We start from the raw sequence: 144179 nt of genomic DNA, 5'->3' as shown, positions 1-144179 counted from the left end.
TGCTATCACTACACTAGACCTTAAACTAAACTACAGAGCAGTAGTAACAAAAATGGCATGGTATTGGCACCAAAATAGACTGGTAGACCAATGGTACAGAAGAGAGGACACAGAGACAAACCTGCATAAATACAGTTATCTCGTATTAGACAAAGGCACCAAAACCATACATTGGAGAAAAGATAGCCTCTTCAACAAATGGTGCTGGGAAAACTGGAAATCCATATGCAACAAAATGAAATTAAGCTCCTATCTCTCACCATGCACAAAACTCAACTCAAAGTGGATCAAGAACCTAGGAATTAAACCAGAGACCCTGTGCCTAATAGTAGAAAAAGTAGGCCCAAATCTTCATCATGTGGGATTAGGCCCTGACTCCCATAATAAGACTCCGATAGTGCAAGAAATAAAATCAAGAATCAATAAATGGAATGGATTCAAACTAAGAAGTTTCTTCTCAGCAAAAGAAACAATCAGTGAGGTGAATAGAAAGCCTACAAAATGGGAGAAAATTTTTATCACATGCACATCATCTAGAGCACTGATCTCTAGGGTATATAATGAACTAAAAAATCTTAACACCAAAAAAAACAAATAGCCCAATCAATAAATGGGCAAAAGAACTGAACCGACACTTCTCAGAAGATGATATACAATCAATCAACAAATACATGAAAAAATGTTCAACATCTCTAGAAATTAGAGAATTGCAAATCAGAACTACTTTAATATTTCATCTCACTCCAGTCTGAATGGCAGCTATTAAGAATACAAACAACAATAAGTGTTGGCAAGGATCTGGGGAGAAAGGCACACTCATACATTGCTGGTGGGACTACAAATCATTGCAGACAATCTGGAAAGCATTTCTTGGAAATCTTGGAATGAAACCACCATTTGACCCAGCTATTCCACTCCTTGGTTTATACCCATAGGACTTAAAAACAGCATACTGCAGGAATCATCAATGTTTATAGCAGCACAATTCACAATAGCTAGATTTTGAAACCAACCTAAATACCCTTCAGTCGTGAATGGATAAAGAAACTGTGGAATATTACTTTGCAGTAAAAGAGAATAAAATCATGGCATTTGATGTTAAATGGATGGAGTTGGAGAATGAACTGCTAAGTGAAGTAAGCCAATCCCTAAAAACCAAATGCTGAATGTTTTCTCTGATATGTGGATCTGATACAGAATGGGTATGAGGAAGAGCATGGGAGGAATGGAAGAACTTTCAATAGGGCAAAAGGGGATGGAGGGGAAGGGAGGGAGCATGGGGTAGGAAAGATGGTGGATTGAGATAGACATTATTACCCTAAGTACATGTATGAAACATGAATGGTGTGACTCTACTTTGTGTACAACCAGAGACATGAAAAATTGTGCTCTCTGTGTACTCTCAACTGAAATACATTTTACTATCATGTGTAACAAATCACAATAAATAATTAAATTTTTTAAAATTTAGAGACTAGAATCTTTGCCCTTTGGTGTTCACAAATGAAGTGGAGAAATAAGATTATAACATGATAATATGTATAGTACAATAAATACTATAATAGAATAAAAATGTTTATGTTGATTCAGAGGGACACTGATGATCTATCTCTCTCTTTCAATTTCAACACATGTACTACTGGAGATTTTACCAAAATAATATTATTGAGAATCATTAATATGAAATTTGTCAGTGGTCACTCTCATTTTGCTCTTGTGTGCCTTCTACCCTTCCTGAATAGACTATGCTTACCATCCGGGTAACAAAAACTAATCTGCTGAGAAGATGATTACAAAAATGATGTGATTTCAGCTAAACTATAGAGCACTCTTGACCACTACCCCCCACACACTTCATACACCTAACCAGTCTCTGTTATGAAATTTTAAGTTCTGTTATAAAATTTTAAGTTTATCCCTGTGAATTAAGACTTGGACTTCAGTGAAATTGGAAGAGATAATATTATTAATCACTTCACAGTGTGCAATTGCAATCATTTTGTTGTTTTTGTTTTTTGGTGCTGGGGCTAGAACACAGTCTCAGGCATTTAAGCATAGGCTGTACTGCTGATATCCCTAGCACTCATGGTTTTGAAGAAACAGGTTTTTGATAGAAATGGAAATGAAGAAAATGAGGATATTCACACAGCAAGAAAAATGTTCAGAGAAAAAGTGAGATTATAAACAGAAAAAAAATCTATTCTCTAATTTGTTTAGAACTGATCTTATCAATAAGGATTGTAAATTGCCACCCGCAACCAGTGTGGGCAGCTGAACTAAACTCACTCAGGTGAATTTGGGGTGATGCAAAATACCACATAGACAAAGAATACCTTTTATAAGCTTCAGGATGGCTTCACCATCTCCTGGGTTTAGGTGCCCCAAAAAGGGGGACAAGAGTAGTTCACGAGAGGCTAATGAGAGAGAGGGAATGTTTTGGGAAGTGGGCTTTTATTTGGGGGATACTGTTTCTTAAAACATTCTACCCAAAAAAGGCAGAAGGGTTAAGATTACAAAGGAACAGGTAAGTATAACTCAACCCCAGTAGGTGACATCTACACCTGGAGCCACACCTTGTTATCTGAGCTGGCGTAAAGCCCAAGTTACTGTGGAGTGCAATAATTGTTCAGGATCCCAGGGCATCAGGACTTAAAGGCGTCTTCATCCATGGTGGCTCCCCACAGAAAAATGTCTAAACTTTCTACAAAAATGTTCCTTTGAGTCATATGCATTTAAAAAATTATTTGTCTGATGATTCCACCATGTGTATTGTAGCTGAGGTTTGGTTCTGATGATTTCTTTGTCTATTAAGACTGTTATATTGTCTTTTTAAAAATATCTTTATTATTTATTTATTTATATGCAGTGCTAAGAATCAAACTCAGTGCCTCACACATGCTAGGCAAGCGCTCTACCACTCAGCCACAATCCCAGCTCCCTGTCTTATTGTCTTTTTAAGTCCCAGAATTTTTTGTTGAAATTCGCAAATACAGCACAGCATGATGAATGTTGCAGTGAACTTTTCATATGTGGAAATGACCACATCTCTTCTGCTATGCCTGCACTTGGGGGTCGCATCAAATGTGGGGCTGGATTTGAAGTGGGTTGTTGTCATGGTTGCCCGGGATGTATCAAGAGCTGAAAGGGAATCTTTATATTTAAGGTATGTTCCCTCTGTTGCTTTGGTTTGCCCCTTTGCCCTGTTTTCCAGAAGCAACCAGTCTCTTGTTTCCTTCCAGTTCCATTCCACTCTTATCTTACCTGATGCTCATCAGCACAGGGGTTGGGGAGAAAGTGGAGGATGGATGTGTTTAGGTGAGATCTGTGAACCTAGTGGTGGGGGCAGGGGGGGTGCTGCCCTCCTCCAGAAGTGGAGCTTTTCTTGCTGGCTTGCTTTCCTAGCTACAGAAGTCTTCACCAGTACCTTCAAGCTATAGTTGTGTGGCCCCTCCCCACAGGAGATTAAAACTTTTTTTCTTTAGGAATAAAAAGAGATCGAGTTTGAACAGATCTTGAGCAGTATTTACTGTTTCTTTCCCAGGCGACATCAATGCGGCTTTCTCTAGATTCTTTCTCATTTTCCCTATGGTGGCTGGTGGAGTTCTGGGAGGAATCAACTACAAGAGGTATAAATCCCCTTATGTCTGCAGCTTTAGGAGCTTCCCTTTTGCATGCCTAGTCATACTTGGTCTTTAGCAGCTCATTAAAATTTTTTCAGCAGAGTTGTTATACTAACTTATATGGCATCCTGTTGTTTCATGTTGCAACAGCAAAATACCTGAGGCTTTTCACCAAGATGGCACCAAAAACTAAGAAGGAAGCTCCTCTCCTCCCAAAGCTGAAGCCAAAGCAAAAGCTTTGAAGGCCAAGAAAACACTGTAAAAGGGCATCCACAGCCATATAAAGAAGGAGATCCCTACTTCACTTACCCTTCGGTGGCTCAAGACATTGTGGTTCTGGAGGCAGCCCAAATATCGTCAAAAAAGCACACTTAAAGAGAAACAAGCCTGCCCTCTCTGCCATCATCAAGTTCCACCTGACCACTGGGTCAGTTATGAAGAAGACTGAAGACAACAACACAATGGTGTCTTCAGTCATTGTGGATGTCAAGGCCAACAAACCTCAGATCAAACAAGCTGATCAGGCCTGAGGAAGATAAGAAGCTCCTGATTACGATGCTTTGAATGTTGACAAAAAAAATTGGGATCATCCAAACAGAGTCCAGCTGTCTAATTTTAAATACACATTTTTTTTCAAGATAAAAAAGAAAGGAGATTTATTTAGTTCAAAGTTTTGAGGCTAAAAGTCCACAATCAGGTGGTTCCATCTATTTGGTCCCTGGTGAAAACTGTGGCAGTTGACAGTCGTAGGATAGATAGCATGTGGAAGAAATCACATTAACTAGTGTCCCACAAAAACTTCATTAACCCCTTCTGGGAACAGCTTTCCTAATGACCTAATTTACCTTGCACCATATTAAAGATAAACTTCAAACACATGACCTCTCAGGAGACAAGCCACAGCCAAGCCACAGTATGTCCCAAGTAAGTAAATGTCCAAATCATATTTTCCCTGTAAGTGTCTGTCTCTCTACAAATTTCCATTTAGCTGTTGCCAGATAACCTGTTTACTGCCAAGTTCAGGATGGGTATAATTTGCATTTTATTCAGCTTTCCTCCTACTGTAAGGGTAAAGGTAAGACACTCTTTTCTGCTCTCTGCATTTCTGGCTAGAACCAGAAGTCTCACTTTTTGATGTAATAGAATTAATTTTCCATTAATTTTATGAATTTTAAAGACCAATATGAATTACTTGAAAGCACTTCTCTTCATTTCTCTCACCTGACTATAGTCAATAAATTGTCTAATAACTTGAGTCCCATAGAAATTCTTAGTATATCTATCTGTTCTTGTGAATTACATCTTTCCTTAAACAAGCCATACACGGGACACATATTTTGTGTCTACTGAGTTCCTTCTATCTTCTCAATTGGCTTTTTATTTAAGATCAGAAATTTTATAAAAATTATAACCTGGTTTTAGTAACTTTAAATTTTCACTCAAAGATTTGTTCCTGATGCCTATGCATACAAGAATCTGGTAATTTCCTCCAAGCAGTATTACTCATACTTCAAATATAATTTATTTATTAACAGGAGGTCTCTGAACATGTGATACAGAAAATAGCAAATAACACTAATAAGAACAAATGTGAAAAAAATACAATCAATATTTTGAATAGTTGCCATAATATTTCCAGTGTGGCAAACATGTAGAAGTTATACACTGCACTAGGTCTGAGTTTTAAGAAAACATACAGAATTATGAAAAGAATAAGATTTTCCACTCATATTAAAGATATCTATGTATCCCCCCATATTAGCCATTCTAAGAAATATCTTTAGTAATAGAAAGAATGTATCTCTCCTAAGTTTTATTTCAGTCATTTAGTTGTCAAAAATGATGACAGTAAAGAATGTCTTTTAATTTCCTAAGCTTGACATGTCATTTTGATAAGATGAATTATTTTATTTGAAAATAGACTTTAACAGGAATTACAAATATCTGACTGCTAGAGGAATCCTGATTATCTTTTATTATATTGCTTAAGTTTCTATTAGAGCCAACTGCAGAAGTATTTCATTCTTTGTTTTTATCAACCATGAGGCTACATTTCAATAGTATTTGTTTTTAACAAACTCTAAGTTCATTATAAAAAACAGTTGAATAGCAGCTACAGCACCATTTGAACCATCTTCTTATGAATCATCCTTATAGATAACAGGACTATAATACTGAGAAAAATTAAAAGAAAAGTAAGTGCATTGTATACAAATCTAAAAACAGTTTTCTTTTTTAAAAATAGATGCCTAAATCCTACAGTAAATCTCTCTTTTTTACATATTTACATTTAAAAAAAAATTTTGTACATGACAATGTAATGTACTTTGACACATCATACATACATGGAGTATAACTTCCAATTCTTGTGGTTGTATATGATGTGGTGTTACACTGGTGTGTATTCATATATAAACATAGGAAACATGTCTGATCCATTCTACTGTCTTTCTCATTCCCATCCTCCTTCCCTTCCCCACATTTCCCCCGTCCAATCCAGTGAACCTCCACTCCTACCCACTGCCTGTGGAGAGTCAGCACACACCTATCAGAGAGTTCTCTCTGTTGTGGCCTCAGGAAACTGGATAGAGGCAATAGGATATTTGAAATAATGAACAGACACACAGCGAGAGAAAAAGCTGGGACCTGGTGGGCACCACACTCTGATGGAGTATAATGATAACAAGTCAGCTCAGCATGTTTATTACATAGGTTTTAGCATCAAAGGGATTCATTATAAGAAAGTCACTTTAAAACAGAACCGAAGTCAAAAGTATGAACATCCATTTGGTGATTGGGTTATTTGTTATCTTATTGTCTAATTTTTTGAGTTCTTTATATACTCTGGATATTAGGGCTCTATCTGAAGTGTGAGGAGTAAAAATTTGTTCCCATGATATAGGCTCCCTATTTACCTCTCTTATTGTTTCTCTTGCTGAGAAAAAACTTTTTAGTTTAAGTAAGTCCCATTTGTTGATTCTTGTTATTAACTCTTGTGCTATGGGTATCCTATTAAGAAATTTGGAGCCCGACCCCACAGTCTGTAGATCGGAGCCAACTTTTTCTTCTATCAGACACAGAGTCTCTGATTTGATATCAAGCTCCTTGGCCAAAGACCTGAACAGACACTTCTCAGAGGAGGACATACAATCAATCAACAAGTACATGAAAAAATGCTCACCATCTCTAGCAGTCAGAGAAATGCAAATCAAAACCACCCTAAGATACCATCTCACTCCAGTAAGATTGGCAGCCATTATGAAGTCAAACAACAACAAGTGCTGGCGAGGATGTGGGGAAAAGGGTACACTTGTACATTGCTGGTGGGACTGCAAATTGGTGCGGCCAATTTGGAAAGCAGTATGGACATTCCTGGGAAAGCTGGCAATGGAACCACCATTTGACCCAGCTATTGCCCTTCTCGGACTATTCCCTGAAGACCTTAAAAGAGCGTGCTATAGGGACACAGCTACAACAACGTTCATAGCAGCACAATTCACAATTGTTAGACTGTGGAACCAACCTAGATGCCCTTCAATAGATGAATGGATAAAAAAATGTGGCATTTATACACAATGGAGTATTACTCTGCACTAAAAAATGGCACATCATGGAATTTGCAGGGAAGTGGATGGCACTAGAGCAGATTATGCTAAATGAAGCTAGCCAATCCCTAAAAAATAAATGCCAAATGTCTTCTTTGATATAAGGAGAGCAACTAAGAACAGAATAGAGAGGAAGAACATGAGAAGATCACCACTAAACAGCGATGAGAGGGGGGAGGGAAAGAGAGAGAGAAGGGAAATTGCATGGTAAAGGAAGGAGACCCTCATTGTTACACAAAATTACATATAAGAGGAAGTGAGGGGAAAGGGGGAAAAACAAGAAAGAGAAATGAATCACAGTAGATGGGGTAGGGAGAGAAGACGGGAAGGGAGGGGATGAGAGAGGAAGGAAGGGGAGGGGAGGGGGGATAGTAGAGGTTAGCAAAGGCAGCAGAATACAACATACACTAGTATGGCAGTAGGTAAAAAAGTGGATGTGTAACCAATGTGAATCTGCATTATGTATATAGGGTAAAAATGGGAGTTCATAATCCGCTTGAATCAAATGTATGAAATATGATATGTCAAGAACTTAGTAATGTTTTGAACAACTAATAAAAAAGAAATGTGACCTAATAAAAAATAAAAAAATAAAAAATAAAAAAGTATGAACATCCCATTACAGTCATGAGCTTGAACCCACAATTCTCCACCCTTAGGCAACAGGTATTTGAACCTTAGGTCATTAACTGATAAACTCCATGGTAAGCACAGAATTTCCTTTTGAATAGGGCATCACTATACAACTGGGTAGTTTTCTAGGTGCCTTTGTACCAAGAAATTCCCAAGAGAGGCATCACCTCAGTTTCTCAGCAGTTCAAAGATGATTGTGCATTCACCACTCCCAACATCTCCCCTTTTTTATTTTTTTATTTACATACAAGTGATGGGCTATTATTTGAAGTTCTTAGATTTCTTTCTGGAAGATATAGCATACCGTTGTTATAACACAAAATAGAATTAGTTGCAAACACATTTCCCAAAATGTACCATATTGAATGTTTTAACATGTTCCAAAGATTACATCCATTTAAATCACTAAGTATGTTCATCAAGTCATACAGGATTCACATGGTGGCTGGAGACTTAGGGTCTTCCTGCTATTTGATTATGTGCTGAGCCTCATGTGTCAGGTTCTTCAGTTGTCCCCACATTAGCAGATTGGCATTCTGTGTCTGCGGTCTTCTTCACCTTCCTCTTCTCTCTTCTCAGCTTCTTGTTCCCAGTAGGGTCTAGTACCAACAACTCCAGCTCAAACCCCAGTTGCCTGAACTGCAGCTCCAAATCTTCCATGGTGATGATGAACAGCATGTTCAGGCACCAAGATAGGATGAGCCACACCCTCTGAAAAGACACAAGCATGGTCTCTACCACATATTATTACCTGATCTGGTCCATTTTATTGTCCTATTCATAAGTCTTTCTACTAGACTAAGCCTGACAGGCCTATTGTGGTGGGAGTTGTGTGTTGGTCAGCAGCAGTGTGATCTTTAACATCACAATTTTAAAAATTTAAAACAAAAACAGCATGATTCAAACAACTTTGTGGTGTTCTATCTTCCTACTCCCCTTTTAAAAATTATCACTAAAGGGACAAGTAAGCCTGCTTTACACTAACATGGTCTTGGGGATTAGAAAGTTTACAAAATAAAAAATGAAATTAACAAGAGTAAAAACACATTGAGTTTGTACAATAGTTATGAACCAAGGAACATAATTTTTTTGTAATCTCAAATTTTTAATTAGCTATATATTTTTTATTTTAAGATCACAGTAATTTTTATAGCAAAAGTCTATGTTTTTAAACTTAATTTTAAATGAACTTGAGTAGGTATCTTAACATGGAATAAGATGAGAGACAGAGTCTTAACGTAGGTGATATGGCCTCTTGAAAAATCTTAGGTGTTTTATTTTTGAAACTGATTTATTCTCTTTTTAAAATATTATTTTATAAAGGTTTTATATATCATTTATGAGTCTATATGAATCAGTTAACACAATTTAACACCACATCTGAAACATAAATCAACCACATTAAGAGAGCTTTTGACCTCTTTTGTGGGAAAGTTGCAAAATTTGTTTACATCCCATATTGTTAATCTCTAAATAAACCAGGCTCTCCTTATCCTTTTTTTTCAAATGAATTTAAGTTCCCATCCCAGTGGAAAGAGTAACAAAACATCTTATGACTTATAACAGGTAATTTTTATCTAATTATAAAATAGTAAATGATATAAATAAACTTTTTTTTTTATTGGTCGTTCATAACATTACATAGTTCTTAATACATCATATTACACGGTTTGATTCAAGTGGATTATGAACTCCCGCTTTTACCCCGTATACAAATTGCTGTATCACATCAGTTACCCTTCCATTGATTGACATATTGCCTTTCTAGTGTCTGATATATTCTGCTGTCTGTCCTATTCTCTACTATCCCCCCTCCCCTCCCCTCCCCTCCCCTCCCCTCCCCTTTTTCTCTCTACCCCTTCTACTGTAAATCATTTCTTCGATTTGTATTATCTTGTCTTACCCCTCCTTCCCTCTTATATGTCATTTTGTATAACCCTGAGGATCGCCTTCCATTTCCATGCAATTTCCCTTCTCACTCCCTTTCCCTCCTACCTCTCATCCCTGTTTAATGTAAATATTCTTCTCAAGCTCTTCGTCCCTACCCTGTCCTTGTTTACTCCCCTTATATCAAAGGAGTCATTTGGTATTTATTTTTTAAAGATTGACTAGCTTCACTTAGCATAATCTGCTCTAATGCCATCCATTTCCCTCCAAATTCTATGATTTTGTCATTTTTTAATGCAGAGTAATACTCCATAGTGTATAAATGCCACATTTTTTTTATCCATTCATCTATTGAAGGGCATCTAGGCTGGTTCCACAGTCTTAGAACATCAGACAATGAAGACAAAGTATTTCAACTGGAAAAGAACATAGACAGCTCAGCAAGTCTGCTAAGAAACCATGAGCAGAACATCCAAGAATTATGGGACAATATCAGATAAATAAACTTTTAACGAAATTGTTATTTTTACACAAGTTTGTAAGAGACATTTTTTTACAGAGAACTTTAGTTTGGAGGATACCAGCTGGTAAAATGTTCTTTTAGATGTTATACTTTAGAGGCTTATATACTTGGGTGATAAGAATACATTTAGTATAGGGCTGGGGATGTAGCTCAGTTGGTAGAGTGCTTGCCTCACATGCACAAGTCTCCAGTTAGTAAGTTAGTTTTATTTTTTAATTTTACCATTGATTTCTAATTTCATTCTACTATGATCTTGTAGAATGCAAGGTATTATCTCTGTTTTTTTGTATTTGCTACAAATTGCTTGGTGGACTAAGATATGGTCTATTTTAGAGAAGGGTCCATGTATTGCTGAGAAGAAAGTGTATTTTCACTTGTTGATGGTTGAAATATTCTTTATATGTCTGTTGATTCTAAATTATTAATCATATTTTTTTTAGTTTTATAGCTTATTTATTTAGGTTTTTTTTTTTTTGGAGAATTTGTCCAGTGGTGAGAGAGGTATGTTAAAGTCACCCAGTATTATTGTGGTCTATTTGATTCTTGAAATTGAGAAGTTTTTTCTGATGTATGTAGATGCTCCATTGTTTGGGGCATAAATATTTATGATTGTTATGTCTTGTTGATGTATAATTTCCTTAAGCAGTGTGAAATGTCCATCTTTGTCCCTTCTGATTAACTTTGGCTTGAAGACTACTTTATCTGATATAAGGATAGAAACCTTCACTTGTTGACAAGATCCATGTGAATGATATGTTTTTTCCCATCCTATACCTTCAGTATATGTGTTTTCCTATGAGGTGAGTCTCTTAGAGATAGCATATTATTGGGTCTTGTTTTTAAAATCAATATGCCAGTCTATGTCCTTTAATTGATGAGTTTAGGCAATTTATATTCAATGTTACTATTAAGATATGATTTTTTTAAGAAGGAGAGAGAGAGAGAGAGAGAGAGAGAGAGAGAGAGAGAGAGAGAGAGAGAATCTTTTTTTTTTTTTGTAGATGGACACAACACAATGCCTTTATTTTTATGTGGTGCTGAGAATCGAACATGGGTCCCGCTTGTGCTAGGCGAGTGCTCTACTGCTGAGCCACAATCCTAGCCCAAGATATGATTTTTACTTCCTGTCATTTTGATTTATTTCTGGCTTTTAATTTGAATCTGTTTCTCTATTGATTCATTGTTATTTTAGTGTAGTTCCTCACTTTGCTTGGTTTCACTTTGACTTTTCATTTCTTCATGAAATACCTTATTTGCGTATGTTTTATAGTGCAGGCTTTCTAGTTGTTAATTCTTTTAACTTTTTTTCTTATGTAAGGTTTTTATTTCATTGTCAATTTGAAGCTTAATTTTGCTGGGTATAGTATTCTTAGCTGGCATTTATTTTCTTTTTAAAATTTTTTTAATGAATGACAGTATGATGCATTTATGCACTTTGATATAGCATACATAGATAGGATATAATTTCTCATTTTTCTGAGTGTAAATGTTATAGAATTGCATTGGCCATACAGTCACCTATATACATAAAGTAATAATGTCTGTTTCATTCTACTATCCTTTCTATGCCCACAGCCTCTCTCCTCCCCTTCCTTCATTTCCCTCTACCTAATCAAAGGTAACTCTATTCTTCTCTACCCCCCCCCATTTATTGTGAATTAGCATCCACATATTAGACAAAACATTTGGCCTTTGGTTTGGGGGGACTGGCTTATTTTGCTTAGCATGATATTCTCCAATGCCATCCACTTACTGGCAAATGCCGTAATTTCATTCTTCTTTAAATATGAGTAATATTCCATTGAATATATATGCCACATTTTCTTTGTCCATTCATCTATTGAAGGACACCGAGGTTGGTTCCATAGTTTAGCTATTATAAATTGATCTGCTATAAATGGCTCCATTACTGTAGTATGATGATTTTAAGTCCTTTGGGTATAAACTGAGGAGTGGGATATCTATGTCAAATGGTGATTCCATTCCAGGTTTTTTGAGGAATCTCCATACTGCTTTCCATAGTGGTTGTACCAATTTTCAGTCCCATCAGTAATATATGAATATATCTTTTTTCCTACATCCTTGCCAATTTTTATTGTTTCCTGTATTCTTGATGATTGTTATTCTAACTGGATAGAAATAAAATCTTAGTCTCTAATTGCTAGAGACATTGAACACTTTTTTGTATATTTATTGATCAACTGTATTTCTTCTTCTGTGAAGTGTCTGTTCAGTTCTTTAGCCCATTTATTGATTTGGGTTATTTGGTTTTTGGGGTTTTTTTGAGTTCTTTATATATCCTACAGATTAGTGCTTTATCAGAAGTGCATTTGGTAAAGATTTTCTCCCAATCTTTAGGCTCTTTCCTTACATTATTGATTGTTTCCTTTGCTGAGAAAAAGCTTTTCAGAGTTTGATATATATTATTCCAAGACTTCCTTCCTAGATTTCAGCGTCTGGGTTGAGAGATCAGCTGAGATTTGGATTGGTCTCCCTCTAAATGTTACATGTAATTTTTCTCTAGTGGCTTTTAAAATTCTATTCTTATTCTGTATGCCAGCCATTTTCATAATAATGTGCCTTGGTATGGTCTGTTGTAATTTTGTATATTTGGGATGCTGTAAGCCTCCTGAATCTGATTTTCCATTTTGTTCTGTAAGTTTTGGAAACTTTCTGATATTATTTCATTGAAAAGACTGTGCATTTCCTTTGTTTGTATCTCTAAGCCTTTATATATCCCAATAAGTCTTAATTTGGCCTTTTTATGTTATCTCATATTTCTTGGAAGTTCTGTTCATTGTCTCTTAACATTTTTTTCCATGATCAACTTTGTTTTCAAGATTATATAGTTTGTCTTCATTGCCCGAAACTCTGTCCTCTAAGTGATCTAATTGGTTGGTGATGTTTTCAATTGAATTTTTAATTTGGTTTATTGATTCCTTCATTTCAAGAATTCCTGCTTATTCTTTTCCATCATCTCTATCTCTTTATTGAAGTGATCTTTTACTTCCTGTATTTTCTGATTTCACTTTTTATGCCATCTTTTACCTCACAGATCAGTTTACCTATGTGCATTCTAAACTTCTTCTCTGATATTTCTTCTACTGTGGTGTTGATGGATTGTGTTATCGGAGCATCTTGATTTGTCTGGTGGAATTTGTTCCCTTGCTTTTTTATATTGTTTGTGTGTCTACCCACCTAACAGTATGGATCGGAGGCAGTAGAGTTTCTACTCTGTGTACTTATAATTCCTGAATGTTTCTAATACCTCACTGTTTAGGGGGAGACAAATAATAACAACAACCAATGCAAAGAGTATATAGCATTAAACCAAATAGTTCCTACTATGAAAGTTACAATGTTAATTGTCACAATAAGCAAAAGATATGATCAGTTATTGCCTACAATAAAAATAGCAAGTTTGCAAAAGCATTTACAATTTCAAATGGTAGAAAAGGAGAAAACAGAAGTGATATAGGATGTGATGATTATGAGGGAGGAGGAGAAGAGATAGAAGTAAAAAATTTTTAAATGAGTGAAAGAATAATAGATATTGGCTGTTAGTGGAAGAAAAAAGAGAAAGAGAAGCAGGAGAAACAGTAAGAGAAAAATACAAATGTAAAGTAAAAATTACAAAAAATAAAAATAAAAGTATAAAACAAAAATAAAATATAATAATCAAATGTAGTCCTCTGATCCATGAAAAATAACTGGCTTCAAAAATGCTTGAAATGAGAAAAAACAAATATGGATATGTATAAATGTCCATATGTCTTTAAGATCATGATTAAATTGAGAAAAAAAGGGAGAAAAGTAAGAAGAAAAAAATGAAAAAAAAAAAAAACTTGATGAAAAGTTTAAAAATTCTTTTAGTTGGAGTTCAAAAAGTCCCAGCTTCTCTTCTCAGCAGTTTTAGGTGCATGATGCTTCAACCTCATATTGCTGAAGTGAGAGAGGTAATCTCACAGGTGGAATTTCTGGAGGCAGAGTTTAGGCTTACGTGGATTCCATGCTCTTTGCTGAATGCCAACTTGTCTGGAGACTTTAAATCAGTGCACCTCCAGTGCCCAGTAATTGCTGGTTCACTCTAGAAGACTGTACCCCAGGGATCTCACCTGGGTTCCACTTGTGTGGTGGAGGAGACAATTCTTAGTCCCCTATGTCACCTGTGGCCCCCATGTTTTCTGATTTTGGGTTTTGTATCCAAACTCAATCACTCCTGCCCTGCTCTTCTCAATTCCTGGTCAGATGTATCTCTACCAGCTGGTCCTGCAAACAGCCAGATTGGAGGGAAAGGGGTAGAGCTGGTTGGGTTTTCATAACCAGTTGTCCCCTATGTAAATATCTCTCTGTGTTTGATTCATTCTCTCTCTCTCTCTCTCTCTCTCTCTCTCTCTCTCTCTCTCTCTCTTTAAAGATTTCATATACTACATTGTTTATTGCCAAAGAGAATTTTTTTATGGTTACAGTGCTTTAAAAAAGGGTGAGAGAAATATGAACAAACCTCACAGGGAGTTTGATTTTCTCTTGGTCACTTAAAAACACTTTATTTTGTTCAGTGTGTGTATACTGAACCTCTGTTTCAGGCCAAAGTTGGGTTTGTCAGAAATTGGCTCCCACAGCTGCTGGCCTCTGTGCCACAGCTGCAAAATGGTTCCTTCCTTTGTCTTCTGCACACCACTGGGAGTAATAGCAGCCTCTTTCCCCACAAAGGTATAGTGCAGCACAACTTTTATAGTTGAGCAATATCCCTGATCTCTAAATGATCCATACTCAGACATGCCTCTTTCCTCCTAAAAATGCAGGTTCCTTTAATTCTCTTACCCCTTCATTTTCCTCAGGGAAAATGAGGTGTTTACAGCCTAGCCACAGCAGCAGCTGTGCTGCTGGAGATTTCTTTCTTGTTTTATTATATCTAAACTCCTGAGTCCCTGATATGCTTTGAATGTCCAGTTTTAAATACCAGTAAAGCTCCCCCTCCCTTTCTTGTTCACCCACCTTGCTGAGAAGCTCCTGTCTGCTTTCTAGATTTCATGCCATGAAGCAGCCAGGAAAGTGACCATCTCTATTCCATCATCTTGAAAAATCCCCCTAAAAATACCTTTCTACTTTCTGGTTACCATGTCTTAAGCTGCTTTCCTTTGCCATACCTTTCTGCCATGATGTTCTTCCTCACTGTGGGCCCAGAGCTATGGAGTCAACCCATATTGAACTGAACCTCTGAAACTGAGCTGGAATAAACTTTTCTGCCTCTATATTGTTCTTGTCACATGACCAAAAAAAGGTACCTAAAACAGAAATTGTTACTGAGAAGTGGGGTTGTTGCTGTGACTAACCTGACCATGTGGTTTAAAGGTCTTTGGAGCTTGTTTGTCTGAACAGAAATTTTGAAAAGTTTAGAGATGAAAGCAGGATCAACTTTAGAATGTTGTAATGCTTAATGAATAATTCTTGTGGGAGATCAGAAGACCAGAATGCTGATGGGAGTGTGGACAGTAAAGATTGGGCTCATGGAGTTTCAAAGAAGAAGGACTCTATTGGAAATTGGACTAGAGGCCATTTGTATTATATTCTGGAAAAGAGATTGCCTACATTTTTCCCATGTCCTGAACCTTTTTGTGAGGTTGAATTTAAAGATGATGTAGTAATAAATCAGGCAGAAGGAATTTCAAGACAGCATAGTATTCTGGGCTGGCATGGGTATTGCTTGTGGCTTTAAGCCAAGATTGCTGTGATAATCAGAACCAAAAATATCTGAAAATTTTGAAGTTTGGCTAGAAAACTGTGAGTAAAACTGGGGCTGAGGAAGTTGCTGTTATTAAAGATATTATAGCTACTAAATAATGCTAAGTACTTTACTCAGAAACGATAGGAAAGATGGCTTAAAGGCATCTCAGAAGTTGCAAGGCCATACCCATTACAGGCTCAAAGGCATAAAGGAAAAATTTCCTTTGATAAGAGGGGCACACTGCTTACACAAGGGGGGCCTCAGAAGCTTTTTCCCATAATGCTCAGATACCCAGGTACTTAGAGGCTGCTTCAGTTGTCATCCCAGGAGGCTTGCCTTAAGATAGCAAGAGACCTTGGCATCAACCATGTGGTGTTGGTTCTTCAGGAATGAAGAATGCTGGAGTTTGGGGGTCATGAAGATTTCACTGAGATTTCAAAGGAAGACCTGGGAGGCCAGGAAAAGTGGAGCAGAGTCGGAGTCCCTATGCTCTGTCCCTGAAAAGTTGATGCATGAAGATGTGAGAAGGAAGCCAAAGCTACAAAGGAGACCTGAAATTAACAAAAATCCAGTAACATGGGACATCTTCCATAGAAAACTGTGGTAACTGAGCAGAGACAAGCCATGAGAGAAGCCATGTGGGCTGAAACCAGCAAGGACATGAAAGTGAAGCTTCACAATCTCTTTGGAAAGAATATCACAATATCATGTGCCCCAGATGCTAGATATGGAGCTATAGGATGTTCAACTGGATTTTGTGTGACCAGCTGGATTTTGATCTTTCTTTGGTCCCAAATTTTCTATGTCCCTATTTCTCTCTTGTGAAATGAAACATTTACTCTATGCCATTATATACTGAATAATGACTTGCTTTTGATCTTTACAAGGGACAACATTCACGAGTTCACTTTACTCTCAGATGAGATTTTGGACTTGGACTTTTGCCTAATGCTGGAACTATTATGAGAATGGGATTCTTGGAAGTGGACTAAACGTATATTGCTTTATGAGGTGGGCATGAATTTGGGGGGGCAAGGTTGGAATGTTATAGTTTAAATATGAGGGTCTTGTGAAGAGCTGTGACAGAAAATGGGAGAGCAGTAACTGAGACTTGGGGTCTCTGATGACTTCACACCTGAGGCAAACCTACTGCCTGGGAATGTTTCTGTGCAAGGCACAGGATGCCTAGCTGGTAATGCCCTGCCTGAGGAGGCTCTGTGCAAGAGTCTTAGCAGCTTTGACCTTGATCTCAGGCATATAGCTCCCAGGGATAGAGGAATTATCATGCTAGGCAACAACAATGTTTCATCAGCTCTGCTACTCTTGAGCCTGACTGACTGCTTAAGAGTAAATTTAAACAATGGGCTTCCTTGAGTGCTACACAAAGCTCCTATCATTGCACGTTTCAACTATGAAAAAGCTGCACAGATGTTTGTAGTTCTGTGACTTTCCTGAATACAAAGAATAATGCTTGTATAGTCTGTAACCTGATAATGACACATATATAAATAAAGATTGTTGGCATAACCCTTTAGATTTGCTTCTACATCAGAGAGCAGCCCTCTAATTGGTCCCAGCTATTTCATCTTCATAGTTGTGAGAGTCTTTCTTTTCTAATTCCCTATCACCTCTTGCTGGTACCACAAGTTTGGCCATGTAGTATCCATCAGTGTCCCCCAAAAGCTCAGGTATGATACAGTGTACTACCTTGTGCTATACTTCAAATCCAGAGGCAAACTGCTGGATAAATTTCTTTGGAGAAATGCAGTTTTTTCAAGATAGAAGGTAATGCATTTTACTCAAAGTCTACAATCTCATCTAAAAATAAATACCTTCAAAGAAACATTCAGAATGATGATTGACCCCAAATATTGGTACTGTGGCCTGGCTAAGTTCATACATAAGATTGACCATTACTTGGTATAAAAAGGACATCCACAATGGAGCATCCTGGTATAAGCATCAGAACTGAACAGGGTGAGGAAGAATCCCTATGTCATGAGGAATGTGGTCTCAGGGCAGAGGTCTGATGTAAGATATTTGAATCTGAATAGGGTGAGAGGATGTCCTAGAGGGAGGGCATCCCAATACAGAGTTAGTTTCACATAGGTTAAATGAGACATCTGTAAGAAAAGGAGTATGGTGCCAGCAATGGAAGACTGGGTGGCACCATTAATGGGAGATTGGATGACAATACCATATGCCTTAATTACTTTGTCTTCTAGTTCCTAACTTCTGATAATAGACTTCATCACCTTTGTCCTTCTTCAAGATTGCTTTGTTTTTTATTGGCCCTTTATGTTCAATATAAAGGATAAAATAATTTTGTCAATTTCCACATTTCAAAAAATATTAGAGTTTTGACTATTCTGGGTCTCTTACTTTTTCCAAATGAATTTCATGATTGCTTTTTCTAGTTCTATGAAGAATGTCATTGGTATTTTAATAGGAATTGCATTAAATCTTTATAATGCTTTCAGTGGTATGCCTATTTTGATAATATTAATTCTGCCTATCTAAGAACATAGAAAATTTTTCCATCTTCTAAAGTCTTCTTCAATTTCTTTCATTAGTATTCTGTAGTTTTCATAGTAGAGGTCTTTCACCTCTTTTGTGAGATTGATGCCCAAGTATTTTTTTGAGACTATTGTGAATGGGGTAGTTTTACTAATTTCTCTTTCAGTTGATTCATCACTGATATAAAGGAATGCATTTGATTTACATATTTAATTTTATATCCTGCTACTTTGAATTCATTTACTAGTTTTAGAAATTTTCTGGTGCAATATTTTGGATCTTCTATATATGGAATCATAGTTTGAGTTCTTCTTTTCCTATTGTTGCTGAGGGCCATTGCCAAGTAGGAATGATGCATCGAAATTTCCTTGCCAGCGTACCTCATGCTGCTTAGAGGACATTCGGTGGGACATTGCATGTATGCTTTAGTAAGGTGACCTTGCTCAAAGACCAGGGCGGATCCGGGTTTAGAGCTGATCAGGTTTGAGGAAGTTTCCCGCTCCTTGAGTTTAAGGCGTTCCCGGTTTATGACAATAGGGGTTTTAGGGAAGTTGGAGGTTGAAGATTATTGCTGCTGTACCATTATTAGACCCATCAGTGAATATATTTGGAGCATTCACGATAGGTGTTTTTCTTGTCATTTTAGGAAAAACTACAGGATGCTTAGACCAAAAAGACAACAAAGGATTAGATGGTAAATGATTATCAAATGAAACATTCGATTTACACATGATTATTGCCCATGTATTTAACTCATTAGCTAACTCATCAATTTGGTCCATAGTATATGGAGTAATAATTTTATTGGGAGAAATTCCAAACACTCCCTTTGCTGCTCTTATTCCTTTGAGTATTAATTGTCCTACAGCCTCAGGATACCTAGTAAGAATAGTGTTAGGAGAATAAGATAAATGTATCCACAATAATGGACCTTCCGCCAAAATACTCCTGTAGGAATATTTTTTGTTGGTAGTACAATAAATAATAAAGGCAAACTTATATCAATTCTATCTAGATGCATTTCCCTATATGTTTCAATAATTTTTAATGCCTTTCTAGCTTTAGGAGTTAACATTCGGGGTGAATTTGGATCTGATGGACCTTTTAGAGTATCAAATAAAGGTCCCAACTCTCCTGTTGGTATGCCTAGATAAGGCCTTATCCAATTTATATCTCCCAATAACTTTTGAAAGTCGTTAAGTGATTTGAGTTGACCTACTCGTATTTGAATTTTAGGTGGACGGACCATGGTTGAGGATAATAGAACTCCTAAATAATTAATTGGAAAATTTAATTGTACTTTGTCTATTCCTATCTCTAGATTATAATTTTTTAACAAGTTTGTAAGTGTGGCATAACATTCCAGCAATGTGTTTTTATCTTTATATGCTAGTAATACATCATCAATATAGTGAAATATTTTTAGTTCAGGATTTTGATTTCTAAGTGGCTGGATTGCTTTATTAACATAGATTTGACACAGTTGGACTGTTAGCCATTCCTTGAGGGAGTACTTTCCATTCATATCTCTCATCAGGACCTTCATGATTTAATGCAGGGATAGTAAATGCAAAACGTGGACTATCCTCGGGATGAATTGGAATCGAAAAAAAGCAATCTTTAACGCCAAGGTCGAGGGTTCGTTCCCCGTACGGGCCACCAAATGCCAAAGTCTCGGCTTGGCACTGAATCACGAGCCACCACACACCTTGTAGATTCAAACAGCAATCCTTTATTCCCGAACTCACACCGGCCTCTACAAACACGTTCAGGGGCAATCCAAAATCTGCCCGCCCAATTCACCTACTCCACGAGGCTTTTTCCAAATCCCATTTGAATCTCACGAGAACTCAACGGGAACAAGCAGCAGGAACACCCTAATCCCAGCAGAAATAATCTTCAACCTCCAACTTCCCTAAAACCCCTATTGTCTTAAACCGGGAAGGCCTTAAACTCAAGGAGCGGGAAACTTCCTCAAACCTGATCAGCTCTAAACCTGGATCTGCCCTGGTCTTTGAGCAAGGTCACCTTACTAAAGCATACATGCAATGTCCCACCGAATGTCCTCTAAGCAGCATAGGGTACGCTGGCAAGGAAATTTCGATGCGTCATTCCTACTTGGCAATGGCCCTCAGCATATTGTAACCTTTTAATTTCTTTCTTCTGTCTAATTGCCTTGGCTAGAGTTCCGAGGATGATGTTGAATAGAAGTAAGTGGTGAAAGAGGGCATCATTGTCCTGTTCCAGTTTTTACAGGGAATGCTTCCAATTTTTCTCCATTTAGAATGATGTTGGCCTGGGGTTTAGCATAGGTAGCTTTTACAATGTTGAAGTATGTTCCTACTATCCCTAGATTTTCTAGGGAAAAACTTTATATGAAGGAGTGCTGTATTTTGTCAATGCTTTTTCTCCATCTATTGAGATAATCATTTGATTCTATTGATGTGATAAATTAGCAAGGAGAGTGAGGCAAGAGGCATCACAACACCAGACCTTAAACTACAGAGCTGTAGTAATAAAAACAGCTGAGTATTGGCACCAAAATACACACAGAAACCAATGGTAAAGAATAGAAGACACAGAAACAAACCCACATAAATGTAGTTATCTCATACTAGACAAAGGAACCAAACACATTCACTGGAGAAAAGATAGCCTATTCAACAAATGGTGCTGAGAAAATTAGAAATCCATATGTAACAAAATAAAATTAAACCCCTATCTCTCACCATGCATGAAACTCAATTCAAAGTGGATCAAAGACTAAAGCACTAGAACAGAGACCCTGTGCATAATGGAAGAAAAAGTAAGCCCAAATCTTCACCATGTTGACTTAGGATCTGACTACCTTAACAAGACTCCCAAAGCACAAGAAGTAAAATCAAGAATCAATAAATGGGATGAATTCAAACTAAAAGCTTCTTCTCAGCAAGGAAACAATCAATAACATGAAGAGAGAGCCTACAGAATGGGAGAAAAATCTTTATCACATGCACCTCAGATACAGTATAAATCTCCAGGTTATATAAAGAACTCAAAAAACAAATAGCCTAATCGATAAATGGGCAAAGGAACTGAACAGACACTTCACAGAATAAGAAATACAATCAGTCAACAAATATATGAAAAATTATTCAACATCTCTATCAAATAGAGAAATGCAAATTAAAATTACTTGAGATTTCATCTCAACTCCAGTCAGAATGGCAATTATCAAGAATACAAGCAACAAAAAATGTTGGTGAGGATATGAGGCAAGAGGTACCCTCATACATTGCTAGTGGGACTGCAAATTAGTGCAACCATTACTGAAAGTAGTATGGAGATTCCTCAGGAAACTTGAAATAGAACCACCATTTGACCCAGATATCCCACTCCTTGGTTTATATCCAAAGAACTTAAAGTTAGCATAGTATAGTGTCACAGTCCCATCAATGTTTATTGTTCAACTCACAATAGCTAAATATGGAACCAACCTAGCTGATCTTCAACAGATGAATGGATAAAAGAAACTGTGGTATATATACACAATTGAATGTTACTCAGCCTTAAAGAAGAATGAAATTATCAAATCTGCAGGTAAATGGATGAAGCTGGAGAATAGCTAAGCAAAATAAGCTAATCCCAAAACACCAAAGGTTGAATGTTTTCTCTGATATGCAGAATTTAATTGACAATGGGGATGGGGGCTAGGGAAGAATAGAGGTATTTTGGATCAGATAGAGGAAAGTGAAGGTTAGGAAGAAGGTATAGGGGTAGGAAGGTTAGTAGAATGAAATCAGACATTATTACCCTATGTGCATATATGACTACATGACCAGTGTGAGTGTACATCATGTACAATTAGAAGAATGAGGAGTTATACTCCATTTATGTATGATGTGTCAAAGAGCATTCTATTGTTACATATAGCTAATTAGAAAAAAAAATTAAAGCTCATCTATAAAGGCCACATACAAATTTCAACCATGTGACATTCTGAGAAGGGTAAAAGTAACCCATAAAAAATATTAGTACTTGCTGGGGACTTTGGGGAGGAAAGATGAACACTCATGGCACAGAGTATTTTTAGGGCAGTGAAACTTTTCTATATGATTCTGTAATGGTGGATACGTATGATTATAAGTTTGTGCCAACCCATAGAATGTATAATTCCAAGGGTGAATTCTAAACTATAGATTTTTAGTGAAAATGATATATTAATATCAGTTGTAACAAACTTTTTAAAAAGTAATAGGGTTTTGCTTGAAATTACTCTGAACACATTGATAAATATTTGAAGAACTGACATCCTTTCAGGATTTTTAAATAGTATGACTGTCTTTGTTGAAAGGATGTCAGTTATTCAAATAAGGAGCATGATATAAGTCTTAATTTCTCTGAAAAAATGTTTTATAGTTTGATGGTAGAGTTGTTAGATACCTGTTAAAAGATTTATTCATTGTATTTTGATGTGTGTGTGTGTGTTTTGTGTGTGTGTGTGTGTGTGTGTGTGTGCGCGCGCTTGCCATTAAGTACCAAGGATCTTTATTTATTCTCAGTTCTGAAATGGAGTCCTCATACCTTGCTGGTGGAACTGCAAATTAGTGCAACCTTTACTGAAAGTAGTACCTGAGTCTGTGACTCAGATAATATGCCACTATTTGAAAATAAAAGGTCCGACCAGCCCCAGTCTTCCCAAGTCTTTAGTCACAAGATCATACTTCATTCACCACACAAGATAATCATGCTGAAGAATTAAGGAGGTACACTGAAGATAAAAGCAAAAAAGGAATAATCTTACAAGCAGATCATTCTAGTTACTTAAAAGGTTAAGTTTCAGATTAATTTACAGAGTAGTGACAAAACTATTTAGTCTCAGTGAAAACAAAGACAGTCATACCATTTCAAAAAGATCAATTCAGAAATCCTAATTTAGGCAAGCATGCAAAATTCAGAATATTAAAAAAATGCAAGGCCTGGATGCACAAATACACTCAGGTGAATTGCAAACAGAAAGGGACATTTGAGGGATCAGCATGGACCAGTTCTCTCTTTCTATGAATGGGGAAAGTGAGCAGACACAAACTGACAAAGCTCATGTGGTGACATCAGGTGCACACAGATCTAACTCCTGGTGCCATCTGCAACCCCATATACTTAAAATAAGGATATAATACCCAGAAGACAGAAGCCCACTAATTTAAATAAAAGATTTTAGGACTGATACAGAGGTAGGAGGTAAAGTTAACACAGCACAGTAGCACACCTCACATTTCAGAGATGAAATGAACTCTCAAAGATTTAATGCTCCATTTTCTCAAACAATAAAGTTTCTATCCAATTTGCTGATTTATAGTAAAATGTACTAGCTTAAAAAATGTGCACTCTTCACACTTTTTTGCCTAACTTTTAAAACTGAGAATTGGCTATTTTTAGCCCAAGAAACCTATGTCATGCATACACTTTAACTGCATGTCTTAGGAATACATGCAATCTGTGATATTTTAGTAACTTATAGTGTATTTATAAAATGAAAAGCTCTATCAAAATACAATTTTCACTAGGAAAAATAAATAAAACAAATGAATGGATCTCCACAAAGCAAATAACAACTTTGATAGACTTCAGTGTAGGGCAGTCTATAACAAACACATTTGCCCTTATTCCCCCAGAGCTGCTCATCTTCCAAGTTAAGAATTTTTAACATTTTTTTATCTGAGATTTTATTATGTTGTCATTCGTTTCTCATTCCACATCATCTTCAGCCAAGCTCTGAGCACTCACAATTCTCTAATTGTTGGAAGCTTAGTCAGAAGCATCTGGAACACTTGGTGGTGGAAGACTTTTCTGTAACACTTGCAGCCACTGCTGTGGCTGTCTGCGAACAGCAGCTGCGTTTGTCAGATGGTCCACACCTTTCTCATACTCACCCTGGGCTAGCAGCTCTTTGCTGAGCTGTATTTCTTCAAGGAAGGACTTCTGAACAGCTTCAGCATCTTTAAGGTCCAGTAACTTGGAAAGCCCAGCTCTCTCCTTGGCAAGCTTCTGCTTCTTTCTTGGTTCCCGACTCCTGTTCTTGAAGTTGGGGTCGCTCCGCCTTTTGCAGTTGAAGTAGATGCAGTAGCCAGAGCGCCCCACTCACCCGGCGGCGACACCAGCCTTGCCGCCCTCCGCTCTGAACGCTGGAAGGAGGAACCCGTGTGTGTGTTTTATGCTACATAACTATGATTTACTAGTATCATTTTCTAAGTATTGATATATGACAAAAATACATTTGATTTTGTATGCCTTTGTAGCTAGTTAACTTGTTAAAATTAACTTACTAATTGTGATAGTTTATCTGTAGCAACTTTTGGATTTTTTTACATACTCAAACTGTAATGCCACTGATATTTTACTTTTTTTTTAATCCTCACTAATTTTAATCCTTTTTCCTCTTGGTTCCTGGCTAGGACATACAATATAAGGTAGATTGGAAATGGTATAGCAGATACTGTCTTCTCACTCCTGATATCAACAGCAAAGCTCCTAATAGAGCCTAAGTGTGGTGTAGGTTTTTTTGTTTTGTTTGGTTTGGTTTGGTGGTCATGATTGTGTCCTGAAACATATCACATGGAATTTGTTATATTTTTTCTCATACTAAGTTAATATTTACTTTTTAACCCCATTATGTATTCACAATTTTCAATTTTTTTCTTATGTAAGTTTTCCCTTCAAATTTTATAAACCTAAAATGGTGTAATAGTTAGTACTGCCTTGGTGCAGGTGTTTAGCCCTGCACTGGGTGTCCAGCCTCCAGCTGTCTTCCTGCTACCCCATCCTTCATGTTGTTCTTTCATACCTGTACTTATTGCCTCCGGTGTGCAAAATGCCTGCTGCTTCTAAAAGGTTAACATCCACAGTTCAGGAAGGAAGAAGGAAAAAGGGCAAAATGTCTCCTCAGAAAGCTTAGTCTTTTTAGATCAGAACAATTTGCAAACCTCTGCCAATATCTCATTGGCTTAAACTATACTCACTACAACTACAGTCACCAGCAAAGAAAACATTGTTGTATTTGGTTCTGTTATTCCCTCAATAAGAATTGGAGTTTTTTCTTTCTCTCCATCATCTCCCATCAACACTTGCATTGGTAGCTTATGCAAAAGCAGGAAATCACCACATATCCATAGTGTATAAAATTACCTAGTACTTTTTTTGTAACTGTTTTCATTGTATATTTATTGACTCTAATGAAATGACACCAACTTGAATTGTACTTGAACTTTATTGCCTATAACTTGGTTACTATCTTCCTCAGGTATACACCATTAAAACACACATCCTCTATATATCCATGTAGAGAAATGAGAAAGTAATTGTTCCATAAACACTCATTGGAGATCCTCAAAATCTAATGATTTGGAAACCTAGTTTCATTTTATTATTATTGTTTTAACTATGTGTACTTTTTATGAAATATTATTTCAAAACCTCAAAGAACATATAGGAAACTAAAATTGAAAGATAAATGCCTTATTCTTTGACCCTCCTCATAATGAGTCCAATGCCCCAGAGACATCTCTTTTAAGTAGTCTTGTTTTTAATTCCTCTGCTAGTAAGCTTCATAATGTTAATATGTGTACCCATTAAATTTTAATTTGTCAAGAAACATTTAAATCTATGTTATAACTATAAGGAATGGTTATTCCTTCTTCTTCCTTTTGTATTTCTTTCCCCAACTTTTGATTTTCAAAGTTAATTTTTTAAGATCCTGTAAATATTGGTTACATTTAGAATTATATATCATACATTAGTCAGGCACGGTCGAACATACCTATAATCTCAGAGACATGGGAGGCTGAGCAGGAGGATTGCCAGTTCAAGGTTAGCCTCAGCAATTTAGTGAGACACTTCCCCAAAAATAAAATTTAAAAAAATGAAAAGGGCTAGGGATGTAGCCCAGTGATAAAGCACCCCTAAATTCAGTCCTTAGTACCAATAGATAATAGAAAGATGATAGATAGATAAAGTACTACTTCTAATACTATTTAACTTTAGATTTCTCTACAATATTAGATAAGAAAATTATAGCCCTAGACTTCTCATGGCCTGTTCTCTTGTAGCTTTCCTACAAATATGTCTGCTGTGACATAATCTCTGCTCTTATGGGATAATGCCAGTTTTCAGAACAAGAACTTCTGAGGCCTCAGAGATGCCACAACAAAGGTCGTGAGAGATCCCCACGCACTCCAACACCCACTCTCTCTGGTCTGCTTGCTCCCATCAAGGGAGAAATGTCAAACAAGTGTCAGGGGAGGACCCTGTGCTATCTCCCTCATGAAATACTATCCCCCCCATGAGGGGTTAGGAGTGAACCCAAAGCACTAGGTCTAGATCCATGTCTCTCTGAGCTATAATGCTCCAGTGAAGAAATTCAAATGGGTAAACTGTGAGCAGAGTAAGACTCAGCTTTCTTTGATCATGTCAAACCTCTCAATAGGGATCAAGGTGTTCCCAATAAATTTATTTTTCTTTAGTTTGCCTCCATGATGAAGGGTCATGAGGGGACCTAGGTGCCACTCCTCCTAATTTTGACCCTCACATTGTCATCAACACTATCTGCCTTGAATCCATCAGAACTAATCTCATTTTTATTCTTTGTTCCCGTTCATGTAACTCAATTAAGAAACCCCAGAATTCTAAGTACTCACTCACTTTTTACACTGTGTTCTCAGGATCTCACAGTCCTGTTTATACTCAAACTCCTGAATGAACATTCTCTTCACCAGAGCACATCTAAGAAAAATTTGCTCCCCTCAAAACCTTCTCATGCAAGCGCTATTTACTTTTTCTCACAACTATCTAGATACAGGGTAAAAGTCCTTGCTCTTCATTTCAGCTTCCGACTATTTTTCCCACATACAAAAAAAAAAAAAAGCCATTTATGTCATAAGCCTGTAATAGTACCCTTCACTTCTGTAGTCATACAAACTCCAAAATTATACACCTCTTATCCATAGATTTTAGATCCTCTCTCATATTTCAACACTATTTCTGTCTTGAATCTCAGATACTTTTAATGCATCAGGTGTGTGAAGTCTGAAAAAAATCACAAGCTTAAAATTTAACTTTTAACCTGTTCTACCCAGTCTTTGTCATCTCAGTTTCTTTCTTTTTAAAGGACACACTCATTTAAGAAGTCATATTGGTCTACAAAATTCTGTAGAAAACCCTTCAATTAAGAGGCTTGTTTTCTGCTGTAGTTTCGATCTGGAGTGTCCCCCAAAGACCCATGTGTTAAAAACTTGGACCTGAGTTTGATAATATGAAGTGGCAGAACCTTCAAGAGGTGGGGCCTAGTGGGAGGAAGTTAGGTCATTGGAGTTGTGCCCTTGGAGGAGCTATTAGGACCCTAAACCTTTCCTGTCTCTTTGTTTCCTAGATAATACAAGGTAAGTAGCTTCTTTTCAACATGGTTCCTGAGGTGTTCCCTTGCCACAGGCCCATTACAATAGCATCAGTTGACCATGGGCTGAAACTCCTGATTCTGTGAATCAAATTTTCCAACCTTTTAAGTTGGTTTATCCTAGATATTTGTTATAGTAACAGGCACCTATATATTTCTTATAATAACACACTGTCCAGTTACCAACTCAGAATCTCCTACCTAAGTTCCAGTTTCCTTCTAAGTGCATTTAACATTCCTATACCTTCTTCCACTCTATTCCTTATGGACACTCTCATTTCCTTTATATTCAACACAAATGATCACAGTGTATTGACACTCACTTCTCCCACCCTTCTTTCCTACAATCTCTCTACCATTAGGGATTTTGACTTTCATTTAAAATTGAGGCAGAATGAGGAATAGACAAATATGTTCATTTACTGTTTTGAACCAGAGCCCTATATTATTAAAAAGTTTTCATGTACCTCTAAAATCTTTTTACTTATTTATTTATTTTTTAGTTGTACACAATACCTTTATTTTGTTTATTTTTTTTTATGTGGTGCTGAGAATCGAACCCAGGGCCTTGCACGTGCTAGGCGAGCGCTCTTCCACTGAGCCACAACCCCAGCCCTCTAAAATCTTTTCATTATTTTTATTCATAAATTAAAAATAATATGAAGAGGTTTAGTTTTTCATGGATATGTTGAATTTTATTGACTTCAGTTTCATAAAAGAAGCTACTTTTCAAAAGTATCATTTTCCCAGATAAGTTTTGGAAATTAATGTTTGTGTTCTAACTTAAGATCCAATCAATAACAAACATTGATCTACAAAAGCCTCCTGAACCTGGGAAAATAGTCCTTTGACAATATCTGGTACTACAAGTGGTCTGTAAGAGCTATTTTTCTCATAATATCCTTCTATCCTGTCATTCAGATACTTATTTTTAAAAAGACTTGAGTTGTTGGATTTAAATTGCTGAAAAAAATTCCAACCATCTTCACTACATAATTTTTAATAACCTGATTATGTTTGTCAGTATTTTGAACAAAATGAGCAAATATATGACGTGAGTAATAAAGGAGAGAATTGATAACAAAAGATGACACAGTAATGAGCAATCTACTTTGAAAATCCATATCTGGAATGAATAGAAATATCAAAGAACAATTACTAAATATACTAAAAAGTTGTAGGCTTACTTCACATGAAAGTAATCAATGTGAATAAAATATTTCAAGTTCACGTGAAAGGATGAAAATCTCAGTCTCTGAATAACCCCAATATACAAATTTGATAGCATTAAATAGATTTTTAGAATAGAAAAATTTTAGAACTATTTGGAAAAGGAGATGTAGAAAACAGACCCTTTCTTTGAATGAGTTAAAAGAGAAATTGTTGCTTTAACATAAAAAGTAAAGGTGGCTTTAAAATCCTGTTTAGTGGTTGTCATAAATGTCTCCCCTAAAACATCTCAAGTGCTGTTCTGATACTTCAGACATATAGTGAACACTTTCACCATGAGCAAGTTCTTAAAGATAAGAAAAGTTACCTGCAGTACCTCTAATGATTCTTAAACAATTAAGTTTTATACTGTGTTTTCCACCTCTGGGAAGGCTGATAGAATTGGACACTATAGTTTAGTTTTCATTTCTTCATCATTCAAAACCTTGGAATTTTGTTGAACATCTTTGCACTCTTTTTCTTTCTCTGTAATCTTCGTCACTGCAAGCTCAGTTACTGAAGGGTCATTTTCACCAGGTAGATGACGCTTTCTCAAAAGAATCAGGATCAAAAAGGCAGGAATAAAACTTAATCCTCTTAGTGCTGCTGGCAATCCAAGGTAGATGTGTCTGTTTAAAAAAATATTAATTAATATTAAATCTTACACAGACAATGTGATTAGTTCAAACTAATTTTGTTTATAATTATAGATATTTTATTACCCTAAAAATAGAAATTGTTTTGCATGTCAATCTTATATAAGCAATTTTGCCAACATTAATTCCAGTGTTTATGTTTTTTAATTTTCTATGCAGAAACTCCAAATTTATTTTCTTCATATCTACCATTTTTTATTTTCATTATTATTTTTCACATTTAATAAAACCTCCAACTTAAATGTAATACTCAGAGTAATAGCAGTTTTATTCTGGTATTTAATAAGAATACTTTCATAGAATCATCATTAATCATGATATACACTCTTGGGGTATTTTTTTAGATGATCTTTATCAGGTCATAAGTAGTGTCATGAAGGAATGAGGTCTGAGAGTGCTGAGACCAATGGTGGCAAACTGCTCAATTTCTGTGGCTCCATCTCCAGTGTAGAACTTGCTGGTTTGACTATTCCCCCCCACACTCTGAAGCATCCTGGATGTGCACCAGCCTTGGACATTTTCCATGCTGCTAGGAGCAAAGATTGTAATCCATGGGGCTAAATATATAGCCATCTGGCATGGCCCACATAATGCCAAAAAGCTCAGCTAATAAGAAAGATTTTCTGTGGCTCAGGAATCAACCACATCACCAGGCATGCAGGATAAGGGCCTCTGGAGAAAGTATGCACATGTCTAGGAATAAGTTCTCAAATCCAAACACACATCTCTGCTAGGAAGAATTTTTGACTCATATTTTCCCCTCTGTCTATTCTATATTATATTATTTTGCTGTTTTTTCATGACCTTTTAATCTTATTTTTATTATATTAAATAGGATTTCTCTTTCTCTTATACTCTCTCATTTTCCTTCTTTTTGAATTTTGCTTTTTATTTTAACTTTTCAGTTTATTCTGTAGTATATTTGTCCCGTTCTTTTCTATTACTACTGGTGTTGCAGTTGTTTTCAATTTATTGTTACTGTATTTTGATATTTGGTTTGTTTTTATATTGTGGGTATTATTATTGTTTTTTTTTTCTTCTTTGTGAGTGGAGCTCTGACTCAAACATGGCACCCCAAGCATGTGGGTAGGGGCTTTGTCTCTGAGATACTCTCAGAGCATAGTTGAGAGAAACTCCAACCATGACCTAGTCTCATTCAAACCTTAATGAATGCTTTAAATTAGGATAAATAAATAAATGGCCTGAAGAGACAGAAGCCCCCATCCCCCAACAATGACTCAGCCTTCTGTATTCGTAAAAGAAGGGTTCTGAGGTCCCACTTTTGACAACTCAATCCCATAGCAACAGGCAGAGAATAATGACACAATTACTGTGGATACCACATTGTTGACAAGACAGGAAGAATTACCACAGAAGGTGCACCTAGTATACTATGCTATCTACAATACACCAGCCTAAATTATGGGGGGACCCCTATTCTTTCAAGACCTACAGAGGAAGCAGGTCCTTCAAGTTCGAATAGTATGCACTGTATCCAATCTCACCAATCACAATCAGCTAAGCCATGGGAAAACTATACTACTAAATACATTTGTAATAAAATTCAATAGTACACAACAAACTGATAGCCTAGGGCACATAATTAACAGAAGGCTATTCTCTAAGAAGACCTTCCCATAAAAATAGAAGATACATAAATCCCAATAGATAGGCAAATATTAACTTAGATATAAATGAAACACAAGAAAATGAGACATCATGACTTCTCCAAAATCTGATAACTCTCGAATAACTGATTCTAAAGATACTGAAGTATAGGAAATGGCAGAGAATTTTTAAAATGATGTTAAAATGATCATTAAATTTAAAGAAGATATCAATAAACAGTTTAATGAGTTAAGGAAGAAAATGAAGAATATGAAGAGCAATTTTAAAAAGAGAGAGATTCTGAAACAAAATAAAACCCATAAATCTTAAAAAATGTAAAGCATCACAAGCCAAATAAAAAATTTAGCTGAAAACCTCAATAACAGACTAGATCAAGTGATATAAAAAAATTAAGACTTGAAGATAAACCTGATGAATTATACATTCAGACAGTAATCAGGAAAAAAATAAGAATGAACAGGACATACAAAACCTATGGGTCATGAATAAAAGACCAAATGTAGATGGTGTGATGATGCATGCCTGTAATCCCAGTGGCTTGGGAGGCTGAGGCAGAAGGATCTCAAGTTCAAAGCCAGACTCAGCAACAGCAAGGCACTGAGCAACTCAGTGAGACTCTGTCTCTAAATAAAATATGAAATAGGGCTGGGGATGTGGCTCAGTGGTTGAATGTCCCTGAATGCATTCCCCAGTACCCGCCCCCGCCCCCACAAAAAAAGAGACCAAAATGTACCAATCCCATGAACAGATAAAGGAGCAGAGGTAAAAGCTAAAGACAAAAACAATTTATTCAGTGAAATAATAGAAAATTTCTGAAATCTTGGGATTGATATGGATGCCTGGGAACAGAAGACATCTAGAAACCTAAATAGACATGATGAGAAAAGAACCTCTTCACAATAAAACATAATTAAACTGCCCAAAATACAAAACAAAAAAGAATATTGAAAGCTGCAAGAGAGAAGTTCCAGGTCATATATGAAGGCAAACCCATCAGAATAATAGATTTCTCAACAGAAACTTTAAAGGCCAAGAAGACATGGGATGATATACAGCAAGTCTAAAAGAAAATAACTTTTAACCTAGACTACTGCATCAAGCAAAATTATTCTTCAGAATAATTTTAATAATAATAATAAATAATAATTTAAATAATATAATAATTATTATTTAAATAATGATTTAAATAATTTAAATAGTAAAAACTATATAAAGATCTTCCAAAATCAGCATTAACTAAATAACTTCATGACCACTAAACTAGTATTACAGAATGTACTTAAAGGAATTCTGTACTCAGAAGATAAAGCATGATAAACAATCACAAAAGCACAGAAAAGAATAAATCTCACTAGAATAATTATTTTCTACTCTAGAAGAGTAGAAAAACAAATGAGAATTAGGAAATAAACATTATTAACTCAATAAACCATTAAAACTCTTAAGATGGATATAGAAGAAAGAAATGAACATATGGTATTCAAAACAACCAGAAGAAAAACAACAAAATGACAGGAATTAGTACATACCTTTTTAAAATAATCTTGAATGTAAATGGTCTTAATTCTCCAATTAAAAGATGCAGGCTGGCTGATTAGATTAAGAACAAAGATCCAACAATTTTGTTTTTCTACAAGAAACTCACCTCACTATGGCAAAGATTTTCCAAAGTATATCATGTTACACCATAAGGCAAGTCTTAACAAACACAAAAACAAACAAAAAACAAAAATAATTTCCTTCAACTTTCCAGATAATACTGGGATAAGCCTCATATTAATATAAAGAGACATAAATTACAGTAGATGGGGTAGAGAAAGAAGATGGGAGGGGAGGAGAGGGGATGGGGGATAGGAAGGGGATAGGAAAGGCAGCAAAATACAACAGACACTAGTATGGCAGTATGTATAAACATGGATGTGTAACCAATGTGATTCTGCAATCTGTACACATGGTAAAAATGGGAGTTCATAACCCATTTGAATCAAATGTATGAAATATTGTTAGGGTCTGTAAACAAGTCAAGATGGCACCTGGCATTTTGCCAGAGGGAGTGGTTTGTGAAGTAACGCCAGCGAGCCATTAAGTGTGGAGATTCCTTATTGGTTGACTGATGTATCTAGTTTATGTTAATTAAGATAAGCTGTGTGTAATTATGTATATATACCCCTACTGTCCTACAATAAACAGCTCCCACTCCAGCTGTATCAACCTTCACAAGTTCCTCATCACCCCCCCCCCCCCCCGGTTAGTTTGCTGCAGGCCAGACTGAGGAAAAATATGATATGTCAAGAGCATTGTAATGTCTTGAACAACCAATTAAAAAAAAAAAAAAAGAAACTGTACTAGGACATGGAGATTGAAGAATAGGCTTTTAAACAAAAAACAAACCAAACAAAAAAAATGAGCCACTGAAGAAATCTGAGGAAATTCTGAAATTCCTAGACTTGGACTAAAATGGAAACACAAATATCAGAATACGTGGAATACAATTAAAATAGTACCAAGAGAAAAAATTTTAGCTATGGGTGCCTACTTAAAAAACAAACAACTGTGATATCTTTTTCAAATAAATAAGCTAATAATGCAACCTTAAAGTCCTAGAAAACAAGAATAAAGCAAAACCAAACATAATAGAAGGAAAGAAATAGTAAAAATCAGAGATAAACTAAATAAAATAGAACAATACAAAGGATCAATGAAACAAAATGATGGTTTTTAAAATAAATAAATAAGTAAACAAGTTCTACAAACTCTTAGCCAAAGTAATCAAAAGAGAGAGAAGACCAAAATAAAAAAAAAAATTAGAGACAAACAGGAATATTATAACAGATACCACTAAAGTACAGATTATTATGAGAAACTATTTTGAAAGAACATATTCCAATAAAATAGAAAATAGAAATTGACTAATTTCTATGTACATATGACCTACCAAATTGAATCAAAAGGATATTAAAAACCTAAAAATATCAACAACAAGCTATGAGACTGAATTAGTAATAATGTTTCCAAAAAAACCAAAAAATCAGAAGACTGGTTGAATTCTTGCTGAATTTTGCCAGATTTTTAAAGAACCAACATTAATGCTCCTCAAACTGTTCTTTAAAATGGATATAAAAGGAACCCTTCCAACTCATTCTATAAAGCCAGTATTACTCTGCTATCAAATCCCAATAAGAACACACAGAAAAAGAAAACTCAGGACAAATATCCTTGATAAACATAGATTTAAATATCCTCAGTAACATACTTAGAAATCAAGTTCAACAATCTATTTAAAAGATCATACACTATGATAAAATTGGTTTCATTCCAGAGATGCAAGGATGATTTAATACACATAAGTCATTATATGCAATATATCATTTAAATACAATCAAAGATAAAAACCACACTATCATCTCAACAGATGCAGAAAAAGTCTTTGAGAAAATTCAAAATCCATTCATGATAAGTCCTGAACAAACTAGGTAAAAAAGGATCACAACTAAACCTAATGGCTCCATATTACAAAGCCATAGCCAACATCACTCTGCATGGGGAAAAATAAAGCATTTCTCCCCAAATAAGAAACGAGACAATGTATCCACTCTCACCACCTCTATTCAACATAGTATTTGAATTTTTTTTCAGAGCAATGAGGCAAGAAAAAGAAATAACAGAGATATAAATAGAAAAGGAAAAGATCAAATAACCCCTGTTTATAGATGACATGATTCTATACTTAGAAGGTACTTAAAGATCCCACCAAAAACTTAAAACTGATAAACAAATTCAGCAAAGTAGCAGGCTACAAAATTAACATACAAAAATTAGTAGTTTTTCTATACAGCAATAAATAAAATAACTCACTGAGAAAGAAATCAGTAAAACAACCCCATGAACAATAGCCTAAAAAATACCTAGGAATAAATTTAATCAAGGAAGCAAAAGAACTCTACAATGAAAATTATCAAACACTGAAGAATGAAATGGAAGAAGACACAAGAAGACGAAAAGATCTCCATGTTCATAGATTGGGAGAATTAACATTTCCAAAATTGCCATACTGGTAAAAGAAATCTACAGATTAAATGCAATCTCCATCAAAATATCAAATTGGAAGTGCAGCTGGTCATTCTTTGAAGAACTAGAAAAAATAATCCTAAAATTCAAATGAAAGCAAAAAAGATTTCAAATAGCCAAAACAATCCTGAGCAAAAACAGCAATGTTGGTGACATCACAATAATCAATTTCAAAATATACTACAGAGAGACAGTAATAAAAACACCAGTGCACCAAGGGGATGTACTAGAGGACCTATAAATAAACCCATGCATCTATAACTGTGTGGTTCTCAAAACTGGCATCAAAACACATTGAAGGGTAGACAGCCTCTTTAGCAATAATACTGAGAAAACTAGACATCCACATGTAGAAGATTCCAACTATATCCCTCCATACAAAAATCAATTCAAAATGGGTCAGAAACCTTAATATAAGTCCTGAACATTTGAAACTACTAGAGAAAAACATAGAGGAAACATTTAAAGATGTAGACACAGGTAACAATTTCCTGAATAGGGCTCTAATAGCTCAGGAATAAAAGCAAGTATTGACAAATGGGATTACATCAAATTAAAAAGCTTCTGCAGCATCAGAGTAGGTCTCCCAACTACTCGCCCACATAGGAGTACCGGGTACTTGAGTGGGATCACCATCGGCATCAGCACTCACACATAATTTCCGGCTACCCACTCGAGCAAAAATCAGATGCCCATGCAGGACACCCGGCAGCTTCCCATGCGCAGAAACTCTGGCTGCCACTCCCCTGTGGACTCCCATCTACCGGGTCGCCTTCATCTTGGGACTCTGCAGCAGCGGAGATACTAAGCTCCGTGGCCTGCCTGCACTCAAGGGAGAATTTCACACAGGCTCTGAAGTCAACCGACAGCCACAAGTTGCACACCACAGAGCACAGAGCTCATCTCTCAACTCATCATCCAACGCCATCGCCCAGCTCCCCTCACCAACTCGACAGCCCATTGCTAAAAGCAATCACCTCTATCTTTGGTCACTTTCATCACCATCTTTACGGGGGGGGGGGGGGGGGCAACTCCCAGTATGGAAGTGCAGCTGGCCAGGTACCCAGTTTCTAACTCCCCCCTCTCCCCAATAGCCACTAACCAGGCACAATGAGTGCTCAAAACAAAACAGCTCTCAGCAGGGCAGGTGTGCAGTGCACCCAAAAAGCCATGCTCAAGAGCCCTGGAGAGAAAGGTCCTCATTTGGAAGTAGAAAGGGAAAGGATGATTGTGGTACAGTTTAGAGGTTAACACAGAGACCAGGAACTGGGAGGTCTTCAGGAGAGATAAGAAGATAAGACCAGGTGCTCACATCACATGAGTAGGCCCAAAAAGAGATCCTTGAGATGCAGTCTCCCATCAGAGACCTGCAGGAACTACACCCCACTTCCAGATCCCCTCCAACCAAGACCAGCCTTCCCACCCTGGTTACCTTCACCATCCTGAGGGCGGAGATAACAGGTAACCGACCTACCCAGCCTATTGGATGAGAAGGGAAGCAGGAAATATACTGACCTCCAACCAAAAAAATCCCTATTTCTTCCTTCTAGATTCTTGTTTTTCCTTCTCCCTCTCTATTCTCCGGTCCTCACATACCCAACATATGTGAAACCAAGTACTTTGCATGAAATAGGATTTTGAGGACTGGGACGTCTGAATAGTATATTACAGTTGTGTTGTATATTCTTTTTGTTTTCTCTTTTTTTCTTTCCACCAATTTTTACTATTTGAACTTTTTAAAAATTTTTCTTAATATATATATGTGTGTTTGTTTAATGTAACTCTACTGTCTTCCCACTTACTTGTCTACCCAAAATTACTTCCTCTCTCTTCTCCTGCTTTTAATCTTGCTTTTTAGATTTCTCTTTCACACTTCCTAAGATATAATAACTATATCTTCACCTCCTACCTCCTCAGTATATCATTCTACTCCTCTCTCCAGTTCTTTGTCCACCATCAGAAACTGTAAAACCTTTTACAAACCTACTGAACATATTGTTGATAATAATTGATTCACCATTTCTGTACATTATGACCAAACTGTAAACATCTTAATAGTGAATATTTGTTTTTAGGGTGCACATTGTTTATATTGGGATCTGTTAACATTGTTCTTCACCTCAAAGGAGAAATATTGGAACCCTACAGGGTAACTATAAGCCTATAGGGTAAATACAGTAATGCCTCAGATCCACAGTGCTAGAAGGGAAGACACACAAGCAATATGAAAAGACAAGGAAAGGAGGTGCCCCAAATAAATGAAGAAACCACATTCTTAGAATCCATAGCCAGCACAGCTGAAGAAATAACAGAGAAGGAGTTCAGGATACACATAATTAAAATGTTCTGAAAATTAAAGGATGATATAAGAGAACAAGTTCAGGCAGCAAAAGATCACTTTGATAAAGAGGTACGTAAACAAATACAGGAAGCAAAAGATTACTTCAATAGGGAGATAGAGGTTCTAAAAAGAAGAAATAATAAACTAAATTAAAAGTTCAATTGAAAGCATCACCAACTGATTAGACTACTTGGAAGACAGAACCTCAGACAATGAAGAAAAAATATATAATTTTGAAAAGAATGTAGACCAGTGAAAATGGTAAGAAACAATAAGCAGAACATTCAAGAAATATGGGATAGCATTAAAAGACTAAATTTAAGAATTATTGGGATAGAGGAAGGCATAGAGTTCCAAACAAAAGGAATGAGCAATCTATTTAATGAAATGATATCAGAAAATTTTCCAAATATGAAGAATGAATTGGAAAACAAAATTCAAGAGGCTTACAAGATGCCAAGTGTACAAAGTCACAACAGATCCACACTAAGTCATATTATAATAAAAATGCCTAACATACAGAATAAGGAGAGAATATTAAAAGCCATGAGAGAAAAGAATCAGATTACATATAGAGGGAAAACAATTATATTATGTGCAGGTTTTTCAACCCAGACCCTGAAAGCTAGAAGATCCTGGAACAACATAAATCAACCTCTGAAAGAAAATTAATGCCAACTAAGAACCTTATATCCAGCAAAATTAAGCATTAGATTTGATGATGAAATAAAGATCTTCCAGATAAACAAAAGTTAAAAGTATATACAACTTGAAACCCTACACTACAGAACATACTCAGCAAAATATTCCATGAAGAGGAATTGAAAAACAACAATGAAAATTAGCAAAGGGAGGTATTACACTAAAGGAAAAACCAGTCAAAGTAGAATCCAAGTTAAATACCAAAAATAAACAAAAATGGCTGGGAATACAAATCATTCCTCAAATAATAACCCTCAATGTAATGGCCTAAACTTACCAATCAAAAGACATAAACTGGCAAATTGGATTTAAAAAAACAAAGACCTAACAAAAATGCTGCTTCCAAGAGACTCATAGGAAAAGACATCCACAGACTGAAGGTGAAAGGTTGGGAAAAATCATATCACTCACATGGGCTACAAAAGGAAACAGGGGTTTCCATCCTCATATCAAGTAGAATTCAAGCCAAAGTTAATCAAAAGGGATAAAGAAGGTTATTTCATATTGCTTAAGGGAGCCATTCATCACCAAGACATAACAAAAATAAATTTATATGCCCCAAACAATGGAGCATCTACATTCATCAAACAAACGCTTCTCAAGTTCAAGAGTCAAATAGACCACAACACAATAATTATGGGTGACTTTAACATTTTAGCATACCTGTTTCGCCACTGGATATATCTTCCAAGAAGAAATTACAGAGAAAGAGTTCAGGATGCACATAATTAGCTGAACAAAGAAACTACAGAACTCAATAATACAATCAATAACTTAAACTTAACAGACATATATAAATATTTCATCCATCAACAAGTGAATACACTTTCTTCTCAGCAGCACATGGCTCCTTCTCTAAAATAGATTAAATATTATGCCACAAAGCAACTCTTAGCAAATACAAAGAAGTAGAGATACTATCTTGCACTCTATCAGATCATAATGAAATGAAATTAGAAATCAATGATAAAATAAAAAATAGAACCTACTCCAACACCTGGAGACTAAATTATATGCTACTGAATGAACAACAGGTTGCAAAAGATATCAAGGAGAAGATTAAAAAATTCTTAGAAGTTAATGAGAACACAGATACAATGTATCAAAATCTCTGGGACACTATGAAGGTAGTTTTAAGAGAAAAGTTCATTGCATGGAGTTCATTCCTTAAAAGAAGAAAAAGTCAACAAATAAATGACCTAACATTCCCTAAAGCAATATGAAATAACCTTCTTTATTTTTTTAAATCCAATTTTTCTCTAGAAAAAGAAGAACAAATCAACACCAAAAACAGTAGAAGACAGGAAATAATTAAAATCAAAGCTAAAAATCAATGAAATTGGAAGAAAAGAAATAATTGAAAAATTGACAAAAAGTTGATTCTTTGAAAAAATAAAATTGACAAACCCTTAGCCATGCTAACAAAGAGAAGGAGAGACACAACTCAAATTACTAACATCCATGATGAAAAAGGAAATATCACAACAGACACTACAGAAATACAGAAGATAATTAGAAATTATTTTTAAAACTTGTACTCCAGTAAAATAGTAAATATTGAAGGCATTGGCAAATTTCTAGAGTCATATGATTTGCCTAATTGAATCAGGATGATATACACAATTTAAACAGATCAATTTCAAGTGACAAAATAGTAGACACCATCAAAAGTGTACTAATCAAGAAAAGCCCAGGACAGGAAGGATACCCAGCCTAGTTCTACAAGACCTTTAAAGAACTAATACCAATACTCTTCAATTTATTTCAGAAAATAGAAAAAGGGGGAGCACTTCCAAACTCATTCTTTGAGGCCAATATCACCCTGATTCTAAAACCAGGCAAAGACACATCAAAGAAAGAAAACTTCAGACCAATATCGCTAATGAACATAGATGCAAAAATTCTCAATAAAATTCTGGAAAATCAAATACAAAAACATACCAAAAAGAGAGTGCACCACAATCAAGTGGTGTTCATCCCAGGGATGCAAGATTGCCTCAACATATGGGAATCAATAAATGTAATTCATCATCTAAACAGACTTAAAGATAAGAACCAAATGAGCATCTCAATAGATGCAGAAAAAACATTTGACAACATAGAGCACCCCTTCATGTTCAAAACACTAGGGATAACTGGAGCATATCTCAACATTGTAAAAGCTACCTATGCTAAGCCCCAGGCCAACAGCATACTAAATGAAGACAAATTGAAAGCATTCCCTCTAAAAACTGGAACAAGACAGGAATGCCCTCTGTCACCGATTCTATTTAACATAGTTCTTGAAACACTGGCCAGAGCAATTAGACAGGTGAAAGAAATTAAAGGGATATGGATCAGAAAAGAAGAACTCAAATTAGCATATTTGCTGACAGTATGATTCTATACCTAAAAGACCCCCAAAAAAATTCCACAAGAAAACTTCTAGAACTAGTAAATGAATTCAGCAAAGTATTGGGATACAAAATCAACACTCATAAATCAAAGACATTTCTGTATACCAGTGACAAATCCTCTAAAAGTTAAATGAGAAAAACTACTCCATTTACAATAGCCTCAAAAAAAAAAATACTTGGGAATCAAGCTAACAACATAGGTGGAAGACCTTTACAATGAAAACTATAGAATGCTAAAGAAAGAAATTAAAGAAGACCTTAGAAGATGGAAAAATCTCCCTTGTTCTTGGATAGGCAGAATTAATTTTGTCAAAATGACCATATTACCAAAAGCATTATACATGTTTAATGCAATTCCAATCAAAACCCCAATGACATTTCCCATAGAAATAGAAAAATCAGTCATGAAATTCATCTGGAAAAATAAAAGACCCAGAATACCCAAAGCAATCCTTAGCAGGAAGAGTGAAGCAGGTAGCATCACTATTCCAGACCTTAAACTATATAACAGAGCACTAGTAACAAAAACAATATGGTGTTGGCACCAAAACAGACTGGTAGACCAATGGTACAGAATAGAGGATACAGAGACAAACCTACATAATTATGGTTATCTTATATTAGACAATGGTACCAAAAACATACATTGGAGAAAAGATAGCCTCTTCAACAAATGGTACTGGGAAAACTGAAAAGCCATATTCAACAAAATGAAATTGTATGAGTGTGCCTTTCTCCCCACATCCTTGCCAACACTTATTGTTGTTTGTATTCTTAATAGCTGCCATTCTGACTGGAGTGAGATGAAATATTAGAGTAGTTTTGATTTGCAATTCTCTAATTGCTAGAGATGCTGTACATTTTTTCATATATTTGTTGATTGATTGTATATTACCTTCTGAGAAGTGACTATTCAGTTCCTTGGTCAATTATTGATTGGGTTATTTGTGTTTTTAGTGTTTAGATTTTTGAATTCTTTATATACCCTAGAGATTAGTGCTATATCTGATGTGCAAGTGGTAAAAATGTGCTCCTAAGCTTTGGGCTCTCTATTCACCTCACTGATTGTTTCTTTTGCTGAGAAGAAGCTTTTTAGTTTGAATCCATTTCATTTATTAATTCTTGATTTTAATTCTTGTACTAAAGGAGTCTTATTAAGGAAGTAAAGACCTAATCTGACATGATGGAGATTTGGGCCTATTTTTTCTTCTATTATATACAAGGTCTCTGGTTTAATTCCTAGGTCCTCGATCCACTCTGAGTTGAGTTTTGCACTCATACATTGCTGGTAGAACTGCAAAATGGTGCAGCCAATCTGGAAAGCAGTATGGAGATTCCTTGGAAAACTGGGAATAGAACCACCTTTTGACCTAGTTATCCCACTCCTCAGTCTATATCCAAAGGACTTAAAAACAGCATACTATAGAGACACAGCCACATCAGTGTTTATAACAGCACAATTCACAATGACTAAACTGTGGAACCAAACTAGATGCCTTCAGTTGGTGAATGGATTAAAAATGTGATACAAACATACATACATACATACATATACATACACACACAATAATATTACTCAGCAATAAAAGAGAATAAAATCATGGCATTTGCAGGTAAATGGGTGAATTTGGAGAATATAATACTAAGTGAAGTTAGCCAATCCCAAAAAACCAAATGCCAAATGTTTTCTCTGATATAAGGAAGATGATTCATAGTGAGATAGAGAGCAGGAACATGGGAAGAAGAGATGAACTCTAGATTGGGGAAAGGGGTGGGAGGGGAAGGGAGAGGTTGGCATGGAGTAGAAAAGACGATGGAATGAGATGGATATCATTATCATAAGTACATATATGAGGACACAAATGGTGTGAATATACTTTGTATACAACTAGATATTTTAAAAATTGTACTCCATATATGCAATATGAAGTATAATGCATTCTGTCAAATTAGAATTTAAAAAATTTTTAAATGTGGATATTTAAATATTATTGGAGTTTTGCTACAAATTATCACTTTTGTACTCTTAAATAAAACATTTTATGTATTATAATGTATTTAATTCTTCGCAGCCAAGAAATTACTTAAATAAAAAGTATTTTAAGATGCAGCAGATACAAAGCATATTTGTTCTTCAAATGTAGATCAAAAACTATTTTAACGTAGTTCTTTATAAGTTTTGTCTTTAAAAGAAGGTATTTTCCAGAATGAATAGGAAAATCCAAATAAATACCACATATTAGGTGATTCACATTTCTTCCTAATACATTTTCTCTATATCACCATAGTAACAGTCAAGTGGGTCAGCTGTTTGGAGAACACCATTGACAGCAAGTCCTTTTATATGCAGTCCAATTAATCATTGTGAAGAAACTTGTGTGTATTGACTTATTTGCCATGTGAAGCCCAGGGCTATGAATTTGCAGAATGAGCGTTCATTTATAGATAAATATTTTGGGGATGACGTGAGTCACTCTGCTACCTCAGTTCACTCTAAACTCAGTAAATTAACTTGTAACTAAATTAGTGTGTGTACCCAGGAACAGCTTGGAAAATTGGACTGTGCTCTATTCTGATAGGACAGATAAAGAAATTTTCAGAAAAATTTCTTTTAAAAAAATTCTCTTCCATCATCCCAGTTAAATTATGTCAAATAGGGGTAGATGTTTTAGTTGTTTATTAAGTAAACAGATTAATGTAATTAACAACCTGAGTTTCTTCTATCACAAATATAGACACAAATCTCTTGGCTCTCAAAGCTCTCAATCCTTATCCTTGTGAAGAGGCAAATGAAACTAGGTGAATGTACCTTCTCAGACAAATGCAGCCAAATTTATTATCTGTTCAATATGTAAACACAGTAATGATTTTATTATCTACATTTCAATTAAAAGAATTTATATCTTCTTTCTCATAGCCACATAATAAAATATTTATTTTAAGTTAAAAAGCTTCTGCATAGCAAAGGAATAAACAGAGTGAAGAGACAACATATAGAATAAAAGAAAATCTTTGCTAGCTATTCATCTGAGAAGAATTAATATTCAGAATATATAATGAACTTTAAAAACTAACATCAAAGTGACAAAGTAACAGTAAAAAGAAAAAAAGGCAAATGTTCATGATCTCATCCTCTTGGGATACTGAGGCAGGAAAATCTCAAACTCAAAGCCTACCTGGGCACCTAAATTAGGCACTAACTCAAAATACAAAAGGGCAGGGGTATAGTTCATCAGTAGAGGGCTTTGCCTCCCATGTGTATAGCCTTTGGTTCATTCCTCATTACCAGAAAAAACAATGAACACATAATCCAAACAGTTACTTCTCAAATGAAAGACAAATGGCCAAATAAATATGTTGAAAAAAACGTTCAATATTCTCAGCCATTGTGGAAATGCACATCAAACCTACATTGAGATTCTACTTCACCCCAATCAGAATGGCTATCAGGAAAAAAAAAACTTCTAATATTCATATGGAGAAAAAAGAACCCTTATACACTATTGATGGGAATGTGGGAATGTAAACTAGTATAACCACTATGGCAGCAGTACAAGTTTCCTAAAAAAACTAAAAATAGAACTACTATATGATCCAGTTATGCCACTTCTGGGAATACATAAGAAAGACTTACATACCTGTCTTCACCTATTTAAATAGTCAAGTTATAGAATTGGGCTAGGTGTCTATAAACAGATGAATGGATAAAAATATGAGATATACACAATATAATATTACTCAGCCATGAAAATGAAATCATGTCATTTGTAGGAAAATAGATGGAACTGTAGGTCATCATGTTCAGTAAAATCTGCTAGAAACAAAATCAAGTACAGCCTATTTTGTTTCATACTTGGAAACTTTAAAAAAAAAAGTGGGGGGACTATTAGAGAAGGTTGAGGGAAAGAGAGGTTAATAGGGAAAGAAGATAAAATTAAAGCACAACATATGCACATATTGAAATGTCACAGTGAAGTCCATTGATTTGCATAATTAATGAATTAACATTTATGATAAAAATATGTACACTTAAAAAGTAAATTATCTTTACCTGAAGTTTGTTGAATCATATATTCTGCATGCCCCTGGCTTACCACATTTCAAAGTTCCCCAATGTAAACAGGTAGAGTCCACTAAAGCTCCAAAATATATTGGTGCTGGAATGCCAGCTATAATTATCAGAAAAAGAAAACTTCATCAACAAGTTAAGAATTAAGAGACATTATTTTTTGGCAAATATTTCAATTTCCCCTATATGATTAACAAATACTGTGTAAAAATATAAATCAAATGCTCTAAATTTTACTTTATAAATGTTCTATTACTGTATAAGTAACATACATATAATATAGTTTCTAGATTATAAAAAATAAGTCATGATAAATAAAATACAACAAAATTATTGATAAAATAAAACAGTGAATAAAAGTAGATTATATTTTCTGAAATGTTTTGGAAAAAATTATGTGTACATTTCATTTTAACAAAATATTTCCTATTTATTCTCAAGTATTATTGAAGAGAGGTGTAATTAAGTTTTGATAGGAGAAATGAAAGGGAGAAATTCTCTATCTTCCTACATAATTCATTCTCAATACTAATTAAGAATTCCTTATAAACAGAAGGGATATTCCTAAACTGTTATTCTGAGAGAATTATTTCATTTATAGTTTATTAGTATGTATCATACTAGGAAAAATAACACCCTACCAAATATTCTTGTGCAAAATGCATGTAATCCCACACCAAGAGACTTCTCTTCAGATTTGATACACCTAATAAAAAAAAGAAATTTATAATAAGCAAAAGTAAAGATTTTAAACCTATCAGAGTTTCTGAAAAAGATTATGCATGCTATTAACAAACACCGAATATTTGAAAAATGTACTTCCATGATCAGGCCTTGGTTACTTAGGGTCTGATTATTCTGCTTGTACCCAAATAGGAGCCCAATTTCTGATCCCTAGAATTTTACCCATCAGTTTTTGCTCAGTCAGGTGTGTGCAGGGACACTAGAAATGAATCCAGAGGTGCTCTATCAGTGAGCTACATTTCTGGTCCTTTTTTATTGAGACAGGTTCTCTCCATGTTGCCCAGGCTATATTTGAACTTAAAATCCTCCTGCTTCAAAAGCTTGTGAGTAGCTTGGATTGCAAGTCTGTGCCATCATACCTAACTTTCTTATTCTCTCAGAAGAATATATTTCATTTCAATCCATTTTTATCCCAGTATATTTATATTGACAGTAGTAGTTCTTGATCTGAAAGGTTAAACCTTTAGCCGAAAGCAAAAACAGCACAACCTAGCTTTTTCAAATTATCTGCATTAATAAGATGGAGGAAATTTCAGATAAAGGAAATGTAACTTACGTGAGTAAGTGTAAGAAAAAAGAAAAGCAATAATAAAAACTTTCCAAATAAAGTGATTTTAAAAATTCCAAAGCAAAACTATTTTAAGTGATTTGACATAATTTCAAGAGTTGAACAGAGATTTCTCCATTTTCTGAAAAAATTTTCCTTGCTTTTCATTGTTGTCTGGAATTCCCATATGTGGAAATTTACACTCCAGACAACATTGGAGTGTAAATGAAAACTATACTGCAAAAGTATTTTTGATGTCTCAAACACTTCTGCATCAGCATGGCTATATGCTCAAAAAGTTCACTTTAAGAACTTCCCTGTTCTACCTTTCCTTTTCTGATTAACTCAAAGTTGAAAAATATTAATGCCACTTTCTTCAGAGTATATTTTTAACAAAAACTACATTTCATTGGTATTTTCTTGATACAGATATTATATTAATAGAATAATTCTACAATCTTAAAAAGTGAAATGTCATTGATCAAAAGACCATCTATCTGATAGAGAAGTTATTTAAATAACATCAATAATTTTATTTAGAAATTTTATTCAGAGAGAATAAAATCTAGCAGACTTAGAATGATCCTCTTGGTCACCTAATTTATTTTTAATAAATACAAAAATTAAATAAAACATTTAAATTTTATTGAGGAAGTTTTCTTTCTTTTCTGTTTTTAACATATGCCCTGTGGTCTCACAAAAACATAGAATTCTGAGAATACATAAATTATAAGCAGTTTAAACTGTTCTCCAAATTTTATTATTTCTTGACTTTGATAAGAATATCAATTTCTAGAGTCTACCAATAACAAAAAAAATTAGAATATAAGTTATGGAAAAAATGCTGATAGAAATTTAAATTTTTATTTTAAAATGACAAACTAAAGTAGATGATACATCCCTTCACCATCATTTTAGAGAATTCCATAATAATAGGTAACAGATATAAATATGTCTATTAAATCCAGGTGTTAAATTCCATAATATGATCTTGGCAAAAGATGGCAGAAGAATAGAAACAAATAAATCATGAATGCATAATAAAGTACTTGTTTTACTAGAGAGTAGATATTAATAACTAAAAGTTTTAAAATTGATACACAAAGAATAAATGTTGTTAAGAATCTCAATATTCCAGTCAACTGTTTGAAAAGTATAACTTTCAGGGCTCTGTAGTAGAGCATGTGATTAGCATGTATGAAACTCTGGGTTCAATTCCCTGCACGCGCACACACACACACACACACACACACACACACATACACACAATATAACTTTCAAAACATCAGAAAGAAATCCAATCTGTACAAAGGGAAGAAAAAAAAGTGCAAACAGAGTTCTACCACAATAATTATAATAAATATAAATGTGTTAAATTCACCAATATTAGGTTAGAAAATCAAATATAGCAATTTGTTTAAGAAGTGAAATGTGGGGCTGGGGATGTGGCTCAAGCGCGCTCGCCTGGCATGAGAGCAGCCCACGTTCCATCCTCAGCACCACATACAAACAAAGATGTTGTGTCAGCCGAAAACTAAAAAAAATAAATAAATATTAAAATTTTCTCTCTCTCTCTCTCTCTCTCTCTCTCTCTCTCTCTCTCTCTCTCTCTCTCTTTCCTCTCTCTCTCTCTCTCTCTCTCTCTCTAAAAAAAAAGTGAAATGTAAGATTGAAAATAAAGAGAAGGAAAAATACCTAATGGGCATGTCATGAACCATAGTAAAGCCAGAACTATAATTTCAAGAAGAAACAAAGTAGAATTCCCTAAAAGAAAAGACTAAATGATAAAGAATAACTTTATTACTGGTAATAATAAAAGTATAATGATCAAAGTAAACAAATGATTCAAGCATTAAATTCAAATCATTGACTAAAGAACAACCAAAGAAGCTCAAAGGGGTTGGAGAATAATAAAGAGCAGAAATCCATGAAACATCAACTAAATCATAAACTGATTATTTAAAAAAGAAAGTTAGATGAGCCTTTGGCAATATTGTTCAAGAAACTAGACTAGATGCAAATAAGTAAAATACAGAAATAAAAGGAAATGTCTTTTAGACATCAGAGAGTATGAAAATAATAAAAGAATATTATAAACACATACTAATAAACATACAACATGTGTAAGCAGAAATAAAATATGTGACAGAAAATAAAAAGTAAATAAAGAGAAGAAAATTCACCAGAAAAATTAGTCCAAAGTACAAATATTTTAACAGATGAGTTTATAAAATTTTCAACAGACAATATCCTTTATCACAAGACTTCTCAGAGATTTTTTAAAGTAGTGCATTATATTTTTACATAATAGTATAATTTTTTACATATTTGTACATGCAGACAAACTGGGGGATGAAAGCAATAATCAAATATTTAACAAAAGTAACTCTAGAATTGAAAAACTAGAAAATTTACCGGTTCTTTTTGTGGACCAATGATCTGAGAAAGGAAAAGAATGAAAAATAATAAATCTATTTTGCTTATAAACATAGATGTGACAATTGTTTGAAAGGGTGCACTGATCCCTTCAAGTAGATCAGTGTATAGAATGGATGGAATAAGTCCCTGTTCCTTCTTCCTGTTCCAAAAATCCATTTAACATGTTTTCCTCAAATAGAGAATGTATCAGAAATTAAACTAATAAGAATAGATTGTACATTTGACTTTAGTAAAAATGCCAAGAAGCAATAGCTATAACAATTTTAAGAAAAATTCAAACAAAAAATATTCAAAAAAATTAAATCATATTTTTAACTATATTGTGATTAAATGGTACTTTTATCAGATAAGCAAATAAAGCTCAACATTTTTCACTTAATCTCACTAAGCAAAAGTTCTGAATTGAAAAATCACATATTTCATTTTCAAAGATTAAGAAAAATTTATTTGATAAAGTTTACCACCTATTTTATTATCAAAACTAGATAAAGACTACATATTAAAAGTGTACAGCAAGCATTATACTCAATGAAGAAATCTGATAAGATTTGGAAAATAAGAGTACTGACTAAAGAATACTTATTTAACTATAGTTCAGTATAGTTTGGGGGTTGCTTGTTGATACCATAAGAAAATTTTAAGTCTGAGATGAGCAAAATCTGAAAGTGAAAAGATAAAACTTTGTACTTAAACAGGAAAATTTACATAGAAATCCTAGCAAAACTCTCAGATTTGGGACCCATTCAGTGTCAATTAGCTCCTGTGTATCATAGGTGGAGGCCGAGGACAAAACTACAATGGAAGCTAGACCAGTAATGGTCCAAAATTAAAGACTCAGGAGGAGTGACTGAGGGGACTGATCCAATTCTGCTCGTTGCTCCAGAGAGATATTTAGAATCACCGTGAGACCATTTATCTCAGCAGAGCTGATAGAGCTGGGGTCCAAGTTTAGGTAGAAAATGAAAGGAAGTTTACTGGCATGGCTGCTCCACCTGTGGGACACTGAGGCAGTTGTGATAAAGTTGAATGTTACAGAATCATCTAAGATAGCTTCAGTAACTGCTCACCCTACTTTATAACAGTGCCTTCACTCCAGTGCAGCGAGGGGAAAGTAGCTTTGGCTGCTTCTCACCGCTTACAATATGTGACCGAATTCAGGAGATATTCCCGTGCCCAGAGGCAACCTCTATAGAAGAATTACAGGCCTATTTTCAGGAACTGGGGATGAAATATGCTATTTGCATGTATGACTTCTACTGCCAAAACGAGGGATATAGTGCTGTTTACAACTCAGTCCATCCATCCAATTAGGGTGCCCTGGTGTTAATATTATCCACATTGGCAGGGCAGCACCTCCAGTGAGAAGTGCAAATTATAGCAGATATGGAAATAACACAGCAGAAAACAGGAGTCTAAAACCCAGCGTAAACTGGAAAGGCATTTTCAAGTCTCCCATAAACAGATATAGGTGGACTTATTTGTAGCAGGAGTAGATGAGAGTAAAATAGATAAATAACCTAATGCTACTCTGGTACAATCATGAAAGCAATCACCTAAGGACAAAAGACTTAAGCCCTTACTCCCCAAGAAGGGAAAAGAAAGAGATACAGTGAGAAATGTAGAATGGACCCCTACTCAAAAAAGGAGGTAAAGACAAACTTCTCTTAGTAGGAGACAAAAGAAAAGCAAAGCCCATGGTTTCCCCTGAGTCTTTCAGCCCTTGGTTGTGGAATGACTAGAGGGGAGGTTGAGAAACAAGTGTCTGAGCCATGTCTCCAGACAGGAGGCTGTGTATAGTACTGGCAACAGACTGGTTTTCAAAAAATATTCAGAGAATAAAAGCATTGGTGGACAAGGGAGGTAGAAGCACATTGATTTTGCATAAGGTAATCCTGAAAAATTACTAAGCTCTGGAAGAGTTTAGTACTCAGTTGGGAATATACCATTGTATACTAGACCTTGTTAATATCTTCTCTAGCATAGATATAACCCTTGAGAGTCAAGACCCATTTGCCTTTAGGTAGGAAGGCAAACAATGGACTTTTACCATATTACCTCAAGGATCTCTCCATAGCCCCACCATTGTCACAGGTAATTGAGATTGACTAAGGAACTAATTTCACAGGCCATGATATATAATAGTGGGCTCAAATCCAGGACACATGATGGATTTTCCACCTGCTGTGTAATACAACAGGAGCTGGGTTAATTGAAATAATGAATGGTCTGCTGAAATAAGGGTTAAAGACTGTTATGGCTTAGATATGAGGTGTCCCCCAAAATTCATGTGAGAGGTAATGCAAAAAGTTAGAGGTGAAATAAATGGGTTAACCTAATTAGTGCATTAATGCACTTGAGTGGATTAATTGGGTGGTAACTGTAGGCAGATAGGGTATGGCTAGAGGAGATAGGTCACTGAGGGCATACCTTTGGAGTTTATATTTTTTCCCAGGAGTGGAGATGTCTGCTTGCTGATTACCATGTCTGAGTTGCTTTTCTCCTCCACACACTTTTGCCATGATGTTCCGTCTCACTTTGGCCTAGAGCGACGGAGTCCGCCAACTATGAACTGAGACCTCTGAAATAAACTTTTCTTCCACTAATTGTTCTGGTCAGATCTTTTGACCATAAATCTGACTAAAACAAAGATCAAAAATAACTCTACATGGGGTGGACTATTCATGTGCCTGAGTCACTGAGGACATTAAATGAAAACCCAGACATCAGGGGCCTGCAGTCATTTCTTATGTTCACTCACCTTGTGGCTGCCAGCATTAATATTGCAAATAAAGGACACATCTACTGAACATATTCTTAAACTTTTCTGGGGCATGAGCAACAACTTACAATTGCCAATTCCTCAACACATCACATATGAGACAGGAAGCATTAGTTGGTCATGGACTATACAAGTAGGGACCCAGTGGTTCACTCTACTGACACCTTGTGGAGAGAGAGAATATCTAAATTTAAAGTAAAGCCTACTGTGATGGGAACCTGGCCCTCACAAGTACAGGGGGTATTACCCTCAGGAGTCATCACTTGAGGAACACTTTGTATCAGTTATGGCAGTTATGTATTTCAGAGGTATATTTCTTTCTATGCCCCCAAAGTGCAAATAGATTGGTCTGGTGTACTTGCCCAGGCAAGCCTATTGTACTGGTTACTTAACTAACACATTATGGTACAGTGGCCTGTATTCTGCCTCATGGAGCTATGTTGCCATTTTTGGTGCCTATTAAATACCAGTCATATTTTCCATAGGTTAACAATAAGTTTTCCTGGACTGGACAACATATATTGCATATTACTCCAAACAGACTATTAGAATGCTTAGAACTCCCTGTGACAGCAGCACAAGGACTTCCCTTGGTAGTATAACCTACAAATGAGATATAATGGACTTGGTTGAAATAACTGCACTGAAAATACTCACAAAATGGCCATCACATAATTATTCTCAACCAAGGGTTTTGCTTTAATTAGAGAGACACTGAATACTTCTCAAGTACCTGGGCACACTTACATATAGAATGGGCTTTCATGGGATATAGCAATTCAAGTTATAGTTAAAAAGACAGTATTCCATTTTGTCACCCAATAGGTTCCTGATAACCAGACACCGAGCTTTATGCCTGACTCTGGGTAAAAACAGTGAATTCAGCAGATATCCTCGACCTGTTACTCACAGGCTTTCCCCTTGCCATGGGGTGCACTATGGATACGTGGGCCTATGGATGACCTTGCCTATCTTACAATTGGACAGGATGGTGTACTAGCCCAGCCTTAGTTCTGCCTCTTTTAATATGTATAATAGTGACGGGGATAACATCAAGGTACTTCACACAAGGCAGTGCTACGCTGTGCCTCCTGGTGGTTCTATCCATTAGCTATTCTTTCTCCACAAGCTGCAATGATGGTGGAAACACTCAGGTCTCAGCTTTACCCTCCCACACTGCCCAAACTGTCAGTCAGACTAAACATGCCATATCCTTGACAACTGAGGGCAACACTCAGATTTTTTAAAAAAGGTAGTTTTATAAAATAGGATGGTACTAGTTAGGCTAATGGCTGCCCAAGCTGGAGTATGTGCAGTCTTGGAGACAGAATGCTGAGGATATATACCTGGTAATGAACACAATATTGCCCATACTTTACCCCTAGTGTCTAAAAAAAATGATGCCTTGATGTCTTTCAGTTGAACCATTCTCTGTTTAACTTCCTTTCCTTTGACATGGCGCTATACCTTTTTGTGTTCTCTTAATAACCTTAGCATAATTGCTGATAGGCTCTTGCTCCTTGTACTGCTGCTGTAGGATATAGAAACAACATGCTTCCAGATCCCTGTCCTGAGGGCTTTGCAGAAGATGGGAGGCAGTAGAAGATTGTAAGGGACACTAAGGGGCTTCCAAAGCACTGAAGGGATGGAATGTTGGGGTAAACACTAATTGGTGCCTGGAAGACTTGTTCCTGGTTGTGAGATAGAAAAACTCTAAGGAATATAATTAAGGAAGAGGAGAAGGGAAACCAACCACTTTCCTTATTTCCAATCTTTAGGTAGGAATCAAAGCAGAGTGATCTTGGTTGTAAAGTAAAAGATTATGCTAATAAAAAATCTGAAGAACTCTGTCTACCCAGCAGGCATGACCTGCATTGTTTACAAGTCTGCGGTGCCAAAGGAGTAAGTAATAAATTGTCTGAATCTTCGCTTCTCAGTCCTCCAAGTTCTTTCTGTGAGATTGGTAAACAGTATGTGGGGGTTTTTGTAGCCCTGGGGTTGAAAAGTTTCCTTCATAATAAACCAGTAAATATAATAAAAATGTTTCCCTGAGTTCTATAAGCCATTATAGTAAGTCTTCTAACCTGAAGAAAGTTTATGGGAATCTCCAGCCTATCACTAGTCAGTCAAAAGGCTGAGAGCCCCAGATTTTTCCATGCTCATAAAAAATAACAGAAGTCTGAGGAACTGAGCCCTTTAACTCTTGGGATCTGATGCTAACTCTAGGTTGATATTGTCAGAACTGAAATGAACTGTAGGACACCTTGGTGGTGCCAGAAAATTGATGAGAGTCTGGTGTCAGAAGGCTTCTCTGTGAATAGAGAAACTTTTTCTCAGAATATGTATGTATATTTCATATATATATATATATATATATATATATATATATATATATATATATTTTCTACATGTGTGTATGTATCTAGGAAGCAACCCAATGACATACCACCTTTATTAAGAATCTTTTAAAATTCTACTCAAGTACATAAAAGATATTGATATTGCAGGTTCACCAATATTTCATTCCAGTTTTCTCCACCTGATCTGCAGAACCCTCATAAACCTAATCAAAACTTATACGTAAGTATAAAGATCTAAATGGCTAAATCAATTTGGGCAGAGATTAGGCACAATAAAGGTGACAATATGGGTAGGCAAGGAAGTTACCATATGATATTTTAACATTTGCAATGCTAAAGCAATTAAATCAATATGACACTAATTTAATAATAGGCAAATCTGTAAAACAGAAAATATATGAAAAATATACCCATGTTGTGAAAACTGAACTTATGATAAAGGTGGCACCACTACCAAAGAACCTGTAATTTAGGTTGTGATATTGGTAAAATTACTTCATTATATGAAGATAAATTGAATTGGGCATCTTTCTCTCTTGCACTATATATATATAAATATAGTTAAGATGATTTTAAGACTATAAGCAAAAAATAAAACTGTAAAACTTTTATCCTAAACCTGTTAGAATAAAACCTATAAGGCAATATTTTTATAAATTTAGAATTTGAAAATGCTTTTTAAATGTGACCACTCATTACCATACACCCAAACCATAAGACAAAAAAGTTGTTATGTTTTAGTGCAATTTTTAGGATTTCACTTCATAAATATAGAAAAGTTAAACAACATAGATTAGAAGATAATTATGTCATCAATTATAGGCATATCATTATATAAATTATATCATTGTTTCAATTATATCATACTGCTTATTACATTATATCAATATAATATTATAAATTATAATTTACATAGTCATCATCCAAATCAGCAAGGCAAAGAGGAAAATGGGGTACAAAAAAAGAATCAGCATCTTGAAGTAGAAATCTAAATAACTAAAAATTAGTTCAGATATGCTTAACTTCACTCACCAGGAAACCACACTAAACATCAATGAACCACCATTTTACACCAACTGGAACAGTCAACATTTGAAAGTTAGATAATTCCAAGTGTTTGGGAAGCTATAAAGTGGGGGGCAGGACACTGAAGCAGTGATGGTATGAGAACAACTCTTAAACACTAGCTGTACTTGGTGTCTTTATATATGCATGTATTTTAAGAACCACACCAAGGCATAGAGCACCACCATCTGAGTGAAATGCATAATGAAAAAGGAAAATGCATATTGTAAAAAACATATCTGTCATATGCCTATGGTGAGTGAAAGTAGGAGATGAAATTTAATACAAATGAGTAAATAAATAAAGTAAAGCAAGAGAGAAAGCTTGCTCCAGCTCATAATGATAAAACGTAATGAACTACGATTAACTTAATTCTGCTTCTGAATTTCAATGAGACAAGAAGAAAGGGGAGCAGGTGGGCAACTGTGTTCAGGATTGTTTATTAGGCATGAAGAATGCTATAACTGAAAGAGCACATGTTTAATATACCTAAGTTTGGAGCAAGGCTCTGCAATTTCCTAGTTTTAGGAAACCATTACTTGTATCTCACAGTAGCCTTGCAAAAGAATTTTGGGCATTTACCATTTATGCCCATTTTTATTAAAGAAAAATTGAGCTTAGAAAGATCAAGGGACCCTGGTAAAAAAGGGGGCTTCTAGTAGTTTTAAATTCTGCTGTCCTGTAAGCTAAACCAGATGAGGTGGCTGCTATGCAACTATTCTTTACCTATCTAAACAACCATTTCATAAGGCTAACCCTAAAATGAGCATGTATCTCATCTTGCACTATACAATGAAAGATCCACTTATTCTGAGAAATAATAAAGGAAAATAGCAAAGGATAGGGAAGGAAAGAACAAAAGATGAACATCCATATTATTAACTTTAAAATTTTGTAAGATTCAACAATGTTTAATGCAAGATCCTTAATAAATGTATATTAGAGCACAGAGTTCTTAGATATCATAAGCCTCAAATTACTTAGAAAAAAGTTACTATAATAAATTACCAGAAAGAAATCCAAATAAAGAAAATAATTATTGTACCTCAGGAGAACCATATATCCAGGTATGGCAGCTAAAGAATAAATAAAACTGCTAATTGTCGACAAGATTAGAAAGTACTGGAGCATCATGGAGCAGTCATGGCCTTTGTCACAAAGCCCAAGAACTGCAGATGAATTTCCTGATGTTCGAATGCAGCTACAATTTTTAAACACCTGTCAAAAATAATATATACTATTTAAGAATATGTTTAATAATTTTGAACACAAATCTCAATTTTTTTTATGTAGTCAGTTGGATCAAGATGGAGACTGCTGGGGCTGGGGGTGTAGCTCAATGGTAGAGCACTTGACTAACATGTATGAGACTGTACTACTCACACACACCAAGGGAAAAAAGTATGGACAATGCTTATCCCTATGTTCCCATCTCCTTTATGGTCTCTCTAAGGATTATAGCATAAAACAAAGCATAGAAGTATAGTTTCAAAATATGACATTTTAAAAATTTGTTCTAATTTGTAATACATGATAACAGAATGCATTTCAACTAATTGTACACAAATGAAACACAACTTCTCATTTCTCTGGGAATACAAGATGCAGTCACACCGTTTGTGCAATCATACATGTACATAGGGTAATTATGTTTGTCTTGCTCCACCGTCTTTCCCACCCTCTTCCCCTCCCCTCCTTCCACTCCCCTCTGCCCAATCTGCCAATTTCAAAAAACCAAATGCTAAATGTTTTCTCTGATATGTGAATGCTGATCCATAATGGGGAAGGGGGAGGGAAGAATAAAATAAATGGTATTTTATGTAAATACATGAAGTAAATCTGCAATAGCTCAGCTATTCTAAATTCACACTTTTAAAAAAACAAACACTTACCTGCCACAATACAAAGTATGAACAACAAAATTTGTTTGATTGTTCAAATGTCTACACATAAACAAAGCTGTGTCCTCCCAAAATATGGTTTATTTTAAAAACAGACTAAAGTCATCACTTTTGAATTATTATGTTTCCCGATCTCATTAATAATAAAATTTGTATTTTACTTTGGTCACCAGCCAACCTTATAAGGTTGAACATTCTTGAGGCAAGAAGACATGCCTAACTCTATCTATCTTGTTTTAAAAAAAAAAAACTGTTTTCATGTGAAAAACACAAAAAGCACTTACATAAATATACACAGAAAACAGAAGAAAAAACACAGCAGTTTGAAAACAAAATTGAGAACAAAATTGCCAACTTCTTTCTCAATGATAAATTGTTTTCTGTCCAGTATATTTTTAACCCAAATTATTTTAATAATAATCTAAACTGGCTTAAAATTACAGATAAGTACTCAGACACTGTGAAGGCATTACATAGATCTGAGATGTGAAAAGGTAACAAAGTGTGCATATAGAAGGTAATTTAAGTTATACAAATAAAAAAAAATCTGGCTTTAAGAAAAGACTAAATTTGTTTTTAGCAGATATAGGTCCAGTTCAAAGTTAGAAAATGCTAATACAATACACAGAAGTTCTGTCAAAAAGCCAGTAGGATGTATTACCATGTTCAATCCAGTTCCAAAGGATGTCTCACAACCAGCAAGACACGCTGACATATATGATAAATCATTGTCAATACATAGAAGTTCTGTCAAAAAGGCCAGTAAGATATGTTACCATGTTCAATCCAGTTCCAGAGGATGTCTCACAACCAGCTAGACAAGCTGACATATATGATAAATCATTGTCGCCACATACAGGATCCCATGTTTTAGTTGGACAGTTGCAAACTCTATTGCAGTCATCAAGGACTTTATTTCCCACATATAAATCTTGTTGGATTCTGAAATGATTTAAAATAATACCATGGATACTGAAACACTATTCAAGATTTGTTTTTTCTTCTTTCTATCTTAATCCCCAATTATGTTTCCTTCCCTCCATCAAAATAGAAAAAGAAATCTTCTATCAATGTGTGAATTGCCTACTATAGTTCTGGTGTAAAAGATAACCACGTGCAGTGTTACAAAGCCACTTTTTCAATGATTTATTTTAGAAAAATACAATCCATAAACAAGCACTAAGTGCCTACCATGTGGGATGCATTTAATTTTTTTTTTTTAGTTATAGATGGACACAATGACTTTATTTATTTTTATGTGGTGCTGATGATCAAACCCAGTACCTCATCTGTGCTAAGAAAGTGCCCTAGCACTGAGCCACAACCCCAGGCCCATGGGACACAATTTTCTGGATATTATTAGAACTAAAACATGAAGATGACCTAATCTCTAAGGTTGATCCATGTGGGAGAAAATAATGAGAGAGCTAACTTGAAGATCAAAACCTGCTTTTTCCATTTATAATGCATTTACTTCAGAAACAAAGTCACGTGAGTAAAAAAAAAATCATTCTTCTAGTTTAGTACCCAGTACTTATAATTGTGATCATGCACTAACTAATATAAGAGTCTAGAGAACGAATTCAAATCCTGTGACTAAACCAAAGTGTGGCCTTCCACACGTACTCTCTGGAAATCAGCATAATTGGAGATGCAGACAATCTTTAAGATTCTTTGCAATTTTAAAACCCACATTTCTATACTGATATGGTTGAAGAGGTTTTTTGAACTTCTCTAATCTTCCATTTCTTCATCTATAAAATGGAAATAATAATGCTTATGTTAAGCGGAGCTTGCAAGATTCAAATCAGATAATATATGCATAATATTTACAGGGTTATAAAATATATAGATAACAAATCCTAATATAATCTATAGGTAGCTTCCTTTATGTACATTTTAATGTCCACTAGTATATCACAAAGACTACCAACTATACACATACACACACAATCATAAACTCATTCACCCTGTGATGTTCACTACTTTTTTAATAAACCTAGAGTTTGAATGGATTGGTAAAGGAAAGATGCAGGATTGATAGGTAAAGGAAAGATGCAGGATGACCATGTATCACTGCCATTAACTCCTAAAAAAAATTATTTGGCTTTGTACAACCACTAGAGAAAATATGCGACTAACAGTCTGTTGAAAGAATATCACATTTACTAGAAAAAAAAACATACCCTGCATAAGAGGTAGTTATGCCAGCAACTGGAGAATTATCACAAGTCGCAAGAAAACATAAAAAATAGAGAAGGTACTCAATTACAGATAACCAACATCCTATGTGGGCAGCTTGTTTAACGGTAATCTTGAACTTCTTCATAATTAAACCACCAGCAATATATCCAATGCATATTGGAGGTAAGTTATAAATACCTATAAATGCAAGTAAAATGTTATTTACAAATTAACAACAACAAAGAACAAATATGTTATCATTTTTGCCTAATATGTTTTACATAAGAAAGTATTTAGGTTGAAGTAGTGGTGATTTTAACCCTACTCAGTTACACTTCATGTACAGGGAGATTTCAAAGTGACTCATAATGTCAAGTATATTTTTTAAAATTATTATTATCATTCATTTAATTATTCACAATAGGTTTTCAATTTCTTATAGTCAGGTATCGTGATCAATGCCTCTTTTATTAGGATATACATAGGAGTAGCAAGTCCAAGTTGACCAGTAATTTATTATATCACTCTCTAGTGTGTGGGATGGGAATATATACATATATAAGTATCATATATACATATATATATATATATATATATATATATATATATATATAGTAGTTCAGTTATTTACTCCCACTTTGATTATTAAGAATTTGACTCTTCCTGAGTTCAATCCCTGGAACAACAACAAAACAAAACAAAAAAAAAAAAAGAATTTGACTCAGTTCAAGGTACTTTGGAAAGTCATTCTGCTGAAGCTGTGGCTGTTGTGTGTGGCTATATTTCATATTTTGCTGTGGTAACCAGCATTCTTCTTTCCCAGCTCTTTGTCCCCTTCTCCAATACAACAAAAGGAAAAAGCAAAAGGGAAAGACAGCCCTAGGCTGCTTTGTATAATATCTGCATCACTGAATCATATTCTTGGATGAACTTGTTAAAACTCAAGGCATTTAGGCACATATAGCCTGGGATAGTAATTTTTTAGAAGAATAAAAAGATCTCAGGAAAAAAAACCCAGGCAAGGTAGAATCATTGGGGTTAGGGTAGTTACAGGAAAGGCAGAAAGTATATAGACACAGAAATATCTAAAACCATCAGGCGACCAAGGAACTACATTAGGAGAATATGGAATCCAAGAATTTAAGCCAAAAGAGTAAAACATAAGAGTAAAACACAGAATCCTAATGAGTTAACTCTAATCCTTTATAAATTAATGAACTGCCTATCTGAAAATTCACTAATGTTTGCATTTCCCAAGATTTCCATAAACATTATGAATTTCTATTCTGACTGGAGAGAGAGCAGAAGAGAGAAAAAAGACAATTTCTGACCTCTTCCCCTTCATACACTTCCTTAATTTTCCTAGAGAGTGGAAAGAGAAAATTTAGCAGAGACAGGAATATCCTAAAAGACTTCAATTTAGGAGTTTCCTAATCCCTTTGTCACATTGTTCACCATTTCATGGGGGGGAAAGCACGCCAATAACTCAGAGAGAAACAAACATACCAATGAGAAAGATTGCATCAGAAGTTGATTTTCCATATTGTTGTTCCAGATATTTAGGCATAAAGGAGAACATGCTAGCAAATGCATTGAACTGTAACACACTTATAAGTATGAAAAGCATGTAAATTGGATTGCAGGAGAGACTTTTCATGAATGGTAAAAAATCTGAAATGAAAGAATGATAGTGTCAGATCAACTTGGCTTTGCATTTTGTGGCAGGTGTTTTCCTGAAATATCAACCTCCCTCCCCGATTATACTTTGTAATGCACATATATCTGTTCATTTTTTTTACTACTTGTAAGCTGAAGATATATAAGCTGAGTGGCTTCTGGAAATCAGTGATACACCTGACTGGGTAGAATTAGAACACAATAGTTTTACCTTCCCTAAGTCATTATTTAAGCAAATTTTTTTAAAAGAGAGAGAGAGAGAATTTTTTAATATTTATTTTTTAGTTCTTGGCAGACACAATATCTTTGTTTATATGTGGTGCTGAGGATAGAACCCCAAGCCGCACGCACACCAGGCGAGCGCGATACTGCTTGAGCCACATCCCTAGCCCAATTTAAGCAAAATCTTAAAGAGACAAATATAGGGGCTGGGTTTGTGACTCAGTGGTGGAGCACTTGCCTCAAATGTGTGAGGAACTGGGTTCAATTCTCAGCACCACATATAAATAAATGAATAAAATAAAGGTCCATAAATACTAAAACAAAAAATTTTAAAAAGAGACAAATACAGCATCTGGGTCCACACCATTTCTTTTTTATCCTTTTCTTTTTTCTTCTATTAATATCCTCTCTTCTCTAGAGATTTCCTAGAATGGAAGATGCTTTTACTCCACAATCTGGAAGGAAATCACTTTGATAAAGAAGTATGTATTAAAATATAGAAACCATCACTCCCTGAATATTTAAAATGAAGACATGGGAATTAATGGGATAAAAGTTTGTTTAAGTACCAGAAATTTTTCTGCTTCTTCAGAACAACAATTTCAATGGTTGTTTCAACAGTTCACAATGGAATGTATATTAGAACTACCTGGAGATATTTGTTAAACCATATGCAGGCTCTGTTCACATAGATTTTGATTCATTTGGTACATAATAAGGATAATATAAATGATTTAACCAAAATTTTTTTTCTGCTTTAATTTGTGGCCTGTCTATGGTAAATGGGTTGAGTCACATTGCAGCTATTTTGGCTCAAATTCTAATTTCTTTTCACTTTTTCTATCTTCACGTTCTCTGTCTCAATTTCCTTGTTTTGTACTGTCCCAGTTTACTTCATATTAACTGCCAATAAACCATTTGGTAGAAGAGGAAGCACAGCTTAATGCAAAGAAATAAATCCAACTTGTAGAATTCCTGCTTAAGAATAAGGTCCATGAAGGTCCATGCAGAGGAGGGAGATGTGGTCAAAACTCTTTGGGGCTTTTTCTTTTTTTTTTTCTTTTTTGGGGATTGAACTCAGGGTACATGACCACTGAGCCAAATTCTCAGCCCTATTTTTGTATTTTATTTGGAGACAGGGTTTCACTGAGTTACTTAGCACCTTACTGTTGCTGAAGCTGGCTTTGAACTCGTGATTCTCCTGTCTCACCCTCTGAGCCTCTGGTATTACAGGTGTGTGTCACTCGGCTCTTTGGGCTTTTTAAGTCACCCATTTTTAGTGACATCCCTGTCCTAATAGAAGAGTCTTGATAGTTCAAACCTATTTAACATATTTTATCCTACTCTAAGCTCTTCCCTAGTTTTGAAAGTTGATCTTGCAAACCACAAAAAATATTCTGTGTTAATATTCTCTATCAGTCTGTATTAGCCCTTTTAGAAGAATTGTTATTATAATCATGATTCTTAAAATTTTCAAGATTATAAACCAATTCTAATCTTCCAATAAGTATTAAATAGCGTTTAATTGTGCTGCAAGTGAATTTGTGATTGTTAATAAAAATTAATGTGTAAATTGGTATAAGAGCTTGTGAATTATGGTAAAATAACAACATCAACAATGAAAATATTAGTACTAATAGGAATAAAATAGGAACATGTACCAGAATTCCTTTCACCTGTACACAATAACTCTATAATAAAAGTAATGCTATTATTGCCATTTTACAGATAATGAAACAGCCCCCCCCCATCACCACCCATCTTCCAAATAAATACTCTTTAAGAATTCTAATGCCCAGGCTACATTCCCTAAGAATTAACTCAAACTTCCTGAGAATACTGCACTACTTTCAAGCATCAGTAAATTCTAAAACTCGTAAGTGATTCCAATGTATGCCATGTTTGGGATACAAATACTATATACTAAAATTATCTACACTGAGTTTCCCACCGAAACATCTTCTTGAACTTTGATTAAAGATCTATATAAAAAATACTACATGAATTATGCTCTTGCATTCACTGAAATTCAGTATGTTGCTCAATGTTACTTGTATCATACATCATATGATGATATTTTTTCTACACTTTTATACTTTGTTATTGAGGGAACAATTTCTCTTTAAAAATTATCATTCACCCCTTTATCAAATATAAAGAATCATATTATCTATAATGTTTCCTTTTTCTGCCTTAAACTCCAGGAAGCTCACAGCTAAGCTAAAATTTTGGTTATAGAACTATACTACCTATTATGATTAGTGTATATTTTTTCCTACTATTGTTCTTAGTTTTAATTTCTACTTGTTCATTTTTTAATTAGACTTATGTTCTCTATAGAACAGATTGTTTTAAAGCAGATAGGACCAAATATATTTGCTTATTTGGAATTCCAAGAATGATTTCAATTTTTATATAAAGACTGAGATAAAACAGCTTTCAAATTACATGATTGGTTTTCAAAGATTAGCACAGGAAGAATCAGAGTAGTTAGATATTATTGACTTGTGACCAGTAATAACAAAATATCTTAATAGCATACATCTGCAACATAATATATTATAGTGCTAAGCTAAAATACAGATACACCTATATAAAATGAAAGGTAAATTATGGTGTTTAAAATGTTTATATTTGCCTTTAGTGATTCCATTCTTTTCCTTCTTGACCTCTCCTCTCTGTATTTCTTCTTTGTCATTTTTAATGATGTCAGCATTACCCTCTAGTCCCTCCTTTGGAAGCGTTTTGGGCAAAAAGAAAAAAGGAATGGCAGTGAGGACATTCACTCCTGCACAGATCAAAAAGCCAAACCACCATGCACCAACCCAACGAGTATCAGTGGGAGTTATGGTCAGAGCATCTGTAAAGAAAAGTATATATTTATATTAGCTTATGTCATACCTCTTGTATAAAATACATAAAATTATTAAAATTATAATTCTCAGGTTCATTGAAATAGAAAATTTTCATACAATTCAGACATTTATAAACTTATCTAAGGTTGATCAATGGGTATTAAGTTAAAGTTAGGAGCAAGAAGTCTTGGTGAGCTATTGCACAGTAAGGTGACTATAAATAACAATTGTACTATACATTTTGAAAAGTTACAAGAAAGGATTTTGAAAGTTTTCCTTTTAAAGAAAAGAGAAATAGATATTATACAATATATACATATATCAAAACATCACATGGAATCCCATTAGTATGTATAATTTTTGTTTTACGTATCAGGTAAAATTAATTTAAAAAGATTTGTCTGACAATGTGTACTGCTATTATATAAATAATAAAGCAATAAATTGGCCTTGATTATCTATCATATCACATAAAGAATTTATAACTAGGTACTTAATAAATAACTGAAAGGTCTATTTCAGTATCCACAAGTAATCCCTTGAGTACAAAAAAGTAAAACTTATGTTCTTAAATCTTTTGAAACCAAAATATGGCTGCAATACGACAGAAAGAGTAATGGACTTTGAATCAGAAGATCAGCATTTTATCTTCCTCTACTATTTACTCCACTTTGGTTGGCTGATATAAACTTGAAATAATCTATCTTTGAGAGGGTCAAATAGGACAACAATTACATGCAATTACATTCATAAGATACTTTGCATGCTCTGACACTGTTTAAATAGATTTTATTGAATTACCTGTGTTTACAGATCCAGTGTCTACATAAATGTTTGCACAGAATGACGCTAACAAAAGTCCAATCAAAGGACCAATGATAGCTCCTGTTTCTATAAACCCTAAAAAAAACCAAAAATACAAAGTTATAGTATAGTTATATACTCACATAGAGTCTGGTTCTATGAAAAGACTGAAGTTTTCATTTTTTAAAAACAAATTTTAAATTTTTATTTATTTTATTTATTTTTTAATTTTTGAGAGGGGTTGTGCTAGTTGTTGAATGTAGGGATTTACTCATGCTAGGCAAGTGCTTTTTTGCTTAGGTACATCCTAGTTATTTTAGATATTTTCGACTGAGATATTCAGCTTATAAGAAAAATAAACCTGGGGTGTTTATAAAATAACACTGATTTTGTAAATGTTGAAAAACAAGCTGCTATTTTTTGAATCTGCGATGTCCTCTAAAGCTTCATAGGTTAGAGGCTTAGTCCCAAGTTTGGCACGATTAGGAGTTGGTACAACTTTTAAGATGTGAGGATTATTGGAAAGTCTTCAGGTCATTTGAGCCATGCCCTAAAAGGGGTGATGAGACTCCAGTCTCTTCCTCTTTCTCTCTCACTTCCTGGCCATGAAGTAAGCAGTTTCATACACATGCTTCTGCATCATGTGTTGCCTCACTACAGGCCCCAAAACAACAAGGCCAATCAATCATGAACTGAAACCTGAAACTGAGAGCCAAAATAATCATTTTTTTCTTTATAAATTGATAGTATGGTTTAGATATGAGGTGCTCCCCAAAAGTTCATGTGTGAGATAATACAAGAATTTTCAGAGGCAAATGACTTGATTATAAGAGGTGTGACCTAATCAGTAGATTAACCTACTGATGGATTAACTGGGTGGTAATGTAGGAAGGTAGGGTATGGTTGGAGAAGTAGATTACTGAGGGTGAGCAGAGCTCTCTGTGCTTCCTCATTTCCATGTTCTGAGCTGCCTTCCTCTTCCATACCTTTCAGCCATAATGTTCTGCCTGACATTGGGCCCAGAGCAATGGTGATGGCCATCTGTGGAGTGAAACTGTGAATTAAAATAAACTTCTGCTCCTCAAATTTTTTTTGTCACAGTGACAAAAGAAAAAAAAAAAAAAACCTGACTAAAAACACTGATTATTTCAGGTACTTGTTAAAGTAACAGAAAGTTGACTAACATAGAAGCCTTATAATTTAAAGCCATTTTCTCAATACTTCCAAATTCTCTTTTATGCTGAGTAAAAGCTTTGCTCTAACAGCACAGGCACACAGGCATTCTATTGAAAAATCCATGATAAAGAACAAAATATTTTTGATGCTTACATAGCCATATTTTTAAAGAAATTCTAAAACAATATGTAAAATGAATTTTTATACATATTCCTCAGAAAAACATCACTCCAAATTTTCAATTTAAAATTCCTTGAAAATAATATGCCCTCATTATTATGGTACATCTCATTGATTTTATCACAGTCTCCTTTCTTATCCTTCACATTCTTATTTTCCACTTTCATCAGTCTCTTATATCCTCACTTGGCTTCTTAATAATTGAAAATTCATCAGCAGCCACCTTCTGATTTATCTACAATTCAGAATGTATGTTGATCCCTTTCTGATCACTGAAAATCCAGGCAGGAGCTTCTTCTGCCTACTTCAAATTTTGTCTCTGCATTTTGTCTGCCTTCTCCACAGTCTCAGCGCTGAAGCTCATCTACCCCATGTAGTCCTGACTTGTCTGGTACCAACCCCTTTTATATTATCTGTGGTCTTTATCTGCCTACCACTCCCTGTTCTATGCTACTTCATATCCCCCCACCCAATGATTGCTACACTATCTCAAAAGCACTCTGCTTTATTTCCTTTCCCTGTATTCCATCTCCATTTCCTCACCTCCTTCTCACTTGCTCAAATCTCTTCACATTATACTCAAAAGTATAGGTAATAACTCTTTGTCACTAATCCAGTGCCTATCTTGGTCTTCATCCTGCTAACTCTGTCATTTGACATTGCTGACTAACTCTTGTCATTTTTCTCCTAGACCCTTCACAAAACTGTACATTCATTGCTTTATTTTTCCCCCTATAACTACTTTGTCTTTGATTTTTCTTCCTCTTATTCTACCTACTAAGTAATTTCCAGTATTTTACCCGAGAACCTCTCATTATACAAATGAACTTCCAATGACAACCTCATTTTTCCCTTCTAATTTCACTTATTATCTCTATGAAGATGATTCTCATGCTGTATACCTAACTTTCATATTCTCTCCTAAACTCCAGAGCCATCCATGGAACTATTTTATTGATGTCTAGGTATTAGATTTATAATTATTTCATTGTGCATACACACATGCAGATATATAACATTGATATAATTATGTAGTTATTTATTTATTAAACTCGTTGTGGATATGTATCTTATTCATCTTAATATGTAGATAAATGATCATAGTTTTACATATTATGTACCTATTATGGTTTAGATGTGAGGTGTTCCCTAAAAGCTCATATGTGAGAGAGTACAAAATGTTCAGAGGCCAAATGATTAGATTATGTAATCTTTGACCTAATCAATGGGTTATTCCACTGAAGTGGATTAACTGGGTGGTAACTATATGCAGAAATATATGACTGGAGGAAGTAAGTCACCAGGGGTATGACTTTGAGGTTTATATTTTGTCCCCAGTAAACATCGCTTGCCCGCTCTCTTTTTTCTTTTTTTTTTCTTTTTTTCCTCCTCTTCCTCTTCCTCCCTATTCCTCCTCCCCCTCTTCCTCCTTCTTCTTATTCTTGGTTGCCATGTCCTGAGCTGCTTCCCCCTATAATATCCTTCTGCCATGATGTTCTGCTTCACCTTAGGCCCAGAGCTATACAGCCAGCCAACAGTGGACTGAACCTCTGAAACCACGAGCCAAAATAAACTTTTCTTCCTTTAAATTGTTCTTGTTAGGTATTTTGATCATAGCAATGAAAAGCAAACTAAAACAGAAATTCATACCAAGGAGGAAGGTCACTGATGTTACTAACCTAAGCTGGTGGTTCAAAAGCCTTATGGAGTTTGTGAGAAGAATTTTGAGAAATTTGGAGATGCAAAGTATAAAAGATTTAGAATGTTGTAGGCAGAGCTTAACTGGTGATTCTAATTGGAGCACGAAAGACCAAAATGCTAATAGGACTGCGGATAGTAAAGACTGGGATCTTAAGGTTTTCAGAGGAGAAAGAAGACTAAACTGGAAATTGGACTAGAGGCTACTTATGTGGCAAAATTGTCATCTACATTTTGTCTATGTCCTGGGACATCCTGTAAGGATCGATTTAAAGATGATAAACTAATTAATTTGTTGGAGGAAATTTCAAGACAGCAAAAAATTCAGGGGGCAGTATGGCTATTGCTGGCAGCTTTTAGCTAAATTTACTGTGTTAATCAGGAGCAGAAAGCAGAGTAGAAAGATTTGAAAAACTTGCAGTTTGGCCACAAAAGTGTGAATAAAACTGAAGCCAAGGAAGTTGTGATTGTTAAGACATTACATCCACTAAAGAGATGCCAAGTACCTTACCCATAAACAATAGCTTGAATGCATCTCAGAAATGGATAAGACAATGCCTTTCACAGGCTCAAAGATCTCCTTTGAAAAGAGATCCTGGGGGCATCTTGCTTGCACAGTGGGGCCTAGTAAGTTGTTTCACTGTGCTCAGTCATCCAAACACTCAGAGGCTGCTGAAGCCATCATCCCAAGAGGTTTGGCTACTGCTCAAGATGGTGGCAGACCTTGGCATCAACCACATGGTCCTAGTTCTGCAGGAATGAGATGCTATAGTTATGATGACAGGGAGGTTTCCACTGAGATTTCATATGAAGGCTAGGAAGAATGTAGCAGATTCAGAGTCCCTGTGGGCTGTCCCTGAAAGGGTGATGCAGGAAGATGTAAGAAGGAAGCCAAAGCTACAAAGAAGACTCCTCTGAGATCAAGAGATGCCAGTAACATGGAATATCTGTCAAGGAAGCTGCAAGAACCTACAGAGATAACCTAAGAGAGAGGCCATGTGGACTGCAACCAGTAAGGCCACAAGGGAAGAATTATACATGCCCTTTGAAAGTAACATCACGATCTCATGTTCCCAAGATGCTAGATGTGGAACTACAGGACTCGTTTGCTCAGCTGGATTTTGATTTGTTTTGGTCCCATCTCTTCTTTCTATGCCTCCATGTCTCTATTGTGAAATGAAAATGTTTACTCTGTGCCATTGAATATTGGTACAATTTACTTTTGATCTTGGCTCAAAATCAAGAGCTTGCTAAAGTCTCAAATGAGATTCTTGAACTTGGACTTTCGGTAATGCTGTACCTGTTAAGACTATGGAAATGAACTTATGTATTTTTTATATACATAGTTATGTAAATGAACTAAATGTATTTTTTACTGTGAGATGGACATGAGATCTTAGGGGGAGCAGAGGAGGAATGTTATGGTTTAGATGTGAAGTGTGCCCCCAAAGCTCACATGTGAGATAGTGCAAGAATGGTCAGAAAATCCACTCATATGGATTAACTTGGTAGTAAATGTATGTAGATGGGGTGTAGCTGGAGGGAGTAGGTTACTGGAAGTTTAACTTTTGGGTTTATATTTTGTCCCTGGTGAGCATAGCACGTGCTTGTGCTCCACCTTCCCATCTCTCTATCTTTCTCTCCCTCTCTCCCTCTCTTTCTCTTTCCTCATTGCCAGGTCCTGAGCTCCTCTCCTCTGCCATGCCCCTCTGTCATGATTTTCAGCCTCACCTTGGGCCCAGAGCTATGTATGGAGTTGGATGAACATAGACTGAACCTGTAGAACTGTGAGTCAAAATGAACTTTCCTCCTCTAAGTTGTTCCTGTCAGGTCTTTTGGTCACAGTGATGCAAAAGCAACTAAACCAGTACCAAAATATTTTATGAATATTAAAATACATAATATAACAAGCTGTTTGCTAATTTATTTTAGAAATGTGTGTGCAATCTTTCAATAGAAGTATGTGAAGGAATTTAAAAGGACTGAAAAGAAAAATAATGCAAGAGATTATTGTAAAGTTAGTGAACCTCCAAAAAGTTCCAAAAGTTATTTGGGGTAATGATTCAATAGTTTTAAAAATTTTAATCCATCTTGATTATGTATAGGTCTGTTCTTATTTTCTCTCACTCGCTTAAAGTTATTAAGTTCATAAAAAGATAAATCTACATTAATAAGAAAATAACCCTATAGACAAAGTTTTGATTTTTTCAACTAGATAGAATAGCTAAGGAATATAAGCAAGTTATTTATAACAAATTAATATTAGAAGATTAGGAGATAATATAAGAAAGTGGCTCTTGGGTTGACTATTATACCAGATAATACATGGATATAAAAAGGTAATTATGAAGATTGCTTTTGTGAAAAAAAATATGAATAATCACCTAGGACATGGAGACTGTGATGAAGAGACATTATCAAGGAAACTAAATATACATAGAGCATCAGGGTTGTGATTGATAAGTAAGAGTTCAGAGTTAGCAAACAAGAAGCCAGCAGGAGTCATGAAGGTGGTAAAGAAGACTTGATTAAAACAATGTTTCAGAAAGATTACACTGCAAAAACATTTATAAGAAATCAATAAAAGAGCATATAGAAATAAGTGACCAACAAAGAAGTTATAATAAATTATGAAGCAATGAGAACTGAACAAAAACAGAAATAGAAAAAGTAGTGAGAAAGATCTTGAATCTTCTTAGATCTTAGAATCTTCTTAGAAAGAATGCAGTGTCAGGGAAATAGAGCATTCAGAGGACTTGAGGGACACTAGATTAGTAGTCTTTTTAATAGTAGAAAGCATATTTTTGCAGCTAGGCAAACTTGTATACATGTGTAATCCCAATGACTCAGGAGGGTGAGGCAGGAGGATTGCAAGTTCAAGGCTATCCTGGGCAATTTAGAAAAACCCTTTCTCAAATTAAAAAATTAAAAAGGACAGGGGATGTAACTCAGTGCTATGGTGTCCCTGGGTTCAATCCCTAGTACCTTAAAAAAAAGAAAAGGCAGATTTTACAAAGTGGCTTATAATTGATGGCCACATTCAAAAACCTTATGACTAACTATGCCAAGGGACTCTGCTCATCATTCTGGAAATCACTAAGATTCTCTATAGACAATTAATTTTTAACCTAAGGGAACTTACTGTCTTGAATAGGAGTTAAGGCAGATTTTTAAACTTACCAATATACAAAGGAGAGTTTTCAGATTTGGCAAAATCTTCTATATAGGAAATACCCAAAGGCATGATGGGGGTTTCACCCATTCCACGTATAATATTTCCTACCAGTACATATACCCACATTAATGACTTAACTTCCTTCACACACTCTGCATTAAAATGAACAAATAAAAAATTGCATTAGTGCTTGCATAGTGTTAGTTAGTGACAATTAATTCAAAGTTTTCTTTAAGCATTTCATAGTTCTTATATGCCCATGACATCTTATCAATAATTTATCTACTTGGCCAGCAATGAATCATTGGGTCACCCTTATTGCATTTTGTGTGTGTGTGTGTGTGTGTGTGTGTGTGTGTGTGTGTGAGACTGCTTAGGTATGGACAAGTATAAGTGGTGTGCTGGAACCTGTTCTTTTGGGCTGGGAGAAAAGACTACATATACCTTTTCCCAATTCAATATTTAGTGTCAATTCTTTTTGGCAGTTTGATGGGAGTATTTACATCATATAGAATTTGGCAAACACCAAATATCAGGCTTACCCCAATCCCCCCAAATTTAGCTTACCAGTAACTACTGGTCCCAGTTAACAGCTATGAGTGTTATCCCATTCCTATACAACTTTGGGTAGAGAAAAAATACACATACACAAATATATCTCCCCATAATTCATATCACATTTATTTAAAACCAAGTTCTATTCAAGATTGAATTTTCTACAGCTGATAACTTTATAAAAACTAAAAATATTTAACTGAGAAATAATCACTTTATTTTCTATGGAGACTACTGTATACTGAAACTACCAAAATCTTTTAACAATACCACCTCAATCCTTGGAGAAATACCTTCTTATTAGAATAATAAAGACCAGGTCCAAGGGAATTCAAAAGAAAAAACAAAAAAGAGAGCTCTCTGAAGACTTAGATCTACCTTTTTGCCATTTTTGTTCTAAGACAAAAAAGCTGCCAAGCCTTAAGGAAACACTGTAGGGTCATGTTTTCAGGAGAGTGAAAGACAAGGTACTTTCACCTCCTGTAAACTGGCCAGGCGTTGTTCACAAACATCAGGGTCCTGAGCAAAGTTGTATCCTGCAGTTTTTTGAGAAGTCTACCTCAAAGTCATTCCCAGTCCCAAAACATCATAGTCTCCATTTCTGGAGATTTGTTTGTTTGTTTGTTTTCCCCAATGATAAGCACAATGATTTGCATCTAGAGATCACAGACAAATCCTAGGCTTACTCTAGGGCAAAACTGAAGATGTTAAGTGATGAAAGAATGAATGCACTTTCCTGGAGATGCACCAAAGAGGGGAGGATTTGCTGCCCCCACTGTAATGCAGACTAGTGCCTGCACAAGCTTTCTGCAAAGCCAGAGTGAGTTCAGGCTACTGGTAATGTTTTCCCTTTTTTTTTCTCAGTAGCTTCTTTGGCTTATCTCTTCTGAGACAGATAGTCTTTAACTCTAATTCCATAATGGCAGAGAGTTCCCAGCTATCAGGACTACTGCAACTTCCACTGTCACAAATCCAGGATTTAAATGTCCCCATAAGAGGAGGAGAAGTTCTGGCTTGAGGTAAGTCAGCAGTCATATCCAGACTAAGTGTCACTAGAAGATTATTTAGATCCCTTAGCATATGAAGGAGCAGAGGCTAGTGTGCTGTTGCAGTTTTGTGCTAAAGTGTAAAGTCAAGTCTCTGTTAAAGAAGGTCAAGGAGATGGAAAAACAAATCCCCATTAATAGAAAGGGAATAAAGTAATTCCAAATTTTAATATACTTGCTGCTTTCCTAGCTATAGAATATCAGTGATATAATACAAAGCTTTAGAACTTTTTTCTCTATTTGCTATTTGCATAATTGTAGAAACCAAATAATGAATATAAATTCATCCTTCAAAGTAATTTTTCTTTGTGGGATTAACTCTATAGTGGTCCTGGGATGGTTATCATTGACTCATTTTTTTTGTTTTTCATTTTTTGCTGTACATATTGGAGATTGAACCCAGTGTCTTACTCATGCTAGGCAAGCTCTCTACCACTGATCTACATTTCCACACCTCTTTGACTCATTTTTAAATAACCATTTTAAGAAACAGACAGGGAAATCTTACTAGATACAATGAATAAGGGATAATATTCTATATTATTAGACATTCCTATTCTCCCTCTTGTGATCCTCTCAGAATCCCAGAAGAGAGAAAATATCTTCTGTTCATTCACCAAAATCATTTAACTAAACCCAATATTTTGTCCAAAAGACCAGTTATGAATTCACTGGACAGAATGCCATACAATGAAGTAAACAACCTGATGGATCTTGTGTTGGTCTTGAAGTCTGGTTGCCATTTTCCATACACAAGAAACTGTTTGAGGACAAGTTGCTTGAAACTGAAACTGTAGATTCATATTCATATCTGTATGAATATGGGGAAAACATATTTATGTTAAAGAATTAATGAGGACAATGTGGGCATTTTGCAGATTACTAACTCCTGCTTCACTTCAGCCACAACATTCAAATCCTATAAAGATGTCTTTTCATCTTTGTTACTCTAATGATCATAAATTAATATCATCAAAAGAATCAAATCGGCTGCTCATTGAAAATGTAGACTCCCTTTACAGTTAGCTTTCAATTCTCTACATGTCAATGTTATACCTTTTAGATTATCTGACATCAACCATCTGTGGTTTTTAGGTGACCATTTCCTGGAAATGATTAATATGGAACAAGGAACAAAAAAACTAAACTGAAATAGAAAACTCAACATATAATTAAGAAAATAAAGGCTTTGGTGGGGAGGGGGACAATCTCTACCTTTGGATTCTCTGAAGTTTGCTCATAAGAAGCATAACCATGAATTCTGAGAATCCAAAAATAATTACTCAATGTGTTCATTAACTCCTAAAAAAGGAAAAAAAAAATTGTCCATCATAATGAGGGGCCTTGGGAGAATCTCAACTATCAGCACAGCTTAATGTAATGTTTTTTCCTCTTCTCACAAGAACAAAAGGGTTAATAGATTGTGACCATTTAATTTAGGCAAATTACCACAGGATCCAAATATCCTTTATCAGAAAGTAAATTACATACTACAAGATTGTAGGAAATTATGTCCAACTGAGTCTCTCTTTGTTAGAAATTATTCTGTTTTTTTTTAATGTGTATATTAGATAAGAGAAAGCCAAAAGAAAACTTCCCCTTCTTAGTTGTATATGAGCTAGAGTGTTATGCTTGGATACCCTCAGTAGTCTTTAATTTCTGTGCTACCGGATATAATACAAAGGGTTGAAATACCTTCTCCTTAGAACAATTGCCCAGTCATGCCCATAGAACATGGCTGTGAACTGTGAACAAAGGTTTCTATTTCCTTACTGATGAGCTCATGAGACATAAGAACTTCAAAGAAATAAGACCTTTGGCAGATGGTGGAACAAATGTAAATAACAGCCGAATATTACTTGATATTACCTTAGATAAGATAGAAAATAAAAGATCAGTAAAAACTCTTTGCCTGAAAACAACTGATCCCTTCAAAAATACCCGAGAAGATAAAATAAAATAATTTGTTGATTTTATTTATATACTTAAAATTTAGTCTCTTATTCAAAGTCCATTTATTCATAAACACCAACCAAATAGCAATAAAAGGATTTTAAAACGAAAAATGAAAAGGCACAATTCAACAAGGTTAAAAAGACTGGGAGATCTGACAATAAGGCGGAGTTTGAAGAAATGTGGAAAGTGGGAAAGCAGGTATAGGTATGTCAACCGTGACTGAGTGGGAGAATGAAAAATATAGTCATAAGTGTCTACAGGGGAGCGCTTAAACACATGCTGTACATCTCTAGAAAGTTTCAGGCAAGATACCTAAAACTGTAAGTGTGCATGACCCAAATTTCAAATGATTTACACACTTTGTTTTAAAGTGTACATAACATGTCCATTGAGTCTAAAGTCTAAACAGGCATACTGAGGACAGGAAGGCCATGCTAAAAACTGAGTATTCAATAAAATAGAAAAACTGCATACTAAAAAATGAGGTTACCATTCCTACCATCTGGTAGCCAAGCTTCTACCTCCCAAACAACAGAAAGTAGAATCCTTGCCTAGGATAATTAATTAACAGGTGACGCCCAGTTCTGAGCCATCTGAAAACAATCAGTCCTTACCCTATGAAAAAGTCCTCCATTAATCAGGACAAACATGGAATTTCTAATTAGCTTATTGTTGCAGTTATTCCTCTCTTAAATATGAATAACCAAGAACAAGATATATGAGGGACACTACAGTGGTAAAGACAGAGACAAACAAAAACACTTGGAGGAGCCAGAGACAATAAAGACAGATGAAGAAAATGTAGATGGGAAAAGATATTGCCTTCTTGAAAGAATAAGATGTTCCTCAAAATGCGATATTCAAAAAACAAAGGGGTCCTTGAAAATAAAATTAAAAAATATGATAGTATAAATTAGAAACCCATCCAAAGGTTTGGAAAACTCATCTCCCAGAAAGTAGAAGGAGATACACCATAAAATTAGAGAAAGAAGATGAGAAAAACATAAGTTTTACCAGGATATCCAATATTCAAATAGTAGAAGTTGTAGAAAGAGAAAAAAGAGGGGTAAAGAGAGGGAGATATTATCTAAGGAATTTCTAAGTAATTTCCCCAAATGTCCACTGAAAGCACCTAGCACAGAGGAGGAAAAGAACTTATGCCAAAATTATTATGAATTTCTGACTCTAGAGCTTAAAAGAAAAATCTCAATATTTCCCAGAGAAAAGAAACTAGTCACATAGATTAGAATTGCATAGTATTCTTAATAATAATAACACTGAAAAGAAAAAATTAAAACAGCACTTTTGAATGGTTTCCAAACTATAAATCAAATGTGGAAGTAAAATAAGAATATATTCAGATGAACAAGGTTTTAAATATTATTTTTAAATACTTTCTCAGAAAGTTACTAAATTAGTTTCTGGGAAAGTATTTCCCAGACAAAAATGAAACCCTTCTGACTGCACTGAGAGGGCAACTGCTCTACCAAAATGGTAAGGAATTAATGAGAGATACAAAGAAAGCTAATCAAAAGAAAAAGTCAATTATTATATCAGAAAAAAAGTTATATAACAGAAAAAAACAACATGATTCAGTGGTGAAAAGTATTTTCAAATAATACAAATGTAAATACTGCATATGATTTTAGAGTAGGAATTTTATAGTACAATGAGGTATTAAAAACTAACAAAATACAGAGGCAAACCCCCAAAAGAGCTAAGGCACTAACAAGGTTCCAAGTGGTTGCCCTTGGAAAGCAAAAATTAGAGGCAGGGGACAACTCTTTCAACATAATTTTATTTTTACAATCTTGTACATAATTATTTTGGTAAAAATTAAAATAAAAATTAACATTCAGACTGTTCTCTTTGTGACCTACAGTTAAACAGGACCTTATTGCAATCAGAAGTGTCTAAATAGTCCCGAGGAAGGAGTAATTCCCAAATTCCGGCAGGTCCTAAGTATTTTTTCATCAGATTCAATCTCATGAAAGAGGTGTCCCAAATCCCTATTTCATGGATTGACAAGGTGTAATTGTGTGAGTGGAAGTGAGGCAGCCAAGGGCACAGGACAGAATTCATTTCTTCCAGCTCCTACTTCACTATTGTGTTTTTTAGGAAACATCACTCCCAGAAGGGGAATTACAAGCCTCGGTTCTTACAGATAAAAAACAAACCTAAAATATCATCAAAGACTGGACTACTTACCGGTTCATGAGGAAATGAGGTAGCGATATTAAGAAACACCCTAATCCCATAACCACACATCCAACACCAATCATTATAGGTCTATGTAGTTTAGTTCCAAAATAACTCACAAATATAATCAACAAAAGATTTCCTAGGGAAAAAAATTGAGAATGCTTATTTCAGTAGGTATTAACAAAATCTAAATAGCTTCGGTCAGTCATTTATACAATAGTATTTACTATCTAATAACCATCACAAGTACTGGGATTGATACTCAGGATGCATAAAACTTTTAGAATTTTTTTTTTTTTTTTTTTAGTTCTCGGCAGACACAACATCTTTGTTGGTATGTGGTGCTGTGGATCGAACCCGGGCCGCACGCATGCCAGGCGAGCGCGCTACCGCTTGAGCCACATCCCCAGCCCCACATAAAACTTTTAAGTAAGTAAGACAAAACTTCTGTACTAAAGGAGGATTCTGTTTCACAATTAAGACAGATACATAAACAGATCTCTGTGGAACATCACCATTTAAAGAGGGCAAAGGAAAGGAAGCTAATGAAAGATACTGAACAATAATTCTGGGGAATTTTAAACCTCTGTGATTATCCAACCTTGGGAAATAGGACACAAAAGTAGATAACAGCTTGTGTGTGACCTCTGGCCTCTCCTTCTATGCCTATTCCATAAAAAAACAGGAATGGAATTAAAAGCTGAAAGAACCAAAATGTAAGTAGGTTCTTGACAAACCGTACATTGTTAATTCAATAAACAATATTTACCCTGATTCCACTATGTGTAAAGAAAACCTCTATGATAAGCTTAAGGATTATAAAAATTTCAAAAAAATCTTTTCCTCAAGGACTTAATTTTCTAAGTAGTGTTGAATACTTTGAAGACTTTTCTTTCAATCTCTGTTTCTCTCTAGTCTGCCTTACATATAGAACAGAAGTAGTGTTTACATTATTTTACATGGAAAGTGTCCCACATCTATAATCACATTGGCCTCTCCACATCTGTAAAATTCCCAGTACTAATGCTATCCTTGTTGAAGGTAATGTCTATGGAAGCTCACTGAAATCTGTAAGTTTTTGTAAATGAAGAAAGGAAGAGCTTTCCTTGCATACATAAGTTTGAGTTCATCTTTCACGTGGCCTTGCTCTGTCAGTAAAATCATTGCCATAAGGACATAGGACAAAAGAAGTGTGGACAAGGCTATGGAGAAGGTGCTTATAAAAATAACCATTGGGGAATTCAAGTGAAGTCATATAACTTACTTCTGTTTTTCTCCCTCAGCAATTTATTTTGGGTCTTCAACATTCTCAAGTCACCTATTACATCCACTCGTGGTAGAAGTAGTTAATATTTTATACTTTGTTAAGAAATTTAGGGCAATGAAATATTATGGTATCTGGTTTTCCCACCCTGGGGCCTTACTGCCTTCCTTCAGTTTCAGAGGTATTGGTGCCCATCTGACCATCCAAGTCCAAGCACAACATCCATTTTCTCCAGCAATTCATACTAACAATTAAAATCTCCCTCACATATTTTAAACCTCTCACTCTCACTAAACTTTAATCTACAGATGTCTTAACTAGTTTCTCTCTAAACTTCCAAGAACATTCATCTATTCTTGCAGGTTCCATATCCCCCCACCTCCCATTCTTTCCTGAAGTCACTGCTGTCTCCACTACTTTTAAGCTTCTATTCTTCTTCTTTTTTTTTTTTTTACGGTGTTAAGAGATTAAACTCAGGGTCTCACATGTACTAGGCAAGCACTTTTTACCATTGAGCCACATCCCCAGCCCTACTTTTTGCTTCTAAATCTACTGTTCAATTAAAAGTGCTTGGCACATGTCATTGATTACTTCAACACTATGAAACGGTGGAAACAGTTCTCCATCCTTATCTAATTGAATATTTCTAATGTTTTCAACACTGTTGACACATCCTTTCACATGAAATTGAAATACATTGTTTATTCTGGAAATTTCTACTCCCCTGGAATCTATAGTACCATTCGGTCTTGTCTATTTCTCCTACCGTTCTTTCTCTTAACACTTTCATGGGTTCTTTTTCTCCCATCTCTGGCTTAAACATTGGTACAATTCCAGGATCCACTCTTTATCCATTGTACTTACTCATTTGTATGTTTCACTTTGCAGTGCTGGAAATGGAGCCAGGGATTCCCGCATGCCAGGCAAGCATTCTATCACTGAACCACATTTCTAACTCCTGTCCATTGTACTTATCCTACATCCTCTCCCTGAATAGACTCATCTACTCTCTACTCTTAACAAACACCTACTTACTCACTACTCAATAGCTCCAGCCCAGGTGGTTTCTCAGTGCTTTAGACCTGTAACTGCAATGTCAAGATCACTACCCAAAGGTCTCACAGATACCATCATGAAAAAATCGCCTAAATAAAGCTCATCATCATCTCCACAGCCACTACCATTATCTTGCTCCTCTTCCTATATTCCTAGCCTTGACACTACTATCCTTGCCACTGTCCAAGTTGGGAAGCCCTTGTCCTTACCTGCCTCTTATATGTCATCAGGTTCTCTGGAATTTAACTCCCAGATTATTTTAAGTCACTCTCTTCTCTTCATTCCTATAAGTATGATCCTGGCTCAGACCCAGATACTTCTCCCTTGGCTTCAGCATCAGCCTCCTGGACCCTCTCTATCCTCTATCTGGTTTTCTACCTTCAAATATATCTCAACTCAGCCATAAGCATTTCCCTTCTAAAATGTGAATCTGACATGGCTTTAAACAGGGATTCTTAGTAATGGGTAGAAATCACAGATGACATGAACTTGAGTGAGAAAAAAAAGTTGCATCTTTATTTTCACTAATCTCTATTAGCTTTTCCATTGATGGTAAAAAGTAGGCAATAAAATAAAATAGCATTAACAGTTTTTATGATTTTGTCACCAACAGAAATATAGATATTTGCATGTAATTACAGTTGTTGTAGATGCTCAAATATTATTAACACCAATAATTAGTTGAAAATTAGTGCTAGATCTTGTTTAATGTGTTAAAATCCAGGACCATTATTTAAAAAGCTGTTTTTATATTTTGATATAATGCTATTTCAATATATTTGGCTTCCTTTCTACTGCTATAGTTTTTTGTTTTATGAAATTACATTATTCTGAGATCATACGGCAACAGATTACCAAAGAGGTGCTTAGCACAGAAGACCAAGAATACCCTTTCCGATCTCTATTGACTCTCCCTCACCCCGAGACTAAAAAATATACTCCATAACAATTCCATAAGTCTCTGCCCATTTCTCACCCTTATACACCCTACCCACGTCTCCACATCCTAACAATTTCCACCTCAAGCTTGACTACCCAACAATACTGGGCTGAAGATTTCTCCCCACACAAGCTACTGTGCTGTTTCACCCTTGTGCTGCTGCTTCTATTGGAACTCCCTTCACATTTACCTAATACCATTTTTTCACCTGGAAAACTTTTACTCATCTTTCAAAAGCCTGTCTTTCCCAAATAAGGTTGTGTCCCCTTTCCTGTTTCTATAGGATCGTGCATGCATTTATGAACAATATTTATTGCATTCAAAATTATTACTTTGCACCTATGCCCTCCACTAACCTGTGAGCTGAGTCTATGCAAGGAGTGTATGCCAGAAATCTATGCAGGAGTTAGTTCTAACTATTGGAGTTAGGAGAGTCAGAGTAATATCTGAGATAGTTCTGACTTTATTGCCAGGACACAGGAGAATCAGAGTAAGATCTGAAGCACCTGACCACAGAAGATCAGTCATCCCAGGTTTCAGTTTTGCTTCTCCTCAACCCTGGTTTTTCTTCACATTTTGGTTAAATCTATAAAAGGCAATTTTTATCTTGAAAGAAGTAGAAGCTATTATAAATCTGCAAAGGAGTAGCATCACTATTTCTATGTAGCATTGTTTACAGAAATCTTTTCCTCCCTCATCTTTGTTCTCACAAATTCCCAGTTACCCCAAAAATTAGAACCTAAAAGTAAACTTCATTCTTCCCCATGGGATGTTTCTAAAATAAATTCAGAGAGAGACAGGAAACTAGTTTCTTCTTCTTTTTTAACTTAGAAAGGAGATTTGTCAACCTCCCTGGCATAAAAGGAAAAGAAAAATATTTGTGTTTTCCTTTGAAAAACAAATTCCTTTGGTCTCCCACAATACATGCTAAATTCAAAGATGACAACCTTGTTTCCCTCAGGGCTCTCAAATGATAGATTTAAAGATAAATACTCTGTTACTCATGTCATGCCAGATAGCCAAGAAACTATTAGGATAAAAAAGATAGTGGTGCGATATGTAGCAATATTTAGGTATTAATTTGAGGTAATATTTAAATGGATTGTTTGTAAGCATATCATAAGTTTAGCCAGGCTATTCAATCAGTTTTAAAAAACATGTAACTCAGTTAGATTAAATGGCTTAAAACAGTAAATAAAGAGAATAAAATTCAGAACAGCTCATAGATAAAACAAAATATAAACACAAGTAATGCAAAAATAATTCATTACCAATTTCAAAGCTCCCATTAATAAATCCAACTAGAGATGTCGGGATATTGAATTGTCTCTCTACTTGTGTGAGCATGGAATTCATGTAAGATCCAGATAGTGTTTTGGATACATATGCACAAGTTAATGCCAACAAAAACATCTAGAAAGAAACAAATAAGAAAACTTTATTATTAAATTATATTTTCATCATCTATTGGGAAAAAGTCCTCTGCCATTAGACTATCTCCAACTTAAGTAACCCGTGAGCTTGCAAGAAACTTTAAAACCTGATCTGTTCTTCTGGTCTGTCATGGCATGTTTTCTCTAAAAATTCAAAGTGGGACTAAATGACTAATGGCACTGAATTTTGTAGGTAGTTACAGTCTCATTATTTTATAGGCATACCTTATACATACAGAGAAACAACTAGTTATTCTAACACACAGCTGTTGATTCAAACGTCTTAAGCACTACAATGCTATCTGTTGTACAAATGAATACATATACTTTATGAAAATAAGGAATACAGAATCAAACAAAGACACTGTTGATGTAGCAAATCTGTTCAAGTTCTCTCTGCAGGAGGACGAGTTCCCAGATGACCTTGACTAATCCAGCTCTTCCTCCTCTCTTGCTTGAAATTTCTGGGCAGAATTATTACAATCTCAGTAACATAGGAAATGTCCAGGACAATCTGAAGTATGCCTTCATTTTCCCCAGCACAGGATGTTCTATAATATTTGAGCTCAGCAAACAAAATGTTGCCCATGATATATAAACCCAAGGTCAAGCACTTTTGGGGTCCCTCAGCTGTGGAAAAAAGGTAGGTCTATGCAGAGATGAGACTCCATCTTCTCTGGGTGGTTTTCTGGGTGTTGAGGGACCAACTCACTACAGATCCCAGGCTTCTGTTTATCTTTACTACCTGCCTGTGAGAAATAAATTAATTTTTCCTGATGTGTTGTATGAGTGTTCTTTTCAGCAACTCATAACTCCAACAGCTGGGTTTATGCAAAACCTCCAGTCAGATTTAGGAACTTTTATAGTCTCTTATTCAAAGTAACATGCAGATTATATGATGTCAGATTTCTACTTACGGGTAGTAAATTTACTTAAAGTAATATTTTCATTACAAACCATATGTAAATATGTCTTTAAATTGAACAGGTTCTTTTTATGATAAATAAATATGCATACTACAAATTTCTACATCTGAATCAATCATATCTGCTACATAATTAGTTCCAAAAAGCAGTGATGTTGATGCCTTCTTGCTTTTCAGTATTGGGGATCAAACCCAAGGCCTCACACACACTAAGGAAATGCTCTACCATTGAGCTATATCCCCAGCCCTTTTCTACCTTATTTTCAGACAGTGTCTCACCAAGTTGCCCAGCTGGCCTCAAACCTGCCATCTTCCTGCCTCACCCTCACTAATTGCTGGAATTATAGGCATGTGTCCCCGTGCCTAGAGAGGTAGGGAGGAGGGTTGATGCCTTTCATATAACATCAAGGAAAACTTCAAAATTAGAACTATTGTGATCAACAGAACTAGTACAATTTTATTTAAAATGTAAAAAAAACTAAATTTCTGATAGGTTTATTAAATCAAAAAAAGATATCTTTTAGCAAGGATTTGAAAACAGAAGCATATTGGGTACTAGTATAGTTAGGAAGATTAATTCCTGCATCAGAATCAACAGAATATGGAATATTTATGTCAGTCTGAATGGTGGTTTCCAGTCACATGCCATAAGACTTTTTCCTTGCCCATATTTAAAGTTACTTCCTGATGATATTTCCATCTCAGACATCATTTTAACCTACTTTAGCCATCATTTTCAAATACCTAAAATCCTTACTCCACACACCCAATCTTGAGCCAACCCATAGTTTGTGGGCTGTCTCATGCATTCCCTTCAAAGTTACTTACAACTTTATTCTTTGTTTCAGTCTCCAACCCAGTCACGTACTCCTCCATGAGCAGAAAATGATTATCAGCAACTTCATTGGAAAAGTTAGCTCTATCCCTATCCCTTCTAATTTTCATCTAGTTCTAGAATAAGTATTCTTTATCCTATAAAATAACATCCCTTCATCCATGCTCCTAAGTGTATTTTTCCCATTTCTGAAATGAGTCATCAATTATCGCTCCCTCTCCTCTCACTTCTTACTGCCTCTCTCCCCCCTGTAACTTAATAATGCATTCAAGATACTTCTGTGTCTTTTGAAAACAATATATTCCCTCATGCCTGATGGTAGATGTTTAGAAGAATAATATATATTCATTGCATACATTATTTATCCTTCATTCAGCTTTCAGTCTGCTATATAATCTGGCGTATTCTGAAAGTATTACATAAAAAAATCAGAAAAAACTTCCTAAGTTCCAAATCCAATAGACAATTGGATAGCCAATCATTGACTTATTTGATGTCTCCAAATTATTTGTTACCATTAATGTCTCTTTTATTCCCCAAATTCCCTCCTCCCACACATACCTAAATCTATGCTTACCTGATAGACTCTATCTACTTGGTTTTCTCTTTGGCTAACACATTCAAACTTTAGTTTGTATTTTCTACTCTTTCTGTCATGCATGTTCTCCCAAGAAATATTATTCCCAGTGCTCCAATTGTATGCCTACCTCTAATATAGCCCCTATCACAGTCCATTTTATCTATGTGTTTGGATTCTTCCCTCATTGTACTGTGAATAATTCAGAAATAAGACCAAATTTTACTTGCTTTTGTGTAATTTATGCCTAGTAAGTGGCTAGTGTAAGCATCTAAGACATGTTTATTGAATTAATGACAGAATATCAAAAACAACCTGAATAAACAGTCAGTATGAACTAAAAATAAAATGAAATCTAATGGAGTCAAACATTGTCTTAATCCATTTCAGGTGTAATAACAAAATACCATAAACTGGGTGGCTTATGAACTATAAAACTTTATTTCTCACAGAAATACAAAGGCTAGGAATTCCAAGATCAAGGCACTTGAAAGTCTGATGTCTGGTAAAGACCCACTTACTGATTGTAGGACAGCTGTCTTTTCATTATGTCTTTACGTGGTAGAAGGAACAAGAGGTCCCTTGAAGTTCTCTTTTAAAAGTGCCTGATTTCACTCATTAGGGTTCCACCCCTGTGACTTAATTATCTCCTGAAGGCCTTACTTCTTAGCATTATCATCTTGAGGGTGGGATCTGAGCATGTGACTTTAGGGATCACAGACATTCAGATCACAGCATACACCTAAGCCAAAGGTTATCTGAACCCATTAGTCTAGTGAAATCTGAATATAAATTTTTATGAATAAGACCTGGGAAATTTTAATATCAAGCATAGCATAAACCACAACTATTATATAGCTGCAAAATACTGTAGCTATGTCTCCAGCTATTTAAGTTTTAATATTAAATATCATTCATGGAACTTCTCTCTTCTCACTATAAGCTTTTGCAGATCATATTACTGAGACTATACAACTTTCACATGACTTTATAATTCAGGTCTCATATTTAAAATCAAGGTTTTACCAAATCAAGTACAAATCTGACTTGGGAAAATATTTTTTTCTACTTACCATTTTAAGAAAGAAAACTAGAAGGATCATAATCCCAGTGTTCTTTCCTTAAAACTATTAAATGAATTCACTAAATTGAATCTATTCACAGAGTGAAATAAGCCAGTGGTAGTGGCATTCTAAGTCTAATGTTAACCTGTATACACAGCTAGTTCATATATATATATATATATATATATATATATATATATATATATATTCCTACTAACTTTTAACAATTATGTTCTAAAGTTTGAAGCAAATTTGTTAAAGACAGTCCTCTGATGCTTCCTAAAGAATTTTGCTTAATGAGAATATTTCAAAATTCAAAAAAGTAGAGAAGTCCAATGGATTATTAAGAAGTTGCCTCTTATTTTTACTTGCTAAACTTGTGGTTGCAATATTTTGCCATAACATTCACATCAGTATATAATCTTGCTAAACTCCAAAGTAATAAAAAATAAAATTTAAGACCTATTATTTATAAATATGCCTGACAACTTTTCTGCACAAATACTAGTAATAATAAATATTTGAAATATTCATAATTTTTCCTAGCATCAAAAAACTCCTACAAAATAGGATGATTGTTATTATACTTTTCAGATGAGAAAAATTAAGCACAAAAAGGTTAAATAAGTCACACAATGTTATACAGAAAATAGTATCTGGACACAGATAGGAACCTAGAGAATTCAGACTTAGATTCTTATTTTTAACTAGTCAATTACAGAAGATCATGAGAATTGAAGAATAATTTAAGAGGATTTTTTATAGTTAACATGGCATTTCAGGCAAAAGTAGTTTTCTAGATCTATATTATAACTTTCCACTGTTGTGTACATACACAGATTTGACCCACACATGTGTAATGGGAAAATGAGCTTTTGATAGGAAAATGAGTACCAGTTTCTTAGGAAACCACTCTCAACAGGCACTAGCTGTGGAATTAAGACAAATGCTCAAATCCCCAGGTTGAAAATAAATATAATGAATATAAGATACTTTTGGAGCTTAAAAGAAAGAATTTGCTCTAAAATAGTCAAAACCATCAGAACAGCTAACAAAACCAGTATTTTTCTTGTAGACAATGATTGTTATAATGCCAAAGCTTGAAGAAAACATTTGTTTTACTGGGTCATTGTGAAGTAATATTAGCATACTAACAAAGCATTTCTGTCCAATGAACTATTTTCTAATACTAACCCCACATACTTCTCTGGAAGAGAAACCCCTGAAGGGTGAGCATTATATTAGTGTCCCTCAAAATCATTCCTCAAAATTAATTAATTATTAAGTCCCTCAAAATCATTCCTGATTAAATTGCCAATATCAGTAATTTTATTTAGACACTCTTGGTTACAAAACCAACTTCTTTAAAACAAGAAATTATCAATAGATAAGGCAATATGACATTAATGTTAGATCATTTCATGTAGATATAAGCAGTTTTACAGGGACTAAGTTTAAGAAAAACACTTTACATATATATATGTATGTGTATATATATATATACATATATATACATATATGTATATGTACATATACATATATATATATGCCAAAAAACTCCATACCTTCACCTTGGAAAGACATTTTATTCTGTGGGTTTCGATCCTTTTCTCAGTTTCTCCCATGTTGCTCTTCTGATTATTCCAAGATATTTATGTTTTAAATCTTGATATGTCTTAGTTCTATCTTTATAAGAAAACAGAAACCTATTAAATTACTGACAAAATCATATCATCATTCTTTTGAAAAAGCATTGAATTTGAACAACATATATGGAATCTACTGTATTAAACAAATATCTAGGAAGTTTTTGATTCAGATCTAGTAAATAATGGGATTAGAGAAGATACAGTTTTAAATTTCTATTGAAAAAATTACTTTAACTATAATCACTCTTTATTTGCATAATTCATTATCATCCCCTTGCAAATAATGACTATATGGTTAAATTATAGCTTTTCTCTTCTTTAGCCAAAACAAACAGACCAAAGTGATCTCCCTGGACTCACTTGAAAAGTGCTGCTTTTAATAATACAAACACTTTGGTTTGTTTAGTGCCAAAAATCTGCTTCAGCAAGCACACAAAGGCTCACAAATCTTTACTTGGCCAGGCTTCCTCCTCAAGTTCTTTGCATTCCAAGACTTCCCTGGCGTCTCAGGAAGAGAAATGCTTTTTGGGGCACTGTTGATTCACAGAAACCTGGGGAGACAAGGAATTTTAATCACGGAAATAGCCTCAGTAAAAATAACAAATAATTCTACAATCTGAGAAAGAAACCTACAATTCCAATTGAAGATGTCAAGTGTAATAGAGATGAAAAATAAATGGAAGGGTGTGTGTGTGTGTGAGATATACATTTGAATAACATTATACATATGATATATATGTAATAGATATCTACATGTATATATAATATATAGGCACAGATTTTTTTTTCAGGACTAGGGATTGAATCCAGGGGTACTCTACCACATAGCTACATCCTCAGCCCTTTTTATTTCTTATTTTGAGACAAGATCTCCCTAACCTGCCTGGGTTGGCCTTGACTTTATGATTTTGCTGCCTGAGCCTCCAGAGTAGTTGGGTTTACAGGCATGCACCATCACAACCAGCCAGGCATATATTTTTATATGTAATAGAGGAAGAGGACTTAAATTCTATTAGTTTGTAATAACTTCTTCTCAAAGATTTTATTTATTTAGTGTCTAGAAAGAAGGACAATATTTTGCACCAAAAGGAAAATATTTTACTTTGATAATATTTATTCTAGCAATTGATATCAAGTTATAAGTACAATATCTTAACAGTATCCCCAGCATTAATATATTAAATATCCTTTGAATGATATTCATTTAATCAGTGATTCTGAATGGTACTAACTTTAACAAGTGCTGTCCCTCTCTAAATTTGCTGAATCCCAAATATACACATTAAAACAATCACCACTAAGCAATTATGTACAAGCTTAGCTCTCTCTTCTTTTGCCCTCCAGATTAAAGCACTGGAACTCAGCAGTGAACAAGACAGGAAAGATGTCCTATGGAGAACATAAACTAGTTGGAGAAGTCTAAGTCTTTGGGGAAGGCACTTGGACCCAGATCCCTAGGAACTTATACTTTTATTAAGAAAATAAAATTTAAATAAAACAGTGAAATAAAATCAGTGTATGATGTATTATAGCTTGTTTGGTTTGGAAATGGTAAAATAAAACAACATAGGTTATAGGTGAAAATTATAGAAATTCTCTAGGTCATAAAAATGAAACCATGCTGAAATTTCAAAATCACAAAAAAACTTCAAATCACCTTAATGTAATGCAACACTGGTATTGAAAAAACTGATAGAAAGGGATAATTTTCAACAGAGTAGAAACTGATGTGATTTAATCATATACCAAATATGGTTTAATCAGAAGCCTGTCAACTTTCCCCATCTCTTCTTGTGCATTTAGAATCCAATCTCTCTTCCCTGATTTTTTGCCTTCTATCCCTTCTTGACAATATTTGAACCCAATTTAGTCACTCTATCAAACAATGAGATAGAGAATTTATTCCTTTTCCATGTCAAAGTTGTCTTCTCTTTTTTAAATGGCTAAAGCCATGACTATTCTAAATGTCTATTTTTCATATTGCAGCTAGGGGGCACAGAAGCTGGATTTGGTGCCCAGAAAATCCTCACATAGGGAATTTTGTAATTCCTTCCATGAATTATGTTACTACCTTACCATCTAGAACCAGTTTTGTCACCATACCTTGAAGACTTGTTTTAAAATGCTTTTATGGTATTGAGAAAAGTTTTATGAATAATTGGACTGGGATAAGAGGTAATAAAGTTAAACACATGGAAATAATTCAGTGTAAATAAATTAAACCTAAACTTTCTCTAATTTTACAGCTTGTATCATAAAAACATTTTATCCTTTTGAATACATTTTAAATGTTTTCCTGGAGGAAAATAAATGAACAAAATTTATTTCATTTATTCAACCCAGAATTCATGAAATCCAATACTTAATGTCACAGGCACCGTTGAGCACTTTGACCCTAAATCAGGAAGGCATGTAGAGCAAGTTCCAGCCATGTGAACAGGCCCCTTTTGTTAGCATAGTGTTGTTTACATGGTGACTTCTGTTCCCAGGATCACAGAGTGTCACTGACAAATCCCCATCAATCATCATTGTTAACAAAAACAACTTGCTGAAGTTTAATTAAGTGGATAATCATTTTATTTCTCTAACTCTTCAGCATACAAATGGAAACAGGTAATAGAATCAAGTAATGGAACAGGTAATACCCCCTCAAGCAAATGTGCTTGAATTTCTTCTGGTAGCCAGTTACAACTTTCAGTTGTTTTGTTTTGTTTGTTGTATTGTAGTTACACAAACATACATGCATACACACAGAGACACACACAAAACAGAAAATGTGCTCTCTTACAAAATTTTAAGGACACAGTACAGAATTGTTGACTATGTATATACGTATTGTTATACAGCCACTCTCTGGAACTTTTTCTATCTTGCATGACTGACACTCTACTCCCACTGAACAGCAACACTCTGGGGTTTTTGACACCCTTTGATTCTCAGCCCCTAATGAAATGTCTCAATAATAAGAGAATACATTTTAAAAAAATGAATACAGCTCATTTATGCTCTATATTGACATAGTTTATGATATTAGAAACCAACTGGGGAAATGCATGCATTTAATTTCATCTTATTCTTTACTACTGAATTAAAGAAATAAAGACTTTATCATGGCAAAGTACATACATGAAGAAGGCTTAGGAGATGATCCTTTCTCTGGGAAAAAAAGAGAATCACACCAGCAAAAACCTTATGAAAATCTCATATTTCCAGGATCTTCAAATAGCTTCTAGCTCTCTGAGAACAGCCTCTTGGGTGGTATCCAGTTGAAACAATTTCAGCCAATACCAAACCAAGCAAGCGCATGCCAAGGAAGTACGTGTAGAATCAACAATGACTTTTTGTATGAGGCCTAGCAAATTATTTTACTTCTATTTGTTCATTTTCATCAGAAATTAAAGACAAAAAATTATGGATTCTGCCTATCAGCCTCAGAAATGTAGGTAATATTTTATTTTCTATATTCAGAGGAGGAACCAATAATGCACAGCTCTAGGAAAAACTAAGTAAGAAACTGAACTTAGCATTAGAATATTATCCATACAGATGATCTCACCATGCAAAACAAAGTCTGGAACACAAACAGAATTCTTCATCAGCAATCAATTAAGCAGTAAAAACAACTATTCATAGAACATGAAACGGAGAAATCAAGCTAAAACCCGAATTCTGTCTTTAACAGAAATGGTTGTGAATAACATTAATGTCATATCCCATACCTAGCAATTCTAGAGAATGATTAGATAATTATGAGAATAACCAGTTTCCCACCCTGTGATAACAAAACACCCTCTTCGGCCTAAGTGTACTCAGACTCCCTTAAATCCTCTACATGCTGTTCAACCTTGCATTTTCTAGTTACAGCAAGAATCTTAAAGCCAGTTTAGAGAATCCTTCACACTTGATACCTGATAATCTGAAAATCTGATCAAATTCTTCATCCCAGGTGACATCTGATCACTCCGACCTTACTTCAGCAAGAATTCTGTGGTTTGATTTAACCAGAATCTGCACCCCCCATGCCTTTCTATTTCCTTTTTGTAATTTTCCATCCACTGACCCTCACTCTTCTCCTTGCCTATAAAGTCTCACTGCTCTGTGCTGTATTCAGAATTGGAAAAAGTTCTATATGAAAGTTGCTCTTCTGTTATTACAATAGTTCACAAACAAAATCTGTTTTTATCACTTTAACTACTGTCATCTCTGGTTTTTCTCTGAGAGAGATAGGAACTGTTTAATTTCTTCAGATTATGATCTCAAATCTTCTCTTTTTGTTATCTGCACAAAATTTTAGATACAAAAATATATATTTCCATTTAATTTTCTGCAAGTAAATACTGCACTTTTTCTTATAAAGATTTCTATGTTTCTAAAGATCCAAAAATAAATAAAATGCTTAGACTTTTTCCTAATCCATTTATTTATGTATTTTTTTCATTAACATTAGTGAATATAATGAGGTAGCTAGCTAGAGTCGGAATGTCAGACATTGGAATTCAGTTGACCTGAGTTTAATCCCTGATTAGCAGTGAGTTGTTTATAAACTCCTTCAGCCTATTTCTTTTATTTGTGATTTTAGAATGTTTATGTCTACCTTATAATACTGTCATGAAGATCGAGTTATAAAATTCACATCAGCTCCCTACTGTGGTGCTAAAATAAAACAGTCACTCCATCAATGACAGTGATTATTATTCATTCACTCCACAAATATTTATTAAGCCCTACTACATTCCAAACACAGCAGTAGGTGCTAGGGATACAAAGATGAATTCCATGTGCTTGCTCTTAAGAATTCTCATAAGCTATTGGGAGAGATAATTAAATGATGATATTGGCTAGTTACTGCCATAATACAGACAATTTGAGCTAAGTAGTAGAAAGAGGAGACTAATGAAAACTATTCATTTGGGCTGTCACTTGTAGGCAGCAGAATCATTTAAAGACGGGCTTTGAAATTAGGCATAAGTGTGAAAGCCTCTTTTTAAATTAGTTTTTAATTTTGTACAAGTAACTTAAACCTATAAAAATGAAGACAGCATCTTTCTTTTCAATGTCCAGACAGGAATATAGAGCTCACAATGGGTAATAAAGGAATTTAATATCAGAAACTAGTTACAAAGGTGTCAAAACTATCAAAAAGCCAAACTGGGAATAGTAGACAACTCAGAGATTTATAACACTGGAAAGTCACTCCTCAATCAAAGGTTGTATCAGAAAAAGAAAGGGCTCAGCTACAGAAACTTGAGTCCTTGAGAACTCAAGACTATCACAGGCCATAAGTGCCTTTCTCCTGTCTACAATCCCAGTGTCACACAAATGTTTCCCAATAACACAACCTAACAGGAAGTCAGATGTCAAGGGAGCCTGGGAAACTTAGTTTTTAGAAGTCAGTCTCTTGGGATACAGAGAAGACCAGAAAATGGGGGAGAATGCATGTGAGACCAGAATAATAATTACCAACACAACCTAAATCCTTGCAGTAGAATTCAATAAGATATATTAAATGTGTAATATAAAATTAGCACACAATCAGCATTCAATAAACAGTAGCTATTCATATCATTAGATAAAATAAGTTGTCAATACTCTTTTTATTCTCAATAATAAAATATTCAGAAAACTTAACTATTATTTATTTAGCTAGCTTGCCACTTCACATATGTGTGATCTCTACGTAATACAAATAAAATGAGATTTTTGTCATCAAATCAACTGATTTTCAGCTGTCCTGAACAGATGAACTAATCACTTCTGCATCATATAAACACAGCCATAGTCACCAAATCTTTATCCAGCAAGGTATTTATGGTTTTCTTATTTAAGTTACGTATGTAAGGAAAGTGTTCAAAGAGAACCAAGTTGATGGTACATACATGTTCTTGGTTACCTCTAAGTGCTTTATAGGAATGCTTTAACAGACTTAAAAATGGTACATAAAAATACCATAAAAATGTTTTATGGTACATAAAAATGATACAAAAAAGGTACATAAAAATGTTTCTATGGTGGAAGGAGAAAAAGAGTAAAGTATAATGATCATACTATTCTTGTTGTTGTTGATATTCCTAATCTCCCCTCTACAGGTATGTGTGTGTATTGAGGACCTAAGCCAAACATAGGAGTACCAGATCCAGAATCTTAAAAATGGTTCTCTCTGAATGGGATTATGATTGATCTTGTTTTATTTTTCCTTTAATAATTCCTGTGTTGTTTTCTATAAGGATCATTTCTTCCAGTTAAAAAATACAAAGGGAAAAAGAACTAGCATCATTGGAACTGAATCCTTAAACATATAACAAGAATACAGCACACTTCTGATCTATGCTAATGCTATTCTTAACTACTTTTGAGGGTTTTTTTTTTCGTGTTTCTCTAATTATTTCACTTTCACGAGGAACTTATCAGTTCTCCTCTTCCTTCTCTAATGACTTAATTCAGTAAATCCCTTGCTTAAGGCAGCTGTAACCTTCCTGATGGAAGCCACTGGATGTTAAGAGCTGGGAGGCACCTGCTCTTTGGATCTTCCCAACTGGCTGCATATGTTTAAATGTCAGAATAATATCAATTCATATTTCTACTTTGGGACTGGTAAATAAGTTAATTGTTTAAGTTTTTCAAAGGGAACCATTTGGAGTTATAAATAAATATCAAATGAGATGTTCAGGGATTAGATTTAATCAGAGTGTATGTATAACTCACCTCTCTGTCTACCACTCAGCCGAATACCATTTGTCAGCATAGTGGTTTGGGTCATTAGACAACTATAAATTTTTATTTGTGGTCATATGCTGTTTTATTTTTACTTCTAGTAGATCATTAGGTAAAGGCAGGAAGCATAGAGAACACCAATGTTAAAGTATAACCTAATGAGGAGAATAGGAATCATAGTGTTATGAGCTTCCTTTGAGATTACTTTCATGTGATCAGTAAATTTCATACTTTTATTTGTAATTTGTAATTATGGTTCCAAAAACAACTTTTGAAAATAAAGAATAGCTGGAAGATTTTCCCAAATGGACTTTTTTACATTCAAAGAAATGTCTACAAATAATGATATAAAACCAATTTCTTATTTTCTCAATTTTAAAGAAAACTTAAATATTACAAAAGTTTATTTTTAAAATTATAAAAGGGGCTGGGATTGTGGCTCAGCTGTAGAGCACTCAGGACCTAGCATGGGCGGGACCCAGGTTCGATTCTCAACACCACATAAAAATAAAGACATTGTGTTGTGTCCACCTACAAAAAAAATTCTCTCTCTCTCTCTCTCTCTCTCTCAAAAATAAAATAAAATAAAATTATAAAAGTATTTAAGTGTAAAAATTCCAAAATCATCAAATCAGTTTTCTTAGATTTTTAACAATTTAACATAATAAACTCTAATCTACACTTTAATATATGACTTTCCAAGGTCTAATTCAACATAAAGTCATTTTTAAATTTATTTCCTCTCAGGTCATACTTTTTCTCATAATATTAATTTAAAATGAGTGTATAGCACATATTAAATAATATGACTCAAAAAAAACCAAAAAATTGTCTTCATAATGCCTAATATCATACTAAAATAAACTTCATAATTTCTTACATATTGATCTAAAATAAAACATTTTAGTTAGAATATCTATTTTTAAACAAACTTTTTAAAATTTTATCAATATATATAATTAACAACAATCTTTGGAAACAGTAATATACAGAATGAAGAAGAAAAAGGAAATAATAATGATTCCTAGGTTTCTATCTTGTTGGTAAAAGTAATTGAGATAGAGAATACAGAAGGAAGAACAGCACTATGGGAAAAAAACAGCAAATTCAATCTCTGAGGTGATGAGTGTGAAGTATCTATAGGTCACATTCAGGTGGATGTGTTCAGTGGGCAGAGATTAGAGTAATGCATTCGCAGGTCATCAGCATGACAAAGGACTCTGGCATCCAGTTGCAGAAACATAGAGACACTGAATCTGGATGGGAAGAGACTTCATTGACCTGTATCTTCAGGGCTCTATAGACATAACCTTTTCATCCCATCAAGCCCCTATTTTCTTGGGCTACTGAGAGATTTCTTTCAGAGTACCTTAGAACATTTGCAAAACTAAATAATCCCAGTTTATGGTTATTTCTTCTTGCACTGAGAACTGATTATATATGGCACTTACTATCTCTTCACATAATAGCAGACAAGGCAAGAACGTGTACATAGCAGGTGATTAATAAATGTGCACCTCTATTACTTAAAGTCATCTAAATCTCTGTAAAAAAAATTAACTTATGCTTCTTGCAAGAATTTCTGGTTTTGCTTTTCAAGTTTAGCTTTTAAAAAAATTTCAAAGACTGATTTTAAAATATAAGTCAGCAGTACTTAATAAGTAGGTATCTCCCATTCATCATCAAGACTGAATTATTTATTTCATTATCACTACATTTTAGTTACTGAAGGATTTGAAAACATCCATTTCTCATCTTAAATCATGGAGTTTATCCAGCTGAGGTTTCAGAGAGGGTTAGGATTATAGTATCTGGAGTGACTAATCCCTGATTCCAGTTAGTGATGGAGATTGAATTTCACATTTTGCTTATTTGAAAAATATGTGCAAAAAGAGTCACTAAAAATGAGAACAAACTAGGCTTTGTTCCTGTTGAATGGTTTAGATTTTTTTTTTTTTTTGGTATAGAAGAATCATCAAGCATGAAGAATTTGATACTGGAATAAAATCCAATTGTTCTTGGAATGGAAGTAGAATATCATTTTTAAGATCATGGAAGTTCTAGAACTTCTCTGGAATAGTCACCTTTGTAAAGCATGGATTATAACATGAGATTGTAACAATTATTATATAGGACCCAGGAAAGAAAAGGAGCGATACTATTCTCTGAATTTGTTGATATAATCAACAAATATAGAATAATGGTAGATGTGCTTTCTGTCTTAGGTTTCCACAATTAGATTAGTAAGGTAATGGATTGCCATTGTGATAAAAACTTGAACCTTCACACTTAGCACACCTTCTGCATATATTCAATTAATGAATCTCTGTTATTATTCCAGAATAATGGATACCTCTCCTTTTGAGGATATTTATACAGTGAGCACTCCAGTGTAATTTTGAAACAAACACTGGGCTCAAATATAATTGCCATGTTACATTCTACTTTGATATAGATACCAAGAGTATATATCTATAACTCCATTAGGAAAATTCATTTTGTTTTTCATACTTCTGTCCTTTCTTCATGTTAGGGTTTCTTGACACATAGGTAGGTGTATATGAAACATTGAAAAACACTATCATCACAGGTTAAACTCCAGGACAGTAATGTCCCAATTGCTAAAGCACCATTATCAAATAGAAAGGGCTACCAGGGCACCACTGTGGTTTACAAAGAGGACAAATGTTTCCATTTGAGTTTATACTGGATTCCAATTCCTACCCAATGATCAGCTATTTCATGACTGCCACAATTTGGGGATGTTTTGATACATTATTAAACTCAAAAGCATCAGGAAAATTTCCATTCAGGTCACACTTGTTATTATTTCCCTTTCTGTTAGTATATAAACATTTTTTGTTTTTGTTTTTTGTTGTTTGTTTAAGAGCTTTGAATACATCTGGATTTACTGAAGACATGATGGATATCCAGGTACTATTGATTATATTGTGATTCCAGGATCTTTTCCATCACTGATTATAAAATATTCAAGCAGACTTAGCAATGATCTTATCTCATATTTTTCATTTGGACTCTGGGAATTCAATTCTGTGTTCCTTTGGAAATTACTCCAAAACGTGAACTCACAGTTTTCTACCTTGAATGACCACAATGGCACAAAGTTCATGGGTAAAAAAATCAATCAATTTGGTGAATACATCCAATCCTTTTGGGTTGACAAGTCATTGAAGAGTTCATAGGTCTAAAGGGTTTGCTAAATATTGACGTGGTAATGTTCTCATTTAGCAAATAGGAAAACATTCATTTTGTAGTACACATGCATGAAGAATATTTAGTAAAACAATTACATGCACACAAAGTTTTGACTAAAAACCAAAATTACTGAATCTCATGATTTTTACTGAAGTTCATGATTTTTAGCCAGAATATATCTTCATATTCTGCCTGCTTGCTTATCTGTCTTTAGGCCTTTTCATATTATATAACACTCCTAGCCAGAAATGAACTTTGTTAAAATAAGAGCTTTTAGAAAGAGTTCTATTTATTTGATCTGCTGCTTTAGACACATATTATTTTGGTAACTTTTATTTTGATTGAGCTTTAAAATACTTATACATTTATTTCAGTATGGATTCACGGTTTTTTTTTTAATTCAATGGGATATAAACTACTTCTGGGTTATTCATGTTAAAATTTTCCAGTAGCAGCTCCTTCAATTTGATTCTTATATCCCAATATGTTCCCATCCTAGTAGAGTCCTCTTCAGACTGATTCTTATACCTTTTTGATATGATCCAATTATTGCTTAAGCACTTCTTTGCTTTCTGTGACTAGAAGATGTTCTGGGCTCATTTTTTTTTTTTTTACTTTCCCAGGAAGAGTTCTCAAATTAACACTTTCTACAGGGAATCCTGGTTCCTTTTATTATGATATAATATTTTAAGACTAAGAGATATATGAATATATATGTGTATACCCAGGAAATATATATGTGTATCAATAAATATAGATAAATATAGGTAAATATTCAGATATTTACATGAGTTTATACTGGATTCCAATTCCTACCCAATGATCAAGAATTACAACACTTGTTTACAATTGCAGATAAAATTAACATTCAGAGAAGCACAAAAGTTGTAAATATACAGTTCAATAAGTACTGACAATTGAATATGCCTATATAGCTAATATCCTACCAAGATGCAGAATATTTCAATCATGCCAGAAAGGTTCTTTGTGGATACCACAGTTTTGAATGCTGAAGTCATTTGGGATTTTCTCAGAGTAGATTTTTTAGAAATATCTAGGAGTACTTTAACTAAGAACTTTAAAAAATTAATTAAGAATGATTGACCACACTGTGGAATAGACACAAATTGTTTTTTAATGAGTTACGATGTTGATTTTCCAAAGAAAAATAAAATAATAAGGAAGAATGAAACCTTAGGCTTTGTTACCTCAGTCTGTAAATTAAGGTCACGTATGGATTATGTTTCTTATAAATTATTTTAATCATCTTTTTGGTGACCCATATTTATCAGCAAATGATCTTTCCTTCCCTCTTAAAAAAATCTTGTTTCTCTTTATTATCAACTCCAGGTAGTTTTTTGATATTGAGTTCTTATATCAAAGAGATTTTGTTTTTCTCTGGTATATTTGACTTTTAAACCTAGAATTTTTATTTTTCCATGTACCTATCAATAAATTCATGCCCTTCTTGAATTCATTAAAATAAAAGTAATCTTGTAAAAGATCTTCTGCTACTTTTTAAATTATTAGTCAGGGATGGCAATAACCTGTATTTGAAATTGTCTTGGGATTTGACCATGTGTACCTGTTCTGAGCACTCTGTCCTCTGGCCAGCTCCTGTGTTCTCTAAATTATAGCAATGAAAACTCCTTTTGTACTTTTTTGTTGCTACTGTTTTGTTTCTTTGCTTTGGGTTTCTTTGTTTTGTTTTATTGCAGTAGGTTATCTAACAGACCCAATTAGAATGAAAAAAATTTAAAATCGTCATCATGAAGATTAAAATAAGAAGTTGAATGGAAGAGAGTAAAGGAACTGGTGAATAGCATTGACTGCTAGACTGGACAAGATTGGAGAACATAAATTTGTAAAGATGTTTATCAATTTCATTATGTGATTTAAGATAGAAATATTCAATAGACAGTAATAAAAGAAGGAAATAAGTAGACGTTTGTGTTTACATAGAATTTGGAGTTAGCTATGTATATTCAGCAATGGGGTAATGAAGTAAAGGTACCTATATATGAGGCCAGTAGGTATAAAACTGAAATTATGGACTATGAAGTCAAGTTTGAATACAGAAAAGAAGGAAGAATTAAGGAAGTGATATTAAAATCACAGGGAGGGTAAAGTAATGAGTAATATAATACAGGTGAAAAGTTGGTTCATTAAAAAGATTAAAGAATTAGATAATTATATCACTACTGTCAAAGAGAAAATACTCAACAGTTTCCTGGTGGAAGACACCAGATGGGAAGTAGCTTCTTGAGGTTCCAAGGCCACTGAACAGCCACTTTACAGTCTATTTATTTAGAGTGCCAGTGAAAGTCAATGAAATACAAGAGTGCAAGAGTGCTCAGAAAGGCAATACCAGGGTTTGAATAATTAACCCATAAGGGTGTGAAACTTATTCAGACTAAGCAAAAAAGTTTTTCTAGGGCATCATTCCTAAAAATTTCTAACACATCATATAGTTAGACAAGACTGTGGAATCTTCTGTCATTAAAAAGAAATTCCCCCGACCAACACTGTAAAAATAAGTATATATGTTTCCCTGATATATTACATAAGCCAGAACCCCACCATCTGTGTCATAAGAGACTCAGTCCAGAGGATAGTCCTTTTCTGAAAGAAATATGGAATTTACAGGTGACCATTGTTGAGAATCTCAATGATCCAAGCTCTTGGTCGGCCATGGATACCATTAAGAGATGCTACTTCAGAACAGGGCTCTCTGAGAGCAAAGGGGGCAATAAGAATGCAAAACAGTAGAGGCCAGTTTGATAACACTTGAATATAAGTAAAATGGGTACAGTTATTATAATAAACATCAAGGTTAGTGTCTTAGTCCATTTTTGTTGTTGTTGTTGTTGTTGTTCCTAATAATAAAATATCACAGACTGGGTAAGTTACAAAGAAAATAGGCTCATGGTTTTGGTCCAAGGGCAAGGGCTCAAACCTAGTAATCTTCTTCTTCCTGCCAGAGTCCTAAGTCAGCACAGGGCACCACATGGCAAGAGATAGGGATGGCAAAAGAAACCTAGCCAAACTGGTTTTTAATAGTAGAACCACTCTTGACATAACCCATTTACCCATTAATCAAATGAATGAATTAATCCATTCATGAGGGCAGAGTCCTCAGAATCACCTCTAAAGGGTCACCTGGCCTCATCTCTTACATCTCATAATGATGATTAAATTTCCACATGGGTTTTGGAAGGGACAAAACATATTCAAACCATAGCAGATAGGGTAGCAACCAGTAGGATCTGAACTGCAGAAAGTCATGAATATAGTTAACAGTTCATGACACCTTTAGGTGCAAGATAGACTGGTACCTAACAAAGTTATTACTCAATCCACACAATCAATAAACATCAAGGACACATTGCCAGTAGGCTGAGAACCTTACCCCTAATAAAATGTTGCAATACCTTGTTTAATTTCCCAGTATGAAACATTTTTCATATTGGAAATTACTGACTGAAGGAAGGACCATGTCCCCAAAAGGAAGGACCATGTCCCCTAAAGGAAGGGAAGATGACGTCTTAACAAACATATGTGATTTCCTCCACTCCTTGCACAAAGCTAGCTGTATGGCCATATTCTAGGGTATATGTAGTAGGGAAAATCTTATACCCAAATATCTCAAAGACTGGTACACAGGCTCTGAGTGGAACTGATACCTGGAAACCATATTAGTAATTAGAGCACCCTGTTAGTCTGCAGCCACATGTGGGCATACAGTAAACGTTCTCTTCTAGGTGTGGCTCACAGTGGGTCCACTAGGTTCATACATACACACAATCATTCTTTGCTTCCCAATAATTAGAGTGGCCATTCTTGGTAGATGGTAGAACTCCACATTTGTTCCTTAGCTTGCACGGTAAGAACTATCATAGTGATAGATACAGAGCATCAGAAATTAATGCTACTGTTATAAACCAAAAGATGCAGTATTACTTTACTACCCTCTATTTAATGCACCACTCTGATCCCTGAAATAAACAGACAAACCCTGAAAGATGATAGTATATTACTACAAACTCAATCTATCCCCCTTTGCAGTTGTTGTGCTAGATGTGATATCTTTTCTAGGAGAGAGTAACATGCCTTCACATACATGTTATACCACCTTGACCTGTAAATTTTATTAATTTCTACCCTTATCAGTGAAAAAAAGAATCAGAAGTTATTCATATTTATGTGAGAGGAAAAAGAGAATACATTCACAGAGATATCTATGAAAGGAAAAGACAGTATATGAAGGTTATGGCTTAGTATAAGAATCACAATAGAGATCTTTAGGCATGTAAGGGCAATACAGTATGCAGCTACTAGGCCATGGAATAGATGGAGCACAGATCAGGGTACATAAAGTGACCATGTGGCCAAAGATGCCCACAATGTTCTAGGTTCTTTCAGACTCTCCACGTCATAGAGTGTGTAGGCCTTACATATCATAAGGAGAAGTAATATATTCAGGACTAGGCACAAATGGGTTGAGGGCACACATAAGCAGCATCGGTAGGCCAGACTCCAAGTCACCCAACAAGGTTGTTATCTGCATCTCTCCCTCAGATCACATATCTATAGCATCAGCAAAGTTCATTAACATCCGCTAATAGAGGAAGCAGAAAAAGACTGAGCTTGGTTCATAGATGGGCAAGTTTAATACAAAGGTACAAGACAAAAATAAACTGCTGTTGCTCTACAGCCCCACTCTGTGGTGGCCTGAAAGAATGATGGCAGGCAACCTTCCCAGTTACCAGAGCTTCAAAAGGTACACATGGTGGTCTTACTTTACATAAAAAGGGAAATAGTCCAAATATATGCAAGTTCATGGGAAGTGACACTGTTTAGAGACTTTTAAGAGGAGGTCTGAAACAAGTGGATGGTTTTATAGGAATTCATACATTAACATGAAGATCTTTGAATGGCATGGTAATGTCTACAAGGGAGCATCTACCATGTAAGAAGCACTAACAAAAATAAACAAAATGATCCAACCAGTTGGTATTACTCAATGGGATTGCCCTAGAGCTGAAATATTGAGCACATAAAACAGACTAATTATGAGGAGTCATGGAGGTGACCAGGAGAAATAGAAAAGATTCCTACAAACCAAAGCTAATCCAGCTAGTGTCATGATATTTACCCAATTATTCAGGAAGAGAGACCAACTCTGAGCCCCAGCACAGTACAATGGAGAAAACTATTCAGTAATTTGATGGTAAATAGCATCCTTTCCACCTTGAAAAGGGTATTGATTCATTTTGTACTGTGACTGATATGTACTATATGTGAAAATGCCTTGCCTCCTCACAGGGCTTGGGCCATTATCTAATCATGTATAAAGTGCTCTGTAACTCCTGGACTGCAGATACCAAAGTTATAAGCCCCAGCACCACCTGTGGGATCTAGGAATGATCACCCTGATATCATACACTTCTATGAGTGTGAATACCAGTGCCACAAGCCCAAAAGTTAACCACACATGCTCCAAGAGTCCTAAAAAACATCTCCTCCATAGCCTACAGAATTTGGATCACAGATGCTGGTGCCCTGGTACCACTTTGTCCCCCAAGACCTGGAGGAGGTATCATCCGGTCTTACAGCTCCACAAAAGCATCTAACAGTGCAACAAGACCCAGCACCATATATAATCACCTCATAAAACTCAGGGAGGGTTAAAACCTTAAGGCCATGATTACCAGTGCCATACACCCTAGCACTACCTGGGCTCATCCTATGGAACTTGGGGAAAAGGCCTCTTCCAATTTTGTGGCTCACCTCATGGCTTAGGGACTATGGCTGCTGGTGCCACAACCCTTGGCATCACCTATGCTTTCTCTTAGGGAACTGGGTAGAATATTTTCCACATCCACCCTACAAAGACTGTGGCAGCTGCCACCAAAAGTTCCAGTGCCATCAGGGCTCAATTCTGTGGAGCCTAAAACCTAAGTTTTGAAGGGAAAAGATTTTTTTTTCATTTAGATATCAGTTGGATAGATGCTTTGGGTTTAGTTATAGGGTAACTCAAACATATTTTCTTTTTCAAATGTATTTTCTTGTTGGGTGTAGTGGCACATGCCTCTAATCCCAGCTGCTTGAAAGGCTGAGGCAGGAGGATAGCAAGTTGGAGGCCAGCCTCAGCAACTTAGCAAGATCTTGTCTCACAATGAAAAAAGATAAAAAGGGGCTGGGATGTAGCTCAGTGGTAAAGCACACCTGGTCTCAGTCATCAATACCAAAAAATAAAAGAAAAAATGTATAGTCTCTGTGTAATTTCTTTATCTTTAATGAAGATTGTTGTATGATTATGCAGTGGATGTATTACTGCATAATCATACAACTATCTTCATAAACTACTGCAATCTAGACTATAGAGGCACTCAGATACTGCTGACATCAATTAAAGATGAAGAAACCAAGAATATTATACCCAAATTATCCTTGAAAACTGAAAGAAAAATAGTCTTTCCCAGATAAACAGAAACATAGAATTCATCACCATGGGAATAGCCTAAAAGAAATACTTAAGGGAAGCCTATATTAGAAACAAAAAAAGGTAACTACCATCATGAAAACACAAATATACAAAACTCAATAGAAAAACAAATAAGTGAAAGAAAAAGAGAAGAAAACCAAAACTTAGTATGGCAGGAAACTACCAAGTCCCAAAACTAAATAATAAGAGAGGTAGAAAGGAACAAATAATATACAACACAAGCAGAATACAATTAACAAAATAATAGAAGGAAATTCATACCTATCCACAATAACTACAAATATAAATGGATTAATTCACTAATCAAAAGACACAGACTGGCTGAGTGGATAAAAAAACAAGACCCAACTGTATGCTGCCTATAAAAAGCTCACTTTTCTGGTAAACATACACATAGACTAAAAGTAAAGGGTTGGAAAAAGACATTCCACAAATGGAAATCAAAAGCAAAAAGGAGGAGCTATACTCCTATCAGATAAAGCAGACTTAAAATTTAAAAAAATGGAAAAGGGACTAAAAATATTCTTTAAATATTGGTAAAATGATAGATTCAGCAAAGCACAATATATGCAGATATAGCAATTATAAATATATATGTATCCAACACAGGACAACCCAAATATATAAAGCAAATAGTATTAGTTTTAAAGGATAGATAGACTCTAATACAATAATAGTGGGTGAGTCTAATTCCCACTTTTCTCAATGGATGAATCATTCAGACAGAAAATCAACAAAGAAATAGCTAATTTGAACCATAGTGTGGAGCAAATGGACCTAACCAACATTAACAGAGTACTTCATCTAATAGCAGAATACATTTCCTCTCATCAGCACATGGAAAATTCTCCAAGAGAGATCATATGTTAAGCCACAAATCAAGTATCAGCAACTCTTCTAAAATTGAAATCATATCATATATCTTCCCAGGCCACAACAGAATAAAACTGAAAATCAAATGTAAGACTATAAAAAAATACATGGAATGAGTAAAGTGCTCCTAAATGAGCAATGAGAAATAAAAGGAAAATACAAAAAATTTTACAAATAAATTAAAATAACAACAAAACATACCAAAATCTGTGGGATATTTTGAAAGTAGTACTGAGAAGGAAGTTTATAGCAATAAATACACACATTTAAAAAAAATAGAGAGATCTCAAATAAACAACTTAACAATGCAACTCAGAGACTTAGAAAAGAACAAACCAAACTCAAAATTAGTAGAAGAAAAGAAATAATAAAGGTCAGAGCAGAAATAAAATTGAAACTAAAAAAATACAGAAGATCAACAAAAATGAAACAGAGTTTTTTAAAAAGACTAACCAAAACTGACAAACCTTTAACAATACTAACCAAGAAAAAAAGAGAATCAGAGATGAAAAAGGAAACATAAAAATGATATAACAAAAATACAAAGGATTGCAAGAAACTATTGTATTATAAACATATGCTTAAAAAAACTAGAAGAAATTGATAAGTTCCTGAAAACATACAAAATTGGACTAAGAATAGGAAATATAAATTGAGAATCTTCCATCTAAAAATGTTCAAGACTTAATGGACTTACTGTTAAATTCTATAAAATATTTTTAAAAGAGCTAATTCCAATTCTTCTTAAACTATTCTAAAAACTGAAATGAAAGAAACTGCCAACTTTTCATGAGGCCTACATTACCCTTATACCAAAACCAGACAAATATAACAAAAAAAGTACAGATTCATATCCTTCATGAACATACATGTAAAAATAAAATACTTGCAAATCAAATTCAACAGCACATCAAAAGATCATGCACCATGATCAAGTGGGATTCATCCCAGGGATGCAAGGATAGTTCAACGTATGCAAAACAATAAATATAATACAACATATCAACATAATGAAGGACAAAAACCATGTGATCATTTCAATAGAGAAAAAGCATTTGATAAGATTAATCATGACTTCATGATAAAAACTCACAACAAATTACAGAAGGATCCATACCTGAAAATACTAAACACTTTATATGACAAACTGATAGCCAGTATCATACTGCATAGGAAAAAGCATAAAATGTTTCCTTAAGACTGAAACAAGACCAGCATGTACATTTTGCCACACTTATCTACTATAACTGGAAGTCTTAGCAAAAGCAATTAGGAAGAAAAAGAAAGAAATAAAGGGCATCCAAATTAGAAAGGAAGATATTAAGTTATCCATGATTGCAGATGACATCATTTTATACATAGAAAAAAATAAATATACCATCAAAAAGCTGTTAGAATTTATAAATAAATTCAGTAAAGCAGAAGCCTATAAAACCAACACACAAAAAAACAGTAGCATTTTTATATATCAATAATGGACTTGCTGAAAAAGAAATGAAGAAAGCAATCACACTCACAAAGCTTCAAAAAATAAAATATTTAGGACTAAATTTAACCAAGGAAATGAAAGGGGTCTACAATAAAAATCATACAATACTGATGAAAGAAATTTTAGAGGACATGAAAAATTGGAAAGATATCCCACTTGTGGGTCAGAAGAAAAATTGTTGTTAAAATGATTATACCACCCAAAGTGTATAGATGCAGTGCAATTCCCATCAAAATACCAGTGACTTTCTTCACAGAAACATTTTAAAAATCGTAAAATTCACATAGAATCATAACCAAAGTGATCTTGAGGCAGGAGTGGGGGATCAATATTAGAGGCATCACAATACTTGACTTCAAAACACTACAAAGCTAAAGTAGCTAAAACAGAGAATATGCTCCTAGAATAGAGAGCCCAGGAACTAATCAATGTGCATACAGCCAATTGATTTTTGACAAAAGCATCAAGATCATATAGTGGAGAAAAATCAGTATCTTGCATAAATGGTGCTGGTAAAATTGGATGTGCATATGTAGATAAATAAAACTAGATTTTCTTCCTCTCACTGGACACAAAAATTAACTCAAAATAGATGAAATACCAAGTGTTAAATCTGAAACTATGAAATTTCTACAAGAAAAAATAGGGAAAACTGTTAGGGTCTGTAAACAAGTCAAGATGGCACCTGCCATTTTGCCAGAGGGAGTGGTTTGTGAAGTAACGCCAGCGAGCCATTAAGTGTGGAGATTCCTTATTGGTTGACTGCTGTATCTAGTTTATGTTAATTAAGATAAGCTGTGTGGAATGTATATATACCCCTCCTGTCCTACAATAAATGGCTCCCACTCCTGCTGTATCAATGTACACAAGTTGCTCGTCACCCCCCGGTTATTTTGCTGCAGCGGGACTGCAGCAGGAAACACTTCAAGACATTAGTGTAGTCAGTGATTTTTTTTAAGATGGGACCCCCAAAGACACAAGCAACAAAATAAAAACAGGCAATGGGAATTATATCTAACTAAGAAGCTTATGCACAGCAAACAACCAATAGAATTAAGACACAACCTACAGAATAGGAGAGAATATTTGCAAAATCTTAATCCAACAAGGAATTAATATCCAGAATATATAAGGAATTCAAAAATATGAACAAAAAATCCAATTAAAAAAAACGAGCTAAAGAACTGAAAAACACTTCTCAACAGAAGACATGCAAATGGCCAATAAGCAGATGAAAAATGTTCCGTATCACTAATCATCAGGGAAATAAAAATCAAAATCACCATATGATATCATCTCACCCCAATTAGAATGGTTATCTTCAAAAAGACAAACAACAAAAACAAACAAACAAATGCTGGTGAGAATGCTGTGAAAAGGGAATTCTTAACACTGTTAGTGGGAATGTAAATTAGTATAGTCATCATGGAAAGTAGTATGGAGATTCCTCAGAAAAATAAAAATAGACCCACCATTTGATACAGCAATTTTGCTATGGGGTATATATCCAAAGGAAATTAAATCAGTATACCAAAAAGACACTTGCATACCCATGTATATTGCAACATTGTTCATAATAGCTAAAATATGGAATCAACCTAGATGCCTTTCAGCAGATATATTAAGAAAATGTGGCATATAAACATAATAGAACATTATTGGTCATAAAATAATGAAATCCTATCATTTGCAGTGACATGGATGAAATTGGAAGTTAAGACAAATAAGCTAGACACAGGAAGAAAATTGTACATGTTCTCATTCATTTGTGGAAACTAATGTCAATCTTAGAGGAGAGTAGAATGGAATAGTGGTCACTTGAGAATGGGAAGAATGGGGTTGGAGGGTAGAAAGAAGTTGAATAAGAGGCTTTAAAACACAGTTAGAATGGAGGAATTACTTCTGGTTCTTCTTTAGCACAGGAAGATAACTACAGGTTAAAATAATCTAGCTGCATTTCAAAATGACTAGAAAAATACAAAATTCCCAACACATAAAAATGATTAATCTTTGAAGAAACAGAAATGCTTATTACCCTGATTTGATCATTATATATTGTATACATGTATTGAAATATACAATGAACCCATAATTGTGCACAAATACTATGCTTCAATTAAAAAAATAAACAAACATCAAAAAACAAATGCCTCCTTGCTATTGCCACAAGTTCATTAGGTCATTTTCTCAGTTTGTTTCCTAAGTTATCTCAGACAAACTGTTTAACCAAATGTTTAACCACCATAAATGTGGGCCACTGTTTTTCCAGTTCACATTATAGTTTTGTGCTACCTGGTTCCAAAACTATTGACATGTATTTCATATTCTTATTGTAGGAAAGATATATTTACAGTAACAATTTCTGTATTTATCAGGTTCTGGTACAATAATGCTATATTGCAAACAGCCCCAGTAATCTCAATGGCCTTAAAACAAGTATTTTTACAGCTCTGTTGTCTGACAGTGGGTCAAAAAGAGACTGTACTTACCTGGCCAGGTTGAAAACCAGATTTCTAGCAAGGTCTAATTCTGCTCCATATGTTTTACTTTGGGGACACAAGCTATTCTGTTCCTATTGTTTTACAGATATAATAGTGAAACAAGTAGAAACATGAAATTCCCTTTGTGCTTTGTGTCATAACTTACATGATATTTGACAGCTTTGTACTGGCCAATGCTTGCCAAAGAACCAAGTCAATTATCAGTGGGCAAAAAAAGAGTATATTTTCCCACAGTCAGAAACTCTGCAAAATCACATGGCCCTAATCACCAACCCCATATTCATTCCTGTACTCACTGATTACCTTTCAACCTCACCTATGTAAGTCTTCCCCCATGTACTGCCATCTTACTACAATGCCTTTCTGCTTTCTCTGCTATAATTCCACTTAATACTGATGATCAAATGCTAAAAGTGTGCTCTTTGAAGTCCCCCCATCCTAGCTTCATTTGCCCTTACTTAAATTTATATAATTTATTGTTTGTCATTTTATCATATCTGTTAAAAATATGTAGACATGCATAATAAGGTTATTTTCATGTAGAGGGAAGATATGATATTTTACTCACTATTCTCTTCTACAAAAGACCTTCGAAAATTGTGTGCCACTTATTCACTGAGTAGATTAAACTGTAGTGAAATTATTAATACCTTAGCCAAAGGATGGCCAATTTAACCTAATAGCCAGAATCCCTGGATTGGTCACCTTCCATTAAGAGGAGTAGAAAAACATTTGTTTATTCCAGCATGAAATACAAGTAGTTCTTTTTTTTTTCTTTTTTTTTAGATATTCTTTTATTTATTTATTTATTCACCCATTCATTCATTCAAATCAGTTACACATGACAGCAGAATGATCTTCAATTCATTATATACAAATTAGCATAATTTTTCACTTCTCTGGTTGTACACAAAGTAGGGTCACGCCATTCATGCAATCATTTACCTAGGGTAATGATGTTGTCTCATTCCACTGTCTTTCCTATTCCCTTACCTCCTCCCTCACCCCTTTGGCCAATCCAAAATTCCTCCACTCATTCCATACCCCCACCATTATGGATTAGACAAGTAGTTCTTTTCTATGTGTATCACAAAAAAAGCTCGAAAGCACCTAGAAAAGTGTTTCTCTGTTGGTAAATAATTACTACATGCTCATTGAATACATGAATGATCAGTATCCTTTCTGAATTAAATTATCACTTTAAAATTATACACTGATAAGCCAATCCTAAATTTAAAATATACTACAGATCATTGTAAATCACACCTTTTTCAGAATATAGAAATCAAATTAGCTGTTGCTGAATTTCTTGATTATGATTTAAATATATACAAAAATATATGTTGTGAAAGTTATGTAAAAACAATATGATTGAACAAAATGCAAAAAGGCAATATTAGCTAACTGCTTTCTATTTTGGATATAATAACATTCAACCAACATAAATATGTCAGATGGTAACAAACATATGTTTGCCTAAAAAAATTGTCTAACCCATTTCTTCAGGTCAGTAGAAAATCATATTTTCTTGGTACTGCTGAAAACATGACAAATTATGATACAAACTAATTTCCACGTGTCCCTTTCATCTGCACCTGAATCTTCAGTGATCTGATTCTTCCTTTGACAAAGATGGAAATCAGAAAATATGATGAAAATGTAGAGATTGAACTGCATTTCATATGTTTGGTCCTAGAGAGATGCTGCCTTGTTTTGTCTCTGTGATACTCTGTGACACTCATACATAGAAGAAAGTGGTCCTGTTGCCTCCCATGAGGGCCCCTGTTTCAGAGTAGGTAGAACCACAAAGAATTTTTTCATGCAACCCAGTTGTGGACAATACTATCATGCATGAAGAATAAATCAGAGTTGATGAAAAACCAGCTAGCAGCCCAAAATTAGGTAAGTAAACCAGTTAACATGAATGAACAATATCCTTTCTGAATTAACAGTGCTTGACTACAGAGAAAGCTGAGTAAAAATTTCAATTTAAAAAATTTACCTCTGAAATATTCAAGAATATAACTGAAATATTCCAGTTATCTATGCCTTAAGTTAGGAAACAGTTGCCAATTTTGCCTTTAACTCTGAAGTGCATACAATTGACATCAGTATCAAAAGTAGTCTAAGTATTATACAAGTTCATCAAGAAATTTTTAAAGGAGCCCCTTTTTGTGATACTATCATATGTTAAAACATGAAACACTTCTGAGTTCACCTAATCATTTGTGTTGCTTGCAAATTAGCTATCTTAGAGAAAAGGTTTTGATTAACACAACTTAAAAAAAGAAATGTGAGGCAGGTTGGCTGCAGCTTGAAAAGTTGATTTGCCTTGAGTTTTTCACAAAAGGTCACCAACTACGATTCATTAACCACTGGCTTAACATTTTACTTTATTTCTCACCAGGCCATAATTCTGAGTTTGTGGAAGGGTGTCTACCTTCATATTCATCATACAATGGCAAACAGGTTCTGGGTTAGAAGACTAGCAAACAGATATAATTTACTCATATACTTTTTTTTAAATACCATTGGCCCTGATAATATGGAGAATTAATCAAACATCTGTTGGTGGTCTGTTAATGCTTTGGTTACAACTGGGCCAGAGTTAAGTAATTGTCTACCTAATGGAATTTTAACTAAACTACTCCAAAATACCACCCTCAGAGTTAATGTTTCCTGCACTCCTTTGTTTAAAGGCACTGAAGATTTCCTGTTAAAAATGCACTTTCATATGATGTAAAAGAGGCTCAGTAAACATGTGCAGATTGGCTAACATCATACAGGCGACAGATTACCTTATGCTTAGCAAGACCCTTGGTAAAATTACCATGCTATATCTCTGATCAGGCTAAAACACCAAAATACAAACACCATGAGAAACCCACATGCACACATGCATGCACAGTCCACATGATATATGCCTCTCATCTTCAAAGAGTCAAATTGTCCTCGTCATTTTTTTTCTCTCCTTAATCTTTATGATGTATGACAGGCTAAATCTAAGACTGATTACTATGAAAACACCTTTTTCAACCACATTTTCTCTTTTCCTCTACTTTCCCTGTCTTCTCAGACATATCCTTTGAGTGTCTCATTTTGTTTCTTTCCAATGTGATACCAGCTAACTTAAGACACCATTCTGACTAAAAGATAACTAATCCTCTTCCTCCTTCTCAGAAAAAAAAATGCATATGTTTATAAAACATGAGAGAGCCCTAAATTTGGTTATCTTATGCGGGGGGGGGGAAATGTTAATAATAGACATTTCCATTGCAAAGCACATATAGCAAAAAAGAACAAAATTTTGTAATATCTTTAACAAAATTTTGTAATATCCACTAGGTAGAACTTACTCTATCTACTCTCATGACTGGTTCCTACATAGAAAGTATGAGGAATTCTAGTAATGGCTGAAGAAAGGGAAAGGAACCATATGGATAAAATTTGTTCCTGGTTAATAATGTCCTTTAAATGTGACAATATTACTGCTGGGTAGTTAATATTGGCACTTTCATAAATGAAGTCATGTATTTTCAAAAATTAGATAAGTCTCATTTACTAAATGATCATTTTCATACAGCATTGCTGTTAAAAATAGTATGTGCTGCCTTTTAGGAAGTTTTATAATGAGAGAATCATAAAACTTTAGCATCATAAGAAGTCTGAGAGAAGGTGTAATCCCTCATTCACCAGACAGACTATAAATCCATGGTGTATCCAATACTTGGTTTCATGTTTTCACAGAGGTCTATGATTCAGAGCTCTGCCTGACACACATTCCACAGCTTTTCATGCTCTGTTTTTACTCTTTTTGTTGCCCAAAATATAATCTATTTAATAAGTTAATACCAATATATTAATACCTTTTAATTTTGAATCTTTCCCAGACATATACATATTTTAATGGGAACCTTTTACTAGTTTTTTAATGAAAAGAACTGGCTCACCCATTAGGAATTTTAGCACACCGAAAGTTGAAGATGCAAATATATTTGATTTGGAAGAGCTTTAAAGACCTTTCATAAAATATTGTGTAATTTCTCATCTGAATAAACATAGCAGAAAATTATAAGCATAAGAGAAAACAGAAAGTGAGCAAATTAATTAAAGGCTGACCCATGCAAAACTAACAATGCATTTAATTCATTAAGTTAAAATTCATATAAGATTTTTTTTAAAAAGTAGAAGCTTGAGATTTTAGAGCTTTAGAATAAGTTTTTTTTTAACACTGAATTCACATGTTAGTAGATCCTATCTCCTATTATTTAAATAACTATCTGTAATACTGCTTGTAGTATTTCTTGGTAAAGTCAATGTTGAAAATAACCACTTTTCAAAATCCCTAGCTCATATGTACAGAACAATTTTCCTATTCCATATCCATATAACCATAGGGAAAGTATTTATTAACATGAACTCCCTAGGACAAAGTAGGAACTCCATAGGAGAAAGTAGCTAAATGGAATTTTTCATTAAAACAAACAAACAAAACTTGAAAGCAATGACCATGCATTCAAAGAAGGTTAATTTTCAATCTTCATGTGTTGAAAACTTTGCTTTGATTTTGATGTGTTTTATATTTGGTTTTGCTAAGTAAAATTGCTGAATTTTCTAACATTGATTTTTCACTATACAAGTTTAATTCATTCTTCACCGGAATCTCAGATAATGAAGACCAAATATAAATGAAAGTAGCACATTCACATGGAATTAACTTCCTCCTTGCAATAAGAATTTTTTTTAATATTTATTTTTTAGTTCTCGGCAGACACAACATCTTTGTTGGTATGTGGTGCTGAGGATCGAACCCGGGCCGCATGCATGCCAGGCGAGCACGCTACCGCTTGAGCCACATCCCCAGCCCCCTCCTTGCAATAAGAAAGTGATAAATCTGTAAATCAGCATTCATGATGTGACCAAAATAGCCTAGAAACTAAGGTTGGTCCAGACCAGTCTAAAATGCTAGATCCAAAGAAAGAGTGTTCATCAGTATTCAGGGCCTCAATATCTTCATTTGCTTTGGGCACAGATAGTAATAATGCTGCCCGTGTATCTTAGGTAAAGAGGTAATCATGAAAAATCCAGGATCATTATCAATTTGTGGGAGTGCATTCACAGGACCATGTTAAATTATAATTGACTTTTAGTTAGTGTTTATCATATCACTATAGAAGACAAATATACAAGGCTGAATGAAAATTGTGAAATTAAAATGCATTTTTCCATCTCAAATCTTGAAAAACCATCACAAATTATACTTTCTTAAATAAATAAATCAATGAAAGAATTATAACTGAAATCAATGAAATCAATTTTCCAAATGACAAACTTGCTAAATTTATCAAATTTGCAAATTTACTAAAACATTTCATATTTTTATTGTATTATATTTATTTCATATTTACATATTACATGATTATATTGATTTAATATTTACATGTTATATTATCTTAAAATACATATTCTCATTAAATACGTTTTAAATAATGTTCAGTTTGTCAAACCTGGATCCTGGGCTTATTGGTCTTTCTATGATTATTTTCTAGCATATATAAAAGCATGTATTTTAACATATTCTAGAGCATAAATATATTAGTAAAGAAGTTCTAATAGGATAGTATTATAGACACAAAAAAAGAGGAACAAATAAATCAAATATATTTTTATTTGTAAAAAGTATATTCATGAGGAATACAATTAGGAAGAATGAATTCAAAGAGAAAATATTCATATAGAATATATTCTTCAATAGGCTCTTGATTATTTTCAAAGAGAAAATATTTTTATTCATTTAATATAGTTGAATCAAATATGTTTATAGGAAACCATACACAGAATCATTTAATATGTTCATGCAGATAGATGAGTCATTTAAGCAACATTTCTGGTAAACTGGTAAATTTAGTGAATAGGCTATTCCATGATCGGCTTTTAATGCTTTGATATTTGAAGAATTTATCTGTTTTTACAAAATTGTAGTGAAAGAATTGTGGGTCAAACATATGAATTATTGCTGAGCATAGATTACAGATAAAGGGTGGACAACTGTGTTCAGAAGAATTTACACTGAGAGTAGACATAGGTCAGATCAAACCATAATTGCCATCTGTGTAACTTTGTATTGAGAAGATAAGATCTGAGAAATAAAACATGAAGAACAATGTTATCTCTTGTTCTTGCTTCATTAAAAGCCACTGGCATAGTCACCCTCACTGCAATAACTACTTAGTTACAGAAACCAAAGCAATTTCCCTTTAATTGGAGTTTCACCTATTGTGTGACCCAACCTCTGAGAACATCAGATACTTAATATCCTGAATTTGCAAACCTATAACTTAGGCTGACTGCTTTACACCATTATGAAACACTCACATTTTCCATGCACTTTATTTGGAAACAAGATGAACTATCAAGTTTTCATAAGCCATAGTGCCATTAATAGTAGGTTCATTTGTGTATTTTGATAATTGCCAAAGTAAATCTACCCACATAAGGAACAACATTTCCTTCCCTCCTTGAGGGAAGCTCTTAGTAATATGACTGATTCCAAGTTCCAACATAATTGTAAACTAGAGGGGAAAAGCCATTATTTATAGCCTATTTGTCAAGACCATTATTTTTTTAAAATGAAGCATGTTGTAAGATAAAGTGAAGATGTCATTCATTTGGTAACCCAAATGAGAAGGAAATTACCAAAAGTGGAACAACTTAAAAGAAAACTTGCTTAAAACTTCATTGTCAGTGGTTTGTACTAGCATAAGTCAATCCACTTACTCAAGTGCAACTTATTTGGTTTCCTATATGGTGGGAAACAATGTATTAGGCTTTGAAGTGAAGTGGTAAGCTCACATTATTTCATTATTTTTCTTAATATTTTTGTAATAATTGCTTGATTTTGCTACTGCATGTTTTCTTGCTGGTCAGGTAAGTTATGGTTTCCTGTGTGTGTTTTTCCTTATCAACAGTATAGCAATATTTAAGTTCTCTGGGGCCCAGGACTATTTCTTGACCTAATTTTTACAACCATGATTCCTAATATAATGATGATTGCGAAATGTGGACTGCATTCTTAATGCTAGGTAGTATGATAACATGGATTTTAAAGATCTCAACTAAATCAACTTGTTAGACCTGAAGTTCTATCTAAGTAGAAACTATCTGCCTTACTCACTTCTGAATCACCTTACCCTTTCCACTATTATTTAATTCAGTGCCTGGAACAAAAGAGATGCCCGTTAGAATTTGCTAAATCAAGAATGAATTTTAAAATCAGTATTATAAACAAATAAATATTTGGAAATGTAGATATATTAATTTGCTCACAAACACAGAGCCTGTTTTCCAACTCAATTTGTCATTCTCCAAAGCCCTACCTCTTAACCACACATTGGAATAATGAGGTGCCTAAACATTTATAAGATACTGTAAGGAGGCATTAGGTAAATAAGAGGTTAGTTAGCTGCTAATAGTATTACTGTCAAGTAGCTTAAAAGCCAATAGATAAGAATCATAGGCTGCTTGATATGGCAAAATATGTTCCATTACACGAGACGTACAAGTGTGGGGTTCACAAAGTTCAGCATGCTCTGGGAATAGAAGGCAAGCTGTCAGCTTATTAAAACAGTTTCTTAACACATGGTCTATAGTCCACCTGCAATGCATTTCTGGCCATAATCACAGACCTGCTAAAAAAAAAATGCTACCCAGCTCAAGAGCATTCAAATGATCTCCAAGAGCATCATACACTTGTTGTCTTGCTTCTTTTTTTAATGCCTTAGAAAACTTCTGAACCTTACTAGCAATTTTTTTAACTTGGGAATAAGTCACTGATGAAGGGAATAAATAAAGTGTTCAGGCCAGTCAAATAAATCCCACACAAACTCGCTATTATCTGAGCCTTTGGATCCCAGTATGCAACAGATCTGAAGTTGCCATTAGGAAGTTTACTCCTGGGTTTTAAAGTAGGCTAGCCAATTTGTGATCTAAAGAAAATCTTGAGAAACAAATCTGAAGGAACCATTGAGAGGGATTCAAAATGCCTCCAGATACCATGTTCATGTTGAAAGTATCAGGCCTCTATAATCAGAACTATCTCAGAAAATGTGCTGTTTATTTCATAATTTTTTAAAAAAATTACTGTTATTTTTATTTTTTTTCAATTTTTTAATTTATTTTTAAAAAATAAATGACAGAAGAATGCATTACAATTCTTATTACACATATACAGCACAATTTTTCATATCTCTGGTTGTATATAAAATAAACCCCTATCTCTCACCATGCACAAAACTCAACTCAAAGTGGATCAAGGACCTAGGAATTAAACCAGAGACTCTGCATCTAATAGAAGAAAAAGTATGCCCTAATTTTCATCATGTGGGATTACACCCCATCTTCCTTAGTAAGATTCCTATAGCACAAGAATTAAAACCAAGACTCAATAAATGGGATGGAATCAAACTAAAAAGTTTCTTCTCAGCAAAAGAAACAATCTGTGAGGTGAATAGAGAGACTACATCCTGGAAACAAATTTTTACCCCTCACACATCAGATATAGCACTAATCTTTAGGGATATAAAGAAGTCAAAAAGCTAACCACCAAAAAAACCAAATAACCCAATCAATAAATGGGCCAAGAACCTGAACAGACACTTCTCAGAAGAGGATATATAATCAGTCAACAAATATATGAAAAAATATTCATCATCTCTAGCAATTAGAGAAATGCAAATCAAAACAACTCTAAGATTTCATCTAACTCCAGTCAGAATGGCAGCTATTATGAAGACTAACAACAATAAGTGTTGGCGAGGATGTGGGGAAAAAAGTACACTCATGCTTACTGGTGGGACTGCAAATTGGTGCAGCCAATATGGAAAGCAGTATGGAGATTCCTTGGAAAACTGGGAATGGAACCACCATTTGACCCAGCTATCCCTCTCCTGGGTCTATACCCAAAGGACTTAAAATCAGCATACCATAGGGACACAGCCACATCAATGTTTATAGCAGCACAATTCACAATAGCTAAACTGTGGAACCAACTTAGATGCCCTTCAGTAGATGAATGGATAAAAAAATGTGGCATATATACACAATGGAACTTTACTCAGCAATGAAAGAGAATAAAATCATGACATTTATTTCATAATTGACAGATGAGAATTAAATCTCACCAAGTACTTCAGTCAAGACCTACATTCCCTAAATCAATCCAATTTCTGGAAATACAAAGAGAGGAAAGACTAGGAAGGATATATGGTAGCAATTAGACAAAATTCTAAGATATCTGAGCCATTAAAAGCCCTATGGGACTTTAGTTTGCTAAGTTCAATTCCAGTGTCAGTAAAATACCAATGACATTTTATTTTTGCACTAATTGGATTACAATATTTCCCTTCTTATACCTGATTTCTTAAGGTAGTTTGAGGAAATTTCTAAATTTAACACTTGAGGGAGTTACTATAGCTATGTAGATATATATGTGTGGGAAAATATCCATTATCAATCAAGATTGCCTACATATAAATATACATTTTTCCTTGTTATATATTGTTTGTAGATAAAACTTTGTTGTTGTGAGTCTCTGAAACTCAAAATATCTGTTCAGAACACTTATGTGTTAGCTCTACCACCCATAGCCCAAAGCATAATACAACAAAGATTTTTAACCAACTTATGCTGAACTATATTAAAATAAAAATGTTCCCCCTTTTTGGTTCGGTTCATGAGTTGGTTCCTTGTTCCAGAAGGAGTTGTCTCCTGAAGAAGGAGACATGCAAAAACATCTCCTCTCTGTGAGCCTGGCAGTGTCATTGAACAATTTATACTTAAAGTGAAACCACTAATCTTCAAAGGAATTTTTGGTGTACACTTCTTAACAATAGTTAAAAACGATTTCAACTTTAATTATACACTACTTGTCTGAAAAATGCTAAAACATAATCACAGGGTATTCTTTTTAAATTTTTATAGTATTGGTTTAAACAATCAAATCATAATAAGAGTTCTTTTGACTGTTCACCTTAGCACTTTAAACTTCTATCCATCCAACCACAACATTCATAACCAGCATTAATAAAGAAATGAGTATTTGAAGCCAGGTAATTTTATCTTATCTATTAGGTTGGAAGTTACTTAGCATGAGATCAAACAGCAATATAACTAAAATGTAAGCAACAGAAATAGTATTTTTTAAATGTTCCAAAATATTTCAGAAACAAAAGAATAGTATAGGAGTCAGAATAATTTTATATGCTTTAAGACCATGCATTTTGAGAGACGCTCCTCTATACTTCCCTCCAAGCATCCAAGTAACTACCTCTTCTTGCCCCCAACAATTTAATATTTGAACAAATTAATCTAAATAGACCCTGCATCTGTGGAAAACAACTACCACAAAGGGAAGATGGGAAACACCAAATTAAAAGGTGAAAAAAAATCAATTAAATACTCAATCCTCTTCCCCAAATTGTCAACCAAGAATATTCATTTCTTGAGGAAAATATAAGAGTGTTTTAAAACTGAATATATACAGATAAGTGTATATATGTGTGCATAAAATATGTGTGTGTGTGTGTATGATTTCAAAGACCTAAAACCTGAATCAAAATGAACAGTAATACTATACTGAAGGTGAAATGTAGTTTGAGGATTCTACCACATGGAGTTCATGACCTCTTTCTGTGTTTTCTGGATGGTTCTCAGGGAAGAAAGAAAAAGCAAAGCTCATTGGATTTGATAGAACGTGTCTTGCAATTGCTCTGATGAGCCTGATTATATTCTTTTTATTTTTCCCTTTTCATTTAGCTCATATGTGAAAATCTCCTATGGACAACTTGGATCTTTCCCAGAGGCCTGATCCAATCCCAGCTTCCAATGCCATCAATTCTAGAGAGAGGGAGAAGGGCCAAGAGGCTGCAGATCCACGTGGACATCCCTCCAGGTGATGAGGGACATTGCTGCAAAGGAAGAGGGAAAAAAAGGCCAAGTTCATGGCCAGTCTCCTATGGTTATTTTCTGCCATTTGTCAGTGAAAACTGACATTCAAATTTCCCAAATTTACCTCTCTTTGAATTCCAATCTTAGTTTTAATCATTAACTGCTTAACTTCTTTAAAACTCTTCCAGCTGGTGGTTGCTCTGTGATGTGACACATGTTGGTTAATTTTTTCTCTTTACCAGTCTTATATGAATTTGAAGAAGTTACTCAGCCTCTCTCAACCATATGAATGCTCATCAGTAAAAGCAACATTTTTTACTGTTGTTTGAGGATTAAAATATTATACAAAAGTGTTTTAACAAAATGCTTGATGCAAGACAGATTCTGAATAAACATACATTCCACTATACTTCTCTCCTCCCTAGGAGATAACCTCTCTGCCACACTTGTGATTCCAGAGCCTCCCGGTTCTCTGGGAACACTATGCCAACAGTTATCCTTTCTGGCTTCTGTCTCCAACTCTCCCTTCTGCTAGCTCCTGAAAAATCAACAAATATTTATTGAGCATGTAGTAAGTGCCAGATACGTCTTATGTATTATTCTAACTACTCCTAACCACTCCTTAAGGTATTGGTCTTTCTCCTTCCTGTCATATGATGAAAACTCTTCATTGAGATTACAGTAGGAGAATTCGTATAAAGATTATTGTCACTGGAGATTTTCACATATGAACTAAATGAAAAGGGAAAATAAAAATATAAAAACCTATATAGAGTATTGAAAAATTTAGATTGTATGTGTATGTAAGCATTTTCCAGAAAAATGTTTTTTTCTAATTATAGTTTGAAAATGGGTAATGGCTCTTAATATTTTAAGATTCAATGGTCTATATGAGTAACAAGGACAAATTTTTCACACTCCTACACTTGGCTAGAAAGATAATGTTAACTTGAAACAAGACGAATTAGTCTACAGTATCTCTAAAAGTCCAGGAATTTCTAGACTCCAAAATAATTCAGAAACAAGGAAATAGTATAGGATTCAGAATAATTTTATATGCTTTAAGACTATGTATTTTGAGAGAGGCTCCTCTGTAATTCCCTCCAGTCATCCAAGTAACTACCTCTCCTTGCCCCAACAATTTAATATTTGAATAAATTGATCTAAATAGACCCTGGATCTGTGGAAACCAATTACCACAAATGGAAGATGGGAAAGATCAAATTAAAGAGTGAAAAAAAAATCAACTAAATTTTCAGTCCTCTTCCCTAAGTTGTCAACCAAGAATATTCATTTCTTGAGAAAAATATAAGAATGCTTTAAAACTGAAAGTCCCTGGAGAAAAGAACCACAAATAGTGAAATGTGCAATCTGCCAGATAAATGGTCAAATTCCCACCCAATAATCTTACAGTGGATCCATCAGTTGGCAAGCCATGTCCACACATATAGCACCTGATCAGCTTTGTAGCAACTAACTGACAAAAATTAACTGGCTTTCTACTGCTTCCAGACATGTTTAAATAAGAGAAAAGAAAGTATATGCCAACACAAAGATTTATACAGGAATGTATAACATAGCAACTTAATTTGTAATAACCTCAAATTAGAAAACCCAAAAATCCTTCAATAGGTCAACAGCTAAATATTTTATGGCATATTCACAATGGAATATTACTTAGAAATAAACAAACAAAAAACAAAATTCCAAAAGCCTATTGATGTAGAATGCAGATAAATATAAAAAAATTACTATGCTGAATTTTAAAAACCAGACAAAAATAAGGTTACATTATTTCATTTGCACAAAATTCTAGAAGATGTAAACAAATCTATAAGAACAAGAAAGTACATGGGTGGTTGCCAAAGGAGGGAGTTGGTAAGTGGAGAGGATAGGGAAGTAAAGCAATGATACATTATTACAACAGGTCACAAGAAAAAAATTAGGAGTATAGACATGACCATTATATTGATTATGGTGATTGTTTCATGGGTGCAGATATATGTTAAAACTGATTAAATTGTATATCTTAAATATGTACAGTATAATATTTTGATAATCCCTACATGAAGTTGTAATACAACACTAGTAGAATAATAAATAAATGGGAAACTAAGGATAAACAGTCATTTAAAGAAAACTTCAATTAAAAAAAATATCAAGCACAAAAAAAAAAAAATGGGCTGGGGATGTAGCTCAGTGGTGGAGCACTTGCCTAGCATGTACTGAGGCCCCGGGTTTGATTACCACCACCACACACACACAAAAAAAGAACAAAACAAAAAAAAATTTTTTTTAAGGAAAGGGGAGGAGAACCTAAAGAAAATAAAGCCCGCAAAGGGAAGATAGTTTTTATAAGAAACAGTAAAATGAAGATTATAAATAATATATTTAGAAATAAGGATGGGTATTGTATCAATTAAACAAAAAACAGAATGATATAAAAAGACATTCAGAAAGAAAGAGCTCTTGACATTTTAAAATAGGATCATCAAAATTAATTTTAAAAGTTAGATTGTTTAGCAAATTTCCAAGAAGATAAAAAATTACAGATGAAAAATAGAAAAGTATAATTAATACAAGATTAATTTAATACATCTAATTCTAAAAAGCCATTTTGGAAGGAAAGCAGAGAAAATTATTAAGAAATATTCAAATGTTTCCCAGAAGTAAAGGACACAGAGTTTATATGCTAAAAGAAACACTGAGTTTTCAGCTTGGTCAATGAAAGAGACCCACAAGAAAGTATATTAGCATGAAATTTCATGTGCCAAGAATAAATAGAGGATCTTAAGGGCTTCCAAGGAGACATTTTTAAGTCACACTCAAAGAATCAAAATTTTCTTTTCTCTCTAGCTACATAATCAGTTAGACTACAGTGAATGGTTTCCTAATTCTGAGTTTAAATCTTATGTTCAGAATCATGTGTCTAGATCCATTTTCAAGCAAGAGTAAAGAGAGAGTAAGGATATATTCAGAAACAGAAAGTCTCAATCTTTCACATACCCAGTCTTAGGAAGCTACTGCAGGACAAGTGCCATCAAAATAAGGGACCAAACCAAGAAAGCTAGAGAAGGATAGGATATTCAAAGCAGAAGAATGATGGGAGGATTTCTCAGTGTGACAAAAAGGGGATGAAAAACTGTGTTGCAATCTAGAGAACAACCAGTTCAGAGATTAAAGGAGGACAGAGGCTGTGGGAGAAAGACTGCAAAGGAGTAGACAAGGAGAAAGTTGGGAATAAAGAGAATACTACATAAAGTTGGGAATAAAGAGAATACTACATAAAGAGAATACTACTTACCACTCTCTGAGATAATCTGAAGATCTAAAACTAAACAATAAAAGGAGGCAAATATTAATTAGAAGAAAAACAAAAGGTTGAATAAGAAAGCAAACATAATCAATAGTATCCCATTTGGTCCCATAGTGAACAGTACTAATGCCAACATAAAAGCATGCACACCCACCAGAAAACAATGTGGCTGCCAGAGTACTGAGGTCTGTCAGAAAGATACAAAGGGAAACTAGATGGGACTCCAACATAGGATAATCTGAATATCAAAAAGATAAAGGAGCTCAAAAATCATGTTACTAAAATACATAGATAGGTTCATGAGACTAGACAAAAATCCCCGTATTATTTTTGGAGGATGTGAAGGAACCAATTAGTGATTACATTCTGAAAGCTGATAAATAAAGGGAAAGATAAAAATAATGACCTTGTCTTTAAAACTACCTAAAGGTCATAGAATAGTTAATGTAGAATGTTCTCTTTTATAGAATAATTTCAGCTAATAAATGTCAAACAACTGATATAATTAGACTATCATTATCTTGCAACCCCCAACAACAATGATTCCAGGTTATCACCACCAATGGCTGTAAAAACCAATAGGTGAAAAGCTGATGGAGAACTCAGAAGGAACAACTTGGCTGCCATTTGAACTGCTGGATCATTCTTAATCATCATAAAAGAGATTCAAACAGCTATTATGTGCCCCTTGATATGACACAACAGGAAATAAACAGCATCACATGAGACGTATCCCTACCAAAATAATGAAATCTGAATCGGACTAAGCCTCTAGAACAAGCCTCTACCAGTAGAGAAGAAATAAAAGTGAGAAAGAAACACGTTAAATGATATCACATGTATGCCACCAGCAAAATCATGATATGTGAATTCTACATAATAAATGACCTAGTTATTTACATAACAAAGGTAAATAATAAAAAAGAACAGAGAGTTATATTAAAGGGGTCAGAAGAGACAGAGCAACCAAAGGTAGTCTCATTAGGATCCTGAGTCCAACAAACCAATTAAAAATGTTTAGACATAGAAAATGTAAGTGCAGAATGGATTACTTAATGATATTAAGGAACTACAATAAATTTTATTTTTAGATGTGGTAATGGTTCTATAGCTATGTTATATAAGGTATTCTTATCTTTTATAACATAAACAAGTAACATTACATGTTTGCTAGAGTTTGTTTTAAATAAAGTCAGTGTGAAAATTATATGATCTCTAGGATTTGTTCTATGTAATCCAGTCTAGGGTGGGAAGAAAGTGGATAGAATAAAGAGGAAGCAAGATAGACCATGTGTTAAAATTGTTGAAATTTTATACACATTCAAAAGTTGGCATTACAAAAAGTTTAAAATATAAATCAAAAAAATTATACACCTAATATGGATATAATCCAAGATGTTTAAAGTATTTTAGAAGGGGGTAAGAAAAGTGAAAATGGTGTCAAGTGCTGAATCTTTATCCTCTAAGACAAGTTATCAGCTTATGACATTCTAAATTGCAAAATCAAGAACATCCAGAGAAGAAAATATTTTTGAAATATGGAAAAACAGACAAGACAAAGTTGAGTACATGTGGAAAAGTAGATAGTAGACAGAAGTGAGGAAAAAGATTGCAATTTATTATTAGTCTTGTAATACTGTGCAATCTTTTTAAAACTGTGAGAATATACAAATATGATGAGAAAGTAAAAGTATTTTTAAAAAGATATACAAAAATGTTTTGCTATTTAAAATTTGATATGATAAAGACCACTATTCTATATTGTGGATTATATCCTGACACTCAGTTTAATCTGCTCTTCTCTCATGTTTCCCCTTTATTCCACTGTCAAATCATGTTATGATTCTGAATATATTTTGAATGCATTTACTACTTCTCTAACTTTACTGGCATCACTGGACTCTGAGACTTCCTTTATCATTTCTTATTTGGAACCTTGATGTAGTCTCCTAATAGATTTCCTGGTTTTACTCTTTCCATCCTCTGGTCCATTCCACACAGTAGTTAGAGTGATGTTTTAAAGATGCAAAGCAGAACATTTCACAATCCTGCTTGGACCCTTCAGTAGCTTCAGATTGCCACCTAGAGATCCCAAAGTCCTTAAGTCAGCCTTCTTCAGTGACCTGCCCCTTCAGGCTCCTATTTACATCTTCAGCATCTTTAAACATTTATGCCTTTATTCAGATGAATTTACACATGTTCTTTGATGGTTCTGAACAATTTCCATTACTCTTTCTTTGATTGCTCTTTTGCTTTGAGAATTCAACTTAAATTCCACCATTTTCTTTCTCACACCACTATATTATTTCTTTTCATAGCACTTACATTTTAGTTGCGTATCACTTGCTTACTCTATTTCTTCCACAGACTCTAAGCTACAAGAGCAGAAATTTGCTTGATTAACTGTCATATCTTTGTTACTTATAATAATCCCTGCCACAGAGTTGGTCCTCAACAAACATTTATTGAATCAATGTAATATATTACAGGACAATTTTTCTCAATCTTAGTGTATATACTAAGGAAAGATGCACATTCTGATTCAGTGGGTCTGAGATTGGGCCTGAGTTTTGCATTTTTAAGAAGCTCCCATGGGAGGACAAAGCTGCCAAAACCTTTTCACACTCTAACTAGGAGACATAAGATGAGCAATGATGGTATTTGTTCTGTAGGAAGGAGCTCCTGATCCAGTAATGGAGAAGCCAGGTTAAGAGGATTTAAATGACCACATAAGCTAACTTCGTTCCATTAATATAGGAAGTATGTAAAAACTAGAAGCAACTTGGTATTAGGATAGGCATTAATCTTCCTAAAAATTATACAAGATCAGCATAAGGCCACATCTGGCTATAACCAAATCACTCAAGGTGTTGTAATAAGATACCTAATGTAGAGAAAGCAATTGGCAATTCAGTATATGGGAATAGAGATCCTTTTTAACAAAGAAATAAACATCCTGGTATAGTTGATGAGAATTTGAACTTCACTCTGTAACCTTAAGCAAACCAATTATATTCTCTAATTTTCAGTTTTACTAGCCATGAATTGGAGCAAATTTTGCCTATCTTAGAAGTGTGAAGATGAAGGAAGTATCACATATCAATTAAATAACTATGCCTGACACATAGTAAAAATATTAGGTCCTTTGTAAAAATTTTCCTTATAATATTAACTTCCTAGGGAGTGAGGGAGAATTCATTTTTTAACATAATATTTGGCACTCTTAACATCTCAGAGTGAAAAAGGGCTATGAAAGTAAAATAAATAAATAGATAGATTAGAGGCAGTGATCTAGGACTAAATGAATGCTCAACCATGAGAAAGAAAATCTGAGAATTGGTTCAGGATTTAGAATTAATTGGTTGTCAGACATTGGACAATATTTAATATGTCTAGGCCTCTATATCATTTCTAAACTACTATATACAACTGTTATATACATTATCTTATAAGAAATGATTGACATTCCAAAACCTTTATTTCATTTTCTTCCCTTTTGGAATATCAGTAAACTTCACAGAAATATTAAAATTGAAGAATCATCGAATATTAAAACAAGTATTAGAAACAAGTTAGTCTCTTTCTCTTGAAATTTCTTCTAACACCCTCAAATGGTGTTACTAAGCTTTAAAGAAGTACTTGAAATCAATAAGCTTACTATTTTTTTTAACTTGGAGAACTTCCATCATTTTTAGATAACACAAACATACACCGTTTCACTGACAGTTTGAGTTTCCTTTAATTGCTGTACATGGTAGACAGTAGAATGAATTGGACATAACTTTTCTATGTTCATATATGAATACACGACCAGTAAACTCCACATCATGTACAACTACAAAAATGGGAAGTTATACTCCATGTACATTAGATATGTCAAAATATATTCCACTGTCATGTAAAACTAAAAAGAATCAAAAAAATTTTAAAAAGAAACACAAAAAAGGGAAGCACATTTGGTGAAAATAAAAATAACAAATTATTTCAAAAGGCAAACTAGAGAGTATTCTGCTGAATCAAGTCATTCATAATTTTCTTAAGAAGTTAAACGGGAAAAGAATATCTTCCTTCAAAATAACTGTGATATTTCTGTATACTAACTAATGGGAAAAGTCCCTGAAAACTGTGAGACAGAGAGAGAGAGAGAGAGAGAGAGAGAGAGAGAGAGAGAGAATGTGTGTGTATTTGTATATGTATATATTTGTGTGTGTATATATATATATGTTTTTATGTATATATATATGTGTATATATATGTGCATCTCTATTTAAATATTGACATATGAATTTGTAGATATAAAATCATTGTTTTATGCCTTAAATCTCCCCCACCTCACTGTAAATGACTTTTGGTTTTATATACTTTTTTAAAAAAATAAACCTCACCCTTCTATTCAATATGTTTCTGAATGTCAGGGGATTAAGCCACAGAGGTCATCTGGATTTAGTTATATCTCCTCATTGTCTCTGACTCTCCTCTGCATAAAAGCACATTTACTGTTATTCTTAATTACTTCTTTTTTTAAGTTTTTACTATGACATACATGTAATTCTTGAAAATCTGCTTACATTTTACAAAGATGACAAATTGAAACTTCTGCTGTATATTACACATCATTAACTGCACAGAGACACTCTGTATCTGCTGTGTTAATATTTACTGATGTATTAATGTAATAATACCCATCTGCTTCTGCTGTCTATGAGGCACTTTCTATGTAGGGATGGAAACTGATGACAAAGTCTCTCTGAGCTGCTTGATGTCAGAGCTGAGAAAGGTGTGAAGGGTATATAAGAGCTGGATTATTGGTAAGCAAGTAGGGGGCAAATACTTTAGTGAATGCAAGTTTGGACTTGTTTTCATGCAGCTTTCTTGCTATCAAAGGCATTTTCTGATATTGCCGACACTGAAGCATTAAAAGGTAAGGAATTTCTTATTTCTGGGAAAGTATTATTTAGTAAAGAAGATTTGAAGTTAAATATATGGTTTATTTCAAAGGAAAGCTAAAATTTGATTATTAAAATATAAATTAATAGATTGTTTAGAGAAGAAAATTGGGAAAATGAACTTTTAAAAATATTGGAAAACTGGAGAGTATTAAAGGATTTTTACCAATAAGAATTATTAAGGTCTTTCTAAATTATGTTTTAAAATATTTAATTTTAAAATTACATCAATCTCAACTGTAAGAAATTTCCTGATTTCACTGCTAGATTATTCTTTTCAGAAAATTCAAGAAGCCATGTGTGTCCTAAAGCTACCAGTATTGCTCCTTGTGTTCTTTGTGGCATTAAACCATCTGAAAGCTACCCCCATTGAAAGGTTAGTAACTAACTTTAAAATCTGGTTACTTTTGTAAAGTGTGGGAAAATTAGTATTTAAAACTGCTTTATAACTAACAGCCCTTGTGCCATCAGATTTCTGGTGAAATTATGCTACAAACAGTACTTAAAGCCTTTCAGTTGTTCCTTGAATTCTGTGTTCTTTAAAGAATATTGTCAATGACTGATAAATCTCTCTGCTGGAACTTCTAACAGACAGGAATGGATAGTTCCAGTTTTATCAAGAAATATGCTCTTGGAACTTGGAGGGGCAAAGCCAGAACATGAAGCAGGAAAGACTAAAAGGTAGTCATTTCTACTCCATTAACCTGATATTGAAACAAACTAGAGATTAAGTAAAGCATGTATTTTATATCAAGTAGAATTTTGTGTATATTTACATAGACTTTTTTTTCCTTAAAGGGCTTTGGAAATATCCAAACTTTTACATTTCCTTCTGGAAATTAAAGTGTATATAAATAATCAGGGGGCAAATTCAAGTTTTTCAGAAGTTAAGAGGAACTAGTTAAAAAGCCATTTGGTATTTGGAGATTCATTCTATATTGATGGCTATTCTGTTAATAAAATGATGATAAAATGTTAATCTTCTTGATATTACTTCTGAGCTGCTATAAAGATAGATTAATAATTCTTGAAATATTTTCATTATATAGCCTGTGCATCAAGATTTCCTTGGAAGGCTTATTATTCAAAGGTGTTATATCATCTAAAGGGTAGTTTTAAGGAAGTGTAAAAACTACATCAGGTGAAATGATTAGCAGTAATTACAAGTTATGAATGGAAAACCCTTAAAACTTAGGTTTTCTTCCTTATATAAAAGATTTTGGAGTCCAGATTCATGCATCTGACATAAATAATGTCATGAGGATTTGTTTGTGCCTACATCAGTTTTGCCCATATAGTCTTGTAAGAATGAACATACACACTCTTCAAGACCAAGGAGAATTCAAACTGTCTTTAAAAAGAGTGTGTTTTAGTCATATTTGAACTTTTCTCATTAGAAACATTATCATCTTGTCTTTATTTTCTTTGAGATGTTTTCTGTTGGGTGGTGGTTCACTGCAATGTGTAAAGGTTTCTACTGTACCTACTTATAATAAATAGTAAGAATCATCAAAGGATTTTCTTTGTCATTTCAGGGCTTATTTAGTTTACAGGATGTTCTCAGAACTGACTGTAATTTTCAAGGTTTTTCATGGATAAAAATTCAAGGTTTTTCATGGATAAAAATAACTTTAAAACTGACATGAAGTTTCTGATAAGAGAACAATTGAATGATGACAGGAAAATTAACAGTATTACTTAGTATGTGTGTTAATATCTTGATCTTTTCTTTCATTAGATACAGACATTTCCTAAGTACCTTTACAAATATGCCTTTATGAATATGTACTTATTATGAGGTGAACTTCATTCAGAATTAGAATAATTCATAGCATTACTTATTATCAAATTAAATCATGCTGGTCTCATAGTCTTTTACTTTGAATTAGGTATACTTATAAGGCATTCTTCAAATTGCTTTTTAATGTGTTTCCTGAAATCAGTATATTCGGTCATTTTTTAAAGGACGAATGATTGGATTAGTCATCCTGAGTATTATATAACATCCTATAAATCTCATAAAAAGCTAAGAAAACCTTTGTAGAAATATCTCAAATTTTAAACTCCTTTTAAAAATGAAGCTAATATATATTTATTATTCACTGTAATTTGCTTCATCAAATTCAATCATCTCATTTGAGACTTTTGCAACATTTGTACAGGTATGAGATAGAATTAAGAAGCAATAAACTGACTTTACAAACCAGAAAATGGTTACTTTTATTTTTTGTACCAGGGATTGAACCCAGGGGTACTCAACCACTGAGCCATATCCTCAACCTTTTTGTTTTTTTTTTTTATTTTGAGACAGAATCTCACTAAATTGTTTATGGGCTCACTAAATTGCTAAGACTGGCTTTGAACTTGAGATCCTCCTGTCTCAGCCTCCTGAGTTGCTTGGATTACAGGTGTGTGCCACAACGCCTGGCATTTCTTTACTTCTTACTCATGACTAAGGCAAAGGATCACACACTTTCCCTTTACATGTTATTGTAAGTATCTATCTGGCAAATAATCAGAGGGTAGTCAAAAATATAATTTCCCAGTGCTAAGCTATAGTCACTAGACTCTCCCATTAGAATCTCACAGACTCCCACAAATAAATGTTAATTAAAAAAAAAAAACCTGAAACTGAAATGTCTTTAAACATACACAATTTAAGAGCTGTAGTTTAGCTTATTGCCATTGCTGTTTAGATTCTCTTGTGGTCAAGAATTTCTTGGTGTGTATGTGCCTATAAGTGGTCTGTAGTTTTAGTGTTTCAATAATTAGGTAGACAGACAAGTCATGTCTGCCCAAGTAGTCAATGAGAAAAAAATGCCTGAATGTGGAGGTGCAATGCCTTTTACTAACCATTTCAGCCATAATTTTCCAACCAAATGACTGTTTTGGGTAGAGTTTTGTTCATGCCCAACAGCATATTTGGAAAAAAAATTCACAGTTATGAAACAAACAAACATGAAAGTTCTTACTATTTGTTTTATGGAGAACAGTGGTCCTTTTACGTAATTCAAATAAGATTACATTTTTCCTAGAATAATTTTAAATTCTACTACTGACCTTCCAACTGATTATCAAAGCCCAGCTGAGCATTTAGTGAACAGTATTTCATATTCCAAGCACTGGCTAAACACATCTTGGGATAGATAGCCCCTTTGAATTTCCTAATGTGACTGATAATTTCCCCTACTGCTTTACATCTATTAGTTGGAAGTGTTAAGGCCAAATTCCAATTCCTGTTGTTTTTCAAGAAAAGAAAATCATTTAGAACTTAATGTCCAATGTACGAAAATAGCATTATAACTTTTTATAGCATTAAGCTATCTTTTTGAAATGTACATTGTTCAAAGTTATACCTTAAAAAAATATTAGAATAGTGTGAATAAGATATAGACCAAAAAAATAGATCCCAGCCTGGATTTCCTTTGCCTGAATAATTGCTTTGTCTGCACACACTTAGAGTCAATAAATATTTAGTTCACCTGATTCTGTCTGAAGAATTTTCTACATTTGGAAAATAATAAGGTGGTAAAAAAAAATTAAATTCTTTTTTCACATAAAACTTTAAAAAATTTACACTTAGGCTATCTCCAGAGAGAGATAATGAAATATTCCCCCTCACAAAGTAAACACACTGAGATAAATCCACTGTATTTAACCCAAAATATGTATATTTATTCACATCTGAACATTGAGCTTTTAGCCTCATAACTATTACATATATAAATTTTTAGCAACACTTTGGTTTCTATGGAGTTAAAAACTAAAATATTTCTATAATTTTCCTAAAGATTCCCAAATGAGTAAAGCAATCTTATTGTTCTGTATCCATTTAAAATTCCAATTTGAAAGACTGGGATAAAGCTCAACATGTGCAAGGCCCTGGGTTCAATCTTCAGTACTACAATAAGTCAGTAAGTAAAATACCACTTTGAAAGCACACTGGTATATGGTCTGTATCTGGAACGTACCACCAAAGGTTCAAGTATAAAGACTTGGTCCTCAAGCCACAGTGCTATCATAAAGTGGCAGGCTCTTTTAAGAGGTTGGGCCAGATAGGATTTTGTTTTTAACATTTACCCTAGCCCTTTCACTAAAATCATTGAAAGCATAAAATCTAAGTGACCAGAAGATAGAAATGTTCAAGTATTTGTGCTGGGGCTGGGGATGTGGCTCAAGTGATAGCGCGCTTGCCTGGCATGCATGCGGCCCGGGTTCGATCCTCAGCACCACATACAAACAAAGATGTTGTGTCCGCCGAGAACTAAAAAATAAATAATAAAAATTCTCTCTCTCTCTCTCTCTCTCTCTCTCTCTCTCTCTCTCTCTCTCTCCCCCCCTCTCTCACTCTCGCTTTAAAAAAAAAAAAAAAAAGTATTTGTGCTAAGAATAGAACTCCCACAATGCAAAAAGTGCCTGAACAGGTGACCAATTGATTTCCTTTTATAACACCTAACTTTATAATATCTGAAATTCTCCATTTTATTTTACTGTGGTAAGGACACTTAAATTTTTTAGTGGATAATGCATTATCTTTGACTGTAGACACAGTGCTCTACAGCTTATTCATTTTTAAAAAATATTTTTTTAGGTGTGGATAGACTTTTATTTTATTTATTTATATGCCATGCTGAGAATCAAACCCAGTGCCTCACACATGTCAGGCAAGTGTTCTACCACTGAGCCACAGTCTCAGCCCCAGCTTAGTCCTCTTAATAGAGACCTCATGTCCATTGATTAGCAACTCTATTTCCCCATCCCGCAGTCTCTGGTAAACACAATTCCATTGTTTAAGTCTCAAACTTGAGTATTTTATTCTTTTTACTTGTTCTTTTTATTTATACATGACAGTAGTATATATTTTGACATGTTATACATACATGGAATGCAACTTCCCATTTTGTCAAATTTGAGTATTTTAGATAGCTCATATATGTGTAAAATCATGCAGTATTTGTTTTTCTGGGACTGGTTTATTTCGCTTTAGCATAATATCATTAAAACTTATCCATCTTGTTGTATATTGCAGAATTTCATTCTGATACTTTTTCTTGACATTCCTGATTCATTATTTCAAGGAACTTAACAAAAATTAGCTAATATTGCTTACTTCTTGTTGGAAAGATCTGAGAAATTAAAATTACACATATACAAAAATTATATAAATATAAAATGATATATATGTGTAAATATACACATATTTATTTTCATATATTTCAATTTTTATATATTCTGGATTAGATATAAATTTTACATTCTGAATACTTTTTATATGTCAGAAAATAAGTTTATCAACAAGGTTTAGAAGAATATAATAGAAAGACTATTATTATTATCATTATTATCATCACTATATCATCATCATCATCATCATTCATCAGAAATGTATTCTGAATTTCCAAAGGAAGAATTATCCTGGGAAATGAAACATTGTCTACAGTGAAAGAGGCTGTATCATTTCCTAGTCAAAAATTGATTCTGTTTCATCTTCAAGGTATCAAAAGGATCTGTCATCCAGATGTTTGCAAACCAACACACTGAGCTACTTCTGTGAAAATATTTCCTTTTCTTTTCGTCTGTATGAGTATTTGGGGTCACATGGCTGTATCCAATCCCAATTCTAAGCCTCTAACCTTTCATATTTGTTCAGCATTACCAATCACCAGATGGACAAACGGAAATGCAACACTGCCACATGTGCAACACAACGCCTGGCAAATTTTTTAGTTCGTTCCAGCCACAACCTTGGTGCCGTTCTCTCAACTACGAATGTGGGATCCAATACATATGGCAAGAGGAATGCAGCTGAGGTTTTAAACAGAGAACCATTGAATTACTTACGCCTTTAGAGGTCAGTGTACCTCAATGGTTCTCAATGTTTTATGTATAAACATTCTAGTGATTTCCCATAATAATTAAGAGTGCCTTTTTCATTTCTAGAGTGAACGTATGATTGTGCCCCTTGTTTGTTAGCAATACAAGAAAACTGTTAAGAATTATCTTAAATTTACTACCAATTAAGTTTTCAGAATAAAAAGATGATGTCTTTAAAACTGATACGTTCTTGCTATACAGCTTTAGTTTTTAAAAGTCGTTTTAAAACGAAATTTTAAAGATCTGAGTTTAAGAACAAAGGAGAAAATGGTAGTTTGAAACTTGGTAAATGGTAAACAGCTAGTAGTCAAGTTTTGATTATGAGCATTAGAATACCAGCCCTTTATAGATATCCTTGTTAAGCAATCCCTTTTTGCACTAGATTTCTGAAATAAGATGCAGTTTTAAAAATAAGTGCAAAAGTACTGCTCCTGATTCAGTCAAAATATTTTTGAAAATTCTACAATCTGTTGTCCTTGGTAATACTAAAGGTTATTTTAAAGTATAAAAGCAATATGTGTCCATGAAGGCTTTATTGTGTGTTATCAGGAGTAAGCTTTTATTAAATGTATATGCCCTTTGTTCTGTTTAAGTGGCTTTCAGCAAACTTCAGTCATATTTTTTATACCTTTATTTTATTTGTTTATTGTATGTGGTGCCAGGGTTTGAACCCAGTGCCTCACACGTACTAGGCAAGTGCTCTACCACTGAGCCACAGCTCCAGCCCCATTCAGTTATATTTTATGCAGGGTATTTCAAAAGCAAATTGTGTTCTATTAGTCATGTCTTCAATTAAAAGACCAGAGACTTCTGGAAACTATGTGTTGTATAGCAACTTTTTTTTTTTTTTTTTTTTGGCTAATTGGATGCTTCTAGCAGGGTTTTAAGCATGTGATGTACTTTTTTTGGTGGGAAATGAAGTATTGGACATGAATGAAATGCTTTGCTCTAAGTCAGATTCATACAGGCTGTCTGCTTTTCCCAGACTGTGAGTCAGGTACCTTTGGAAGAAATATTAATTCATATAAACTACTACCATACTGAATTATGCCATTTCTAAATGCACTTAGCTTATAGTTTTTAAAAAATAGAAAAAAGTAGAATCTTAGAATCTGACTTGTTAACTTGATTTCTATGTTAAAATTTTCCCTTATGAAGAAGTGTGCCTTAGATTACAAAATTATAGGCTTTTGTTGTTTTTTTCTAGTGAGTGTGTAGAAATAGGAAAAGATATTTATAATGAATTTTATGTCATGAATTGCATATTAAAACAAATAAATGGGCATATAAATTCCTAGTGTGATGTTCAACTGTTGCCTCTTCTTTCAAAGTGGACTCATGCTCAACATTTGAAATTAAATAAGATTGAACCAAGTTATAATTTCTTAATGTTAATAAAGATTTTCCTATAATAGTATAAATAAAATCATATTACTTATCACATCTCTACAAGGAATATTATCTATAGTAAATACTTAGGCTCACAAATAATATATATTTATATGTTGTCATTTAGTTTTATATTTCAACACCCTAGTCATCTTTCAAGTTCAAGGACACTGCATATGGTAGTGCATAATTTCTAGTAATTAAAAACAAAGAATTCATACATAGCAACCTAACAACCTCATGTGCTAGAGATTAGAACATAGGAGTGACTGTATAACTTTTGATTCCAACTTAAAGACTTTTGAGAAGATGACATTACATTGATATGGTAGATATTAATAGTAAATTGTTTCTAACATTTATTCATTCAGTTTCTTATCAAAGTAAACATTTAAAAGTGTTTGGCATTATTTCTCTAGTTAGATTGGTATTTGCAAATCAGCCAACAATCTAACAACACTGAAAATACTTTACTGCCATGGAGCTCAATGAATATTTCCCTGATTTTCCACAATTACTCTGTAAAAATGATGAGTATAACTTGATTGTCTTTGGAGGTACCAATGGTAAGATTTTGGTGACTAAATTTATTCCAAACTTTCTCATCATGAAATCACAGACTCCTGATTAACAGTGAGCTACACTTTCAAGTACTTTTACACAATTATATTTTTAAACACTTAGAAATACAAATAGTTTCTCTATGTTCCATGTTGCAATAGAATCAGAATAAAGAATTTAATAATACCACATATAAAACTTTTAAAATGTCACATGAGTATTATAAGAGTTCATTATGTTGTGAGCCTCTTGCTTCTCTACATCCCATATATCATCATCAGAAAAATTATACTCAGAGTATAATTATACTCAGAGTAGAAAAGCCTAGTGAGTCCACAGTTCCTTTGGTTAATGTGTCTCAGTGAAGAATGGGGAGTTTCACATAAAGTTAAGACAAAGCATTTTCCTCCTGCCCTTTAATTTTCCCTTTCATACATACACACACTACTCAGAGCTAAGGAAAGATTGATCCTACAGTCAATGCATCTATAAGGGGCATTATTATTGCTCACCAATATCCTATAAGAGATCATACTTCTCAGCCCCTTTGCACTCACATGGGGCTAAAGGCCAATGGATATAAACAGGAGTGATGTGTGTCACTTCTGGTCTGATTCAATTGGTAAAATGCCTATATATTTTTCAGTCTTACTCTTTCCTCTGCTGCAGTAGTTCTGATGAGAAAGCTGGGTCCCCGTGAGTAACTTTGTGGAGAGTATTCCCATTCATCTGTTTAAACGTACAGTATGACTGAAAAATAAATCTTCATGGTTTCAATCTATAGCCCTACTCATAATATAAAAACCAAAATCAAACTTTTCACTTTGCCTTCCATACTTGCTTCTCCTGCCAACTATTCATTACATTTAAAAATAGTACAACCAGCCAGGCATGGTGGCTCACACCTGTAATCCTAGCAACTTGGGAGAATAAAACAGGAGGATCACAAATTCGAGGCCAGCCTCAGCAACATGGTGAGATCCTGTTTCAAGATAAACAATAATCAAAAGGCTGGGAATGTAGTTCAGTGGTAAAGTGCCCCTAGGATCAAAACCCAGTTCAAACAAACATACAAACAAAAATAGCACAACCATTCTTCCTCTATACTTCAACCTTGAAATCTAGGAAATATCTCCAGTTTGCTCTAATTCCTTGTTCCATACATTCAAATCAAAACAACTTTAGCCCTCTTTACTGAAAGCCAGGACCAATGAAATACCCTGTCAATCATTCTCTTACCTCCAGTTTTTTTCTACAATATTTTACACAAATAGTGGGAAAAGTTTCCAAATACACATTTCTCACTGTGTCAGTTTTCAACACAAAGTTTCCAGAGGCTTATTCTTACCTATTGCAATTTGTGAGATTGTTTAGCTTGACATTGAAGTCCCTCCAAAAATTAACTCAAGTCCTCTTTTCCAGCTTTATCTCACATCATTTTACTTCATATATTTATGAGAGTATTACATTGTTACTATTTAAAATGCTATATATAATGTCATCCTATTGCCGTATTCTTGGTGTATTTGATGCACCATCCTTCAACGTTGCTAGGTACCTAAAGCAGAGACTAGAACTTAATTATTTCTCCATTCTACAATTTTCCTGTAGTAAAATAAAGAAATTTAATCCTATGTACACATTCTGGAGGTTACTTGAGAAGTTTGCATCTTCAGTCCTGGATATTGTACTGGCATAGAGCTTAGTTATCTTCTGAAAATGACTAGACATTTATCACCAGCATGTTTTACTTGACAGTGGATTGAGCAATTGTTCCATCTAAATACATTACATTATGGAAAAAGCTAGCACCTAACATTTTATAGCAGATATTTTTTTCCATATAACCAAACATAATAGCTGAACTACAGAATCTATATATCTATATATTCTATATATACATAAAATGTATCATTATCTCAGAGCATATTAATTATATTTTTTTACATTGGCTTGAATTACTAAACCCTTTATGGAATAAATCTCATCTCCCAATGAAATAAACATAGCATTACAAACTAAATATTTAAATTCCATAAATAATTATTGAAATAAAAGCCTTACATTTCTATAATAAAATATAATTAAATAAATTTCACTAACAATGGGCTTTCTGGTGGAGGGGGCAGGAGAAAATGGTCATGTTTCTCAATTTATTTGAAGAAAAAATGTCCTTTCTTTTGAAGAATGATAATATAACTTAATAGACTTCCCTTTATTCTTATTATTAATTTATAATATACATTGAATTCATAAGTTTCACACATAAAACTTAAATCTTTGCTTATTGCTTAAACTGTGAAACTGTTTAATTTTGTATCAATTTGGTGAAACTATACTAGTTTACAAAAGTCATTCTTTTTCATGCAGTTCTTTGACTTGTGTTATTTGGAAATATGTATACTGATTGAAATGTCTTTGCTTTGAAACATTTATTAACAGAGTAATGAAATATTAAAAAGTATAGTGAGTCATAGTTCTGTGGCATTCTAACAGGAAAAACAAAAACACAAAAAAAACTAGAAATTTATCCATGATGCTCAGACATGACTTTGACAAACTGAATACTCCTGTCAATCATGAGAGAAATGGTTCCATAACTTGTTAAAACGCAAATTTTAAGATGAAATTTTTACACAGATACAGCTAAATGACTTTTCAGTGGAGCAATATATGAATTAGTATAATAGTTTTTCATTTGGCTTGTGATTAATATCCATAAGAACATAAAGTGGCTAGAATTAGGGTTAACTCTAAATAAATTCTTAAAAAATAACTGTGGGGCTGGGATGTGGCTCAAGCGGTAATGCGCTCGCCTGGCATGCACGGGGCGCTGGGTTCGATCTTCAGCACCACATAAAAATTTTAAAAAATTAAAATATTGTGTCCACCGAAAAACTGAAAAATAAATATTAAAAAATTCTCTCTCTTCTCTCTCTCTCTCAAAAGAAAAAAGAAAAAAAATAACTGTGCTGTGACAGTTACTCATATAGCAACTCATATTTTTCCTCTGTGAACCTAGAGATATTTTCTGCATACTGATTGCTATGCTCCACTATCCAAACACTTTCCATTAAAGTTATGTAACAAGACCAAGTAATAACAAGAATACAAATATGCATTTTACAATTTACAAGTTAGATCACGAGATCTTTGTGATGGGCAGGACCAGGTAGGATTCTTCAGTTGAATAATGAAAAAAATCATCTAAAAGTATAAGTCTAATAGTGAAAAGCCACAAGACAGTTTGGGGGAAACACCAATATTTGGACATTTAACAAATGCTTCTGCTTATCTGATAATTATTTAATAAGGGTCTTTCATTATACATAGAGAGGAAGTCTTTATAATGCAAGCCCCTTGGGCATCTACTAATAACAAGAAATACACTTATCTGGGTAGAAATCAAGTTACTATGAGCCTCCTGTTTTCCCAGATGTGGCATGAAAAAAATAATAAATTACTGAGAGTTACTATTAAGCTTAAATGAGATCATCTCTGTGATGAAAATAGCTGGGATTCTGGCTGTAAATCTTCCCTGAAATAAATTCTGGTTCCTTCCCCTTTTCCTTGTGCAGGGTAAAGTTCCCTTTGTATGCCTTACAAGGACCATCTTGACACAGTAGAATGGCTTTGGGCCACACCTTTGTCGGAGGGGACCCATCCACTGCAGAGTTTATGAAGGTGATAAGGGAGAACAAAGTATTTTTTAATGAGAGAGACTCTATTCTATGCCTGAATGTCCCAACACAGCTCATACTTGGTACAATTGGTACCCATCACTCTCCTACTTACAGCTATATTTATGCTATGCTTATGTATGTTTTCCAGAAGCTGTTCTAAATTCATTCACATGTACTCCTTAAATTAATCCTCATAAGTCTATGAAATAAGTATTATCCCTATTTGTAGAGATAATAAAGAATCTGAGGCAGAAGACAAAGTGATATGTATAAAGTCAAATGGCTAGTGTGCAGTAGAGTCAACGTATTAACCCAAATATGCATCATTCCATGTTTGCTGAGCCAGATAGAATTTAAGTGCTTGAGATGCATCAGTATACCAGATAGACAAAATCCCTCATTCTCATGGAAGCTATGTTCTAGTATTGGGTAAAGGTGGGTACCAGAGATATAGTCTCAGTCTCTATGTTTAACCATTTCCTCCAACCAAAGATATAATAAGGTGTGTGTGTGTGTGTGTGTGTAAAATTCTTGTCTTCTTCCTTCTTAGCTGAATAAACTAAATCACAAATATTTTTAGCAAAACAAGAAATCATAACAATTAGAAGAAAATAGTTGTTATCTTCTAAGTACCATTTATATGTACTTTATATATAGTATATAAATATATATAATTGTTAGTGCTTACAATATCCTATCATACAATGAGCTGGACCATTCAGCTCATTTTTACTCCTTAGTTTCTATCAGTAAATGTTACACAGTAAATAAGGATAGATCTAGGATTGAAACCCAGGTTTACCAGACGCTGGAGTCCAGACCATTTCTCTACATCATGTTCAAACAAAAGCATTTTTCTTCTACTTCCACAGTTCATTGTGGTTTATCCTATGTGGGGCCATGCCAAATCAGTTCATCTTGGAACTGGACAAATAGGTCAGACAAAAAGAATAATGGAACTAAAATATTTATTCAAAATGTGAAAAACTGTTTTAAATTGAGAATAACAACCATTTGGGGGAAGGAAGGGTACTGGCTTTGAATTTGCAAATCTCCTGCCTCAGCCTCCCAAGCCACTGGGATTATAGGCATGCACCACAGAGCCTGACAAAGAATAACAATCTTTACTTTACCCAGTATGAAAACAGTTTTGCTTTGCTTTATTTTTATTTTTTTTAAGTTTCAACTGGAGAAAGTTGGAGGAAGAAAAAATCTAACACACTTATTAAAATTTCTAGCACTGAAAGACTGCTGGTAATGCACTTTTTCCCTTTCAAAACCAAGTGGGATTTTTACATTCAGTTTGCTATTGAGACTTTGTTTTCTATTGGTTCCTCTGTTCTGTTATACAACTAGGAAGACTTCAATGGAAACTGCTGAGTGGATCAGCCCACATCTTTTACTCAATCCCTCAAGGTCCTCCCATAGGTCTGCAATTTACATTTCCATCTGTCTCACTATTGATTCCCTTGTTTGTTAAACTATCAATTTCATACTCACATTTAATTACCTTCATGCCCTGGATCATACAATTCACTCATTTGAAAGATACTTTCCCAGGGGCTGGGTTTGTGGTTCAGTGATAGAGTGCTCACCTGGCATGTGTGATGTTGGATACTCAGCACCACATAAAAATAAATACATAAAATAAAGATATTGTGTCCATCTACAACTTAAAAATAAATAAAAAATACAAATAGGGATGAGTTCAATACCCAGTACCCCCCCAAAAAAAGAAAAGAAAGATCCTTTCCCAGTGTAGTTTTACTCTGGTCAGAATAGCAATTATCAAGAATACAAGTAACAATAAATGTTGGCAAGGATGTTGGGGGAAAGATATACTCATACATTGCTGTTGAGAATGCAAATTGATTCAACCACTCTGGAAAACAGTATGGATATTCCTCAGAAAACTTGGAATGGAACCACATTTTTACCCAGTTATCCCACTCCTTTGTGGGACACCCAATGTACTTAAAATACTACAGCAATGCAACCACATCAATGTTTATAGCAGGTCAATTCATAATAGCTAAGGTATATAATCAATCTAGGTACCCCTCAACAGATAAATTGATGAAGAAAATGTGGTACATACACATAATGGAATATTACTCAGCCATAAAGAAGAATGAAATGATGGCATTTGCAGGTAAATGGATGAAACTAGAGACTATCATGCTAAATTAAATAAACCAAACCAAAAAAAAAAAAAAACAAAGGTTGAATGTTCTCTTTGATATGTAGATGCTAACACACAACATTGGGATGGGAGAAGAATAGAAGTTCATTGGATTAGACAAAGAGGAATGAAGGGAAGGGAGAGGAGATGGGAATAGGAAAGACAGTAGAACAAATCAGATATAATCAGATATACATGAATATACCACCAGTGAAACTCCACATCACATACAACCACAAGAACGGAATCCTAATTAGAATAAGTTATACTCTATGTATGTATAATATATCAAAATATATTCTACTGAAATGTGTATTTAAAAAGAACAAATTTAAAAATTTTTTAAAAAGAAAAATCATTTTCCCATCTCTGGGATCTATACCCTGTTTCCTCTCAAATGCTACATTCTCTGTGGAATGCATTCTGATCTGTTCAGCTCTCCTCTGAACTTATATGGACTTTTATCTGCATAACTGTTCCAATATCGTTTTTCTTCAAGCATTCACTCAGTCACTGATCAAATATCTATTTATACTAATTTTTTATATAATGTTAGTTTATCAGTTGCATTTTGAAGACTACCTCAGAGAAATTCATAGTTTCACCTTCTATTTTGGTTTTGTATGCCCAGATGTTATTTCCTCATCTGACCTGTAAACTACCCAAAATCAAGAATGTATGTGTTGTCTCTGTAATTCCCACAGCACTTAAGTTCATTATTTGCATATAATATGTTTTCAGTACGTATTGGTTGAATAAATGTATTCCATGAATATTGAACAAATAAATGAATAAGTGGACTTTAGTATAACTTAGTAATTTAATATAGTGCAATGAGGTTGATAGAGTATGGCACCTTGTGCTTTTTGTTACACAGGGATTGTAGAGTTTTATTAAAGAATAGAAATAAAATATGCAAAATGCCTGCCATACTTTTGGTGTTCCACCAGTGATAGAAATCTTAGCCATGATAACTACAACTTCATGAACAAAGGAATGGTGTGGTATTACTATGGGTCCTTTTGTTATTAAATGGGAAGATTTACAAAGGAAGGAGGATAAAGGTAGGTAACATAAGTGCATACAAAATGTGAGGAAGTATTCAAAAATAAACAAATACAGAAATAGAATAATGACAGTAATCTACCCACATCCTAAATAGGATTTGTTTCCTGCTCCAATAACCAAATGATGCAAAGTCACTTGGACTGCACAATGGCATCTAGAATTACAAAATTTTGACAGAACCATACAAGATACAGCCTCTAAAAATCCACCCTCTTCCCTGTGAAAACATTATTTTTGTTCTTTGGAACAAAGGTTGTGATCAGTAAGAGGCACACAAATCCCTAAAAGGAAATAGCAGACAAAACAGAAATAGCACATCTAGTTGAGTTTACCTAGCTTGTAAGTAGATTAGGAGAGTAGGAGGAAATTCTAAAATTCTAAAAGGATAGAATTTAAGTTGCCAGAAATCTTACCACACATATAAATATTAATCAACATTTTTAAAGTCGAAATCATGAACAGGCTTTATGAAAAGGAAAACTAAATCCATCAGAAATGTGAACACTTAGATTCAGAAACACTATTTATTCATCTTTATGGGCATAATTCCCTGATTATCCTATAAATACATGGATATGAGATTTCTGGAACTGAAATACTGATTAATTAGTAGGAGCTTGCCTGAAGAGTAAAAACCTGGTCAGGACAGCTATAACCGTGACAAAATTGTGCTATTATTTGTGATAATTAACTTCATTCTATTAAAAATGTGCCACTGGTTTTATAAATATAAATAATGTGATCAAGCAACAGGTCTTAAGCAGAAATCCTGTCCAGAATCAACTCCCACAACACTCCAGCATTTGAAATTCATTCTGGTGCATCATAAGGGCTTTTTAGTTTCAAGAGTCTCTAGCCAAAAGACAAATCTCTCTTGAGGGAGAAATTTTTATCAACTAATAATGAAGTCAGTTAACATCTAGATAAGGGCAAAGCTCTAAGGGAATGGGATAGGCACCTGGTAAAAGAAAAATGGTGGAAGAAAAATAGAGGTGAGCTGTAAGGAAAAGCAAAGGGAGAAGGAGGAGAAGATAAATGCATAAAAGAGTCTTTTACCTTACAAGGCCTCTGGTCATATTTTGGGCCCCACACATTTGCAATCAGTTTTTCAGATGACTAAGTATGATTGGGACTTAAAGGCCCTTTCCTACTCTGGTCATGAAGATCCTAAAATGTTAACCTGGAGATTGGGGAAGAGAAGGCTGAGGGCACAATACAGGGAAAGAAGTAAGACAATAGAAGCAAATTTGTTTCTCTGAAGCTTCCTCAGGCTTGCTAAGACTGATTCTGGGGAAATGCTTAGGAAGCCTCTTTTTTTTTCCAGAACCCCTCCTCAAGAAGGAGCAGAAGGGCAGAGCAGAGCCATTGCCCGTGCCCAGAAAAGGCCCAGCGACCCGCTGGTGTGGTAGTCAAGTCACCCCAATTGGAGTAGGGGCAGAGCAGAGCCGCCGCCCGCACCTGGAACAGGCCCAGAGACCCACCAGCGTGGTAGACACATCACCCCAATTGGAGTAGGGGCAGAGCAGAGCTGCCTCCTGCACCCAGAACAGGCGCAGCGACCTGCTGGCATGGTAGACACGTCACCCCAATTGGAGTAAGGGCAGAGCAGAGCCGCCGCCAGCGCCTGCAAGGTAGGCAGACCTGCGACCGACCAGCAGAACAGGCCCAGTGGCCCGTCAGTGGAGTAGACAGATCACCACAATTGGAGGAGGAGCACAGCCGCCGCACGCCCCTGCAAGGGAGACTTTTCAACTATACAAGAGCAATATAAATATATAGGGGGAAAATTCAATAACACAACAGTTTCACCAAGCAGAAACGAATGCGAGCAGTATGAAAAGACAAGGAAAGAAAGGACCACAAGCAATGCAGGTCAACTCAACTTTAGAAGAGGTAATAGCTGCAGCAGATGGAATGTCAGATAAAGAATTCAGGATTTACATGCTTCAGATGATCTGGAGTCTCAAGGAAGACATGAGACAGCAAAATCAGACAATGAAAGATCACTTCCACAATGAATTACATAAACAAATCCAAGAAGCAAAAGATCAACTATACAGGGAGATAGAGGTTATAAAAAAACAAACAGAAATCCTAGAAATGCAGGAAGCAATAAACCAACTTAAAAACTCAATTGAGAATACTACCAGCAGAGTAGAACACTTAGAAGATAGAACATCAGACAATGAAGACAAAGTATTTCAACTTGAAAAGAACATAGACAGCTCTGCAAGACTGTTAAGAAACCATGAGCAGAACATCCAAGAAATATGGGATAACATAAAGAGACCAAACTTAAGAGTCATTGGGATACAGGAAGGTATAGAGGTCCAAACCAAAGGAATGAGCAATCTATTCAATGAAATAATACGAGAAAACTTCCCAGACTTGAAGAATGAGACAGAATCCCAAATCCTAGAAGCCTACAGGACGCCGAATGTGCAAAATCATAAGAGATCCACACCTAGACACATTATAATGAAGATGCCCAATATACAGAATAAGGAGAGAATTTTAAAAGCTACAAGAGAAAGGAAGCAGATTACATTTAGGGGTAAACCAATCAGGATAACAGCTAGAAGAAAGCTAGAAGATCCTGG

The 144179-nt window shown here is 34.4% G+C and overlaps 2 protein-coding genes and 2 pseudogenes across 2 annotated transcripts; 1 reads left to right on the top strand and 3 right to left on the bottom strand.

Annotated features, from left to right (window-relative positions):
- Positions 1–29558: 29558 nt before the first annotated feature.
- Slco1a2 (solute carrier organic anion transporter family member 1A2) lies at positions 29559–86300 on the bottom strand. Its single transcript, XM_026391951.2, has 14 exons — positions 86235–86300; positions 81107–81248; positions 76582–76714; positions 73122–73228; positions 70822–70968; positions 64585–64683; positions 63567–63788; positions 60536–60700; positions 59032–59227; positions 57622–57787; positions 55990–56162; positions 45652–45716; positions 44993–45110; positions 29559–29778 (listed from the first exon to the last, which is right to left on the bottom strand). The coding sequence occupies exons 1-14, from the start codon at positions 86292–86294 to the stop codon at positions 29559–29561; spliced, it is 2013 nt and encodes a 670-aa protein (XP_026247736.2). The 5' UTR covers positions 86295–86300.
- Positions 48810–48990, bottom strand: LOC113185038 (U2 spliceosomal RNA; annotated as a pseudogene).
- An 8597-nt stretch (positions 86301–94897) lies between the features above and the next one.
- On the bottom strand, positions 94898–96130 carry LOC113184993 (carboxypeptidase M-like; annotated as a pseudogene).
- Positions 96131–127118: 30988 nt separating this feature from the next.
- Positions 127119–132671, top strand: Iapp (islet amyloid polypeptide). Its single transcript, XM_026391962.1, has 2 exons — positions 127119–127198; positions 132473–132671. The coding sequence occupies exons 1-2, from the start codon at positions 127119–127121 to the stop codon at positions 132669–132671; spliced, it is 279 nt and encodes a 92-aa protein (XP_026247747.1).
- The last annotated feature ends 11508 nt before the right edge of the window (positions 132672–144179 follow it).

This window comes from Urocitellus parryii, chromosome 5 (genome assembly GCF_045843805.1).
Source record: "Urocitellus parryii isolate mUroPar1 chromosome 5, mUroPar1.hap1, whole genome shotgun sequence".
In the NCBI taxonomy this organism is placed as follows: Eukaryota; Metazoa; Chordata; class Mammalia; order Rodentia; family Sciuridae; genus Urocitellus; species Urocitellus parryii.
This window is presented reverse-complemented; position numbering and strand designations above follow the sequence as displayed.

What these genes read in the sequence shown, in the direction of transcription:
- Slco1a2 (XM_026391951.2), bottom strand. Translation starts at nt 86,294, where the DNA reads ATGGGAGAAACTGAGAAAAGGATCGAAACCCACAGAATAAAATGTCTT. An exon ending in TAATGGGAGCTTTGAAATTG is followed by an intron (nt 76,715 to 81,106) that starts GTAATGAATTAT and finishes TTTTTTCCCTAG; the next exon opens with GAAATCTTTTGTTGATTATA. An exon ending in TGATGCAATCTTTCTCATTG is followed by an intron (nt 59,228 to 60,535) that starts GTATGTTTGTTT and finishes TTGCATTTATAG; the next exon opens with GTATTTATAACTTACCTCCA.
- Iapp (XM_026391962.1), top strand. Translation starts at nt 127,119, where the DNA reads ATGTGTGTCCTAAAGCTACCAGTATTGCTCCTTGTGTTCTTTGTGGCA. An exon ending in AAAGCTACCCCCATTGAAAG is followed by an intron (nt 127,199 to 132,472) that starts GTTAGTAACTAA and finishes ATATTTGTTCAG; the next exon opens with CATTACCAATCACCAGATGG.